General features: G+C 36.9%; 3 protein-coding genes across 10 annotated transcripts; 2 read left to right on the forward strand and 1 right to left on the reverse strand.

Annotated features, from left to right (window-relative positions):
• Positions 1–26,387: 26,387 nt before the first annotated feature.
• Positions 26,388–30,661, forward strand: LOC131161839 (branched-chain-amino-acid aminotransferase 2, chloroplastic). Its single transcript, XM_058117819.1, has 10 exons — positions 26,388–26,718; positions 28,083–28,159; positions 28,380–28,554; positions 28,711–28,887; positions 28,983–29,114; positions 29,207–29,305; positions 29,475–29,591; positions 29,710–29,805; positions 30,107–30,219; positions 30,397–30,661. The coding sequence occupies exons 1-10, from the start codon at positions 26,641–26,643 to the stop codon at positions 30,509–30,511; spliced, it is 1,179 nt and encodes a 392-aa protein (XP_057973802.1). The 5' UTR covers positions 26,388–26,640; the 3' UTR covers positions 30,512–30,661.
• A 13,135-nt stretch (positions 30,662–43,796) lies between these two features.
• Positions 43,797–51,341, forward strand: LOC131161944 (uncharacterized). Of its 2 annotated transcripts, XM_058117982.1 has the most exons (3): positions 43,797–43,996; positions 49,983–50,405; positions 50,491–51,341. In XM_058117982.1, the coding sequence occupies exons 1-3, from the start codon at positions 43,937–43,939 to the stop codon at positions 50,722–50,724; spliced, it is 717 nt and encodes a 238-aa protein (XP_057973965.1). In that variant the 5' UTR covers positions 43,797–43,936; the 3' UTR covers positions 50,725–51,341. The 2 variants fall into 2 exon arrangements, with proteins under 2 accessions (XP_057973965.1, XP_057973964.1); XM_058117981.1 differs by having other exon boundaries at positions 43,807–43,996; positions 49,983–51,341.
• A 1,913-nt stretch (positions 51,342–53,254) lies between these two features.
• On the reverse strand, positions 53,255–88,886 carry LOC131161945 (CSC1-like protein RXW8). 7 transcript variants are annotated; one of them, XM_058117988.1, is made up of 13 exons: positions 88,314–88,886; positions 88,144–88,197; positions 85,043–85,480; positions 80,013–80,159; positions 79,369–79,432; positions 79,061–79,270; positions 76,058–76,243; positions 72,100–72,398; positions 70,505–70,781; positions 69,811–70,089; positions 54,151–54,384; positions 53,829–54,006; positions 53,255–53,742 (listed from the first exon to the last, which is right to left on the reverse strand). In XM_058117988.1, the coding sequence occupies exons 3-13, from the start codon at positions 85,321–85,323 to the stop codon at positions 53,669–53,671; spliced, it is 2,229 nt and encodes a 742-aa protein (XP_057973971.1). In that variant the 5' UTR covers positions 85,324–85,480; positions 88,144–88,197; positions 88,314–88,886; the 3' UTR covers positions 53,255–53,668. The 7 variants fall into 7 exon arrangements, with proteins under 7 accessions (XP_057973971.1, XP_057973967.1, XP_057973970.1 ...); XM_058117984.1 differs by having other exon boundaries at positions 53,255–54,006; XM_058117987.1 differs by having other exon boundaries at positions 88,144–88,886.
• Positions 88,887–144,179: the final 55,293 nt, after the last annotated feature.

Below are 144,179 nucleotides of genomic sequence, written 5' to 3' on the forward strand. Positions count from 1 at the left end.
GTGTGCATTGAATATGAACAAACTTGTGTGAAATTCAGTTATGTTCTTGTATGTGAAGTGGTATAGTTATATCGCATGTGCATTGATTTCATGATCACCGAAGTATGTAGTTCTAGACACCACCCTGAGATTCATTCACGTCATTTGCTAGAGACTAGCAAAACGTTAGTTGGGGGGTGTGATTACGCACCGAAACTACGTAATTGGACGTTTAACCCAAGTTTTACGGTTTATATTTCTAATTAAATGTCCAAAATTGTCCAATATTTTAATAAAGTGCCAAAATCATCATTCTTGAATTTTATTTCTCTATTTATGAAGTTTTGGTAATTTTTTGTCGCAGGAAAATTTCCGGGAACTAAAACCAACACCTGTTCGTATTTCATGCATAACTTTTCCGTCTAAGCTCCGATTGAGACTATTCAAATTTCTAGAGAAAGAGAAAAGGATCATCTACAACTTTTGTGTTTTAAGTTTTGTGAGATACTAGCTCCAGAAGAGTCATATCTATGACGAACAGAGAACAAATAAAATGAGAAAATAAAAAAATATATTTGAATGAATATTTGATGTGACCCGGCCATGCATAGCCGGGTCGGGTTGGCTAAATCGGGAAGGGCTTCTTTCTTCTCTTTTTAAAACTCCTCCAGCACAGCTACTTGGGTATCCTTTTCTCTTCCCTGTTTTTCCCTTAGTTCTTCTTCTCCTTCTTATTCTCCTCTTCTTTAGTTTGTTTTTTTTTTCTTTTCAATTCTGCTTGCTCCTTCTCTATTACCCTTTCTTTCTTCCCCTGTTCTTCCTTAGCTCTGTCGTTCCCTATCCTCTTCCTTGCCCTTTGTTCCTTTGTTCTCTCATTCAATCTATCTCTATTTTTCTTATTGTCCCTCTCTGATCACTCTCTTACTCTCCTTGCCTCTTCTCCCCTGAATTCCCTGCTGCCTGCAACACCACCCAAGGAGACCCACAGCACAGGCCGAGCCATCCTCTGCTGCACCCCATGACACACCATCAAAATCAGCATCCGGAACTTCTCTGCTCCACACTAGCTCTGCAGCACTCTCGGCCAGCCAACCCCGCAGCCTCCTACTGCAGAACAGAGCACAACCATAGCAGGCCGAGAGCTCTTTCAGCATTAGCACCTGAGTCCTTGTTCCACTCCAGTAGCAGCAGCAAATCCTCCAGCAGCACAGCCTCTTGCAGACGCTACAACACCACCCGAGGAGCACCACAGCAGCCATGAAGTTCCTCCGTTCCAGTCGAAGCACAGCAGCCCCGAGAGCCTCCCTGCTGCCCGCAACCTCTCGGCTAGTTAACAGCAGGCCTGCAGCTTCACCAACAGCCCCAGCCATACCAGCACAGCCCGAGGCTCCCTCTGTTTTCTCTTACTCCCTCTCTCTCTCTCTCATCTCTTTCTTCTCCTTGTTTTTATTTATTTATTTATTTTATGTTAATTGTTATTTTGTTTTTACTCATTGGATTTTATTAAAGACTTGTTTTTTTTATTCTATTTTTTTCTTTATCATTTATTTAGATGCTCTTTTAATTATAGTTCTTTTTAGTATTAAAGTTTGTTGAATTTATGTGTTTAATTAATGAAGTCTAAGATAAAAATAAAAAATATATAGAAAACTAAAATAAAATACAAAGTTCATGTTTTTTTTTATTTCTTGTGTCACGTTATTGTTAGGGTTGATTGATAGTCTAATTTTAATTCGAGTTCTATGTTCGTGTTAAAGGTCCAATTTTTATTGCGCGCGTGTGCGTATTTGATTAAGTTTCCATTGCATACTCTATTTCCTTGTTTGAAGTTGCCATTTTAATTAATGCATGTTTCAGTGCTTCCTTAAGTAGGTTAGGGTTTCCATTCTTTCTTTTTAATTTAGTGAATGTTAGTTTTAGGGTTTAGATTGCGTGTTATTTAATTTGTCAAAAGTGAAATTGAACAATCTTGAGATCTCGAATCTGAACTGAGTTCAGTACCTTTTTAATTTCGATTAGAAATACGTAAAATCTGAGATTAAAACGCATTCCCTAAGGAGGCGATCTAGCCCTTGGGCTTAATATTACATAACAAAACTCCTATACTTGGGATAGCTTCCGAGCTACTCATTTTTCGAGTGAGTTAGACTTACATGAAGAAGTTTATATGGACTTGTTCCCTGGTTTGGTTGTCAAAGGAAAAAATAAAGTTTGTAAACTTTTGAAGAGTCTATATGGTTTGAAACAAGCATCTAGGCAATGGTTTGCTAAACTATCCACAACATTGCTTGCTTATGGTTTTACTCAAGGTAGCTTCGATATTTCTTTGTTTATCAAGAAATCTGAATCATCCTTCATAACTTTATTAGTCTATGTAGATGACATTCTTTTAGCCAGTGACAACTTGCTTGAAATACAATTACTTAAAACTTTTCTACATGATAAGTTTACAATTAAAAATTTGGGGGAACTCAAATATTTTCTCGGTTTGGAGGTAGCAAAATCTAAAACTGGTCTATCAATTTGTCAACGGAAGTTTGTTCTAGACATGCTTGAACTGTCACACCCCAAACCCGGAAATGGGACCTGAGGGTGAAAATGTAACCTAACCTATCCCTGTATCCAATAAAACATTCACAGATACAGTACCAAGGATGAGGGTCTGACCCCGTAGGGTTCCCAGGCACCCTAAACACATCCAAACACAATCATAAATGCAACGAAAAAAGGTCATTCTATATATATACATATGCAATACCATACCATAGTCTATACAAGAGCATAAACAGGCTCTATCAAACGTACAAACGGGTGCCCAAATACATCTCAAAATGGCAACCCACCAAAAATACAATCCTAACACTTACCCAAGCACTAATCGTAGCACACTGGCCACTACGCTCCCTACACCAAGACGCTAGTTCCGGTTACTCAAAGGACCTGTAAAAATGTACGTACAACAGGGGTGAGACACCTCTCGGTAAGGAAGAACACAGGTTATATCGGTGTGTGGCATTTGAGTGTTATCATAATGCAACATACACGTAGTTAAATGCAGTCCAGTACTAGTTTACACAGTGCATACATGCACACATACACATGATCAGCAATCCTGATGTCGTCACACCCTTCGGCCCGAAGCTAGCTCGTGACATACAGCGTTGGCCCGTAGCCAACCCACGAACACAATGCCACCGGCACATGACTAGTCCCCGACTCCCATGGCATCGTACCGGTGCTATCTGGTGGATCCACACCCTTCGGCCTGATCTATCGGTATAAGCTCACACCCTCAGATATAGAGCTGGACACTCTTACCTACGTGGTAGGCAATAAACACACACCCTCGGATATAGAGTCTGACACTCTCAGTACCTGGAACAATTCGGAACCCCGTTCTTACTAGCATTTCAATAGTCACACACACATGCATGCTCATATAACCAAACAAACCACACCCATTTGGTAATCTAAATCATGGTTTTCCAAAAAAATACAGTTTAAACAAGTCAAGGCATGACCATCCCAATAACATGGTATAAATCACCATATATGCTCAGTTTTCAACAAAACTAGGGATGCAGTCCGTTGCCCTTTTTCTCAAAACCGTAATAATGAAAAACTTGTAGTTTTCCCCGTTAGATCCCCCAAAATGAGTAGCAAAAACACACACAGGACCGTGAACCACAGTTCCACCGAATCCGATTTCAAAAATAACCAATACAAACATAGTTCCCCTTACCTTTTCCTCGAATAGCAAATCCCGAACTCCAAGGCCCCTAAATAGCGAACCGAGTTCCAAAACCTACAAATCACAGTACAGAATATACTCACAAGATTGTTTCCTACAAAACTATCAGATCAGAATTGAAAATCGAGCCTTACCTCAATTTTACTCCGAAACCCAAAAATCTCCGAAACGGGATTTCGATCTGTAGAACTTGTAGAGAATTCTTCCACGATCCTCGTGATAACTTCAGATTCACGATTCTAATGACGATCGGCGAAGAAATCTTTAGAGAGAGAGAGTAGGGAGAGTTCTAGAGAGAGAGAGAAATAGAATTTGAGTTTCTTAATGAAGAAGTAATGGAATTTGATATTTATAGCCCTTTGACCCGGGCAAACTCACTGACGAAATGGTGCCCTCTTCGACGAGGCCCTATAGCCTTCTCATCGACGAGACGGGAAATTCATCGACAAATCCTGATATTCACAGTTTCCGAAACTCCTCGGCTTCTCCTCGTCGACGAGTCTCTGAATTTCGTCGACGAGAAGGACAAAGTGTGATACCCCATGAATGAAAAGACTAGATGTTATTACCCATATCAACAAGGTACACCTTTCTTTTTGGAAGTTTTCCCATAATAATTCCATAGTTAAGCGTGCTTAGCTTGGAGCAATCTTGGGATGGGTGACCACCTGGGAGGTTTTCTCAGGAAGTGTGTAAGTGAGGACAAAACACATTGAAAATGACACATGTTGGTTTGTGGGATCAATCATTAGTCCGATAAGGCCCACCCCCTGTTGTCTGGTCCAGGTGGACAAGGAGAGACGCAGTGCTCCTTAATAGACCCAGGTTGGGGCGTTACAAATGGTATCAGAGCCAACACCCATCCGAAAGTGTGGTGAGATTCACATCGCCTGGGTTTGGAAATGTGGGTTCGCAACTAGGATGTTGCGTTCTATAAGTGGGGGAGAATGTGATACCTTATGGATGAAAAGACTTAAAAAGATTAGATGTTACTACCTATATCAATAAGGTGTACTTTTCTTTTCGCGAGCTTTCCATAAGAACTCCATAGTTAAGCGTGTTTAGCTTTGAGAAATCTTGGGATGGGTGACCACCTGGGAAGTTTTCTCAGGAAGTGTGTGAGTGAGGACAAAACACACTGAAAAGGACACATGTTGGTTTGTGGGGTCAATCATTAGTCCGATAAGGCCCACCCCCTTGTTGTCTTGTCCAGGTGGAGGAGGAGAGATGCAGTGCTCCTTGGCAGACCCACGTTGGGGCATTACACAAAGACTTCGTCAATGAAATCTGGTTTCGTCAATGAGGCCTGCTCTATTACCAAAATGCCCCTCTCTTTAAATATTTAAACCTATTTATCATGGTTCGGGTTGTTACAATCTCCCCTCCTTACAAAAATTTCATCCTCGAAATTTTCCATCTCTCATTCACAGACTCATATATACAATCAAACACATATATACCACTCTAGAGAAAAACTAGCGACCACTATAGCGTAGCCCCATCATACACATACTCATACATACCCTCACTTTATGGTAGAGGAATACCATCGTTACATATACAACCGTCTCAGGAGTTCACAATACACACACTCCCGAAAACCAACCACCTATCCCAACCTATAGTAGGATCATATACAAGTGCTTAAAACAACTGTGGATACTTCCGGCGTATTTCTATTTCCAGTTCCCAAGAAGCTTCCTCAACCTTGTGGTTTCGCCACAATACCTTCACTAACGGTATCTCTTTGGTACGAAGCTTCTAAACTTTACGATCCAGAACCTAAACAGGTATCTCCTCATACGTTAAAGTATCCCCAATTTCCAACTCATCATAACTAATAACATGTGAAGGATCCAACACGTACCTCCTCAACATGGATACGTGAAACATATCGTGGAGCCTCGAAAGTGCTGGAGTTAATGCAATCATGTAGGCTACCGGACCCACTCGCTCAAGAACCTCGAATGGTCTGACATACCTTGGGCTCAACTTGCCCTTCCTCCCAAATCTCATCACCCCTTTCATCGGAGCAATACGTAGAAATACCTTACCTCCCACTTCGAACTCTAACTCACAGCGGCGAACATCTGCATAACTCTTCTGCCGACTCTGAGCTGATCTAATTCTCTCATAGATCAAACCCACCTTCTCAGATGCCTACTGCATGAGTTCAGGTCCTAACACCTAACGTTCACCAACCTCATCCCAACACAAAGGAGATTGACACCTCTGACCATACAAAGCCTTGAACGGTGCCATCCCGATACTAGACTGGAAGCTATTATTATAAGCGAACTCTACAAGTGGCATAAACTGTATCCAACTACCACCAAAGTCTAACACACATGCTCGCAACATATCTTCCAAAATCTGTATCGTCCTCTCCGACTGTCCATCAGTTTGGGGGTGGAACGCTGTACTGAAAGTAAGCTTTGTCCCCAGTGCCTCCCGTAAACTCATCCAGAATAGAGAAGTAAACCTCAGATCTCGATCTGACACAATGGACACCGATACCCCGTGCATTCTCACAATCTTATGTACATACAACTCTGCTAGCCTATTTAAAGGATAGCTAACTTTCATCGGTATGAAATGGGCAGATTTCGTCAATCTATCCACGATCACCCAAATAGCATTCTATCCATGAAGTACTAGCGGCAATCCGGTCATAAAATCCATGAAAATATGTTCCCATTTCCATACCAAAATAGGCAAAGGTTGCAACGGCCCTTCCGGTCTCTAATATTCAGCTTTCACCTGCTGACACGTTAAACACTACTCCATGAACTGAGCAATCCACCTCTTCATACCAGACCACCATAAGGTCTCGCGCAAGTCCCGATACATCTTTGTATTATCAAAATGTACCGTATACAAAGAACGATGTGCTTCCTCCAAACTCATCCTTTTTATCTCATCATCATGCGGAACACACAACCTGGTCCCAAAACCTCAACACACCTCCCTCAGAGATGTTAAATTCCGTGGCTAGTCCCTACTGTACCTTTTCCCTAACCTCTACCAATTCTGCATCACTAGCCTGTGCGGCTTTTATACGCTCAAACAAGATCAGTTAGACCACCAAACCAGCAAAATAAGCTTGATGATCACCAGCCACTAACTCTATACCTGAGCTCTCCAAATCCCATCTAATGTGACACTGAGTTACAATTACAGATATAGTCGTAGGCCCTGACTTCCGACTCAATGCATCAGCCACCATATTAGCCTTCCCCGGGTGATAACTGATTGTGCAATCGTAGTCTTTAATCAACTCAAGCCACCGCCTCTACCTCATATTCAACTCCTTCTGCATGAAGAAATACCTGAGGCTATTATAGTCAATGAAGATCTCACACTACATCCCATACAAATAGTGTCTCCAGATCTTCAGTGCATATACCACAGTAGCCAATTCCAGATCATGCACAGGGTAATTCTTCTCGTACTCTTTCAATTTTTGAGTAGCATACACCATTACCTTACCTTGCTGCATAAGCACACATCCCAGGCCTTTCAGAGACGCGTCGCTATAAATCATAAACCCACCATCCCTCGAAGGAATGGTCAACACTAAAGCAGTAACCAGCTGATGCTTTAACTCCTGAAAGCACTGCTCGCAATCACTAGTCCACTCAAACTGGACTCCTTTCCTAGTCAATCGAGTCAAAGGCCCAGATAGTTTAGAGAACCCCTCCACGAACCAACAATAATAACCTGCCAGTCCCAAAAAACTCTGAACCTCCGGCACATTCTTCAGCCTCACCCAGCCAACCACAGCTTCAACCTTGCTAGGATCAACTAATATACCATCCCCAGTAACCACATGGCCTAAAAATGCTATCTGACTCAACCAAAATTCACACTTCTTCAGCTTAGCATACAACTTCTTCTCCTGCAGAATCTGTAACACTAACCTCAAATGTTTCACGTGCTCTTTTGTACTCCTCGAGTAAACCAGAATGTCGTTAATGAATACTATTATGAACTGATCTAGGTACTCATGGAAAACTCTGTTCATCAGATCCATGAACACCGCCATAGCATTCGTTAACCCAAATGGCATAACTAAAAACTTGTAGTGGCCATATTTGGTTCGAAAAGCAGTCTTCGCTACATCCTACGCTTTGACCATCACCTAATGATATCTTGACCGCAAGTCGATCTTTGAAAATACCCGCGTCCCCTGTAACTGGTCAAAAAATCATCTATATGTAGTAAAGGATAGCAATTCTTCACAGTTGTCTTATTAATGTCACGGTAATCAATGCACATCCGCATCGACCCGTCCTTCTTCTTCACACACAATACTGGAGCTCCCCAGAATGAAACACTAGGTCAAATGAATCCCCTGTCCAGTAATTCCTGCAACTGCTCCTTTAACTCCTGAAATTCTGCTGAAGCCATACGGTACGGAGCCTTAGAGATTGGTGCCTTACTGGGCAACAACTTTATCGCAAACTCCACCTTACGATCCGAAGGTAAACCGGGTAAATCATCTGCAAACACATCCGAGAATTCGCTAACTACCCAAATGTCCTTGAGTCTCAACTCATCTCGCGGCGGTTCCTTCATACAAGCTAGGTACCCCTGACATCCGTCCAAAAGTAGCCTCCTCGCTTGTAGTGCCGACAGAATCTGTGGCGCTGGACGCACACACGATCCCATAAATTCGTACTCTTGCTCCCCAGGAGGTATGAAAACTACCACCTTCCTGCGACAGTCGATCACAGCATAACTGGAGAACAACCAATCCATCCCTAGAATGACATCGAACCCAGACATGTCATATACAACAAGATTTACTGGTAGCAGCTTTCCCTAAATTTTCATGGGCAGTCTACCAACATCTTCTTACAGAAAGATACACCCCTAGATGGCGTAGTAACAAATAACACCTCATACATGCCTTGGGTCTCAACCCCACATTGTCCCACAAAATTCACAGATACAAAGGAATGGGTTGCACCTGAATAAAAAAAAAAAAAAAAGCTTTATTTGAAAGTAACAATAAGGTACCTGTCACCACATTCTCTGCATGCTCAGTGTCCGCTGGAGTAAGAGAATATACTCTGGACGGAGCTATATTCGTTTGAACGGTTCCTCGAGGTATTTGATTGCTCCCTTGGTTCCAACTGAATGCAGACACATCTCACTTCGATGCACGACAATCACGAGCCATGTGACCAAGCCGACCATAGTTATAGCAGTTACCTTCAAAATACTGACACTCACCCTCATGCCTTCTGAGGCACCTGGTATAACGACCACTAGTCTGGCTCCCCTGAGAATCCTGGCGCTCGGTATTCTGGCGGTAGCCCAAGCCCTTGTTCCTCTTCTTCCACGATCCCTGACGAGATCCTGTCTGAGAACCAGAAGGTACTGTCCTCTTCCTCGATTCCCGATCCACCTCGTCCTCTCAAATACCAGTCTCAATCATCGTGGCTTTATCCACCAACACCGAGAACTCGCGAATCTGAAGCATACCCACCAATCTGCGGATATCCTTCCTCAAACCCTTCTCGAACCTCTGAGTCTTCTCATACTCGCTCGAGATCAAACATGGTGCAAAGTGAGACAGCTCTATATACTGAGCCGCATACCCTTGCATCGTCAAACTCCCCTAAGACAGAGCAGAAAACTCATCTACCTTCGTATCATGTACAGAAGCCGGGAAGTATCTGTCGAAGAACACCTCCTTGAAACGGCTCCATGTCCTTTCCTCTAAACTGACTCTCTGCCTTTCCAGTAGACTCACCGCAGTCCACCATTGACCCACCTCCCTAGATAGCTAGAAGGTGGCATAAAGGACTCGCTGCCTATCCATGTAGTGCAGGACCTCCAAGATCCTCTCAGTCTTCTCCACCCAATCCTCTGCTATTGTCGGGTCAGGTCCTCCAAAGAATATCAAAGGATGCATGCGTGTGAACCTCTCAATGGTGCACCCCGCAGTAGTAGGAGAGCACTCACTTCTCCTCACACTCCGCCCGATCTCCCGTAACACCTGCCTCATCAAACCTCAAGGCACAGAAGGAGACTCATCACTCGCAGTCTCCTCAGAGCCACTTCCTAGGTCATTCTCCTTGGGCTCCATTCTGTAGCACAATAGGAATCTATTAGTATCCCTACAACACATACAATTAAAACCATGATCTACACTATTCGTGTTAACTATTCCTTGCCAGGTCTAGGTCTGTTCTATCACACCGACACGAAAGTCATCAATGATCTGCCCTGCTTTTACTGGAATCGTCATCCCAGGAAAAACACGGAATACCGTTGACAAATCTCGGTCTAGCAACCGAACAACCCTCAACCAACTCTACCTATACCCACATCCTATATTTTAGTATGTACTCACAACTAAGCCTAACCAAGTCTACAAGATCTAGTAACCTGGTTAGCTCTGATACCAAACTGTCACACCCCAAACCCGAAAATTGGACCTGGGGGTGAAAATGTAACCTAACCTATCCCTGTATCCAATAAAACATCCACAGATATAGTACCAAGGATGAGGGTCTGACCCCGTGGGATTCCCAGGTACCCTAAACACATCCAAACACAATCACAAACGCAGCAAAAAAAGGTCATTCTATATATATATATACATATGCAGTACCATACTAGAGTCTATACAAGAGCAGAAACAAGCTCCATCAAACGTACAAACGGGTGCCCAAATACATCTCAAAATGGCAACCCACCAAAAATACAGTCCTAGCACTTACCCAAGGGCCAACCGCAGTACACCAGCTACTACGCTCCCTACACCAAGACGCTAGTTCCGATTACTCGAAGGACCTGTAAAAATGTACGTACAACAGGGGTGAGACACCTCCCAATAAGGAAGAACACAGGTTATATCGGTGTGTGGCATTTGAGTGTTATCATGATGCAACATACACGCAGTTAAATGCAGTCCAGTGCTAGTTTACACAGTGCATACATGCACACATACACATGATCAACAATCCTGGTGTCGTCACACCCTTCGACCTAATGCCGGCCCGCGACATACGGCGTTGGCCTGTAGCCAACTCGCAAACATGGCGTCACTGGCGCATGGCTAGTCCCCGACTCCCATAGCATCGTACCGGCGCTATCTGGTGGATCCACACCCTTCGGCCTAATTTTCCAATATAAGCTCACGCCCTTGGATATAGAGCCGGACACTTTTGCCTACGTGGCAGGCAATAAACACATGCCCTCGGATATAGAGCTGGACACTCTCAGTACCTGGAACAATTCGGAACCCCGTTCCTACTAGCATTTCAATAGTCACACACATATGCATGCTCATATAACCAAACAAACCACACCCATTTGGTAATCTAAATCATGGTTTTCCAAACAAATACAGTGTAAACAAGTCAAGGCACGACCATCCCAATAATAAAGTATAAATCATCATATACGCTCAATTTTCAACAAAACCAGGGATGCACTCGTCCCCCCCCCTTTTTCCTAAAACTGTAATAATGAAAAACCCATAGTTTGCCCCGTTAGATCCCCTAAATGAGTAGCCAAAACACACACAGGACAGTGAACCACAGTTCCACCGAGTCCGATTTCAAAAATAACCAATATAAACACAGTTCCCTTTACCTTTTCCCCGAATAGAAAATCCCAAACTCCAAGGCCCCTAAACAGTGAACCGAGTTCCAAAACCTACAAATCACAGTACAAAATATACTCACAAGACTGTTTCCTACAAACTACCGGATCAGAATTGAAAATCGAACCTTACCTCAACTTTACGCCGAAACTCAAAAATCTTCGAAACGGGATTTCAATTCGTAGAACTTGTAGATACTTCTTCCACGATCCTTATGGTAACTTCAAATTCACGATTCTAACAACGATCGGTGAAGAAATCTAGAGAGAGAGAGAGAGAGAAGGGAGAGTTCTAGAGAGAGAGAGAGATAGAATTTGAGTTTCTTAATGAAGAAGTAATGAAATTTGATATTTATAGCCCTTTGATCCGGGCAAACTAGTCGATGAAATGGTGCCCTCATCGACGAGGCCCTTTAGTCTTCTCGTCAACGAGACGGGGAATTCGTCGACGAATCCTGATATTCCCGATTTCCAAAACTCCTCGGCTTCTCCTCGTCGACGATTCTCTGAATTTCGTCGACGAGAAGGACAAAGACTTTGTCAATGAAATTTGACTTCGTTGATGAGGCCTGCTCTATTACCAAAATGCCCCTCTCTTTAAATATTTAAAGTCATTTATCACGGTTCGGGTTCTTACATGAACAAGCTGGAGTTCTTGGTGCAAGACCTGCAACTTTTCCAGTGGATTTGAATTTAAAGCTCACTGCTTCAGATTCTGATTTGTATGAAAATCCTTCGGCCTATAGAAGATTAGTTGGGAGGTTGTTATATTTAACATTAACTCGACTTGATCTTGCCAATTCATTCCAAGTTCTTAGTTAGTTTTTGACCAAACCAACTATTAGTCATTACCAAGCAATCATTCGAGTTCTCAGGTATCTAAAAGCAACCCTTGGCCAAGGCTTATTCTTTCCATCTTCATCAGATTTGAAACTCAAGGCTTTCTCAGACAATGATTGGACTGGGTGTATTGACACTCGAAGGAGTGTAACTAGATTTTCCATCTTTTTGGGTGATTCATTAATTTCTTGGAAGAGTAAATAGCAAGCTATTGTCAGCAGATCTCCTACTGAGGCAGAATATAGGGCCTTTGCTTCGACAGCTTGTGAAATTCAATGACTCTTTTATGCATTACAGGACCTCAGCATCAACTATCAACAACCAGCTTTGATTTACATAGACAATAAATTAGCCTTGTCTATTGCAACCAATCCAATCCAACACGAGAGAATAAAGCACATACAAATAAACTGCCTGTCATCTTATCAAAGAAAAGCTACAACAACACATCATCAAGCTCTTCCATGTTCCTTCACGATTACAATTGGCAAATATTTTCACAAAGCCTCTCGGCTCTCTTCCACTTCATCATAATTTCCACAAGATGAACATTCTCCATATCTATGTTTATTGTCTCATACATTGAACAAATGGAGATAAAATCGAAGGCTACACATGTTAAACTGGAAGAGGGGAAGATGTATTAGTTATTATAGTTATAGTTAATTATTATAGCTAGTTGAGCTTTCTTGCCTTGTATAAATATAGAAGTACTTCATATTTTTTAATTGAGGTGTATTTTTCTCTATACAGAGCAGAAGGGAACACTCTCCCTCTCTCTCTCTCCTGGTGATTCTACTTGCAGTTGGTGGTACGCCCGTGGTTATCATTTGGTGGTGCCGTCGAAGAGATAGAGGAGGGAAATGAAATGAGTTGCGAGACTGCATCTGGTAAATTTAGATGTGAAATATTCATATTCACATTTCAACAGAGCTGGTCAATTCACAAGCTAGGACCGTCCAGCTCGACCTGACAGGTCAACAGAGCTGCCCCCCACACGTCCACGTATTTCGTTCGGAATGGTATCTCTCAGATGCTGACGCCTATAATAAACATGGGACCTTTCGAGTTTTTTCCCGTTTTAACTTTTTTAAAAAAATATATATTAAATAATACCTCATTCTGGGAAGTATTTCCCAGAATGACCCTGATGTAATCTCGCTACTCCAAGTAGCGATATTTAACCAAATATCGCTACTCCAAGTAGCGATATTTAACCAAATATCGCTACTCCAAGTAGCGATATTTAACCAAATGTCGCTACTCCAAGTAGCGATATTTACCACGTGTCAACTGGAGAATTATTTTTCTAAAAAAAAATCTCGCTACTTGGAATAGCGATATTTTACCAAATCTCGCTACTCCAAGTAGCGAGATTTTCCACGTGTCAATTTAAGAATTAGTTTTGTAAAAAAATATTATTTAATATGTATATTTTAAAAAATGATAAATAAGGAAAAAACTCGATTCCTTGTGCTGTGGTGTTTTTTGGTTCGTTGGATGGATCGTCTCGGGTGGACAGCCCCAAAATGTGTAGAGTTGGATGGCCCACGTCAGCCCAGATTTGTCAGTATCTGATTGAACAATATCAAATGGTTGACAGAGAGCTTAGTCTTTTTGGACGACAGCAAATCCCAAGATGGGATTTAAAATTTTTTATAGAAATAATTACTAAATATGTTTATATACATTATATTATTTTTATTGCTTATTAGTATTCGTAGTTGATGGATGGTAGGAAATAATGGCTATATGCAGGCTAATGTGCATGCTCTGCAGCAACTGTTCAGAATTCTGACCTGCAGATCACATCCATTATACTGACATGCACAATAAAAATGTAATTCACCTTTTTAGTAATTCATTTCTTAAAAAAGAAAAGTTTCTTTAATAGGGAGGCCTAAGGGTGGTTATCGCTTGAGACTAATTAAGAAAGAGGAAGAGGAGGTCATCTATAACACAATTCCTTAGTCCCAATTTAAAGTCTTAGTTACTTTTAAAAATAAAAATAAAAAAATTAAATCTAATTTTGTTGATTTTAGCCTATTTTTTAAAAATATCTTTACTCATATTAATATTTAAATTAGAAGGATCCGATAGTTTCATTTATTAAGTCAAATGACAAAAATACTTATCATAGATAGTACTGGATCTTGGGGATAATAATAATAATAATAATAATAATAATAATAATAATAATAATAATAATAATAATAATAATAATAATAATAATAATAATAATAATAATAATAATAATGCAATTATAATTTTACAAAAAATTCATTAATATTGTATTGCTGCCCCCTTATGTTTTTGGATCCATTTAAATGTTTATTAAGATCAGGTAAGACAACAAAATTAAGAAGTGTATCCTCATTTCAAAATTGTTTCATATACTATTCAAAATTTTGAATTTAATATTTTTCAGAACAAATTTGTATGATATCCCCCCCAAAGTACAAGCATCAAGTTATCTTTTACTTTACAAGCCAAGAATTAATTAAAGTATTATACAATATATATTGGAAATATTTTTTACCCTTTTTATAAAATATTAAAACTCAAATCCATCTCTAAATTCCAAAATTATGATTTATTTTAATTTCTCTTTTACCTACCTAACTCCTAATCTTTCAATTTTTCTTTTTTAAAAGATTCCATAATGATAATGATAAATTACAATAAGACACGTAAAAAGTGAATGCTTAATAAAAATAAGTTTAACAAAAACTATTGTTTAATAATTTTTTTTCGAGGGGATTTTAGAAATTAGCTCAGCACTCATATGCTAATATATTAACTATATTTAATCAAATAGGAAAATATTTATATATTTTATTATTGAGTAGGAAATATTTAAATGTTATGTTCCATTTATTACCGCTATCTGTAGCACAAAGAGAGTCGATGATCCATCAATTTATCATATTGTTTTTTTGATCAAAAAGTATATATATTGATCAAAATGAGTATTTACATGGAACACTAGGCAGATATAGGGGGGGAAATGAACTCCATCAAAATTACAAGCAATAAAGTTAACACTCGGGATCTTAAGAGAGCCTGAGCAAATGTAGGGACCTTTTGGCCTAGTACTGTGTATATATGTTTCTAAATGGTCACAATCAACTCCATTGGAGATATGAATTTTCCTTCAAACCTTTTCCTATTTCTAGCATTTCATATAAGATAAATAGTAAAGGCCAAATCAACTCTCTTACCAACCAAAACGAACAATACAGGTTTCCTTCAAACCCAATACACCTATCACAAGTAGGTAGTTTCCTTATAATTCCCAGCGAAAGAGTGAAAGCATGTATAGGGGTACTTCCACTCTTCCAAACCACCATGGACCAAGGAACCGTAGTTCCTTTAGTTATCCAGAAGTTATAGCAAATGAAAGAGCTAGAATGATCGAGGTCCCATTCCTCAAAAAGCTGAAACAATGCATCCAGGTGGTTTGCACATCTTCACATAATCTGATTCTTAATTCTATTGAGCTTTTTGTATAGTGAGAATTCATCATTTCATATCCTGGCCTCCCACAGACTTAAACCTTTCAGGTAGATTTGATTAACGCATTTGGACCAGACAAAGCCTTTTTAGAGTGGATATTGCAAAGTGTTTTTGTGAGCAAGGAAAGATGCCAGGCTTTCAGATCCAGCACACCCAGACCACCTATCATTTCACATTCCCTCTCCTTTCCCATCTATAATTTCACAGTCCCTCTCCTTTCATTTAGTAGTAGTTGTAGGTCACCATCCGAGGGAATGTCGTGCAGTTTTTGTTGGGAGAAGTGGGATGCATTAAGAGCCTTTACAGGTTTTTTTAGGCCCTTATATCCCCCAGAATCCATCTCTGATTAGCAATCACCCTGGCCAATTTGCTCCAAACTGTACCATTTGTCTAAGTAAGGGAACACCCTAATGATCTCAGATCAGATAGACTAGTCATTACTCCTCCAATGACTACTACAATTATACTTATGGAGTTTTTTGCTCATTTCAAAACTTATTGTTCTTGATGTTGGGAATTAACATGAAATTCCCCAAGTGTCTGCGAGGAAGAAAGTATCAAAGGCTGCAGCATAGAAAAGTCATTAACTGTTACAGAGATATCTAATGAGGAAGATGAAAACGATGATTTCAGTGATGAAGATTTTAAGGTGGATGTGGTAGCTCGTCGCCCAGAATATGGAAAGAATGGGGGTAGAAGAAAACAAGTAGCAACAAATGCTAAATCGACAGCAACAGCTGCATGAAAGAAAAGAGGACAAGATAATAAGCAGCAGCCTCAGCTAGTAGGCCAGAAGCTGCTGACAGACATTTTGATATCTGCAGAGAATCCATGTATTTCACCAGAGAAGAAGAGCAGTTCAGTGTTCGGTAAGGTGGTAATGAAGAGAAGGCAGCGAGTAAGAGAAGGTGAATTCTGATTCTGCTTCTCCTTCAGACGACAATCCCCCTTCGGATTGTCTTTACATTTCCGAATGTTAAACGGTTTCACCCTTCATGAATCATACAAAATGAGCTAAAATTTGTAAATTATTTCCTTTTTCTATGTTATTAACATGTTCTAGCATATAGAATTGGACAACACTGTCCTGCATTTAATGTTTTTTAACTTTTACTTCTTCATCATATATGTATCCATTATCGATAGGAGTTAATAGAACTTCCTCCTTTACAGATCATAGGTTATTATTTTTGTTTGCCTCATGTTTAACTTTCTACATTTTGGATTGTCATTACATTTCTGATTTAATGATTGGTTCTATTGTGCCTTTACTTAGCATTTGGTTTGTGTATTCAATGATTCCAAAGTATTCCAATGTTTTCCCTCGTTTAGTTCGAATTCCATTATCAAGAATAACGATTTTTCATTGAAGCTGTTCATTCATATCTAAATTCGCAACTTGGTATTAATTAACAAAAAATCTTAATTTATATTTAAAATAAGAAGACATACCCTCCTTTCCATATCAATCTTATTATGAACAAAAGATTAATGCTCCATGCCAAGGAATCTATTAGCAATATGTTTGTGGTCAAAACATTAAAATTCTTATGTTCATGAAAATTTTGTATCTTCAATAACACAATTCTGAAGCATCCGAAAGTCGAAGGATACAATGATGCCACGAACCAACTGTTGTAGAAATACAAATGGCTCGGTATACACATTTTAGGATTATATTTTTTTTGGTAGTTCTAAAGATAAATCATCATATCATACAGCTCTTTAGCTGAGTATACATTTCAACCCTATTTAAGTTGAATTGCACCTAATTGAATTCTTTCCTTTTTCCTCGGGGGCCCGTTTGGTGTTACTTTCAATATTGTGAAATTAAAAGTAGAAATAAAACCTAAGAAGCATACATAGAGAGACTAAATTATATTTCACAATGTTACATTCACGAGATTTGTATACATTGAACCTATCAAAATACTACTAATTTCGGCAGAGTCCTATTTACAAATTGAGCATATCCATCCACGCACCTGTGCAAATAAAACATTCTTCAAATACAATTAATACTAGTATGTTCACAACATTACATTCACGAGAATCATATACATTGAACCTATCAAAATACTATACTAATTTCGGCAAAGTCCTGTTTACAAATTGAGCATACCCATCCACGCACCTGTGCAAATAAAACATTCTTCAAATATAATTGATACTAGTATGTTCACAACATTACATTCACGAGAATCGTATACATTGAACCTATCAAAATACTATACTAATTTCGGCAGAGTCCTGTTTACAAATTGAGCATATCCATCCACGCACCTGTGCAAAGAAAACATTCTTCAAATACAATTGATACCAGTATGTTCACAACGTTACATTCATCAGATTTGTATACATTCAACATATCAAATTACTACACTAAATGATACCTGCTTGTCACTTTACCTATTGCTGCTCTATATGTACAAATGATACTCCAAACAAGTAGAAATAAAGGACAAATGATATATTCTATACAAATAGATGCTGTACAAATGAAGTCATTAATAAATACATTATGCCCAAATGAATAATGAATAAATACATTATGTACAAATGAAGTTGTAAACATATATCTGATGTACAAATGAAAGTATGAACTAATTAACAAATACATATATCGCCTACTCGGTACCGCATGGAGGTCGTCTCCGGTGTCGGGGTGGCTGCCATCTGCGTCTGCCCTCACCTGGCTGCTCGTCCGCATCTGGCATCCAATCACGTCGAGGGGCTACATGTCTGTCGTCTCCACCCATACGTACTGGATAATCCCTCTCTAGGTGAAGCGAATGGGGAGCTATGTCATATGTAGTCTCTAGACGAGTCCGAGCTAGCAAGCCGGGTGCGTCCACCTCCTCCGCATCGAGAGGATCGTCTAGTAAGTATGACATCGACGGCGTCGCGAAAGAGTCAGATTGATAATCCGCCGGTCTACTGGAGGGTCCTGCAAAATCAGCAGCTGTCGATGGGGCATACGGTGCGGACGGCCCAAACACATACTCCTCATGTACAATGGGCGATGAGAAGGCCGGACTCGATGGACGGCTGGACGTAGCTGCTCGACCCCCTCGTACTGGAGCTGCTCGACCACCTCATGCGGCCGAGGGCTGGCATGGGGTAGGGATCCATCACTCGTCCTCGTAGACAATGTCCAAACCAACTCTCGCTAAATCGCTCACAGCGGGGTCTGATGATAGTGAGTCGACCTGGTGTAATACGTCAGCCTTCAGCATACGAAAATAGTGCTTACAACATTGAACTACTAATGTAAATGGTAACAAATTAGGTATATGTTTGAGTAAGCATACAAGGCTCATGTAAACCGCTGCAGTCCTATCTACGAAGCGACGTGTGATCGACCTGTACCATGCGTAATACGGATCCTCCGGATGCACCAAGCCATCTGCCCGCACTCCCTCGATGATGTACTCGCGCCTATGTACCCACATACTCACATACGGCGTGCTCCGTAGCCCAATCTTTATTCCCCCGACCGCGACCATCAATCTCGTGCAAGTCCTCCCCACGTACATCGACCCCCGAAGTACAGAAGCAACCGGGGATGCAATGTTGAAAGCCAAACTAGCACATCACTTGGTCTGGGAGATGCCACTCGACAATATGAAAACATATGAGTGGCACTCGGGCAACCCAGAGGTCCGACTCAACTACATAACCAGTTGGTAGGTCGGCAACAATGTCATCAGTGTAGGGCGCCCATACGAACTGCGCGTATACATATAGTAAATGTCAGAGGTGGGACGTTAATATATGCAAATATTGAAAAATACTATCAATACACATAACCGAGACTACCTCATGCTCCCGGTGCATGTCCAGCTCGAATCTGTACCAGGGCAGCGTGTGTTACCCAAAATTAGGCGCCAATAACTGATCCCTCCACCTATACACAATAAAACGTAAGTTAGGAAGGTGTAACCACTAGTATGTACTACAACTGAAGGAAATGATTTTAAGTGGAGTTACTAACCTCCACACGAGTGGAGCTGGGTCAATCGGCTGTCTGTCCTTGTCCCTCTGAATAAGACGTTGGACACTGCGGCGCGTAGGAGCTAACGACGTGAATCTCTCTCACACCCAAACCTGCAATAAGCGGAGTGCTCCTCCGATCTGTGAGTGCGACACGTCAGCGGCGCGGCACATCTCCCAGTACAGCCAGGCTAATGTCGCAGCACCCCAACTATAATGGCGTATCTCTCCTCGCTCCGCGAGCAGTGGAAGGAACATCAAGTGTGCGTAACTCCCTAATAGGTCGTAGAATAGCATCCCACATATCAATCGCAGCATGTGGGCACGTGCGTGACACGCTATAGTCTGATCATCAACATCAGCCGGAAGCTGGCAAAACATCTCCCCCTTTAGAAATTGCATGCGAATGTGGGCATCAACAAGCTCACCGTCTGAAGGCACCACTCCTAACAATCTCTTGCATATGCGGCAAAGTCCTCCCCCCTGATCGACGCCTCCATCCTGTACTGGTCCAGCTGTACGACCAGTGACGGGCAACCCATCAATCGGTAGCCCGAACAACACCGCGACATCCTGTAATGTGATAGTTGCCTCCCCGTGCGGCAAGTGGAAAGTGTGTGTCTCTGGCCTCCATCGCTCGACCAACGCGGTCACAAGATGCCAATCCAACTGGATATGGCCAATCTGATATATCCCATAAGAACCCGCGTCACGTATCCAATCAATAATGTGAGGGTCTATGCCTATCCTATCCTGTACGCTCTGACTGTCCCCTCGGCAATATAACACATCAGCATGCGAATTGGTCCACGCCCGACTGGACCGGTGCCGATTGCCCATACTCAGTACAGTAGTATCGGACGGCCCTGGATCGATCCTGCAAACAAGCCAGAATATTAAAAGCATTAACATAGAAATCATAAGAATTGAGTATCTGTCCCCGGTGCTTTGTATGGTGGAACCGAACAAAAATCTTAGGGTTTATCCTATATGTGTACAAATGAAAATATCTCACCAAGTTTTCATCTGAACATACACTATTCTCGATTGATGGACACAGTGACTCAATTGCTCAGAGGCAAATTGATCATGGAGCATTCGCGTGTTCACCGAAAAATGAAAGCGGTCTGAGGATTTAACATTTGGAAACAAATTGTTCAGAAGGAAGGAGTAGAATGGCAGCTGAAAACTTGTCGTGACACAAGGAGTATAAGTACGCAAATCCCGGATAACCTATAAGTTATAGGTCAGTGCGAAGGTCCAACTGCATCCTCAGGTTGGGTCCTTCTCGGACATCTTGTGTGGTTATGTCCTTCTTGACGGCACATGCTACACGTGATATGTTTCCGACCTTCCTGAGCATCCATCTCGTTATGTATACGTGAGCTTATGTCAAGCGTATGCAGGATTTGCCTGCAAGTTTGGCAATGAGCAAGTTGGCCAATATGCCTCATGCATGATTGGATAAAATTCTGCAGCATATGTTGCATAGTGCTCAGCAGTCCTCCAATATGGCTCAACAAACTGGCTCGCATTTAGCCGTGTCTCGGCACAAGCTACAAGAAGGTGCAAGCAGGGATAGTGTAAAGATTGCCACTTCCCGCAGAAGCATTCGCGCCTCTGGATGCTCAAAGTTTGGACATTATTTCTTTATGGGGTCCCCGCTGCGCGGTCGTGATGCTAAAAGTACCCCTAGACCGGTTGAAGATCGTGACTCGTTGTCCGATCGCCTTCAGCTTCCTTCTTTCCATCGCTAGCAATATATGCGGAGTTAACGTATTTCCTCCAGATATTGCGTTACGAGCAGACTCCTGTCGACTATTAAAGTAATGTGCAACATGATAAAATGTTAGTTGCACGAGAGTCGTTATGGGAAGGCTACATGTGCCTTTTAGGACGGTGTTGAAACATCCGACCAGGTTGGTGGTCATGTTTTCATACCTCTTTCCACCGTCATGGCACTGAGTCCACATATGAGGAGGGATCTGATCGAAGAACGACTTGGCTGGCTCTCCACCCTCATCGAATATCCTCTCCATCCAGGTGTCAAATTTTCTCACCTAATGCTCCCTTCCCGCTCACTCAGCCATTCGCTTCATATTGACACTCCGCACTTTCGTATTAAAGTTGCTGATGACATGTTGAAAGCAAAATCGGTGGTGCGCACATGGTGGTTGCCAATCAGGATTGTGCTGCACTGCAGCGATAATCCCTGGATGTCGATCTGATATGAGGAAAATGTTGTCCTTGTCGATAATCAAACGCAGAGAACATAGAAACCAATTCCATGTGTCGAGGCTTTCCTCTTGCACAATAGCGAATGCAAGGGGAAATATTTGCCTATTTGCATCGGGGCACGTCGCAATAAGGAGTTTGCCCTTGCACTTACCGTACAAGTGTGTCCCGTCCACACATATAACGGGAGGGCAGTGACGAAAACCCTGAATAGATGCTGCAAATGACCAAAATACAGATACGAAGGTTGCACTGTTAGTGCTACCTGGAACCGGAGTTGACCTCCACCTGACTATAGTCCCAGGATTGTACGCACGCATCGCTTCCATCCACTTCGGTAACGTTTCATACGATTTCTCCCAATCACCGAAGACTTGGGCTATTGCCTTCTGTTTGCCTAACCAAACCTTCTTATAAGAGATTGAATACCCGAATTGACGATCAATGAACTCCTTCAATGTAGCGATTGACGTCAACGCATCTCCCCTGATCATATTCACTATCTCCCCAGCAATGAGGGACAACGTGATTTGGTTATGGTCCTGTGATATAAATTCATTCAGACACGTATGCGGACCACTATATTGGGTGATTTCGAAAAAACGGTGTATCCTTCGATACATGGCACGTAATTTCTACGCCCAATCGTGGTCCTTACACCTAGCAACCCACAACTCAGGAGTAGATCGCACCACATGGAAGTCATGGTGGGTGCGAGCGTGATATATTTGCATTGCGGCGATCAGCTGATAATTCAAACCGAAGAACATCCCCTTACTCAACTCAGAGGATTCTCCCAACGAGTGATGCGTATGGGAGGCTCATCAACCGCAGTTAAATCTGCAGCAACTAGGTCAATATGACCGTACATCGGATGCTCGCCGATGAATTGTGCGTCAAACGTTGCGTCGTCCATGTCATGGTGACATAAGTTCACATCATTGGGGACATCATTTAACCCTTCACCCATTTCCTGCTCGTGCATGTGTTCGTCTTCAATATGAACATCATTCGTAATGTCCATGCCCTCATCCAATGCGTCGTTCGTAATGGCAAACAATGATGCTGGTCCAGCACTCGAGACGTCTTCGCAACCTCCCTGCGGAAACGTGTGAGGAACAGGTGCTTCGTACTCCAACGGCTGGAATGACAATCCCGGATATTCGTTAAAATCGACCGTGGACATAGCACGAACCTCCCCACCAACATCGACCTGATGTGTTTGTTCGGTGTCTTCACCGACTTCATCCAATTGCTCCGTGAGCGCATCTGGTTGCCTAACTGCGATTACACCCACTTGAGGAATGGTCTCGACATACAATTGCATCGTTAAATATGTCTCACCGACACAGTGTGCGTCCAATACAATGCGCAACCCATAATCATCTGATATCGGAACAGCCTCGTAGAACGCTGTATTATTTAACTCTCGCGCAGGGTATCTTGCGGTCACCCGCAATGCATATTGATCTGGATCAATATGCAAATATTTATATATCTTCGTATATAATTTACTTAATTTACACCTACGGCCAATTCGAATAAGTCGAACTGGCCGACTACTATACCTAACACCATCTAATGCGGTTATAATGTTCCCCCCTATATATAAAAATACTGTGACTGGATCACTGCTTGAACTTCCTGCCATTTAGATCGGCGATCCGGAAATAAAAAAAAAACCTACGCAAGACAAAATTGTATGTATAAGTGATGTGTAAATGAGACGAAATAACTAATAACTATAAATCAAATAGATGTATAGAAATTCTAATGAATGAATGAACTTAGAGTTTGGACCTAAGTTTCCCACCAAGAAAATAAATAGATAAATTCAACGTTTATAAATAAACAACATGAATATGTATTGATTTTCCCCATATGACATATACTTCAGATTTTCCCAAAATTGTAATTCAACTTAGAATCCAAAGAACTATGAAATGGTGCTCTTAAGAGTAATTTTTCCAAAATGGTACTTCGTACTCTGCCTCATTATGGGTTGGGTTGCCACTTATTTTGAAGTTCAATTTTGTTAAGTAGCCTTTTGAGGATTCATTGCTAATTCGAACAGCCATACTCAAAGGAGTTGAAGGGATCTTTTGGAAAAATGTTACTTAGGACGCATAACATCCCGATTCATGAAATGGGAATGGGATCGTCTTATGGCAAGTGCTTTAAAATGTGAACGCTACATTTATATCGATATATTGGTGAAAAATACATAAATTCGGGGAGGAAAAAACTCATCACTACTCTCCTCTAATAATGTGACCTTTTAGCTGTCATTTCTACGGTGGTCCTAGTCAGCGTCATCGACAGTGACTAGCCGAGGTCGGCTTCGCTCTCGTACAGTTGGATCTTTAATGGTGCTCTGTCGACTATGGCCTCCTCAGGCACCCCCCACCCTAGGATCTTATACATATGGAGCTTGTCTCATGATGAATTCCCCACCTTATCTGCTCTTACTTCCTTTGGATATTTTTATTTATTTATTTTTATTTTAAATATAATTTTTGCAAGTTTTAGTTTTTTAGTGTGATTGGTGAACTAAATTATTAGGTAATTTTAATAAAGTATATTAATTTAGACAAAGACACTAATTTTCCCAAAAATTTAATAAAAAGACAATCACATATCTTAAGGTTTCAAGAATTTTAAATATTATACCAAGAGTTTTAAGAATTTGTAGAACGTCCGCTGACATTTCAAGAATTTCAATGATCTCTTTGAGATTTGTTAAAAATGCACAAATCTCAATTTAAAATTTGTAAAAAGACAAGTCTTTTTTTTAAGATAAATTTCATTTTCTTTTAACAAATATCAAATGAGGTTTTTAGCATTTTTGATACTTTAGGAGACGTTCGTGACATTTTTGAAATTTCAGGAAAGATATTTGTCTTTTAAGCAAACTTAAAAAAAATGAATATCTTTTATCCTATTAATTATTGTATTCTAATAATCATAAGAGAGGGAGAGAGGACTTAATCCCGTCATTAGGACCTCTTATTTGACAATAAAAAATTCACAAATGATACTCCTTATATTATAATTATAAAGTTCTATTCTAATTTATTTCAAATGTTTCAAACATGCGGCTCAACTTGAACTTTATTATGTGGTTGATTCAAGGTATGAGTTTGATCCATTAGGAATTGAAACTAAAATTTAAAGAAAATTAAAGTTTGAAATTAAATATAAGAAACATCAAAGGCACGTGTATATATATATACTCTATGCGTTATCTATGAAATATATCATAGGCATTACATTCTTAAATGAGTTAAAATTATTAAAGTTTGTGTAGAAAATAAAATAAGTCAAAATTTAAATTCTAAATTTCGTTAACTCATAGAAAAGTATATGCACTTAATACGGTAAATGACAATACAATTTATAATTATAATGTGCACTCACATTAAATCAAAGCATCAATTAAAACCATACAATTTACATGTTCTTGAAAAACTTTAGTGGATGTGCCCAATTATATTAAAAACAGTAGAAGAAAATTCAAGGATTGAATAACAAAATTTTCCATTTTGAAAGTAAACCATATGATCTAATTATAATTGCACAATTATATTCAAAAGAGTAGAAGGAAATTCAACAAATTTAGTGAGTGGAGGAAACTTCAACAAATTTTAGGGCAGGAAAGATAATGCATTTTACAATAAAACAACAATCCAAAAAAAATAAATAAATATTGAACAACAATTTGAATGGAAAAAATAAAATATTATCGGCAAAAAATTAAATTCAAATACGAAAATAATTAAATACAAACCTTAAAAGTAATGTTTATCCACGAATCTTTTAACACAAATCACAAACTCTCTCTCCGATTATCAAAGCTTTGGATGAAATAAAAATAATTTAAAAATCTATGCACTGAACATGGAAAACATAACTTACCCCATCTCCTTATATAACTTTCGATTTGATGAAGCCCGCAACGGTCACCTGCTCCGGAGTCTTCCTTCAACGGTAACCTGCTCAGCTCTGCAACAGGTACTCTGTTCGCGCAAGAAAGGAGGAAGAACGGGTGGCAGAGCATTAATTATCCTAACAAAATCTCGCTACTTGAAGTAACGAGATTTACCACGCGTCGAAAGACAGTTGGCGGAGATACCACGCGTTAAAAGGTGGCTGGTAGAGCATTAATTATCCCAATTAAATCTCGCTACTTGGAGTAGCGATATTTGCCATGCGTTAGCACGAGTCCTTCAGTCAAAAGTAAATCTCGCTACTCCAAGTAGCGAGATTTGGTTAAATATTGCTATTTAGAGTAGCGAGATTACGTCAGAGTCATTCTGGGAAATACTTTCCAGAATGAGGTATTATTTAATATATTTTAAAAAAAAAAAAAAAAGTTAAAACGGAAAAAAAAAAAAAACTCGGGACCTTTCCGTATCCCACACGGGGTCTTCCTCCGACACTACGGCTGCGGACGTACCAACTACGTTGGATCCGTCTCAGGAAGTGGAAGGAATACTCTGCTTCAGCCCCCTCGCCCATTGCATGATCTTAAAATGCATTTGCTCCCCTTTCCCATATTAGAATCCCCTGTGTCTTTAAATTTTGGCTGTCTACCAGTACCACCCACTAGCTTCTTCCCAGAATCCTAGCTCCCGCCCGAGTTGTCCTCTGGTTTAATTTTCCGACCAAGGACAATTAGCTGTTTTAAAAAAAAAAAATATTTAAGCATGATTCGAAGGAGGACTGTGGTTGGCCTTCGTTGTTTGATCAACTCTCCGAGAGGACCCTCCTCTTTCTCTTCCAAGGTGAGTGAATCGTGTAGGTCTAATTTTTCTTTGGATTCGTTCTTGATTTGGTGGTTTGAATCTTTTCAGTGGCAGAACTCTGTTTTATGATTGTCTTGTGGGGTACTTCAATTCGTCTGCGGCTCTGTTTTGTGAATTTGATGGGTTTGTCTAGATTCCTTCTTTTCAAATTCCACAGAGCCCTATGCAAGTTTTGCTCTGTTTTTTTCATGTTTCTTTGGGAGATATGATCAGGCTATCTACAAAAACAAGGGAGATATTATGTGGACACAATTTAATGGAAAAATATGGGACTTAATTTGTCAAATCAACCTGAAATTCTTAAGAATCTTCTATGGTTTGCGGGTATACTCACGCCTAGTTCATCTTTTACAGCACAACTGGTGTATATAACAATCCCACAATGCTCTTCGTGCACTTGGATCCACATTTTCATTCAAGTAGATGAGCATTTGAGTTTGAATTAGGAGTGGGCCATAAAAATCTAAAAGCCGAACTAAACCACAAAACTGAAGCAAACCTGACCGAAAAATTGAATCATTTTTGTTCATTCAATAACCATAATTAAACAAACCAAACTGAACTAATCTGCTAAACTATAAATATATATATATATATATATATATATATATATATATATATATAGAATATGCATTATATATAATGACATATAAAAATTTAATAAATTGAATTTAAAATTTATATAATCTAATATTCATGCTTAAATATTCTTTTAAATATTTTAAATACATGTCCATTATTATGAAAAAAAAATATTGTTTTTTGTGACTTTAAAATTTTACATTATATTTGATGATTCAATTGGATTAATCTTTAGATATTAGTCTAAAGATCAATTAATTGAATTTCAGTTGACCATTTTAAATGGTTTTGTTTTGATTCGCATTTCTCAACTAAAACTTGAGTTCGGTTAATGGTTCGGGAGTAATAGTTTGGTTAACTGAACTACACCCACCCTAGTTTCGAATCACTGAAAAGAAGCATGAATTGATTAAAAAATAATATTGGTTTTTGTTAAATTTTTAGAATGTAAAATTACTAGCTTCTTGTGATCAATTTCTTTTCTAATTTCACATATTTTATTACTTTTTAACAATTCCATGATTGAAACGACGAGGGGAATGGTTGTGTTATTCCCATCCAGTTCTTGAACTTTCACGGCTGCGTGGTCTCTGTCAAACTACTAATTACCCCATATTTAAGAAAATTTTAAATGGACACTAAAAATGTTGCATTCGATCATTAAGGGGGGAAAATTGATCGATCTTTACTTAAGAAAAACGAAGAGCCAAACAATTAAAATAAAATAAAAAAAAACTGATCAAATTTCTGTACATTCCCAGGTTGGAGCATTGAATTACTTCACATCTCGGGGGGCTGCATCCTCTGTGCAAGAAGCCTGCAAACCATCCACTTACAGGTCTCTGCGGTCATCTTATAATATCGCAAGTTCATTCTTTCAGCATTACAATTTTTTATGGAGAAGATCACTATTCGAATTGCTTTAGTCTTTCTTTCATACTGTTTTAACTTTGTGCTACTGTTTCCACTGCTTAATCTCTTTTTCTTTTTCTTTTTTTTGGTATAGTAATAAATGCCCACTTCAATCTTTTGCTCTGCTCCTCTGTTTGTGATACCAGAGATGCAGAGTATGCAACAGATGTGGATTGGGATAATCTGGGATTTGGTGTCAAGCCTACTGATTACATGTACATCATGAAATGCTCTGAATATGAGCCTTTCCAACAAGGCCAGCTTAGTCGATTTGGCAACATTGAGTTAAGCCCCTATGCCGGAGTTTTAAATTATGGGCAGGTAAGAGCGCCTCTTTCCCATATGCAGTCTGCGGAACTTTGGCAAGCATTTTTTGAATACCAATGGTGTGATAGATACATTGCTTGTTGGGCATTGTGAAAAAGTAATTTTTCCCTTCAGTCAACCACTAGTAATGGCTTGAAAAATCTAAAACAGGGATTACTTGAAGGCATAAAAGCTTACAGAAGAGAAGAGGGAGGCCTCTTCCTTTTCCGTCCAGAGCAGAACGCAATCCGCATGAAGTTTGGCGCTGAGCGAATGTGCATGCCCTCCCCCTCCATTGATCAGTTCATCTATGCCATCAAGTCAACAGCTATAGCCAATAAGCGCTGGGTCTCTCTCTCTTTCTTTCTGCTTTCTGTGTTTTTTCTTGATTTTTTTTTTTATTTTTTATTTTTTTGAAGATTTAGCCTTTTGATTGAAAACAGGTTCCTCCGCCGGGAAAGGGTACCCTGTATATTAGGCCTCTGCTCATAGGGAGCGGACCTGTTCTGGGTTTGTCCCCTGCTCCTGAGTACACTTTCCTTACATATGCTTCCCCTGTCGGCAAATATTTCAAAGTAAAATTTCTGTTTCTGATTTAATTTTTCTCCATCTTCAATTAAGAAATCCAAAAGAAGGATTAACTTGTGCTACTTTCTCCTGCATACAGTTGGATTCAGCTTCATTAAACTTGTATGTTGAGGATGAGTTCCACCGCGCCTCTCGTGGAGGAGTTGGAAACGTCAAAACTATTAGTAACTATGCCCCGGTATGCTTAATCAATCTTCTGTATTGTAAAATTTTCTCAATATGAATCTTGTTTATAGTTTTTCAGATATAGTTAATTACATTCTCAAAACATGCAAGTTGGGTTCCCTTATATATGGTTAGTCTTCAGTGATGAAAATTGAAATAGCATCCTTTGTTGTGGAGTGTAGGGCTTAAAACCGCAAGCCAGAGCAAAGAACAGAGGATTTTCAGATGTGTTATACCTCGACTCGGTGAATAACAAGTACATAGAGGAAGTTTCTGCTAGTAACATTTTCATTGTAAAGGTATTGTTAACTTTCTTTCTTCTTTTTTCCCTATGAATGCGATCCAAGTATGAGGTACAGAATCCAGTCTAGCCCGACAAAACTTATTCCAACAAAACAAATGCATCCATTTTTGCAGGATAAGGTTCTTTCAACTCCAGCTATAAGGGGAACCATTCTTCCAGGAATTACACGAAATAGCATTGTTGAAATTGCCCGCGATCATGGTTACCAGGTGACTTCTTGTTCCTGTGACACAAAACATATATGATGCCAATTGCATAAGCTTATTAGTTTCCTTAACTATAAGTCGTGTAGGCATTAAGCTGAAAAGTGTTGTTTAGATTTTTGACACATTCCTCAGCTAGCTTAGTTGGGGTAAGTGCCTTGGTGCAATGACAAAACCAGTTCAGATAATTGATGCCAGTTTTCCTTCTTTTGTTCTTGTCAATATTTTCTTGACATATTTATTGAGTTAATCATTTCTAGCTCATACCTTTAGAGATGTTCTAACAGTTCTCTTTTGACTGGATAAGGTCGAAGAGCGATCGGTCTCCGTGGATGAGTTGCTCGTCGCGGATGAAGTCTTCTGCACCGGAACTGCTGTTGGTGTTGCAACAGTGGGCAGTGTCACATATCATGACAAGAGGTAAGATGAGCTGTCTTCTTGCCACTCTAGGACATGTGAAAATTAAAAGAAAAAGAAAATCCCAAAACCAGTGAGAATTCAGAGCTTAAACTTAGGAGGGATGCTGATCTGAATCGGTTTTTTTTTTTTTTTCTTTTCTATTTCATTCACATCTTATTTCATTTACGGTTTATGCAGGACGGAATACAGAATGGGCGCTAGGCCTGTGCACAAGGAGCTGCTCTCAACTCTTGTGGGAATCCAAACTGGCCACATTGAGGACAAGAAGGGCTGGATTATCGAAATCGATTGAGCTTACAGAAGGCTAGGCATAATCCGTATGAATAAATGCTTCTTTTTGAGTTGACAGTTCTATGTTAGAAGTTTTGGATTCAAATTTTAGAAGGAAAAAAATTGGAAGCAACCTGTTCTTCGAGTAATATATATTTCAAATTTTCATCTATCTCACAAAGTTGAAAAATGAGAATAGAAATTATTAGCGGATGCCATAAGGATCTCACATATTTACGAAATTATCAAAACCAAATTGGATTAGTTGGTGTTATAAAATAAAGCATGGTGGCTGTCAATCACATGGCTGACGACCACCCACTCTCCGTCTCCATTACTCACATAGATAATAATAATAATATATTACTTTTACATCCCAATATGCCTATTAGGAGTAGATTGAGATGAGAGGGATGTACGCAGAAGAGAAGAGAATGAAGGGAAGAAAAGAGAAATAATGAAGAGAAGACAGAAAGAAAACATAGGTAAAATACGATATTTTTGTTTAAGGTCAAATTCATTTCACTTTGTAATTCTCCCTTATTGAAACTTTGATCACATCCACGGGCGCCTGGTCTATCCAAATCACGTAAAAATTTGAACTCGTCTTTATTTATTTTCTACTTATCTCTATTTATTTAATTATTAATTTTTACATAATTTTATAACACCTGTATGAGACTCTAACCAAATGATATGTTTTTTTAATTCTTATTTAATTCACCAGATTCTAATCTACTACGTTGTTTATTTAATTTTCTAATCAACTGACACACACACATGATAAAATAGTCCTCCTAAAAAGGTTATATATCTAATCTCCAAAAGAGATATTATATATGGCTTCCGGAAAAGGATGACTGCTTTAATACAAAATCCGCATGGGATGTTATCAGAGTTAGAGCTCCAAAATGTGATTGGGTTAAGTGGGTTTGGAACAAATGGTAACCGAAGAAAATTTCTATTTGTATGTGGAAGGCTGCTTTTGAGTGCCTAAGTGTTGATGAAAAGGTAAGAAGGGTGGGGGTTTCTCTGGTTTCGGCATGTAATTGTTGTGAGATGAGGCAATCAGAAGATTTGGAGCATGTGTTAAATAAGGGAGACCTTGCTTCTGAGGTTTGGAGGAAGGTTTCGGTGGAGGTAGGTGTTCCTTTCCTTAGGCAACAAAGTTGGAAAGAAAGAGTCCAAATGTGGTTTAATAGGGCTTCTAGGTTCTCTCAACTGGGTTCATTGATGGGTTTGATTCCTTGTTTAGTAGTTTGGAGGCTGTGGAGAAGGAGATGTGTGGATAGAATGGGACGAAAATTAGAGAGTAGTATTGATGTGTGGCTCTCCATTAAGTATTGGGTGGGGGTTTTGAGTAGGAACATGACAGAAATGGTTCAGTTAAAGGATGCTGATTTTCGGGTTTTGCAAAATCTGGAAGTGCAAATTGTGAATAAAAGAATTAAAATTATGCAAAGTGTAAAATAACTAAAACCGAAGTAAGGGAGGTTGAAACTAAACTTGGATGGGAGCAGCCTGGGGAACCCAGGGCCGGCGAGTGGTGGTGGCATTCTTAGAGACCATACATGTTCTTTTGTATTTGGTTTTTCAAAATATTTTGGTTCTTGTTCAAATAATGAAGCTGAATGGAGAGCTGTGTTGGAAGGAATAAAGATTTGCAAACAGTTGGATCATACCTGTATCGATATTGAATTTGATTCGAATATTGAAGTTAATTGGATTAGAGTCAGGAAGTGCTCATTGTGGTATTTGTGGAATTTTTGGGAGCAGCTTATTGGTTTATTGGAGGGAGTGGATTTTTTGATAAATCATTCATATAGAGAAGAGAACAAAGTAGCAGATGTCTTGGCTCGACAAGGTGCTATGGGGAGGAATAGTTTGTTTACAAATAGTAGTCAACTCTCTAAAATTAGCAATGGTTTGTATAAATTGGAGAAGATGGGTATGGCTTATATGAGGTATGTTTAACTAATTTTCTTTTGGTTTTTGCTCATGCTTTTTGCTGTTCTTCTTTTGTTTTGTTATGTTGTGTGAGATTTGTTTTGTAGGTCATGATTTGTTTTGTTTTGTTTGGACTTGTAATCCTGTTTTGGCTGGATGTTGGGTTTGTTCTTTGGGGGATTTTTAACGTTTGTCTTTTGTTATCTCTCATTGATTGTCTTATAACCACGGTATTCCTCCGCCAAAAGTGAGGGATTATCAATAAATAAATGGAGGTACCACCCTTCTTAGAAAAAAAAAAAAAAAAGATGTTATATGTTTAAATTTTTTGTCTATGTATATAATCTCAAGAAGAGATGATGGATTATTGTCCAATTTAATATTATAAATCGGAATCATACTAAAGAGTACAAATTGAGAAAAATAAAGTAATATTTCTGAATAAACATATTTAAGTATCCTCAGAAGGGCAAAAATAATTTTATATTACTATCGCATTTTTATTTCAACTTTTACATTTTATTTTTATAAATTACCTCATTCTTATTATTAATTTATTTACATGTCAAACTTAAATAAAATTAAATTTATTCCACTTAACATCAAAAGGCAATAATTATATATATACATTGTATATTCTTGAAGTCAAAGTGTAATGATTTTAAAAAATACCAATGAAAATATGACACTCTCATGCAAAAGTTACGATTTTTCATACGCATGTATATATGATGATGCATGAAAGTACATGAACCTATTAAAAAAATATTATATATGCATTGAAGGCTGGTGCGTGCAAGGTGCATGAACCTAATATGCATGACGGCTTTCTATTATATTATATATTATTACATATATATTATATGTAAGCAAAGCATGAGGGGCCACCATCCATCACATATATATTATTATATAAAATAATAAGGGCTGTAGTTTGAAATGGACGGCTGAAAATAAAGAGATTGGTGGAGTAGATTAATGAATAAATAAATGTCATTGGATTGATAAGAATGAAGCTGGGTAGATTTCTGCTGCCCTACTGGATTCACATTGTGGGCTCAGATCTATTTGCATTTTCTATTTTATATTCACCTCCCCCATCTAGTTAATAATTCGTCTCTTTTTTGTTATCTTTCTAATTAAAGGAAGAATTAAAAAAAAAAATTAAATACCTCACTATTAAAGACTCACTTATCTTACGAAAAAATTTAAATGATATAATTGACCATCGAATTTTACCAAAAGTTCGATATGAATGGATGCACCTGAAGTTGTAAGATTTTAAAATAATTAGTAAATATAATTCACCTTTACATAAAATTAGTTCAAAACTAAAATTGTGTGGTGAAAATATTACTGACAAAGACATGCTTGAAAAGACTTATTATTTTTCATCCCACTAATGTGCTCCTGTAGTAGCAATATAGGGATAAGAAATTTAGTAAATTTTTTGAATTCATATCATGTCTTATTGTTGCTGAGTTAAATAATGAGCTTTTGATAAAATATTACGAAACTCGTCTAACTGGTTCAACCATATTCCTTGAAGTGAATATGAACATATTTTGTGGTCGAAGATGAGGTCAAAGGTATGGTCGTGGGCATGGTTGTGGCCGTGATTGAAATAATCACTGGCATCGAGATGTGAGGTTACGATCCTCCAGAAGAGGGGCAATCCCCAGAAGTGAGATAATGATCAAAATCAATGACCTAGGCATCATGAAAATGAATGCTACAGATGTGAAGTAAAATGGTCATTGGTCACGTACCTATCGTACGCCTAAGCACTTTGTAGATCTATACCAAACTTCTATAAATGAAAAGGAAAATAGTACCCAAAAAAAAAAAAATGTTGCTTATTTTCTTACAAGTCAAACAATAATGCAACGTAAGCAATATTATATTTGGATTTATCATAACTTTGATCAATTCTAAGGAAAAAAGTTTGTTTAGCTGATAGAGTTACAACATGCACAAATCTTTAAGATAAAAAATATTTTCATTACTTGAATATATTTTCAAAAAATACTTTGTTTATACAAATTTGATAGAAGTCTCCGGAAGAGCTAATATAAAGTTACTCAATGGTACTTTATACCAAATCGATGAAGCTTAATATTTCACCAAATCCAAAAGAAATCTATTAAGCTTTAAAGATTTAAAACTCAATGGATATCACATTGAAACTACAAATGAAGACAGCAAAGAATTCATTTATATTACTTCTATTGTTTATGGCAAGCAATTTTTAGAAAAATTGACAACTTTATCTTTTGAACTGTATTATCCAAAAGATTAAAAAAGTAAAATCATATAATGTCTTGCACCAGAAGTGCAATAACCCAAAGTTATTTACACTTTAACCTGAATATTTTGGACATCCTGAAAATGTAATGATGAGAAGAATCTTGAAAATTAACATGATTTTCCACTAAAAAATAAGATTCTTTTATCAAATGATTTCATGTGTATTGCTTGCTCTTAAAGGGAATTATTTGTCATTTTAATGAAGCAGTATTCCCTGCATTAGGGGGAGCAAAATCAGTGTCTGAAGCACAACATGAAATCATATGGAATTACATGAATTTATCTTATTTAGATTCTTGCACAAATCAAAGTGAACTTGAATTTCAAAAGATTATACATTTACAAGGGATTACAAATCAGTTATCAAATTCTTTCGCAAATACTAAAGTCATACTAAAATTTCATATGCCTGGTGCAAATATTCCAGCACGTATTGATGTCCCTGAAGGACAATAGCCGGCTAATATACCTGAGCCATAAGTTAAACATGGAAGGCTTGTTGGTGCAAAAGATAAAACTCCTAGAAGGAGAAAATTAAAATTTGTAAGTACTCCAAAAGAAGTTACAAAAGTGAATAATCCATTCAACATTCATAAACTAATTTCTCCTGAAAATGAAATTCCTATTGTGAAACTTTCAGAAGAGGAACCTTCTCCTGAAGAGGAATCTCCTAAAGAGAAAGCTCCTCCTAAAGAGGAATCTACTGAAGAGAAAGCTCCTCTTGAAGAGGAATCTCCTCAAGAGGAAACTCCTCCTGAAGAGGATTCTCCTGAAGAAACAACTCCTCTTGAAGAGACATCCCTTAAAAAGGGACAGGTATTTGGAAATATTAATAATGAGATCTCAATTCATTACATAGGAGAAATGCGAGATAGAAATGTGGGATAGAAATAAAATTGTCATTAATAACACATTTGTATGTGTAATAGCTACTGATATTACTAGAAGTAATAAAGATATTACCAGAAGTAATAATGGTATTACTAGAAGTAATCATCGCATTGCTAGAAGTAATCACATTATTAGAAGTAATCACATTACGAGAAGTAATGAGGATATCTGTTAATAAATATTTATATAGAAGTGATTGGCCAAAATGGAAAGAAACTATCATAGATCTCTATTAAAAAGCGAAGTTTTTGGACCTATAGTCTAGACATTTGAAGATGTCCAAATCTTTGGATGCAAATGGGTATTTGTGCGCAAGTGAAATGAAAATAAAAAAATTACTCAATATAAAGTAAGAATTGTGACACAAGGTTTGTCGCAAAAATTTAGAATTGATTATAAGGAAACATATTCTCTTGTAATGGATGGAATCACTTTTATATTCTTAATTGGGCTAGCAATTGTTGAACAACTGAACATGTGTCATATGGACGTAGTAACAATATATCTATATGGGTCGTTGGATAGTGAATTTTGTATGAAAATCCTTAAAGGATTTAAATTGTCTGAAGCAAAACCTAGAAATTTATATTTAGTTAAACTCCAACATTCTTTATATGGATTAAAGTAATCTAGATGCATGTGGTACAATCGATTAAGTGAGTACCTTATGAAAGAATTATTCAAAAATGATCAAATTTGTCCATGTGTTTTTATTAAAAGATCAGAATCCGGATTTGTTATAATTGATATTTACTTGTTATATTGACATTATCTTGAGAGTTGTTTTAATATACTTCATTGAGCTTATAACTCCTATCATATTGAAGTGCATTGATTGTATTGGTACATACTTGCTTATTGGAGAAGCATTGATATTGTACACAAAATTTATATTGTTTATCTGTTGTATTCCAAGCATGGCCTGAGGAAGTGTTGATTTAGCCCGTAAGGATTGGTTGTAAAGGTTTGGGTTAATCTTGTTAATCTGACATAGGGTTTCCCTTGCCCAGTAAGGAAAGGGTGTTGTATTCATTGTCGCTCCACCCGCAAGTGAACTTTAGTGGAATCCTCTTACTTGTGAGCTTGAGGCGGAGACGTAAGCAGTATTGGCCGAACCCCGATATCATATCATGTGTTCCCTTATTTTCTACACTTCAACTTCCGCACATGTATGCTATTATTTATTGTCTTGATTATTTTACATACATGGTTTGAATGGTTGGGAAATACTAAAATTTATTTATTTGTTTAAATATTTGTTTAGTAGTTTTCTATGATATTAGGAAAAGCTTAGACAGACCCTAGGTTGTGTATTACTGCTACTAACTTAGGTAAACCTAGGAAAAATTTTTAAATTTCCAATTCATCCCCCTTTTGGGATTGCACCAAAGTCAACACCTCTCCACAGATTTTTCACTTCTTCTTATTTTGTTCTTATCCCTAAGGTAAAGGATCCAAAATTTTTTGGAAAGTTTAGACTAATTAGCACGTGTTCTGTCGTCTATAGATTTTTTTCAAAGGATTATTGTAGGTAGATTGATGCAATGCCTGAATAGAATTATCTCTCTAGAGCAATGGACCTTTCTCCCTGGTAGAAGTATTTTTTGAAAATATTACTCTCGTGTAGGAAATGATTCACTCAATCAATAGAAAGAGTAAAGGGGGAAATGTAGTTTTAAAAGTGGATATGGCAAGGGCTTATGATAAGGTTGACGGAGATTTTTTATTTGGGTCTTGGAGGGTTTTGGCTTTTTTAGTCAAGTTTGTAACTTAATAGTCAAATGTGTTAAGACCCCATGGCTTTCGATCATGATGAATGATACGTATAGAGGTTTTTTCATGCCTCAACAGGGCCTTCAGTAAGGTGATCCACTATCTCCATATTTATTTATTTTGATGGAATAGATTCTTTCTAGATTATTAAAAAAAAAAAATTTGAGGAAGGCAGGATTGGAAATTTTTATCTTCTGAGAGGAGCTCCTTTAATCTCTCATTTATTATATGCGGATGATTTGCTTGTTTTTGCTAATGGAGAAAGGAGGTTTTTGAAGATGCTGTTGAAGACGTTGGATTTGTATGAAAGTTGGTCTGGCTAATTAATCAATAAGGAAAAATCAGCTCTCTTTTTGTCCAATAAGATCAACATTTCTAGAAAAAGGGGGCCATTTAGATTGACGGGTTTTGCGAAAGGAAAATTCCCAACGATGTACCTTGGGGCACCTTTGATTTCTGGATGCCTTACTACTAGAATTCTTGAACCGTTAGTCTAAAAAATTCGAAATAAGGTGGCAAGTTGGAAGATGAGGTTGCTGTCTCAGGGAGGTTTTCTCATCCTAATTAGGCATGCTCTATCATGCATGGCAACACATACGCTTGCAATTTTCTTAGTTCCTTCAGTGATGATCAGAAATATTAATTTCATTCTCACTTCTTTTCTTTGGGGGGAGAGTAATGGTAGAGTGAAAATGAAATGGTGTGCTTGGTCAAAGGTTTTTAAACCCTTAGATGAAGGGGGTGTTGGCGTAAGGTACCTTAATGACGTTCAAAGATCTTTCCATGTGAAGTTTGTTTAGAGACTTATTGTAGTGACCCGAAGAATAATAATATTTAAATAATAAAGAGAGAGAGAAATGAAATCAGTAACAGAAGGAGGCAGCCAACTTCGTCGATGAACGCTTCACGTTCGTCGACAACATTGCATTTTGGAGGTAAAATTTCCAAGAAGTTTCCCTAGGCCTCGTCGACGAACACAGGGATTTCATCGACGAGGGTTCTTCAGGACCTCGTTGACAAGGTCCCGTCTTCATCGACGAGAAGATATCGAGAAGGGTTTTGGGACAAACTGAAATTGGTCGACGAAGGAGGAAGTTCGTCGACGAAACTATTGAAGGACTCATCAACGAGGTGACATAGCTCGTCGACGAATCTCGCAGTATAAATAGTGCTTAAACTCATTTTATGCATAATTTTCAGCGCCGCTCTCTTTCCTCTCTCTCTCCTACAACCTCTCCCTCTTCTCTCTTTGATTTCGGCCCCGTCAGTTGCCAGATCGACGATCTGAGGCCACCACGACATTCTTGGAGGAGTTCTCTTTAAGTCGGCTAGAGCGGATTGTTGGTGGAACGAAGTCAGAATTCATCACAAATCCAGGGTAAGGTCTTTTATTCAGAATTTGAGTTTCTAGCAATTGTAAGAAATGTAATAGACGTAGAAATAGTAATGTTTTGTTATGAGATTTATGGTTTTCAGGGTGTTGGGTGGAGAATCCTGTGGGTGTTGGACCCATTATAGTAGGAGATTTTTAGCAGGAAACAGGTAAGGGAAATATGCTATGCTAGGTTATTTAAGTATGATTTCAGTATAAAATTATAAATGTTCTACCGGAGTATTATTCACAGCAGAGATTTATACAGTTATCAAGTATGATTAATATGTTTTAGAATTACTGTGTGGCTTGAGAATATAGATATAGTATAGAAACATGCTTTACAGTATTTTTCAGAGATGTGTTATACAGAATATACATACAGTGAATGTATTTTATAGCAATTACAGAAATACCATGATTATACAGTTTTACAGTACCATGACATACAGATTTATAGTTAATTACAAAAACACAGTTGATATAGATACAGTTTTCCACAGCGTCATGGTTTATACAGTTATTACAGAATCATGGTAAAACAGATAGTTGTATATAGAGATGTATTATATAGTATCAGACCCTGTTAGACCATACAGTTACAGAGCACGGTACCGTAGCTACATACAGTTTATAGAGTATAACCACCTATTTAGATAATATGTGGTATAAAGGTTGATCGCATAGAGCCCACAAGTGGACAGGCTTCCCATCAGATATGGGTTGAGGAGGGCTGATCAGACTATGGAGTATAGTGATTTATTACTAGTTGGCCAGTCAGGGTAAATCCCACCTACGGGCCGCACAACCCGGTCATAAGGGGTTAAATCATGACACACAGTTATCCACAGGGAAGTTTATAATTATTATTATGTTTATACAGGTTTATAGAAATAGAATATATATATATATATATATATATATATATATATATTAGTAGTATTTTGAATAAAAACCAAAAGTACAAGAATGTTAAGCAACAGGTAAAAGATGAAGATTATATTACTGGTATTGTACTTTACAGATTCAGTGATACATGACTATATAGTAATAGATTTTCACAGTATTGTAACTCATTTGCCACACATTAGTAATAGCATATTTCGTCTTACTGAGCGTTGGCTCATCCCAATTAATTTAACATTTTTCAGGTGATCCAGATAGGCGAGCAGATCAGGCTCGCAGGTAGAGGGGCTTCAGTATTGCCCCGATATTAGAGTGGGTATTTTTGAGAGTATTTTTGTATAGCCCTAGCCAGTTGAGGATATTTCTAGGGAACAGTTATATATGTATATTTTGGGAAACAATTTAGTACTCTAGTATTGTATATAATTACATATGGTTATGTTTATTTGATTTCTGCTTCTTGCTGCTTAAGTTGATGATTGAATTTAATCCAGTATGGTATCAGAATATTTTAAATGTTATAGTATATATATAAAATAAAATAAAAAACCCAGTTAAATAGCAGGTCGTTACACTTATGATGTTAGATAATCTTTGGACCAGGTTCTTTAAGGCTAACTATGTTAAATAAAGTCATATAACTTCAACCAATTCTGCTCCCGTAGGCTCTCGGTTTTGGAAGAGATCTTAAAGGTTTTTCCAGAGGTTTATAAGAATATTTATGTGAAGATTAGAGAAGGAAAAACTTCTTTTTGGTTTGATAAGTGGTTGAGCAGTGGTCTCCTTGCTGAGTATTCTTACACGATCCTTCATCCCGAGTTAAAGATTCAAGAGTACTGGAGTCTAAGAATTGAGATACTGATATGCTGAAAAAATTGGTAGGGGTCCCCAAAACGGATGAAATTTTGTTGTCATCTATAAAGCTTAGAGCGGGGTCTGATGTGTTTATTTGGAAGCCTTCCATAAATGGAAAATTTTCAATTGCTTTGACTTGGGAGGTTATAAGAAGAATTAAAGGGGAGCAGTGCCCGTGGATGGAGTGGGTCTAGAATAAACTACTTCCTAAGAAAGTATCATTGTGTATGTGGAAAGTCATGTTCCAATGTCTTCCTGTAGATGAGCAAGTGCGGAAACGAGGAATTGATATGGTCTCATGTTGCAGCTGATGCGCAGATAAAAAAAGGAGTCTCTTAATCATGTTCTTGGTATGAGATCCATCGCAAGTATAATTTGGAATAGAGTAGCATTTGTCTTAGGAATTCTAAATTTTGAAGCTGAACCATGGAGGGTTAAAATTAGTAGATGGTTCAGATATGCCATAAAATCAACCCAAAAGGGTACGATCATCGGTTTATTACCTACTATAATTTCTTGGAAACTATGACTTAGACATTGTAAAGTCCGCATGGAAGATAAGTATGAGTTGGGGAATGTAGTTTGGTTATCTATAAGGTTTTGGCTCACAAGAATTGCAAAAGGAGTGAAGGGTTCTCTGCCCTCTATAGTAGTTTGGTTATCTATAAGGTTTTGGCTCGCAAGAATTGCAAAAGGAGTGAAGGGTTCTCTGCCCTCTATAGATAAGAATTTATCGGAAAAGTTTCAGATGAAAACGAAAACACCGAAGTTTAGAACTCTTAGAAAAGTAGTCTTGGAAAATCCTTCAATAGGTTGGTTGAAGCTAAATATAGATGACTCTTGTAGAGGGAATCTGGGTTCTTGTGGTGGTGGTGGTATCATCCATGACTTAATCGGGTAATATTAAGGCCGCTTTCTCTGAAAAATTTGAGTCAGGTACTAACAATGGAGCGGAGTTGCAAGCTCTTACTAGTGGTGTTCGGCTCTCTGTAGAGTTGGGATATCAAAATATTTGTATTAAAACTTGGAATTGGTGGAGGGATGGCTCACATCTAAAATTTGTTCCTCCTGGTACTTATGAGACTTTTGGAAATTGTTAGAGGAGGAGTTACAAGGTCTTTAGTTTTCTATAAAATACCAATTGAAAGAAGGTAATCAGGTGGCGGATTTCTTGGCTAGTCAAGACAAAGAAGGCAACACAAGGAGATATTTTATAGGTGATGTGTTGTCAAGTAAAATGAGAGGTCTCATTTGTGTGGATAAGATGAGTATTCCAAGTCTTCATCTTTAATTGCCATCATTAGGTTTTCCTTGTTTTCCTCTGATTTATGTTTGTAGGTAATTGACATCATTTTGCAGGTAATTTGTTTGTTTGTTTTGTTTGATTTTGATTACATTTAGGCATGTTTAGATTGTTTTAGTTGGATAATAGTTCTGATTTTTTTAATATTGGTTTTGATGCCTAAGATGATTTTGATAGTTTAATTGTAAATCTCATGTGTTCTACTTATAACCACAGTATTCGTCCACTATAAGTGAGTGCTATCAATAAAATTGGGGTTTTCATAAAAATAAAAAAATAAAATAAAATAAAATCCTCTTGATGGAGGATAAGACCCCATAAACTCGAAATAAGAATAAAAAAAATTCTAGTTTTCATATGCAAAATAGACATGCATGTTCTCTTTCCTAAAAGATGCTTAGTTCAAAAAGACAATTCTTTTGTGCTCCTAACTACTTTGATAGGCAAATGGTTTTTTCATTGGGATTTTGAGCTTCGGTATAATCGACAAAAAAAATGTCCTTGGTAACATTTTATCTAGGCTAAATATTTTTCCCTCATCCTTCCCATTATCTATATGCTCACCTTCCCTCCTTTGGCTCATCAAATATGATACTCCCAAACACCCCATGATCTTCTCATTGAAACTTAGGAAGTATTTGTCCATTACTCCCTCTACAAAACAAGCGTAGAAAAGATTAGAGTATTCCTACTACAAGTCCTCTTAAATTATAGAGTTCTCATTTCATTAACCTACAAATTTCATTTATCTAAACATATTTTGAATACAACCCCTTTTTATGAGTTTAAGAAAGAGGCAACTTGTCTCTTTTAGTATCTTTTTGAGCTAGACAACAGATTTTATGTCTCTCTTTCCTAATCTTGTCGTATATCTTTTCTAGTGTCACATCAAATCTCATAACCCAATCTATTGACATGTTAAAAAATGGTTATTCTATATAATTACTTAGCCAAATTGATCACTCTAACGAACAAGGCACACATGTTATATATCTTGGTGACATTCCATAATTAGGTAGGCCATTCAGCACAATTGTCCACTTCAAGAACATATTTATGTGGCTCTCTGTAGCTTTTAGAAAAGAAGTTCGAAAAATGAGTTGATAAAAAAGAGATTGTTGTAGAACTTGTTTGGACTCTCTTGTGAAAAGAAGAATTGCTAGAAAGAAAACATTGATTTTGAACATTAGGTAAAAAAGTTGTAAGGTGCCTAAAAATATTTAAAATGATTAAAAGGAATATGCATTTTTAGGAAATGTAAGTAATGAGTAGATAATTTTGCAATATTTTAAAAAAAGACAGTCATGAAATAAAATAATTTGTTGAAAAAAGATTGTTTTATATTTTTAAACTTTTAAATTCATAATTCTTAAAAGTTGTTTGAAAAATCTAAAAATTGACCTTTTGAAAGTGTTTTTTTCCTAAAAAAAAGTTATTTACTAGATGAGTTATCCCAACTTTCACTTTTAAAAAGAAAAAAGTTAAACGATTAAAGAAAATAAACTCATCTATGCTCTTGTATTAAATCTTCATTGTTCTCTCATTGTTTATAAATATATAAAATTTATAAGTAGGGATCGTACAAATCATTTTGTAAACATAAATATTTTTATTTAAAAATAGAATTTTTTTATTTTAAAAATTCAATAAAAAAATAAAAATGTATATCTTGGAATTTTTTTAAATATAGAATCTGAAAGAATTTATTTAATTCAAAATAAAATAAACACAATAATATGATAAATGCTAGATTAAATAATTGACCCAAAAGTATTGAATTTGAATTCATATTAAATTTGGATAAGACATAATATATAATTTAATTGATCCAAATTTAAATTAAGAGTGTAAAATTCATGCCCCCAGCATGGGCCATTTTTACGTCGTTAATATACAAATTCATACATAGCCCACGCATGGTTACTTTGGGCTACTTTGGTTGGGTTGGGAAATGGCATTCGGCCCAGCCCATTGATTTACAAATGAACCCACCGTACGGAGGAGCAGAATGGAACCCTCTCCCTATCTGCGGAACCCAGAGTGATGAAGATGATGTGGAAGCGACGGTAACAGGAAAGTAGACTGCGACGGAGATGGCGACGGCGAGAGCATTGGCGCTGCCGGCTTCCACACTCTCTTCTTCAAGATTTCAGGTAAGGTGTCCCTGCAATTTCTTCCTGCATATATCTCTTTGTTTCCTGCAAATGGCTTTTCGAGGTTTGAGATTTTGAACGTTAAATGCTTTTGACGGAGGAGTTGTTCCTCGATAACTTGGAGTCTTCATGGGATTTCAACCGGAAAAAAACCGGCGGAAAGGGAAAGGCATATTTTGCTTACCCTTAAGATAAGGAAGGATGATGTTATATACTAATTGTGTTGTTTTTTTTTTTTTTCGTGTTGTTTTTTGGGTGCGAGATAGAAATCTGGTGGCTGAACTGTGTAATTATGTGCAATGCGGTGGTCGTCGTGTTCGTTTGGCCCTTTTTTTGGTGTTTGGTAGCTGGTGTGCTTGTGTTGCCCCTTGTTTTTGGAATAACTAAAAGTTTTAATCCTAATTCAACAATCAGCTTGCATTCGAATGGTAGTTGAAGAAACAATTTTTTTACTTTGGGACTGCCATACATGCCAAATATCATGCTTTTAAAAACATCAATAAATTGAACGTCCTTATACCAACTTTGAGTTGTTTCAAAGAGGGTCCTTCTCTTTTGTAAGTTGACCAATCTTTTGGTGTTTGTACTACGAGGTAGTGTCAGGGAGAATTTCAATGTTATCTTGAGATCTTTTTTATTTTCGATGGAGGAGGAAGAGGGGGCTAGGATGACGATTAGCGTGAGAAAGTTTTATTTATTTATTTAGTCTGGGATTGTGGTCTTATGGATATGCCTTTGTCTAATGGACAATTATTTGGATGGTGTTAGGAGATGGGCAGACTTCTACTTGTATTGGTAGATTTTTGTGGACAAATGTTTGGGAAGAATTGTTTCCAAATATTGTATGTGGTTTTGGAAGATGATTCGTATGCTGCAAGATTCAAAGTTCCAAACCCAGTTATGCTAGGTCCCATTCCATGCAAATTTAAGAATATGTTGTTTACCCACCACTTTCTTGGGGCAAACTGGTGGAGTAAGTGGTGGAGTTAAGAATTGGAGTAATTCTAAATTTATCAACAAGAAGAAATTCGTGAAAAAAATTAGAAAGTTAGAATAAAGAAACTTTGGGAGTCATAAAAGAAGGGGCAATGGTATTCTTCCTTCTTTTTTTTTTTTTAAATTTTTTTGGTGACCCCAAATTCCTACCTGGGCAAGCCCTTCGGACCCACTCAGGCGGCACCAAACTTTTTGAGATGAAAGTTTGGACTTTGCACGTGTTGGAAGAGTGTGGGCTATTGGAAGAGGGAAGGGCTTATCTAAGAAATGATTTTGAGGAGATTCGCAGAGGTAAAGACAGAAGCTGGAGATAGAATTCAAGGTGAGAATTGGTATAAGGAGGGGGGGTTGTATTTCTTGATAGTTTAATCAAGTGGCTAATGGCAAGATGAGGATGAATTTTATTAAAGACCTTTAAATTAGATTTTGGTTTCATGGGAGATAACAAAAGCAAATAGGAGAGGTGATTATAGATGTTTATAGAAATTTCTACTTAAGGAGAGTCAAGATAGGTCAATAATTTAGGGACTTGAGTCACATTGAAGAGAAAGAGCTCTTTAGTTAGAGAGAACCTTTGAGGTTTAGGAGGTTAAGGAGGCAGTGTTTGAGATGGAAAGAGAGATGCATCAAGCTGGTGGTTTCACATTAGCTGTTTTCTGTGATTGTTGGGAGGTGATTAAAGATGATATATTGAGTTTTCATGAGTTGTATGGTAATGGGGGTGGTTAAGAGGAGTGTGAATTCTACATTTTGTTGCTCTTATTCTTAAGAAGGAAAGGCTCCTGCAGTGTGAGAGATTTTTGGCCCTTTTTTTTTGGTAATTGGTCTTTATAAGAGTTGGACAAAGGTGCTACTTGATAGACTTTTGGAGGTTATAGGCAATGCAGTAACTTTGGCATATAGAGTGATTTCATAAATGATAGATTGCTTTTAAGTGCTATGTTGGTTAATAATGAGGTGGTTGAGAATGTTAAGAAGAGGGGTGGGTGGGGTGTTATCTTCTAAAGGCTATGATATATTTTGTTGAGCTCATAGTTTCCTAGAATACAATGCATTTCAGGTTGTAGTGTGGGTATGAGAGTAGGGTGCTCTTCTTAAGAGGTTTGTGATTTGTTGAGGTCATAGTTACTTGAAACATGGTGCCTTTCTGGTTGCGGTGCAGGTACGGAAACGTGGAACTCTACTTAATAGGTACCTCGTTTTTTGGGGGTTGGACTTGGCTAGTAAGCCATTTTGGGTCATTGTATGCTTGAACCACTTATTGGGGTTGAATTAGTCAGTACAATATGTGAGATTGGAGTAAATTTTAAATTCTTTACTTGGTATGGAATATATAATATAGAACAATGTCCCTATTATTCTTACTCAATCAAATTATTTAGTTTGTAAATAAGCAACTAATTAGTAAATTAATTTATTTCTTTTTATGTAAATTAATGTCTTAATCTTTTAATAATAATATTATACTACTAAGGGAACAAAGGTGTTGATCTCTTTAAATAAAAAAATCAGTATAAAAAATTAAGGTCCTGTTTTGTATTGTTTCTGCTTTCAATTTTCTATTTTCATTTCTGGACAATGAAGAGATCGATTATGAAAACAGGTTTACCTTGCCTATTTTTTGTTTCGATTGAAGGTTTTCAGTTGTTTAAGAAAAAAAAAATTGAAAACTAGATTTTATGGTTTTCAGATATTTTGGCAACTTATTGCTAGAATATTTTAGTATCTAGAATTAACTTTTTTGGATTAAATCATTTATTTTTTCCATACTTTTTTAGTTAAAATAAAATTAAAACAATCATATGAATTTGAAATATAATTAAAATGAAAAATATCCATAAATTTTTTTTTAAATTAAAAAATAATAAAAGCCATCTAGAAAATGTTTTTACTATATTTCAATTATCATATACAATAAGACTGACCTTGTGAAGTGAATTTTGAAGTATAATAATTCCGTAAAAATTATAATTATTATAATATTTTAAATTTATATTACTTTGTATGTCTATTATTTTAATCATATTTTGTAATTGTTATTTTTTATTTAAGGACAAAAATAAGCATTTGTTTAATCAAGTTTTTAATTTTTTTTAGTTCTAGAAATATTAACTAATCAGGTTGTTGGTTTTTGGTTTTTATGTTTTTATTTTTGGTTTAGCTTTCATAGTTTTTGATAGTGATACCAAACAACTCTTAAAATTGTAACTATGAGTTGTTCTCAAAATCTTTAAAAGTAATTATTAGCATTTCTTTTCGCATTAAAAAGGGGTTTTTTTTTTTTTTGGGGGGGGAGGGGGGGGGAAGTAAACTCCTTGGACAATCAAACAGCTTTCCTTCCACCACCAAAATCTATCCACCATATTGTACTAGGAAACCCTTGCTAGAGTCTCAGCTGAAGCCCTCTTCTCTCCCCTTCATAGGCTTTGAAGCCTTTTCTCTTATCATCATAGGCTTTGCATTCCTCTTTTTTCACCCTTGCATGCTTTGCACCCTCTTCTCTCACAAATTTGGGATGCCACTTTTGATGATTTGGAACCTGACCTCTATCAATTTGGGATGCCTTTGACCCTCGAATTGGTATGTGTGATCCAAATTGCAGTTCCAGGAGGTAGTGATTTGGGTAACTAGGTTGAGGTTTTTGATTGGATTATAGCAAAGAAGGGTTTTAGTTTGGATTGAAGAAATGGAATAAAAGATTGTTTGCCTATACAAATTGTTTCTCCTTTTATATTTACTTTGGTGGTTTGTTGTGTTAACTACAATGATTCCTTATGCTCAAGGACATTGGGTGATTGAAGGACTTAGCTAGATTGGGATGTGGTTGAAGTCTCCATCTTCAATTTGTAGATGCTACCAATTTCTTTGTCAATATTAAAAAACTTTGTAAGTTTTTTTTTTTGCTAAATTTTTTTGAGAATATTTTGTATTAAAGATCACATTGTCTTTAAGAGTGGAGTAGTTTGCATTAATATGGATCATTGCAAATTAGAAGAGTTTATATCTTTAGCTGAGTGCATTATTTTGTCTTAGCTTTTGTCATATTTGGGCCTTCCTTTGGGTGGCAGATCTATGGCTTTTTGGGATCCACTGATAGAGAGAGAGAAAGAGATCACATGTTTGGACAAGGACAAGGGCTTACTTGTATATAGGGGTTTGAATTAGTCCTATAGCCTTATCTTTAGAATATCACCATTTATTTTTCTTTTGCCATTTTTTAGAATCCTAGTTAGTGTTGCTTAGAGATTGGAAATGATTATGAGATGTTGTTTTATAGCTTGTATGGGTGATAGGGATTATCTTGTTAGTTGGGATGAGTTTAGGACTAAGAAGATCTGAATATGAAAGGGGTTTGATGGTTGGAAATCTGGTGTTTAAGAATCTCTCTAGTGGGGAAATTGTTATGGAGGCTTCCTCATAAGCCAACTCTCAGCATAAGGTTATAAAGAGTAAGTGGCATTCACTGTCATGGGTGGGATCTTAGAGGCAGCCACAATGCTTCTCATGGCAGCTCTTGGAAGTTTGTTTCTCAACTTCTTCATCTGTCTTTTCCTCTTAACCATTTCATTGGGAAGATATGTAAGTGGTTGAGATTTCTTTGGAATCCTTGGTGCCTTGCCTTTTGTTGAAAACTTTCTTCTGCATATAATTGTTTTGATTCTTTGGCAGGGACTCTTTCTTGGATTTTTTATTTTTTCAAAAAATCTTAATGAAAGAAATGTTGACGAGCTAGCTAATTTGTTGTGAGTTGGATTCATTTTCCTGTCACTTGTGTGATCCACGTGGTTGGTTAGGGCATAATTCTGGTTTCTTGTTCTCTAAATTGTCCTTGTAATTATTGAAATCCTCAAGTTTTTATCGTTCTCTTTTGGAAAATGTTATTTGGAAGAGTATGGTGAACCTTTTATCCTTTTCTTTTTGAAAATGTTATTTGAAAGAGTATGGTTCCTTTGGATCAAGGCATTTACTTGGATTTCAACAAGATTAATGCTAATGACTTGTTGCAGGTGAGGAGACCCTTAAGACAATCAACTAGGATATTTGCATTATGTGTTTAGATTCTAATGAGACAGATGAACATCTTTTTTTGTACATTCCTGAGAAGCCAGACAGATTTTGTAACATTATTTTTTCCTCATTTGTGTTTTTTTTTTTTTTGGCCGACTTCACAAGCAGTAGATGACTAGGTTTTGGGAGAAGAAAGGAAGGTGGAATTTGTGAATTTGCTATGCATGCTGTTTTTTGGACATTGTGGATGCAGAGGAATCTGAGAATTTACAAAGGGAGGATAGCATCTTCTTATTTGTTATGGGATAGAGTTGTTTTCCCCCATTGGGCGTTAGCCGAGGGGGAGTTTTGAGGGTTTTCACATCTGATTTGGAAAGGGATTGGAAGGTTGCTAATTTGTAACTATATTTTAGTTTTTCTGTAGAATATCATGTTCTCCAAACCTTTTTTTTTTATTTTTTAATAAAATATTTAATTAATAAATTCTTCCCCTATAAAAAAACAAAAATGTAGAGCAGGTGACTTGATGTTAGAAGGGTTAAAAGAGAATCTTTAGTTGAGTGCATTATTTTGTCTTAGCCTTTGTCTTATTTGCCTTCCTTTGGGAGTCAATCCTAGATCTATGGCTTTTTGGGTTCCAATGATAGAGAGAGGGAGAAAGAGACCACATGGTTGGATAAGGACTTACTTGTATGTAGGGCTTTGAATTAATCTTATTAGTGCCTTGTCTTTTGAATGTCACCATTTATTTTTTCCCTCTTTCAGAATCCTGGTTAATGTTGCTAGAAATTGGAAATGATTATGAGGGGTTATTTTATGGCTTGGTGTGGGTGATAGTGATCTTGTTAGTTGGAGTGGGTTTAGGACTTGGTGGGTGACTTAATGTGATGGAGCACAGCATTTTGAATGCAGAATATTTTGTCGGTATTCATATTAACGTAAATGTTTCCAATCTGATGGTACCTCTTGCTTCTTCATACAGATTAAGTTATTCAAAGACCCAACTTGTCAAAATCGTATGCTACTACTAGCATGTCACTACAATCACCGAGCATCTGGCACATACTCTCTGAAACTACAAACAAGGGCAGAGTTCAGTGTATCCCACAAGGTCAAGATGCAAATGACTAAAGTCAAGGAGAGGTTGTTGGAAGACGTCCCTGATTTTATGAAAGATTTTCCATGGAAAAAAGCAGAGGATATGGTGCTGCACAAATTTCTGTTTCTTGGACAGAAAGCATTGAAGTGGTCTTTTCTTACTCTCTTCATTTTTAGCTCTTTGTCAGACATCATATTCGCAATTTCTAGAAACAAGGAATTGATGATTCCCCTTGGTCTCTTTGCTGGCTGCATGTTGGCTGACTTCTTGAAAGAGATATCTCAAGAACTGGTAGACAATTCAGAGGTATATTTTGCCATTGTCCCAATTTATGTTTCATCATATTTGCTTCATTGTAGCCTGCTGGTTGATCATGTAATATGTTCAACAGGAAAGAGCTTTGAAACAGCAATTTGCGGGTATCGGTTGCTTTTTTGTTCTTGTGAAGTTTATTGCTACGTATTCTGTGCTACGGGGACAGGTATTTCTCTTACATGTTGCAAATGGTGGGCTGATGCAAGTTTTGTGGCTATGGAAGTGCTTACTGGAAGAACGGAACAGAGTTAATGGTGAGAATTCCTTCTCGAGCCATAATGCTCCCATGACCACTGATGTAGAGAATTAGATCACATTTTGTTGTTGTACCTCAAGAGAGATATCAGTAGTCGAGTCATCTCCATTCATTGTAGTTAAATGAGATGCTCCCAAGATGAGATGTCAAGGACCTTGTTTCTCTTGCTTTGCATATTCATCAAACAACTTCCCGCAAAATGTAGTCTTATAAAAGTAACCATATTCCTCAAGTAATGAAACAAAATGGTGGCTGGAGTACAGCTGGAATACATTAACTATGATACCAGCTGGGCGGATGGTAATCTGAAAATGTTGGAGCTATACTTGTCCACTTCAGAGCCTGTTCAACAAATAAAAGCTTGTGGGTGCAATGCAGTTTCAAGGAGGCCGGGAGCAAGGAGAATGAGCCAGTGCTGGTAGTGCCAGGCTTCGGCAATCCCTGATATTTGTTCAGGTGTCGTCAGAATGAGGTTGAATCTTAAAATAGTTCTGTAATTCATAGATTGCTGCCATCAATCTGAAATTCCCCTGCTTTTATTAGCGATAGTCATCTCCAGTGTTGATTCAATTTTAGGCCATTTTAATTTTACCAAGGAAAGAAAAGCTTGATCAAGGTATCATTTACGAACTTCTTTTATTTATTTTATCAAGTCTTTTTGTCCATCAAAATTACCCCCAATTCTAAATTTTGTCAGAGGCAGGTGTGAAATTGGGTTGGTGGTGGGAAGTGGGATATTTCTTGTGGAGATGATGCTAATGCTCTTATCTGTAAGCTTCAAAATTGTGTGATTTTGATTTTTCATTATGCGGCTCGTGGAGAAACTTCTGTTCAATTTTCATAGGACAAGTGAATTCTTTGTTTGCGGAGCATCTAGGCAGCTCGAGCGATTGAGCATGATGGGCTCTCTGGAGTAGGAGGTTTGTAAAAACAGCAATGCTGTGTGTTACGAGTCTACGACACTATTACAGGTTCATGTGCATCACCAGCCCATTTTTTCCTCTCTAGGCCCGTGATGTCACAGGTCGATCTTCCTAATCATTTTCTTTATAAAAATTCAAAGAATTTGGGGAAGAGCAAGTGCCTGGCTTTACCACACAAGAACATTCAAAATAGTTCCATAAGGGAACAACATTGCCAACAATTTGAGCTCTGGATTTGGAAGTATATATTTCTATGAAATACAATACCAAATGATTTTGAATTTCATCTAAATTAACGGACGTTCAATTATCCACCTAATTTACCATGAATTATCCAATTCTATTCATTATGCCAAATTTATGATGTTTGTACGTGACAAATCAAAATAATAAAATTTACAATATAGACTTGTATATTTGAAAGTCGCTGAGGAACACCAAATTTGTTTAAAAAATAATTTTTAAAATAAATATACCTTTTACATGGATAATTACATTTTGAATTGCGAGTTTTTAACAAATTTTGAGTTATATTTTAAGAATATTTATTTTTTTTCTATTTAAATTAAGATGAATCGTACATTTATAATTATAAATTGGTCTTGTGCTTAGCAAGTGTTTTACATTTTACCAAATTACCGACTTTTTAAGTATTATGGTAAGAAATAAATTAGGAACTAAATAAAAAAATTATTATTAAAAATAATAAATTATCTGCCAACTGCATATTATTCAATTTAAGCTTTTGCTTAACTAAGTTGGATATGGATTATAATATGCTCACTTGATAACCTGCCTAAATTCATTTTATCAAGTTTGTGCAGCAATCAACTAAGAGCTTCTTTAACAATGATTTTAACCACATTGCAAACACACTTGACTAGTTTTTGAAAGCATGAATTTCGAACCTTAAATTTGAATTTAAATAAATTTAGACAAATTTCAATATAATGTTATATCATATTTTATTCAAATTCAATATAATTCCAAATTCAAACTCTCTCCAAATATAGAATTAAATCAAAGAAAATGCTTATTCATTATGATCTCACTTGGGGAAAAAAGGATACTTGGGCTCACAAGCCTTTCTTTTTCTTCGTCATGATTCGTGATGTCTAAATGTCTCATGGTGTCTAAAGGTAATTCTTATTCTTAAGAATCTAATTCCTATTTCTATTATTATTTCATATATGAATGAAAGTATCCATTAAAATTGAAAAAATCAAATCATGAAGGAAAAACTGAATGGGGTCATTTACCAAAAGAAAACCCAAGTAATCTTTACCAAAGTAATTGATTGATACAAACCTCCCCTTATAGTTTCTGAAAAGATATATATATATATATATATATATATATATATATATATATATATATATTTATTTTTAACAGAATTTATGCCTCTTGACAAACCTAAGTAAGTTCTGTGACATTTTTAAAATCTCAAAAAAAATCTGTCTTTTTATCAAACCTTAGGAGAGGTATGTCTTTTATCTTATTTCTAACTAAAATCATATCCCACATCTAGTTTCATCAATCAAAAACAATTTCATACCAACAAATATAGAGATTTTATGTGCTTCTAATAATTTCATCCATCACTAAAGAAACAGCCAGAGGATTAAGGACCCAAACTTCATAATCATGCATTTACTTAAATAGGAACACTAAATTTAAATTTTTATATTTTCCCCCAATTAAGTCCATGAAACAAAACAGTGAGAAAACATGATTGCACATCATATACGCTGTACAAACATCTAAGATTCTAAGCTAACTAAGCTAACGGCAACACAATAGACAAGAACAAATAATTATACAACCGGAGGGAAGCTTAAAAAATAAGTGGAAAGATAAGGTAACTGTCCAGGAACCTGGGTTTGTAAGCACTGGGTATCACAAAAAGAAGACCAGGCTGCTTACTCCCATAAAATGCGTCAGGATGTTATTACCAGGCATTTTTCTTCCCAGGATCTTCTCCCAGCAAAGCACAATCAGCATAACGGCGACACTGGGACACCAGTTGGAGTTTGCACATAAAAAGATGAAATGTGTACAAAATAATACAGCTGAATCTAGTTCTTCACAGATTCACTTCCCAAGCTACAACGTAGAGCCCATGATCCATTTACTTTGGTGGATTCCTTTCCTGAAAAGTGATCAGCAAGGACAGCCAAGCAATTACATCTCCGATTCCAGATAGAGGAGTTCTGCCAAGCATTGAGGGAGTCAAACCTGGTTTTATATCCTCCAAATCTTGGATTCTGTTCCCATCCTCATCATGGTTTGGACGTCTGGACCCACACGCATCATGAGAAGTTAATGTGAACTGACAATATGCCGAATGCAGTTGCTGATGGATTTCTTCCATCCTCCCAGACTGCTCATCTTGTCTATCCATCTCAATAAGAACCTGTGAACCACCCAAACATCAAACTTAATTTTTATGGGTCCATGTTCGGGCATCAGTTTTTGTCTCTGTAGGTGGTGGGTATGTGCGTGGGTGCATGCATGCACGAGAGAGAGACAGAGAGAGTGTTGGAATTCTGATCATCACCTGTGCTGCATTGTTCTTGAAGATAGGGTGAAACCGCTGCCTGCAATATTCGTTAAATAGAAGGGTGAAAATAACCAGTGGGATGGTGAAGCCAGATGCAACGGGTGATCGTTTCAGTCCAAATACCCCAAGAGCTATAATTTGTGTCAACACCAAGGAGAAAATTGTAGTGTTGTGTACAATAGGCCAAAACTGTCCTCCGCTTTCATATTTTGAAATGTATACATTGAGAATCTGAAAAGTAAAAGTAAAAATTGGTGTCACGATGCATTTTTCAAACAAGGCAAAGAAGGCATAAATAAATATGCAACCGGCTATTGGTTTACATTAAAACAAATTTGCACCAAAAGCTGTCCTATTTTTCTCCAAGAACACGATCAGAGGACCAAAAACCTAAAAATAAGAAAAAGTGCACCCTACCACTGTTTTTATGAAAATATGCAACATTAGATATTAATTCCCTTCCTATCAGAAAGCTAAATGTATTTATTTATTGAGATTAGTATGGTACATGTAACTAAACAAATCGCATGGTAAAAACTATACAATTTCCATAGATCAAATACCCAAACAGTGAGTGTCTCTTCAGTAGTTGAGATCAAGAACTTGAATATGGGCTATGCAACCTTGAATCACTTCCAAAATACGTCACCTTTCAGTAAAACATGCCACTCCAGCACTAAAGGTTTGGTTATTCTCAACACCCTTTTAATCTTTAAAAGGGTAGGGGAAAAACTGATGGCTGTTTCTCATTAGTCCACAAGGAAAGAGATACATAAAAATCTCCATTCTCCATTGTGTCTCCATTGTATCTTTCTTTTTTCTCTTTCTTTTTATTGTTCTCGCCAATAAGACGACTACTCACCCTTTCAATGAAATCTCTTGCACAACATAATCCTCCCCTCTATTTGCTTTCCAAGTAGTTTTTGCAGTTACCAAGAGGAAGTATTTTGGAACTAAGAATTCAAAGCTACTAAAATAACAAATCTTGGAAACCTCTTTTGACCATCTTCAAATGAACTTGTATTGAAATTCTCTCTGACCATCTTGGAATTCCTATTTATTTATGGTAAGTGTTTTCCCATCAATGCATCATACCAATAGGCCACATCCTTTTATTACCTGTGGTACTGATAATAGATTAGTCCAAATAGGGGTCTCTTAGGGAAATGTTTCCATAAGAAATTTTAAAGAAATATGCATCCCCCAAACTTGTGTGAGAGACCCTACGCCAGAGATTTTGCATAATTTAATAAAAGAAGCAACCTAAATATAATCATAAGAAAAGCAGCAAGAATAGAAACAAACAAAAAAAGATTTCCCATGAAGTTTGTAATGATCAAGTCATAGAATTCTCACATAAGTGCATGCCAAACTTCTTTATGTGGTTCTGTCCAATTAAAATTTTCAAACAATAAGAAAATAGTCAATATTCCAAAGCTCTTTATCTCAACATGAAGAGAATCACAAAAACCCTCTTTGCACTTCAGTCAGACAATAAATATTTTGTTACCACAAAATCCATGAAAACATTTCACTTGCAATAAAATGATTGAAAAAAATTTGAAAAAAAGAAAAAAAAAAGACTTCTAAAGACCAAGATAACATATTCTGATCACTGGTGGCAAATCCATCCAAAGGCTCTACACTAGAGTCATACATGTCCGTTCACTTCATCATGCGACACTATTCATGCCTCTTCCTAAGTTAAGGCTGATGGGGAATGCTACTGCTCATGTTTCCATTGCACATTATCCATTTCAGAGGCTTTTTGAGCTCATGCATAGATCGGCCTTGGAATTTTGACATCTCACTGCAGAACTCCAGGACATATGAAATCATTTCCAGGAATTCACCAAAAATATTGTGAACAAGATAGAGCGGAAGAGAGAGAGAGTATTTTAGAACAAACACACCGAGAGATATTTCATTACCAGAAAAAGAGATTACAAGGGAGGAGACTAGAGAACTTCTTATAATGGACTTAGAAGCTCCGACTGGTTCTGTCTCTCAACTTCCTAACCATATCCTTATATAGATGAGTTGTTCCCTACTGCCTATTCAAGGGTATCATAAATGGGCCATGCAAGGCACCAGGAATTTCATATGTAGTAGACCACCCGTCCACCTCGGCTTTTATATCCATTCCTACTTCCTATTAGTTTTTTAATTTCCTTGCATGTTTGTTATTATTAGTTGTTACTTTTGTCTTTCTATATGTTTCCTATCATTGTATACTGACTTTTTACCTAAATAAAGGTCACATTCTCCCCCCCAAAAAAGACCAAAGTACTTGTGAGAAAGCACTGCACTTTATTAAGCCCCAAGTGCAACAAGAAATGTGAAGTTTAGCTAGGAGTCTAGGACATCCTTATAGAAACACACATGTTAATAAAACACAAAAAGACAGCAAAGATTCTTACACTTCGGAGTGTAAGCAAAGCACTTATTTCTGTACTAGAAAGGGGATTCCCCAAACTTAGTTTGGTTTTTTACATACCCAAAACACCTGTACAACTACACATTGCTTTCCTAACCAAATTAAAATGCCCTTCAACTCCTATTTATTTCTCCACAATTGTTTTTTCAAATTAAAAATAAAATTTTAGGGAGTAGTGGAGCACACACGTAGTGGCTGATGTGAAAGCATACGCAATTAAAAGATAAATCTGATTGTTATGAACACAAAGAAGTCAAATATCATGTCTAAATGAAACTAAGTGGGTGAAAGAAATAGAATGGCAGAAGCCAGTGGTAAGGCCTGACACTTCTTGAATGAAGCTTCTTATACTTTCCTTTTGGATAAAATAAAGAGTGAAGGAGGGCTAGGCCTCACGGGTGAATACAATGGATTCTCATCATTCTTTCAAGGTGGACAGAGGTTTTCAACATAGATTGACTAAATAATGCTACGCTTTGTATCTTTGAGTTTGCTGGGAAGCAAACATACTTCTTGATGCTGGTCGATAAAGAGTTCTGATGGAGTTTAGATTGATATAAGCATTTCTGGTCTGGACCTGTGGGGAGGGAGAAACACACTTGGGTAAAATCCTTGAAGACAGCAGGTGGTTTTTGGTTGTTAGTGATTTGTGGGGTGGGCTGGGGTGAGATTTATGTGTTTCAGAAAATTCAGATAGCCAGGGGGGGCTTGCCAGTCCATTTGTGTACCAGAGAGAATGTAAGCTTCAGGTTGGTCATTGGTGACCTTTATACCAGACTCTCAAAAGCTTGGAGGTTGGTGGTGCAATGAAAACACTGAATGCTGTTGAGGAATGTTCACTTTGTTGTCAGTGCAATTGATGAAAATCGCTGTAGTTGGGGATGTTGCTGGTGTTAGGGTGAAGGATGGAGAATGTGTGAGTGCGTTTCAGAGACTTTCAATGTTAGGAAGCCACCAGGACAAACTCGGGGATAATTGGGCCTACCCAGAACCTTTGTAAGTGTAAAACTGGTTTAGACAAACCAAAATTTGCCAGTGATCCCATGAGTATTTTCCGGAAAACCAGACAACTGGAATCAAAGGAGCACCATGAATTATTAGAAATGAACAATGCGCATAACCAAGTGGAATTCGTAGACCAATACTCGTCAGAATAATGGTACAGAGCTTTGAATTTCAAATCTTTTCAGCCTAATAAATATAGGCCCAGTGTCACTGCATTTTCTCTTGGCTAAGAGGCTTTTCAGTTAAGCCAGTAAATGAACAAAAATGAGCTAGAAAGGGTCAGATAAACAACCCATGTTGCAGCACATTGTAAAGCCCAGAATGCCTAACCCTAATCAGGAAAGACAACTGAACCAGAAAGGCTTCTGAACCACACAACTTGAGCTAATGGTGCCTGTTGCAATGACGAACTTTTTGAAAGAGGGAACATAAAAAATATAGAAAAAAAAAGAGGGAAGAAAAATTCTCGTTAGGACAAGAAGCAGGACAATGGATGTGCTCTCAAAGGAGGCTGATTAAAGAAAAATAGATTGAAGAATTATTGGATTTCAGACCTAGAGTTGGGATAATTAATTAGGTCTATGTTTATTTAGGGCTGGGTTTATAATATTTGCATATTTAAGGTCTTCTGTTGTAATTTCATGTATCTTTAGGGGTATATTTGTAATTTTTTCCACTTAGACTTTCTTTTAAGGTGTAAAAGCCATGTAAGAGTTAGTTTATGACAAATTTGAATTGAAAGTGAAGTGTAACTCCTCCCTATTGTATCTCCTTCTCTTCCCCTCTATCCCTCTCCCAAGTTCTCTCTTGGATGTAACTCTATGACGATGTCCTGCATCATGGTATCAAAGCCCAACCACCATCACACCATTCTTCCATTTTCAATCCCCCATTTTCCTCTCTCTCTCTCTCTCTCTCTCTCTTTTCAATAATTTTGCAATTCCTTCTCTTGGCTTGAAGGGCCTTCAGAGGAGGAGGATGTGAGGATTGTTATGTTTGGGATGGAGAGGGAATGGCTTCTCTTGACTTTAATATGGCTTGTGATTACCAAAAAGCACTTACAACTAGCGAACCATGAAGTGGTAGGAACATTTCAAAATTTTGTTTTGGAAAACTAAATCTAGTGATCTATGTTTTACTTCAATACTTTGTATATAGGACAATTTTTATTAGTAAAAAATGGACTATTATTGCGCGATAATTATCTTTTTAGTCAATATTACTCTACTTGACCAAAGATATATCTTTTTATAAATTTAGAAACACCTTAACATCCTCAAAGTGTAATTACTCATTTTCACTTGGCAAACACCCCCCACACACCCCCCCCCCCCCCCTGGGTGATGTAGTACCCATATCTGAGCATGTTCCATACCACAATTCTAGTTCCATGGGAACATTCCATGTTTTAGATACAGTTGATTTGATATGGCTTTAAAAAAAAAAAAAATTGAAAATTTGTTCGGATGTGGGGAAGATTTATTTATTTCAATGGGGCTATTGAAAAAAGCAATAATTCCCAGTTTGGTGCCTAAGCAGTTGTCCCAGGTGAAGGATTTTAGGTGAGGTAGGTTAAGTGCTGTTTTGAGTGAGGCTATTTCTTATTCTAAGAGTGCTTTTTTTGGGGTGGGTGAGGCAAATTTTGAATGCTGTTTTGATGGCTAAGGTGATTAGATGATATAATGAAGCAGGAGGCACCAAGGATCTGCAGCCATGAGAGAATGATAGATAAAAGGGAGGAAAGGGGAAGAAGAAGGAAGAAGGAAGAAAAGGAGATACAAGGGGATAAAAATCACACATTCTCTCAATTCAAATTCATCAACAACTTACTCCTACATGGCTTTCACACACTATTTATCAGAAAGCCAATAGCACAAGAAATGCACAAATGCCCTTAAAATTGTGAAATTACAAACAAATCCTAAATTACACAAATATTACAAACAAGCCTCCAAATAGTCAAATACACATAATCCTACACTAATTAAACTAAACATTAATAAACTCTTTACTAAACCCAACAATCTCTTGACCCAATTCTTTTGAACTAGTCTCCAATAAGGGGTTTCTACTAGGATTCCCAAATCAATTGGGATTTCTACTTAATGTGTCAGGATTCCCAAATCAATTAGGATTTCTATTTAATGTGTTAGGATTCCCAAATCAATTGGGATTTCTATTTAATGTTAGGATTCTCAAATCAATTGTGATTTCTAATTAATTTCTTAGGATTCCAAAATCAGATAGGATTGAGTCCATTAAGGACTTGGATTGGGATTTTTTACATTCCTAATAGGAATAGGGTTCCTTGCCCTATGTATATGTAACCCTATGGGGATTTTTCATTAAAGCAATAACAAATTCATAGCCTTCAGTTAATTTGGAGGCGGATGCCCCCGAAGTGATCAACCCTCTTTTTTCTCTTTCTCTTTTCCATCCTTTCAATTTCCCCAACTTCCCTATGATAAAACCCTTAGATCTTATCATGTGATCAACCATATTTTCTCTTTTTATCCTTTAAATTTCCCTATGATAAAAACCTATGGTCTTATCATTTGGTATTAGAGTCAGCATTCGAGCGGATGTCATTCTCTCGCTGACAAAAACAAGATCTTGGAATTCTTGATCTTCACTCATACACAATAGCCTCAAAAGATTCAGCAAAGTCCTAGATGGAAGCTAGGCTAAACGTTGAAGTAAGCAACATGTTTAAGCCTCAATTTGAAGAGATATAGGCATCTCTCTTTAAGCTACTCATTGCATCTTCCCATAAATAAAGAGAAGATGATCATATTCCCATAAAAGAGAGAAGATGATGCCCCTACATCAGCTAATTGTAGGGAAGCAGTCATACATGTGCGAAGGAGGTTAGGTGAGTGTTATCATGGTCCTTCTCATATAAAGGTGGAATTTCCTCAACAGGACAGCAATGACCTTACTGGTTCGGTTTTTGGCTGAAAAATACTTTCCCTTTCATTGCATTCCAGAAAAATCTAAAGTTCAAATTTTTTCTATTAGTCTACATGGCGATGCTATTCAATGGTTTAACTAGTTTGAAGCTTTTTATGGAATGCCTTCATTAGGAGAATTTGTTTTTGGATTACTTATCCGATTTGGGCCCACTAGATATGAGAATATTGACGGAGATCTTGCCAAAATACACCAAAATAGCACTATCTTGGAGTACCAAACATGATTTGAGCAACTATCAAACAAAACTAAAGATTGGAATGAAAGCCAACTAGTCAAATACTTTAACAAAGTCTTCTACATGACATTCGATGTGAAGTCAAAGTGTGTAAGTGATGGACTATGATCGCTGCAATTTCCTTTGCACGGTTAGAACAAGAGAAGCTGGGAGAAGAAGGGTGTTGCTCCATCAAGACCATTACCAAGCAGAATGTCAGTAGCACTATCACACTCGCTCCTTGCAAAAAGGGACGACTCTTGATGATTGAACCAATAGAGGAGTCAAAAGAGGCTTGAGGATGACTATACTAATTTAGATCAAGAAGCTATGGAATCCTCAAACCATGATAATTAATGGCTTCCTAAACTGCCAACCGGTCACTATCTTATCTGATATGGGTAGCACTTTCATGGATACTAAAATTGCTAAATGACTAGTCTATCTTGTGGAGCAATGTGAGTAGTTTGATGTGAAAGTTGTAGATGGAAGGACCTTGACATGTTAGAGCAAGTGTCCAAAAGTTAAACTTACTATTAGGAATCATGAATTGTATGTTGATTTCTTTTTCTTTTTTTTTTTGTCACAAGAAGATTATGAAGTGGCTTTGGGTATTGAATGGTTATGGACTTCAAGTGATATAGCTTGTAATTTTTCTACACTGGTTATGAAGTACACCTTCAATAGCCAACAAGTGACTCTTAAAGGCAAATGTTATGGCAATGTCACTAGACTCACTACAATTTCAAGCCATTATATGGAGAAGTTCTTAAAAAGGAGTAAAATGGCTACTTCGTACAACTTCAATCACTAGTGGGCTTACAACATCAATCTAGCCAAGATGAAGGTCTAGAATCTATTATTTCATAATTTTCTAACTTGTTTGTGGAGACCCAAGGACTTCCACCTCAGCGAACACATGATAAGTGCATTCCTCTATTGCCAAGTAGTGACCCTATTAATGTTAGAAAGCATAAATAAAAAATAGTGAAGGAAATGTTAGATGATGGTGAAGAAGAAGGATGGCTCTTGGCAGATGTATGTTGATTATCAAGCATTGAACAAGAGCACTGTAAAGGATAAATATCCTATCCCCATTATGGATAAGTTGTTAGATGAGTTGGGAGGTGCCCAACAGTTTACAAAACTCAACTTGAGATTAATCTATCACCAAATTCGGGTACATGAGGATGACATTTAGATGATTGCATTTAGAACTCACGATGGCCACTACGAGTCCTTGGTTATGCCTTTTGGGTAATGTGCCTTCCACCTTCTAGAGTCTCATAATGACATTTTTTGGCCTTACCTATGTAAGTTTGTTCTCATATTTTTTGATGATATCTTTAGATATAGCTCATCTCTCAAAGATCACTTATGTCATAAGTGAATTGTATTCATTAGTGTTCATAAGCATCATTTGTTTGTCAATACATCTAAATTTTGTTTTGCTCAACCACATGCAGAATACCTTAGGCCTATTATTTCCTAAGAAGTTGTTTCATTTTGATCCTTATAAAATACAAGCGATGACAAAATTACCTATTCCACAAACAATCAAGATGCTACATGATTTTTGGGGTTGACTGGGTGCTACTGCAAGTTTGTCAAGGATTAAATATTAGCACTCCATTGGACGCTCTATTGAACAAAAATGCATTCAGATGGAGTGAGGAAGCTGAACAAGCCTTTGTTAAGATTACGCACGCAATGTCCACCACACCATTTTTCGCCTTTCAAGATTTCAATAAGGTGTTCACATCATTGAGTCTGATGCTTTAGAAGTTGGCATTGATGTAGTTTAAAATTTTTAATGCAAGATAGACGCCCCATTGCTTTCACTAGTAAGACTCTTTCTCCATCCCACATTAGCATGTTAGTTTATGACAAAGAGATGCTAGCCATTGTGCATGTAGTTACAAAGTGAAAGACCATACTTAATTGGTTGGTATTTCAAAATCAGAATTGATCACAGGAGCTTGAAGTATTTTTTGGAGCAATGAATGTCTTCCATGGAACAACAAAAGTGGGTCACTAAGTTGTTGGGTTAAGACTGATATTCTTTACAAGGGGCTGAGAATGTGGTGGCAGATGCACTCTCATGAATTCTTGAACAAGTTAAACTCATAGCTATTTCTATATTTGCATGTACTACTCTTGACCAAATCAAGAAGGAATGGTGGCAAAATCCGGAGGCTAGAGATATTATCCAAAGGCTACAAGGAAAGCCAACGTCAGTCCCTCCTTATTTTCAGGACTCTTTAAAATTACTACATTAGGGAGAGATTTTATTAGTGCCTAATACAGCCCACAAGCAAACCACCGCAAGAATTACAAACTTTACCAATTACAAGTCATTCTGGATTTCTTAGAACCTACAAGTGCATTTCTCAAAAAATTTACTGGAAGAGAATAAAGAATTAAATCAAAAAGTTTGTGGCAGAATGGGATATTTGTCAACAACAGAAGGGTGAAATAGTGGCAAGTATGGGCCTTCTACAATCTCTTCCTATTCCAAAAGAAGCTTGGACTAAAGCATCCATGGATTTCGTTAAGGGACTGCCATCTTGTTAAATCTACTATTTTTGTTGTTGTGAATCATCTAAAAAAATATGCTCATTTTTGTTCTATAACTCATCCTTATACTACTACAAGTGTTGCTTGTACTTTTGTAGAGAACATTGTCAAGTTGTGTGGAGTTCCTTAGTCTATTGTCAGTGAACATGTCAAAGTCATTACCAGCAACTTCTGGAAGGAGCTTCTCCATTTGCAAGGAACACAATTGAATATGAGCATTGAATATAATTCACAATCAAATGGGTAGATTGAAGTTGTTAATAGGAGCTTGGAGACTTTATCTTCGGTGCTTTGCTGGTGACAAACGGAAAGACTAGATGTTGGCTTTTTGAGTCCGATCTCTGTTTTGATGCTGACAAACACAAGCGGTTCTTATGTGTGCTTTAAAGTGCGTGAACAGGTATAATTCAGGTCACACATAAGATTAAGAGGACATGGAAGCCATGACACGACTCAAAGCTCATATCTAGCGTATTCCATAGAGTTAAAAAGCAAAGAAGAAAGAAGAAGACATTTGTGTTTTATTTGTATTGCATTTATTTTCATATCTCTGGTCTGTAATAATGCATGCATCTGCATGATATGTCTTGTATGCTCAAATAGGCCTTAGATTGACCATAGGGAACCAAATGACCATAGGGCACCCTTCAGTTAATTGACGCCAGATTTTTAGGGTTATTTCTCAAAGGCCTTAGACTGACCTTAGGACCCTGAATATTGCATAAAAATGTCCCCTATAGTCTTAAAAATAAATATCATATAATTAGGGACAATTTAATAAAGGGAAAAAGATCGAAATGCCCAAGGATGGCATGTTCGGTCGACCGAACTTTGTTATACTGAGATCTTCGGTCTACCGAACACCCATCGGGTCAATAGGTTGACCTCTCGGTCGACCGACCAGATATATACAGGCAAGCCCTGGTCGACCGAACCTCCCTAGGTCAACAAGTTGACCGGTCGGTTGATCGACCAAGATTATATGGGCAACGCCTTGGTCGACTGAACCCCCACGTGGGACCGCCCGGTCGACCGAACCTTGTATTTCAAATTGACCCGGTCGACCGAACCGCACGAATTTGGAAAATCGCCTTTGAACCCTGCAAGTCCGGTCGACCATCCTTCTAGTTCAAATTTCTACCGGTTGACCGAACCCAACCACTTGGTCAACCGAACCTTAAGTTCGGTCGACCGGTGCTCTTGGGTTGGCAAGAATTACCGAGGTTAAAACACAGTTAAAATTTATTAACCTCAATTAAACTTTTTCTAAGATGACTAATATGTCCCTAACGGTCAGATTTTCTAAAAAATCTATAAATACCCACTCCATAACTCAGATTAGCAACTTTGATTAATTCCAAATTTCTCTCTAATCCTTTGTTAATCAAAGTTCCCCCAAACCATTTTTATTACAAAAATCTCTCCTTTGAGGCAAAATTTTTCAAACTAAACTCTCCAACTCTCTTTCCATCCATTCATTTCAAAATCATTTTGTGAGAGTATATTTTTTTTGGGCAATTATTTTTGTATTCACATGCTATACTCTCACATACTATTTATTTTTGAAAAATATTTTTTGAGAATATAGCTTGGGTTTCTCCTGATTATTTTCATGATAAATATTTCTCAGGAGAAATTATTTATTGCACAAACATTTTCTTGGACTTAAAATCCTAGATTCTCCAAACACTTTTATTTGCAAAAATATTTGTTGGAGAACATATTTCTCATTTATATATATTATTTGTGCAAAAATTATTGAAAGAGCAAAACCCTAGGTTCTCCTATATTATTATTGAAATATCTTTTTGGAGAAAACTTTTTATTAGGGTTTAAATATATTTAAGCACCCTTACTCTACTAAACATATTTCATATCATATTAGAGTGCATATATTTTGAGCTCTATTGTGTACATTTCTGCTTGTATTTTAGAAGCATTATTATATGTACAAAAATATTTTTATTGAAACGGTTGGGTTCAACCCGGAATTGAACTGGGGAGTCTCAGCCCCGTAAGTGAGACCGGTTCGATTCAGCCTAGAAATTGAACTGGAGAGTCTCATCCCCGTAAGTGAGACCGATTTGGTTCAACCAGAAATTGAACTGGGGTTTTCCTCGCCCCGTAAGGAGAAGATGTAAAAAACTTTTGCTCCGCTCATTTAAGTGAGCAGGGTTAGTGGAATCCTTGGGGGTTATGCCCAAGGTGGGAATGTAGGTAGTATTAACTGAACCTCGTTAACAAATCTGTGTGTCATTCTCTCTCTATCTTATTTAAATTCCTATACTTAATTTTAGCATGTGTATGAATGTTTGTTTAATGTCATAATTATTTGCATACACGCATTTGATTTAAATAAGATATACTGCGCACGTGTATGTTTACTTTCACTGTTAAAATTATTTTACATACACGCGTGTACATTAAATGAGACATGATATGTGGTGAATCAACGTAAATGTTTAATTTAGTCGAAAAGTTTTTAAAACTCAATTCACACCCCCCCTCTTGGGATCACACCAATTCCATCACTAGGCGCTCATTGCTTTGCTGGTGACAAACCGAAAGACTGAGCGCAATAGCTTCCATGGTCGAATGGTGGTACAATAACACTTATCATTCCCCCATCAATTTGACTCCATTCGATACTGTTTATGGTCAAGCACCTCCTGTCCTTTGTAGATATTCAGTTGGATCCTCCAAAATTGATCAAGTTGACAAGGAGTTGATCAAACAAAGTGCTTCAGCTCCTTAAGGAAAATCTTGTTGCAACTCAAGCTTGTATGAAGCAGAAAGCTGATAAGCAACATTGTGAAAGAGAATTCTCATTGGCAAAATGAATTCATTCTTCCATGAAGTTGTCTCCTCAGTTCTATAGGCCTTATAAGATTGTAGAATGCAAAGGGCCATCCATGTTGCTTATCATATTGACTTACCAACAAGTTCTAAGGTACATTTAGTTTTTCATGTCTCTTGCATCAAGAAGTTAGGAGAGCAAGTTACTGTGCAGCTCCATTTGCCTGATATTGCACCAACTAGCGAGGTTCAAGTACAGCCCTAAGCAATTTTGGATCATTGAGTGGTCAAGTAGAAGTTGAGACATGATCTCACTTATTAGTTGAAGATGCAACTAGGGAAACTTATCAAACCTTGGAGGAGAGATTCCTAGAGTTTATTGCTGCACAGCCTTGAGGACAATGCTAATTTACAGGATGCAGGAATATAAAATTTCTACCTAATGTGTTAGGCTCCCAAATCAATTAGGATTTCTATTTAATGCTATGATTCAAAAAACAATCAGGAGTTCTATTTAATGTGTTAGGATTCCCAAATCAATTGGGATTTCTATTTAATCCTAGGATTCTCAAATCAATTGGGATTTCCAATTAATAAGTTAGGATTTCCAAATCAATTAGGATTTGAGTCCATTAAAGACTTGGAGTAGGGTTCCCTACCTTCTATATATGTAACCCTATAAGTCTTTTTCAATAAAGCAATAAAAATTCATAGCCTTTGACTAATTTGGAGGCAGATCCCCTTGAAGTGATCAACCCTATTTTCTCTTTCTATTTTCCATCCTTCCAATTTCCCTAATTTCCCTACGACAAAACCCTAAGGTCTTATCATTGTGATCGACCCTATTTTCTCTATCCTTTCAATTTTCCCCGGACCCCACATATGTGGGAGCTTTGTGCACTAGGCTGTCCCTTTTCAATTTTCCCAATTTCCCTATGATAAAACCTTAAGAGTCTTATCAGTTTCCCATGGTCCTACTTCTTGTCCTACATCAATATGCATATGAGGAAGGGTAGGGTTCAGATTTTTAGAAAGCTTACGATCATGTTAATAGGAGTTTGTTAAAATAAGATTTTGGTGATAGGTGGACTACTTGGATAATGGAGTGTTTGTCTAGTGCTTCTTTCTCAGTCGGGATTAATGGGGAACCAAAGATGTTTAGATCAAGGGGTTTTGAGCCAAGGAGATCCTTTGCCTTGTCTTTTGCTCTTAAATGTTTTAAACGGGTTGTTAGGCAGGGTTGTGGTTAAATATTTTGTTCAAGGAATCGCTGTGGGAGTGAGACTATTGTTTGTCACACTTGCAATTTGCATATTATACTATTTTTCTTGTCTGAACATAGGAGCTTTTTGTGAATGTTCTCTTTTTCCTGGAATTTTTAAAAGTATGTCATGAGAGAATTAATATGAGAAAAAGTACTGTCTCTGCCATTAATCTAAGTTTGAGACAAGCTATAGAACTTGCTTTCTAGCTGGTTGTGGTGTCTTAGATTGGGCTTTGTCTCATTTAATGGTTCCTCTGGATGAAAACCCTAGATTTTTGACATTCGGGGATCCTGTCATGGCTAAACAGTATAAATGTCTTGATGGCTGGAAGGGTGTCTTGCTTTCTTTGGGTGGTCGTACCACTTTAATATAAGATTTCGTCTTGCCACCATACCTCTTTATTTTTGTCTTTGTTTAGGATTCCAGTTATGGTTGCAGGTAAGAAAAGATTTGTGTAATTTTCTTCGACTGGACGTGGTGGAGAGGAGGGATCATTAGGATGGTTTTGAGGATGTCTGTAGGTCTGAAGACTAGCTCAAGGGCGGCTTGGGTCTTGGTAATTTGGTGTCTAAAAACATGAATCTGATGGATGAATAGCTAAGTCAGTTTCCCTTGGAGGTTTTCCTTTGGCACAAAATGATTAAAAGTAGAATTGGCATAAAAGAGGGTAGAATGCTAATACTTCAGAGCTAAATGGAGGTTTATCTCGCAAGTGTCTTCTTTGTTCTTTCCTTTCATCAGGTACAAAGTGAATGATGGAGCTTGCATTCATTTTTGTGAGGGTATTTAGGTAGGAGATGTGCCATTTTCTAACCTTTTTTCTTGACATTATGCTGTTCATGGTACATAATGCTCTATTCTTCTTCCATGTTGGTTAAAGGTGATTCTGTTTTTAAGATTTTCATTTTTTGCAGGAACCTTAACGAACAGGATGAGGGTGAAGAGCATTCACATTCGTTTTCTTTTCAGATAATTTTCGCTTTTCTAATAGGGATAATTTTTTGATCATTTGACTTGATCACCTTAGTATTTTCCTCTTTTTCATTGTATCTAGAAAGCAAAAATTTCCTCCAAGAAAAAATCTTTATTGGTCAGCTGTCCTGAATAGAGTTAACTCCAACAATCCACCATAGAGTATCAGATAAGGCTTTATCCCCATATGTATGCTCTGTGTTTTGATAGTTCCAGACTACCACCCATTTTTGTTTGTACAGCTGCTTGGGGTTTGGTAGAACAGGTTTTATATTTTTTTTAAGAGGGTTGGGTTTGTCTAGAATTAACAGAGCCTTTTTCTGCTTACTTCTTTTAGAGGCTTTGGCATGACTAAAGATGCTAGATCATTTTCAAAGCATACAGTTTTTGCTATTTTGTAGGGGATTTGGCTGGAAAGAAATGGACACACTTTTAGTGGAAGAGTTTGATTTTATCATGGCTCAAGTATAGAAATTGATTTAGCTTCTCTGGCATTTTTTGCTGGTTGCTTTAAGGGAATTTTCTTTTCTAAATTCCGACGAGACTGAAAAACTATTGATTTGATGTTATTTCTTCATTTTCCTTCTCTTCATATATATATATATATATATATATATATATAAATATTAATTTAAGGAGGGTATGTTACCCCTCCACTCTGTATATTCCCATTTCCCTCAAAATTCATTTTCATCCTTGCCAATAAACTTCTAAGATAAATAACAACAATAACAAAACATCCATTCCAGCAATTTAGGGAATGGATTTTCCAACTACTACTACTTGATTTTCCTCTTGCTTTTACAACTCCATCCACCACAATTAAGTCAATCTTCCTCATTATTGCATGCATTCATCTCCATTGCACAACTCCACACCTCTTAAATTTGTGATACTTTAATTCTCATCAAAATCAAATTGTCTCACAGCCAGTAAGAGAATAATCTTGCTTCCTAACAAAATCTGCACCACTTAATTACTTGTGCAGTCATGTGGAAGCACAGAACTAAGAATCAAGCAATTATATAAAAAAAGGACAACAAATTAGAACACCTATATCATTAAAAGTAAGACACGAAATCAACACCAAAGGACAGTAAGTTAAAATTCTCACTGAATGAAAGGAGACAAGAAACCACAATCCTCTTACAACAAAACAAAGAAGAAAGATGACAGATTTAATATGACATGGCCATAATTTCCCTCCTAGCAGCCTGGAAACCCAAAAAGCATAAAAGAACCCTTGAAATAATGTAAAAGAAAACATTGCATTGTTGGAAACATAACCATAGAAAATTCAATGCACATGTTGGCGTGCACTCCCACATGCGTGCACACAAACATGGATGGTCAATTTAAAATTGGCTAAAGAAACAGGGAGAAAGAACCCAGAAGGAACTGGTTGAAGCACTACTAACCTGGTTACGGTAAACGAGATAACCAAGAAAAAAGTAAACCAGCAAGAAGGGCAATATTAAAGGTGCAAGGATGGCGCATGTGAAGCCAAGAAGCCCAAACAACAGGACTTTCGGAACTTCTGTGTGGTATGGAAACGATAAAGTTCCAAAAGATGAATCATCCTTATTTCTTAGTATGTATCTCTTGAACAAGTTGCAGATGAGAGCAAAAAGTTGCATAACTTCAGAAGACAAACTTGCCCACCCTGATGTTAGAACATAGGTCATGAAGAAGCTAGCCTGCAAATTCCCAAAAATCACTATTGTAGTTGAGGAGAAATTTTTAAACTTTTATTTGCATGATGGCAAAAAAGGTATTTTTGTTTTTATAGAATTTTCTATTTACAATAAATACGATCCACAAAATGGACTCATAAAACATAAGAAAATAGAACACTCCTCATAAATCTCCAAGTCCACACCATATGCATTACAATATTCAACAGTTTAGGTTTATATTAATCAACTCACATTTTAAAAGATAGAGATTCAGTGATGGAAATTTAAAAATAAAAAATCCCTCAAGACTTCGGCAATATAATCAAACTACATGGCAGCAGCATACAGGAAAGCAGATGCAAACATCATCCAAAGCAAAATCAGCCTAATGTGGAAGTCAAACTAGAATGTTGAGGAATCAGAAGGAAAGAATCACCTGTGTTGGTACTGCTCTGGCAAGTTGGGTGGGTATGTCTTTTGGACTAGAAATAACATTCAATTGGCTTATAACAGACCCTGAGAGAACATTAACAAAGAAAACATTCCAGATTGTGAAGTACAGAACTTTGCAGCATGCACTTTTTTTCCTGCCACTACGAGAGATGGATCCTTCAACTGCTGAAAACAGCATCATAGTCGGTGGAACAGTATAGAGAAATAACATCAAAATGACACTTGGTAGGTACCCCGTAACAAGCTGGCTCATTAAGGTCCTGCGCAGATAGAATAGAGTAACTAACAAGCTAATGCATGTCTATTTCAAAGCCTAAAAAACTAAATAAGACCATTTCAATTCCCCAGATTCTCATTCACAAAAACCCTGAAAATACACGATCCATGTGGGAAAGGAGAAGTCAATGTAACCAAATGTGTAACTAGCAACAATCTATAATCCGGACTATCTTTATTAATTAATTTAATATGGTGCAAATTACAAGTTAGTTGATTGATTTATAGGCTTCTCATCGAGGTTCAACAACCACTGATTAGTTGTGGCATGTTTTACTCAACCAGCTTATCTTTCGTACATTGAGTTCTGTCCATGGTCTCCACATGGTCTTAAATTTCCACAAAATTGTCGAAATTTCCGTTGAAATTTCCGATTTCCGTCACCCTCGAAATCTAAATGGCAGTCGATTTCCGTCTTGCATAATTTCCACCAAAATCTCAACAAATCATACGAAATTTATCGAAATCTCGAAATTTTAGTGAAACTTGTCGAAATTTTAACCATACGATGAAATTTCGTCAGAATTCAAATGAGAAATTTAGGAGTGAAGTGAAATTTCTATCTTAATTTATTTTATCGAAACAAAAGATTATTACAAGTGCTTTTAAAATAATATGAAAAAACAAATGTACATTAACATTTTATTGAACCACTCATGTCTAAATTATCACTATTTGTATAATAAATAATATTTAAATGATTTATGAATTTCATTTGTATTAATTGAATATGTTTAATGCACATACTATTTTACAACTTTTCCACCTCATACAAAACATAGATAAACTTAATTTGTAATATATTAGTCCTAAAACTTATATTATTATGTTTGCTAACCATTTCTAAAGTTTCACAAAGAATTCCATGCTTTATTACTAATTTTTGTTATTTTTTCAAATCGAAATCGAAATTGACATCGAAATCAAAATTTCCGTCAATATTTCCATACTTTTGGAGCTTGGAAATTTGAGTCGAAATCGAAATTTAAGACCTTGGGTCTCCACCACTAACCACTCTACTTCCAGAAAACTGATTTTGATCCCCCATATACACCAAATATAAGTGACATTATAACAAAGATTAAAGTAACATGTTACTGTAACAATTGTTCATAATTATTGTTTATACACCTGCTAACTTTTCCAGATATCACTAAATATGCATAAATTGCAGCCAAATTTCACATATCCCACTCATTGAACACATGTTTTTACCCCAACACTCACAAGCCACATCTAAATTAACAGTAACAAAAAAGAAGAGCAAGAGTGCATGCAACATCAGCACTGTGTGAACCTTACTTTTTCAAAATTCCTTTCAGAAATGGAAATGTTTGCTGCAGCTGCTCCAATTGAGTTAAACCTTGTACGAACGTGACAGGAATAAGAAACAAAAACATGAAAACAATAGTAGCCAGAAGTATTGCTATTCTACGGATCCAAAGTTGCCTATACGGTATACAAAGGTTTGACCAATAAACATCATGTGGTTCTGGAGCCAAATCAGTGACCCATAACATTGGATTTGATGACTGAAGAACTTGCGAAGCAACAAGAGCAGCATAGCGGGTCCTGAAAAAAACAAAAGCAGCTGCACATTCCTGTATGGAAAACCAGAAAGCATTAGGCTATAGAGTAATGCTTGTTACCCAACTTTGTAACAATTAATGCCTATTACCTACAACTTAATACCATGTTTCCAATATTTTATACCTACTTGACGATATATCAGAGAAAAAAATATAACAAAAAATAAACAATTTTAAAAATAAAATAAAATTTGCTAACCAGAAAAAGTTACAGAACTAACCATAATTTCTGATTACCTGCTTAATCTGGGTAACATAAATCCCACACATCTTGTTGAACAAATCAAAATTGCACTCAATCAAAAAGTTCATGCATTCATGCAGCATGCCTCCACTGACATAAATCAAGAAAACCTCTAAATATAATGTACAAGAGTTAACACTTCAAAACCAAATCATACCTTAACTTCTATTTTCAGGATTTTAATTCATTTGCGAAATCTGAAGTCATTTCCAGGAGGTAATCTTAAATTGGTAACAGAATGGTACAGCTAATATCATGTGGTGTTGTCCAAGGGGCTATAGATATTCAAATGATCCCATATTGATAATAAAATGGAGCAGCTAAAAGCCTAAAATTATGATGCTTGATATAGCAGAATGTAGCTGGATTCAATATCAGCACTCTCAACATGGTCATTATATAATTGACAATCTTCAATTTAGATAGTAAAGTAAAATTCATCCTCGAAGTCCACACGCTGAAATGATTAGATCCCTCACTCCCAGATCCCAGAGACAACAAACAACAATGGTGTCAACTCCCCTAAGAAATTAACAAATTTAACTACTCCTAAATGACAGAAGCCAAAATTTTGATAGTCCTAGGTGACAAATTTTTAAATGGCCAAACTACCCTTCAATATTTTTTTATTTTTAAAGTTAATCCTTATTATGTCCAAATATATTAGATATTATCCAAATGCCCTCGAACCTGTGCCATTCTAATTGAATGCATGGAGTGCCTTTGCTATTATGATTGAATGCCATAAAGCGTCTTCAGTTTTGTCCACACGTTACATCATTAATTTGTGAATAGTTTGTACCTCTTCGGCTTCATCCCCAAATGATGTGTTTGCTTCATCCCACTATAAATTGGTTTGGACAAACAACTGCTGCACAACCTATTAAGCATTAATATCATGCTAGAAGCGGTAATTGGTACAAAATGTATTTAGTAATTTGTGATTTGTGTGTTTCAAAGGGGAGGGGAGAGAAATGGACAATGGAGGTGAGAGCTCGTGTTATTGAGAAGATCATATTGGCAGGCAAGGATGTTGTTGTGCAGGACCCTCCATTGTGGCTAGCTGTAGTAGATTTTCACACCTACATTTCTCTTCACTTTCCTGTAATTTATTATTCTAATAATCAATTCATATCTGCAATTTTCTTTTTCTTTTTTTCATTTGTTTTTGCTAATGATTTGAGTGTTTTTGTTTTAACCTATCCCTGCAATTTAAAATTTGCCTGTAGTCTTTTTTTCTTTTTTTAATGATTTGAAGCTATCATTGAGAGATTTTGTGGCATTGTTTCATTTTCGCCATTATTTTCTATTGGTATTAGTGCTTTGCCTCTTTTGGTGGAATCAGTTTTCCTTATAGTCAAATTGTTGGTTTTTTTTTACCTTAAACTATTGTAATTCTTGGTGATTTTGTGATTTTTTTACTGCAGCATTTCTCTGTGTGATTCTTTGCCAACTAAATTGAACAGAGGATTTTTTAAAAAAAAAAAAACTCATTGAAATAATGTTTGGGAGCAATACATTCAGAATTTGGTAATTATCTTTTCATTTTCTATAATCTCAAATATTAGCACATATATGGTGGTAAGTCTGTCAATAACTTTTTCCTTGGATTTTGTTATAGAAGAAGACCCAAAAAATATCATTTTACGTATTTGATTCTGGATATTAAATTTATTATTTGTTTTCTCCTATGTCATTGCCAGGTGAGGTTGCTTTTTTCTTTACTTCAAAATTCAAATACATCAAATTAATTCAGTAACTGACTCTAACGACATTTTCTAGATTAGTTTGACACTATTAAATTTATTTATCTATGTGTTGTTATGTTTAGAAGATTACGAGAATCAGATTTAAAAGTCTAATTATTATTATTATTATAATTATTATTATTATTTCATATTATAAGAATGGACTATATATGATATTTTAAATACTATTTCAACCCAAGATTGAAACTTTAACTCATTTTTTTAATTTTGTAATTTTCGTTAATTTTGTTGCACAGTATTAGGTTTAGGAAGCAACCAAATGGGTGGGGACATTGGCTGTTAAAGATCTTCCATTTGAGGAGAAAAAAAGAAGATAAAAAGAGGAGATATTGGTACCAAACTTTCTAACCAATGGATTGTAGAATAACTTGGAGAGTATGTGGACTTTTACTTGTGAAGAAAAATTTTTCTTCAGACTCAGAGTGACCAAACTTGAACTTTATGTTCCTCAATTAATTAAACGTTATTTCCTAACTCTTTCTTATCCAAAGGAGAACTTCCGAGTTAATCTTTAGCTATTTAGGCAGTCCTATTAGTGCAGTACTTCCAATAGGAGTACTTCCTCCCAAGCCAATATACCGATTGATGTATACTGTATAGAGAGAGAACCTTCTCAGTTGGACAAGGAGCCAGAGGCACTGAGCCTATGTTTGTAATCCCCCTTCTTGGCTTGATATTTCAAGTAGTTCATGATTCAACATAATATGTAGTATTTTTCTTTCCCAATGACTAGGGTTTTTCTTTTTAATATGAATTTGAATCCCTTGCTACCAAGAATGACATAAGATTTATTCCAAAAATCCCACCTACCAAGGCGGCAATAAAAAAATTCCACTTCACAAATTTGATATGGATGATGAGGGATAATAGTCATTTCTAAGCTTGAGTCAAAACTTTGTTGTCAATTTAAAATTATACGTTCATCACTATCATATATTTGGGCTGGACAAGTTACGTTCATAAAATATTTAAAAAGCCAAATGTGCATTAATTAATATATCAATTTGAGAAAAAAAAAAATTAGCTTGACACTAAAATTTATTTATTTTTAAATAAAAATATTTATAGAAACATAAAAAAAAATTTCACGCACCAGCTAGTTTACAACTACTAATAGTATAAACATTATCACAAACATCAAAAGACGTCCAGTTTTATTTGATGTAGTAAGACTGTAAAGAGTAGATGAAGATAATCCATGCAAGTAGGCATATAGACACAACCAACTTAAATACCTGCAAGAGCTTCATGTTTGGACAGGTAAGAGTGACAAATGGTTGTTTCATAAGGGAGTGATTTTGAGTTGCAACACGGAAGGAATATACAAAATTTATAAGCTCAAAACTTCTATGCCAGAATAAATAGTACACCCCTAAACTCTTACATCTCAATTCTTGGTCATTTGAAGGAAGTAGAGCATGCAAGAGGAGTATTTGATTCCAAAACTAGAAGTGACTGGAACAACTAGTGTTTATAGGTGCTGAGAAACAAAACTGCTTCAATTATGTTAATCCAATAGCAATTGGCAAGAGAACCACCAAAAATCACTTCTATTTTCTAGTATATAGATTATTGATATAATGTAAGTTTCCAAGCGAATAAATACTAATCACAGAGGCATAAATAACAGAAAAACAAGAATAAGACTCAGTTGTGACCTTGTCTCTTGTATTCAAATCAAAATCACTAAATTCAGCTTTCTCCTTCACTGTCTCTGGCTCACTAGAAAGGATCTTGAATGAGTTTGCAGCTCCTCCACAAAGACCACATCGTACAAAACTTGGTGTACACCTTTGATTAATGGGAGAGGATACAAGCATCTTATACATCTTTTCTGCATCACTCTGTACAGGAAGTGTCTAACATTGTGAATAAAAGTATGTCGTAGAACACTGGAAAGCAGAAAATTGAATGTGCAGGTGGAAGAGAAGAAAAGATTGCTCAAATAAAAAATTAAGTCAAATGAGTAGCTCATTCCGCGTTGAAGAGTTTACATGGTGCACCAAAAATTTTAAAACCAATAGATGGCATTGACACCATTAAAGAAACACAAAGAACATGACACAAACACAAACACAAACATAAGCACATACCCCCCCCCCCCCCCCCCCCCAAAAAAAAAAAAATCCAGACATTATACAACCCCTTTATTGCAGCACATCATCAAAATTAACAATATTTTTTCCTAATTTAGCAATGATAAAAATTAAGTTGACAGTTAAAATACAGGTTGGGTGACCGAGTTTCACAGTCTAAAGCACAAATATACTATATAACACTACTTGATTAACATAGTCTTGGAAAAAGATCTAAAAAATTAAAGAAAAAAATTTGTAACCATAAAATAGTCCAAAAAAATAAAAACCACCATTGAGATGAGATAAATTCCTGGCTTAATTGCACATTTCATGACACATAACAAGAACCTACCCATATAATCACCAATCCAATATTTGTTAACAAGCAATGACTAGAATACTGCAAATAATTCCTTTATTAATAAAAATTAATATCACATGAAATAGCTACATTTTTCTTTGATAGAAAGGAAAAGGTGTCAAAAGGAAATAGTAAAGTAGAAAGAATGGTAAGATCCTCTGATAATAAAATAAAAGACAAAATAAAAAATAAAAAAAACTCGATCAAGATAACAAAGCCTGCCTGTCCCATTGAACATCTGAAAAACATGTTCCCTTAAAACACCTCATTGCAAAAGCCCAAGAAGGTGCCATATCTTCCGCTCTTTCCAGACAATTTATAATCAGAGAAGAAAGAGAATATTCAAAAGGGCATCCTCCAGCAACAAAGAATATTCAAAAGTGCAGTTCACCAATTCCTCTGCTAGTCGGCCAAAAAATTCCTCTAAAAAATGCCATTTTCTATAGCCCAAAGCAACACCAAGTACACCCATCCTAATCCACAAGCGATTAATAAAACAGAAGAATCCCCAAAATTCTACCATTACGCTACATCCAACTACACCATATCTTGCAAACAGAGCACTCCTCCATAGAAAATTCCTCCACTTCCCTTTATTGAAACCCCTAAAAGGAGAAAACATACTCTTCAAAGATGAAGGGCAAACTGGGCGTGTACCAAAAACACCAAACAGCTTATTCCAGAATCCAAATCTTCAACAAAAAGGACTATTGTGCAAACAAATGTGAAAAGCTGATTTCAAAATACACAACCATAGGAGGACAAACCTCTAAAGGACACTACTCTTTCAAAGATTGATTTTTGAGCAAATCTTAGAATTACAAATAGAGTAATGTAATGAAAAAAGAGCATATAGGAAAATACACATCAGGTGAGTGAAAAAAATGTACAAGAAAAAATTTCAGAAGAATCTAAATACCTAGATCTACCACCCCTCCCCACTGAAAAATGAAAGGATTCAATAAATATTCAGCATAAGAATAAAAACTGTAGCCTAATGATGCTTCCTATTTTACTGTAAGTCGTTTTTGAATCGCATAGGAGTTTAAAATATAACACAGCTCAGCAAACTCCAGTGATGCCTAAGCGTAGCACTTCTTCAAAACTCATAGAGAATAGATTACCCTGGTTTTATTGAAATGGAGTCCAAGCTCACAAACCAATGATCATAAATTCTGCACACTTGCTGTCTACAGAACCAAAAACAGAGTAGTAATATAACCTTAGAATGTGTATAATGATGGTAAGGCAGATATTTAGACATGCCAAGGTAGAATATCACTTTCAGGGACAACCTCATGTTCCACAGTGTGCTAGCAAGGCATGTCTAATACAAAATGTCCAATTTACATAAGAAGGGTTATTTACTTATTTGGTAGATATATGACTTCTATGTAGGGATAATTTTAAAGTTCATACATCTCATGTACTCTTTATATCCAATGCAATGAAGGGTGAAACATTCAGTGAGTGAATCATTCCCCCCTTTTCTCATCTACTCCTCTTCACTCCCTTCTTCTTGGACATCAGCATCACACTGTTGATTCAACAAAAAACCTAATTCCAAACGGTGTGCCAGGTGTACAAGTCATGATTTGTGTTGTTGGTGCACACAGGATAAGCAGCAGGATTTGTTAGCCCATCCTGTCCTAAATCTGGTTTTCCATAAGATAGTACAGGGCATACATTCATTTCCTCGATATCTTTTTTTTTGGTCGGTACGTATTTCCTCAATAAAATTTACTATCTGTTGCATTGCCCTCACCAACACAGTACTCAATTTATGTTCTCGTGCATTATTACATACCAGCTGTTACTAGTTAGACATGGGGAGAGAGATGGAAAATTCAATTAAAATTAAATTTTCAGGGAGAGCACTAAAAACTGATACGTTCCAGCAGAGGGAGAACAACCCCATTTAGAATCATAATGTCAACTTTAGTTCTTAACACCATCAATAAATCTCATAGAATTTAGAGAATAATGTCTAACTCCTAATATCTTTTAAGCTCACAACCTCTCCATAATTTGAATATAGATGCCAACAAAAGGAACGTAATAATAGAAAAATAACCCTCATCAACAAATTATAGATATATTAGCAAAATCACAGGGCTTTGAGAATGCAACTAAGAAACACTAATTATTAATGACAAGACCACCATCAGATAAACATTAATGACAAGATCACCATCAGATAAACATTCACAGGATGTGCGTACCATCAGCTTCTGAACTGTACCAGACCGATAAATCATCTGGTGTGATAAATAGCTTGAAGCATGATAATTTAAGAAAAATTTTCTCACTGTATCGCTATAAGATTCTTCCTCGGACAATGGAATAGCACGAACAGCAATGGTAAAGTGACTTGGGTTTGGTGGAGATCCAGCAATATATGCCAGCCTCATATTAGCAATGCTTTTATATTCCTGAAGAAAGTGTCAAAGTGTGTCATGGTCATTAAGACCTTAGAAGCTGCTGGAAAAAAAGAAGGGAACTCAACCAAACATGAGTTGCACTATCTTACAAAGTACAGAAGAGTGCAAGCTGAGCAGGATATGACGTACAATGCAAGACAATGGGCCCATAGCCTGAAATTTAATCAAACAAAAAATAAACAATCAATGAGTAAACACTTTCATTTTTTTTTTTTTTTTTGGGAGGTATATACTGAAGGTATGTTGACCGTTCATCCAACTCGCACCATATCCACCCGCCGCCAGGTGGGGTGTGGGGGTGGGGGAGGGGGTGGGTGTGGAGGGGGTTGGAGGAGGCGGGGGGGAGGAGAGGAGTGGGAATGAATGTGAAATATGTTGACTACTCATTGGAAGCCGCTATCAACTCTAGCAACTAAACACTCCAACTTTCTCAACAGGGATGGATCAATCCTTATATCCAAAATTGAGCAAATGGATGAATGCCACAGAATATGTCCCTTGATTAAAAATAAAGACTATGGAAAATACACATGTGAGCTACGTATAATCCACAAAAACTTAGAAAAGGATCCAACAGGCAAAATTTTCCAACTGAAACCCCTTACAGGAGGCTTCATAAACAATGTCAGCAATCAACAATCAGCATCTAGCCCTACCTGTAATCATCTTACACTCTTTGAAAATAGAAACAAGGACACTGGATCTTCACTTTGATTATGAATCTAGTACATACCATTTTGATCCTTCTTTTACATTCCCAATGGTAAATACATCCAACGATTCCGATGGGATTTCTTTATGATGCATTTCTTGTCCATAATAATTCAGTGGAAGAACTAGAAAAACACAAACAGCAGCAGCAATGGAGAAGACTCGAATACTGTAAAGAAATAACCAGCACCAGCATAAGTTAAACTGAAAAATCCATCGTGGAAATTTGTTTTAGAAACATGGCAATGAGGATGCAGACAGCAAGTAGAAACATCAATTTAAAAAAATAAATCACTTAGAATTTTTTATAATTGATAACAAATATAACTGAAACACTACTTAAGAATGACAATGGGACCAGGACAAACACCGCTCCGTCCCCGCCCCTAATAGGACAGTGTTGGGCCACTACTAAATGAGTAGAAACTGCAACAAGTTCCAAATACCCCACCTGATCAAAGTTTCAGAAGGCATACGATTTAAGTTGTCCCACCTCAACCCAGCCCAATCCCCACCATGATTGCATGCATATAGATTTTTTCCTATATATTTAATACTCTGGGAATGCATTCAGAAAATGAATTATTGTTTCACCTCATTCACATATTCCTGAATTTTTTAAAGGTGAGTACCTTTCAAGAGAATGACAAAACATGTGTATGGGGTCTCAAATAGTTTAATAACTCTGCAACCTCCCATATTTGATGTGGGGTTCTACCAAATAAAATTTGGAACCACACAATTCTCCTGTTTCCACATAATCACGCTTCTTATTCTTCCATGATCATTCTCTTATTTGTTGTCTTAACTTTATTCCTCTTTTCACCGTCATCTCTAGATCACTTTTTTTTTTCTCCTCACGTCCTTCCTTCATGAGATTTCTTCCAAGCCATCTCATCTTTTGTTCATCTCTTCTTAATCGTACCATAAACCTAAACCTTAAAAGAGATCATATTCTTAACCTCTCAAGGAACTCCTCATAGGTCAGAGATTTCAGATTTAAGAGTAGCTTTCAGGTGTGCTGGTCTAGCTTTTAGTGTGGAAAGTTTGAAAAAACCAGAAAGCTTTAGACGACACTTGCATGGACTGAACATGTTCTTATCACTGGATCTTAAGATTACATGTCTTAATTTCTTGGATATGAATGAATGGATGTTCTACAAACTGCTAAAGGTGTGTAAACTGGGTTCTATTTATGTTCAACTTATTTTCTAATATTTTTTATTTAACTCTATCCAATTTTTTTCAAGCAAGCAAGAAAATATTGAATGGCTTTCTTTTACTCTCCCCAATTATGCACCTCCTCCTTCCACCCCATGCTACCTCATCTCAGGTTTGGGGTGGGTTAAGAAGGTTCAATCCCAAACTTGCCCTGCTTCCATTCCAAACCTTATTCATAGAAAACATGTAACATTACCTGCATTGCAATTGAACCAGATCTTTTTTTCCACTTTTTTTCATTATATCTGTTTTTCCCCCTTTTAGGTAATGGGGGGTGTCCTTTGAACCCAAAACTAAAGCTGTACAGGACTAAATATCCCTATGCAGAACAAAACTCTAAAATGTCAAGATTCCCCATTTCAGTCATTATGGCATTTAATGTCCACAAGAACCTTAATGATAAACATTATATTTTGAAATTTAAAACGAGCTAATATCTGAGAGAAAAAAAATAACAAGTTAGCAAAGTGCAGTTAGTAAATACAAGATTTGAGAATTTTATGAAGGATATATAACATAGTTAAACACACTTTACAGATTCTTATAACTTAAAGAAATCTTTAAAATTGTGAAAAAGCATCGAGTTTGAGACAAGTATTACTAGAGGGTACAACTATCATGATTTACTGCCTAGCTTCTCATATTTCTTAATTGTAGTTTTCATTTGTTCCATTGTGTTATCCAGCTGTTTCTAGAATCAGCATTTCGTCATATGAAAAAGGTTCCCCCTGTATATTCTGTCTTTTTTTTAATTAAAAGAATTATATGTCTATGTATACACACACAAACAGACATACATACATACATACATACATACATATATAGTAAAAATTCCTTAAAACACACTTTTTGAGAATTCTTGCATCAAATAAATTCAATAGAAAACATGTCAGCAATGAAGAAAATAGCCATCGGCAGACCTCTAAATTAACCAACATTCTTCTGCAAAGCATACATCATCTAGAATCAAGATTACATTCTTTACATCAATCAGCATTCATTTAAGGGAGAAGGTGAGTTGGAGGCAGAAGACTAGAACGAAATGGGTTGAGGATGGCAATTGTGATACATACAAGGCATTTGTTTTTATAGGGTGGGTAGCAAGTGGTAGGAAGAGAGAACTTTTTGTATTGCAGAAAAGATTACTGGTTTTCATAAGAATCTGTTTTCATAGGATGAGAGTAGAGCCACGCTTTAGGAGATAGTGCGGTACCCTGTTTCAGCAGAAAAAGCAGCATGGTAGAGAGGGCATTTTGAGTAAGATGGAAAAAGAGGTGCAGCGTTTAAGATGTGTAGACAGAAAGCTCCCGAGTCTGGATAAACATTATTTCAAGATTATTGGGATTTTTTGAAGAAAAATCAAAAGGAGTCTTTTTCAGATGTGCTAAGAATCTTACAATTCTTTGTGTGGGTTTCAAGCTTGAAAATTTTGGATAAGAGTGGGATAGCTTGTATTAATTTGAGTGAAAATCTTTGGATTTTGCCTCTTTTTCTGGGTGTGGTATTTTACACAAGTCTTGAATTATTTAGAGGTTCCTCTGGGGAGTAATCCTAAGTCAGTTTGTTTTTGGGCTCACGTGGTGGAGGTGTGTAAGCGGCTAGATGGGTGGAAGGGTGCTCTTTTTTCTCTAGGTGGTCATATTACCCTCATTCTAATTTGTCTTTCAGTGCTCCTTTTTATTTACTGTGCATTTTTAGAGTCCAAAAAGGGGTAGCTAGGAGAACTAAGAGAGAACAGGCTTCCTCTGGCAGGGGGTTGGGGACAAGGAGGATCATTTAGTTAGTTGGGAGGTGGTTTGTAGGTCTAAGGAAGGAGGGGTTTGGATCTTGGTTAGTGGGTATCTAAAAACATTGCTATGATTGGTAAATGACTATGGCGATTCTCCTTAGGAAAATTTCCTTTGGCACAATGTCACAAAGTAAATTTGTTATGCAGGGTGCAATGCAAATATAGGGATAAGGTGCTCTGCTTTGAGAGTCCTTGGAGGTGTATTTCCCAGCTATGCAGGGTGGAATGCAAATATAGGCATAACGTGCTCTCCTTTAAGAGTCCTTGGAGGTGTATTTCACAGCTTTATTCTCATTTTATCCCTCTCACTCATTTTTTCCCCTGGAAAAGGGTATCTCTTGTTTTTGGTTAAAACATTTGGGTGGGTGACTCTGAACTTTTCATTTCCTTTCCTCATCTCTATTGCCTATCCTAGTTGCATGGTGGGTTATCTCCTCGTTTCGAATCATTAATGGAGATAACATTTCTCTAGGATTTTCATTTTCATAGGTCTCTTAGTGATAGGGAGGTGGAGATAATTCGCTGCCTTATTGTGTTTACCTGAAGGTTTCCCTCCTAATAGGAAGGACACTCAGTTGACAACTTTATTCTTAAGGGGATTTTCCTTGAAAATATTTCTTTGATAATTTGATTTAGGAAAATGTGCCCTTTGAACTTCATGGTAGCATTTGGGAGGCCACAGTTCCCTCGAAGATTAAGGCTTTTATTTGGTTGGTTGTTCTCAATAAAGTACCAGTCTATTGTAGAGTAGGAGGCCTTCTAAAGCTTTATTTCCTAATGTGTGCTCTCATTGTTTTGACAGTTTTCAGAATCTGTTTTTCATCTCTTTCTGCACTGTTCTTTTTAGTCAAGGATTTGGAATAATCTTTTTGGTATTTTTGACGAAAGTGGGTTCATCCACATTCAGTGGAGGATTTTGGTAGGAGTGGAGATGGTTTGGATTTGTGTGAGTGGGGGATTTTCTCTGTTTTGTGGGCTATTTAGCTGGAGAGAAATGCATGCATCTTTACAGGGAAGAAGATGACTTTGCTCTGGGATAGGATTCAGTATTTGGCCTTGTTATGGACTTTTGCAGCATGGTGCTTCAAGGGGGCCTGTTTTTGGGATTTCAGCATGACTGGAAGGTAGTGTTATTTTAAATGTATTCTTTCCTTCTTTTGTTCTTTTTTTACTTCTCAGGAAGATTTCTCATGCTCTTTTTTCTTTTTTTTTTCTCCTACATTCTCCCACCTTTAATGATATTTATTCTTTTTCTATTAAAAAAATATCTACATAATGGCATGTTTGTGTGAAAAAAAAAAATGTCAAAATTTCATGCAATATATTCATCATTTAGTGCAGTTGAAATCACCTTCTTCAACACCAACAACTAAATTAGAAAAAATAGTGAAAGCTAAAATGGTACCTTAACAACTGCCCTAGTCTGAACAATACTGGCCATTTTATAAACAAATAAAAAGTTAAAAAATGAATCATTAGTTATCAATAAAGGATAAAGAGAATGATAAGCCCTATATAAGAAAATATGGCAACTACCACAGACTTGTAAGACAACTTTCCAACATACATACATAATGTGTGCATGCATGCAATTGCATCCCTCCATCCATCCATACATATATAAATGCATACATACATACATATATACATACATATGTAAATACATATAGACACAAATATCGCTCTTCAATGCAAAGCCTGCTAGTCAACAGAGAACATGACACAGATCAGTAACAATGACGTAAAAAAGATCAGCACCAACTTTTATTTCTAGGCCAGCATTTATATAATATGTCACTCAAATTGATAAAAGAATGCAGATAAAACTACAATACTAAAGCATAGCCCAAGAATATAGTCATCATCCTTTGAAGAAATTTTAATTATTCCACAAACTTTTGACAAGAATGCATAAACAATTTCTCAAGCCATCAACCAATAAACACTAATAGTAAATTTTTCAGCAATAAAATTATCAAGCACATTCACGAACAATTGGCAGTGCATTTCATTTATGGAGATTCTGAGCTGGGTTTAATTACCTGAAAACAAGAATCCTGAGAAAAACAACAGCATCCATGCCACCAACAGCTAGTATTTCCTCCTCTGATGTTTCCCAGGCCTTCACAATCCAACTGGGAGAAGGAACTAATCTGTCAAAGCAGAAAGGATCGCTGCGTTTTGTGCGTACTTGAGCAAGCCTCCGTCCAAAATACACACTCACATTGCCAGGTTGTTTCCTCAACACAGAATACAGTGACAAAAGCAGCACACACACGCCTATATTGATTCCAGCAGAAGTTAAGAGAGCAGATATGTTCATTGCTGTCCACTATAGCACAACCTGTTGGCATGTCATTGCCCAAAAAAAATGCCATGAGGGGACATCAAAACTATATCCATATGCTGGAAGGTTGAATAGTTTTTTAAAACCACTGTTGCAGGACACAGCACAGCTTCATTTCACCTGAGTACAAGCGCTGTAGAAGTAATAAACTAAGTCAAAAATATTAAATGAACTCTTATAGTTGCCATGAAAACTGCATAAGGAAATGTAAGGACATGCACAAACTAGCACAATTACTTTAAGCAACCAATCTCAGAGCCAAAGCAAAGGCTAAAGAAAAAACTCTGAAAATATATATATATATATATAATTTTTTTTCCAAGTCATTGTTTAAGAAAAGAGTCAAAGCAAAGGCCTAGAGCAAACACAAAGTTATACTTTTTAAGCCATAACAATGCATTAAGTTGACAATTTTAAAATAACACACCTGTAGTAAATCATTCAAAGCAATTTATACACAACCATGCATGCTCCACGACTTTGGGGCATTTTGGGCAATTATGAGTGATTATAGGGGTTTTTTGAGGCATTTTGAGTAGTTATGGGTGGTTATGTGAGTGATCTAGGAAAATTGTTGATAGTTATAAGGGTGTTTTAGCTAATTTAAAAACAAGCCTAAGAAAGGGGAATCCCCTTTCTAATAGTTTCTGTATGTATATATATGTATGTATGTACGTATTGCGCTAAGACTTGTACTCCAGACCCAAAAACCTTGTGATCCACACCTGTGGATCACCGACTACATACTGTATGCTTCACTAAGACTTATCATCAAAAGAAAGTAGAATTTGTGCACATTCATACATAGACATCGATGTAATAGACTTCTACCTGCAGTCCAAGTGTGCAAAAAAGAAATCCCAAACACTTAAGCAAAAGTTCAGGTCGTACTTAATCTGACACTTTCATGGAATTAATCGATTGGCAGGTAATCCCTATATCATATGCATAAGTTTCCAAACTTTCTAAATAATTTCAAATTAAAAATATTTTTTTCCGTAACAAGAGCTGCTTTTTCTCCAACAGCAGCTCAGAGAGAAATTTCATTGCTCCAGACTTATAAACCAAGAATATCTGAAGAAGCCTAACATGAGCATATGACTAATAATCAGCAAGGTTGAAGTTAGATTTTCCTTCTTCCAAAAAATTAGAATAACATAAAAGTAATAAACAACCACAAAACCACCACCAATCCTAAAGTCCCACTGGGTGAGGTTGGCTCTACAAATCATTTTCTACCTTTCTATTTGAATAATCAATCTAGGGCAATACCTTCACAAAATTAGAATGCTATCAAATCCTTACAACATGAGCCCAAGTTTTAGATCTACCCTTTTGTCTCTTATATCCTTTGGTATTAACTAAATCACTCTTTATAACAAGAACATTATTTTGTCTCTATTGGAAATGTCCCACAATATTAAGTGCCCTTCACTTATGTTACACTCACCATGTATGTATTTGTAAAGACCAAATAACATAAGAATTCAAATTTACAACTCCATTTTTGCATAGCTATCTTGGTGCTCAAACAAGACAGGGGAATTCTAAGCTTTGGTATTCCAATCAATCCTTGTGAATTTTTCCTTTCCTTCAATTTCTTCAGCCTCAACCAAATGGTTAAGAGTGTTACACTCAAACAGAGTGGTCTTTCTAAGTGTGGAGCTAAGGTTGTGTACATCATGCCCTCCCCAAAACCTAGGAGCTTCCTTGGCGCAATGGTAAGAGTGTTGAGACTCAGATGGGGCAGCCTTCCTAAACGTGGAGTTAAGGTTGTGTACATCATGTCCTCCCCAAAACCTGGGAGTTTTGTGCATTGAGTGTTAAGTTTTATGCACACATGCACAATCTTTCACATTGTTTCCAGAACGCAGCTTCCTAAATTCCTATGATATGTTTTTGGAAATGAGGATGCAAACAAACAATTGAAGAAGAATAAGGGACATATGAGCATACACTCTTCAGTAGAACCTCAAAGCTCAAATTGGTTGCATTGTCACAAAAGAATAACCTATGTGGCGCTATGTATTTGATTTAGTAGTGTGAACAACTGTAGGAAGCAAATCCACAACAAGCACGACTTTATGGAATCCAAACTGGCTTTGTACGTAATTGTAGCATACTTTAAGCACATAGTTAGGCTCATAGACAAGGAATAAAATGCTCACATTATCTAATGTCATGTTTGCAAACTAAATAACACGTGAAGGGATGGTGGTCTAAGGATCAAAGCAGATGCATGTTCGTTATGATGAAAAAAGTTGTGTAGCTTTAAGACAGAATACAATGATGCTGCCAAAAGAAACCTGCATAGAGTCCATAGATCTCCCCATGCACCCGTCTTACTTGGTTCCAACAATAATCCCAACTAAATCACTGGAGAAAAGATTTTCATATACGAATTTATTCCCTAATGCTTCCAGTTCAAGATAATACATTCCACACGAATATTTTTTTCATTTCATTTGTTGACTCTACTTCCAAGTGCTTTCGGTGCTTCTTAACCAAAAATCTTCATATACTGGAAGAATGCAGTGTCAGGCTTCAGTGTTTGCTCGTTCTTAATTTTACATATATAGCATCCAGAGCCCACGCTAGGAACAAAATTAATGGGTAAATTAACACAACATCAAAACATACGGCGGTAACAAGTTTCATTTCTATACAGTTTTCTACCAAACCCAGTGATACCAAGAAGAAAACGAATCAAACAATTGTAATGTGAAACCCCAAAATAATGAAGCCAAAAATATGCAAATGAAAAAAGTGGGAAGAAAGGGGAGGATATTGTCCTACCAATGAAAGAATATTATCTTATCCGTAAAATTGCGAAGAACAAATTGGGCAGATCTGTTGTATGGCCAAAACACTCGAGATCAACAGCAGCGAAAATTGTGTATAAAAAATTGGAAGGGCGTTAACCGCAGTTCACAGAAGATACGAAAGAAGAAAAGAGGGCAACCCACAGAAGACGCAACACGATCAGAATTCAAAAACTTGAAGTGAACCGCAGGCCCATACACCATGAACCAAACGCGTCGGCAACGCGATCGCGTTAATACTCGTACGCCATTGCTGCCTTCGCTTCGACTTCACAGACACATGCACGCACTCAAAATTCACGAACCGTGGCCAAAGAAAAAGAAAGAAACTGTAGCTAATTGAATGATTGGCGATTGAAGATGATCGATTGATGAATAATTAATGATCGATTGAAGAAGAAACCCTAGAATTTGCAGAGGGAGGGAAACAATTGAAATTCGCGTGCGAAGCGAAACACGCATTTGAAACGGAAAGACTCCGATGGACGCCACATGGCACATGGGTATGTTACGTCGATCTTTAATACGTTGAACTTGGGAGATTTTGCGAATGCGGAGGGCGCGCCACGTGGTGGACAGAAGCGGCTCTGTCCACAGCGAAGCCGTTGAACTGCCTTTTTAACTGTCTTTATGACACCAACCGCGACTCCGCCCGCGGCAAAGGTTCCGGTCGCGTAGGCTGTCACGGTATGTGGAACCGTACGTTTGTTCACCTTTCCAGCGAAAGCCCAAATTCTGCAAGGGTCCGGGCTCCCAAACGTTTCTCTTAAGTTTGGCTATTGAAAAAAATGCATTTTTTTTAAATATATATATATATATATATATATATATATATATATCACAATTTATAAGAATACAAAAACTACTTTTCTCAATAATATTCAATATATTATTTTATATATTTAAAGACATCAGTACACTTATAATTCTCCACATCTTGGATATGATTTTTATAGATTTTTTATTTTTTAAATTAATTACTATTTGTTTTGATTGATTAATCTAAAACAAATTCAAATTCTTTTTGATTGCAACAATCACTTACAATATGCATTTCCTAATATTGAGTTAATAAACTAATCGTTAATTTTAATTTTCAGATTTTAATCAATTATAAACAAATCACAATAAGAATCTGATTTTATTTAAGTAGTAACCACAACCACGCCTAAACTAAAACCTGTTTATTTCAATGTGTGTGTGTGTGTACCAAGCCTGACTAAGAAAATATTTTATTCACTAAATAATATTCAGAAAAACCATAATAAATTCAGTAAAACATAAACATACATAATCACAAATCACAATAACACATTTACGTGGTTCGCCTAAAAAATTAGCCTACATCCACGGCAGAAACTCACCTTCGGAGACGCTATATTAAATCGGTGGAAATAAATATAATTACACAAATTTACCTCTCTTGGCTTACCGATCTCCTTTGAAAAACAGTTCAAGAACAACTTAAGAGAGCCCCTCTTCGCACCTGCGAAAAACCCTAGGCTTCTTCCTATCTTCCTTCCTGATTTCCCTAAAAAGAAACCCTCCCAAGAAACCTAGATATGTGTTTACCTTCCCCTTACCCGTGCATGAACCTTTGTTGGAGGCTAGAGATCCCCAACACCAAGCCACCCTCCTCCTTTCATCTCCTTCTCTCGTGCGCCCCTCACTCTCCTGCGCGACTGAAGGAACTAGGGTTGAAGGTGTCTCTCGTGGCTGTGGAAGGAAAACGTCTCCTCTGCGCTGAATGTTCTGAAGCTGCAAAACAGAAAAGTAAAAACCTCCCTCACTCCCTACTGTTTTTTTTTTATTTACAATTCATTACAGGTAAATTACATTAATGCCCCCATAACAAAAGTGTAAAAAGAACAACAGCCGTTGTATCTCTCTTAATATGGACGGCCTGGATTTTTCCTTCAAGCTTGACACTCCAACAATTCTCCACCTTGGCAAGCTTGTGACCCTTGCACCTCCTTAGCATCTCCTATGGGGTTCCTACAAAACAAACACTAGCAACTTCCAAGGTTAACCAAGTTTGAACAATGTTCAAACTTGGATTTAGGTACTGCTTTAGTCATCATATCAGAAGGATTATCCTCTATTGAAATTTTCCTTACTTCTATTTCACCACTAGAAATAATATCCCTCAAAAAATGTAGCCTAACATCTATATGTTTGGACCTATCATGATAAACATGATTCCTAACCAAATGAATAGTGCTTTGATTGTCACAATAAATTATAATGGTTCCACTATACATTTCTAACTCTAAACACAGTCCTTTGATCCATATAGCCTCCTTAAAGACTTCAGTCATAGCAATATATTCAGCCTTTGTGGTAGACAAGGCTACCACCGACTGCATGTGTGATTTCCAACTAATAGCACTATCTAAAAAAAAAAGATCATACCAGACAAAGACTTCCTGGTATCTAGATTTCCAGCATAATCAGAATCTACATATCCTTTTAACCCTATTTCACAATGCATATCCCTTTTCCAAATATTAATCCTTGCTATTTTGTTCCAAACAAGTATTGAAAAATTTGTTTCAAAGCATGCCAATGTGGTTTTCCAGGTTTGCTTATAAATCTACTCACTTGACTTACAACATAAGATAGATCAAGTCTAGAGCGTACCATAACATACATTACACTACCAACCATACTAGCATAAGGTATTCTATTCATAAACAGTGACTTATTTTTAGTTTCAGGACACTGTTTTCTAGACAATTTAACATGCTGTGCAACAGGAATAGAAGTAGATTTAACATGACTCATTCCAAATCTTTTTAACACCTTTGAAATATAAGACTTTTGAGACAAGTAGAGAAGTTTTTTATTCATTTCTCTAGTTATTTCCATACCAAGTATTCTTTTAACAGGTCCTAAGTCTTTCATTTCAAATTTAGATTTAAGCATGCACTTAACTTGATTTAACATATCCAAGTCTCCACAAGCAACCAACATGTCATCAACATATAATAGCAAATATATATGACATTTATCACATGATTTATAATAAACACAGCCATCATAATTGCTTCTACAGAAATTATTTTGAATCATGTAAGAATCAAATTGTTTATACCATTGTCTAGGTGATTGTTTCAGCCCATATAAAGATTTTTTTAATAAACAATCATGATTTTTATTCATTTTTGTATCAAAACCCTTAGGAGGTTACATATAAGTTGTTTCTTCTAAAGTACCATGCAAGAAAGCAGTTTTAACATCAAGTTGTTCCAAATGCAAGTCATTTACAACAACAAAAGATAATAGAATTCTAATTGAACTATGCCTCACAACGGGGGAAAATATTTCATTATAAGCTACCCCTTCCCCTTGTGTAAATCCCTTAGCCACTAACCTAGCTTTAAACCTAGGTGGTTCAACTCTAGGGATTCCCTCTTTCCTCTTAAAGATCCACTTGGATCCTATAAGTTTCTGTTTTTCCGGTCTAGGTACCATCACCCATCTCTCATTCTTGTTTAGAGACTCCATTTCTTCTTGCATTGTAAGAATCCATTTTTCAACCTCTTTACTATCCATGGCCTCTCTAAAAGTTCTAGGCTCCTCAATTTCTGTTTCAGTTACAGAAAGAACAAAAGCTATTATATCAGCTTCCCCATACCTTTGAGGAGGTCTTATGACCCTCCTCTCCCTATCTTGTGCTAGAATGTAGGTTTTACTTAATTTAGAGGTATCTGGTTATGAGTTTTGCTCCTCAAAATCTGCAACATCTGTTACTAAGTGGCTATGAGAAGTAGAGGGTTGCTCCACCTCAAGCTGTGGGTCATTAGTATCAGAGTGCCTAACACTTTCATCCAAATTTTATAGTTTTCCCCCCATTTTAGTTTCATTAAAAACTACATCTATGCTAATTATACATTTTTATTTTCCAGGTTCTGTAACCCAGAGCTTATAGCCTTTAACCCCCTATGGGTATCCCACAAAAATGCATTTAATAATTATAGACTCTAATTTATCAGTTCTAATGTGGGCATAGGCTACGCACCCAAAAACTTTTAAATCCTGATAATTAGCAGACTTACCCGACCAGATGTCTTGAGGGGTTTTAAAGTTTAGAGCTGAGGAAGGACACCTATTAATAAGGTATACAGCAGTGGTCATCGCCTCTGCCTAAAAGGTCTTGGGCAGACCTGAAGTGGCTCACATGCACCTTACCCTTTTTAGAATAGTCCTATTCATCCTTTCAGCTAATCCATTCTATTGGGGAGTATCCCTAACAGTCATATGTCTAGCAATGCCCTCAGCTTTACAAAATTTAGAAAATTCATTTGACAAGTATTCTAATTCATTGTTTGTTCTCAGTGTTTTAACTTTTCTACCAACTTGAGTTTCAACTAAGGTTTTCCATTCTTTAAACTTTTCAAAAGTATCACTTTTATGTTTTAGAATATAAACTCATACTTTCCTAGAAAAGTCATCTATAATTGACAGAAAATACCTAAAACCACCATGAGAACTAACCGTAGCAGGCCCCCACAAGTTTGAATGTATGTAATCAAGAGTCTATTTCATGGTGTGAGTGGACTTCTTAAAACTAACCCTAGTAAACTTACCCAAGACACACTCCTCACAGAATGACAATTCCTCAAGTTTCCCATCCCCAAGCAGCCCTTGTTTCTCTAGCTCCTTTGGGTCCTATTGGCTAACATGTCCTAGCCTTTTATGCCACAAGGAAACCTGATTTTCTACCCTGTGATTGATAGATGAAGCCTCACTAATCACTGTCTTTCCTACCAAAGTGTATAGCCCATTCTTTAGCACCCCTTTCGTCACTACTAGTGAACCTCTACATACTCTTATGCTACCTCCTTCAAACTTAAACGTGTACCCTGTCTTATCTAAGCTACCAAGAGAAATCAAGTTTCTCTTTAGGTTAGGTATGTACGTCACATCTCTTAGCACTCTTTCAATCCCATCATGCATTAGAAGCCTCACTATCTCAATACCTTGTATTTTACATGACTTATTGTTTCCTAGGACAACATGACCTCCTTCTAAGCATGTAAAGGACTTAAACCAATTTTTCAATGGATACATGTGGAAGGAACATCCTGAATCTAATATCCATTGTTTTCCCGAATCTTTCTCAAAGACGTTCAACACTTCTGCACTATCATACCCATCTAAAATTACAACTGCCTTACCCTTTGATTCAGAGGTGGTGGCATTGGCAACCTTTTTCCTTTTAGGGCAGTCCCTCTTAAAATGTCCTTCCTTGTGATAGGCAAAACACTATAGTGCTTTGCTTTTAGACTTTGATCTAGACCTCTTGTCTTTTCCTTTCTTGTCCCTTTTTCATACCTGCCTCTCACATTTAACCCTTCCCCTGACCCTGATTTAGACTTAAACTTAGTGTGCAATTCCCTAGAGTGCAAAATGGCATGCACATCTTCTAAAGTCAGCCTCTCTCTCCCATACATCATAGTTTCTTTAAGATTTTCATATGTGGAATCAAGATAACTCAATAAAAGAATTTCACTTTGTTGGTGGAGGGTAAACTTGGTTCCCCCTCTTGTGAAGTGCAAGACCCCTTCTTTTCTCCAAGAAGAGCCTCCTCAAGCCCCTGATGTACCAAGATGGCACGCATCTTAATCCTCCATAAACCAAAGTCATTTTTTTGGGTGAATTTTTCTATTTCAAACTTAGCGGTCCCCATCACATAGCCAGACTCTGATACCACTTGTTGTGTCAATAAGTTGATTGCTAATTCTAATTTTCAGATTTTAATCAATTATAAACAAACCACAATAAGAATCTGATTTTATCTAAGCAACAACCACAACCACACCTAAACTAAAACCTGCTTATTTCAGCGTCTGTGTGTGCCAAGCCTAACTAAGAAAAATATTTTATTCACCAAATAATATTCAGAAAAGCCACAATAAATTCAGCAAAACATAAACATGCACAATCACAAACCACAAGAACACATTTACGTGGTTCGGCCCAAAAATTGGCCTACATCCATGGCAGGAACTCATAGACGCTATATTAAATCGGTGGAAATAAATACAAGTACACAGATTTACCTCTCTTGGCTTACTGATCTCCTTTGAAAAATAGTTCAAGAACAACTCAATAGAGCCTCTCTTCGCACCTGCGAAGAACCCTAGGCTTCTTCCTATCTTCCTCCCTGATTTCCCTAAAAAGAAACCCTCCCAAGAAACCTAGATCTGTGTTTACCTTCCCCTTACCCATGCGTGAACCTTCGCTAGAGGCTAGAGATCCCCAACGCCGAGCCACCCTCCTCCTGCCATCTCCTTCTCTTGTGTGCCCTCACTCTTCTGTGCGGCTGAAGGAACTCGAATTGCAGGTGTCTTTCGCGGTTGTGGAAGGAAAATGTCTCCTCTACGTTGAATGTTTTGAAGCTACAAAATAGAAAAGTAAACCCCCCCCTGCTCCTTGCTGTTTTTTTTATATTTACAATTCATTACAGGTAAATTACATCAATGCCCCCATAACAAAAGTGTAAAAAGAACAACAGTTGTTGGATCTCTCTTAATATGGACGGCCTGGATTTTTCCTTCAAGCTTGACACTCCAACACCTAAGTTTTTGCCCTGCAACTGTTCTCCTTCTTGATCTTCTCTCGCAAGTCCATCCACCATAGCAAATGCATATTCCAACACTCTCTCTTTCCCTCTCTCTTTCATACCCTTGATTTCTACTTCTTTCCTCCTCGCTTTCGTATGCCCTTGATTTTTTATTTTTTATTTCTTCTGACTCCCTACCTCCTCATTTTCCCCCCTCCTCTGCATTTGTAGCTTATACATCTCAATCCAAACCAAGTTGACGTTCGTCCCTTTAAGTTCACATCTCAACCTGAAAAGCTCATCACTGTTACGAATCTCCTCTTCCAATGATGTTGCTCTCCCATCTCGAAAAGCTCCACGTTATTCCTACAGTGTCATTTTTCTTTTTTCTTTTTTTTTTTCTTTAGATTTCTCTCAATATATTTTAGTTTTGACATTAGTTCTTTGATATTAGAGATTTAAACTTGTAGAAATTAGTAATTCTTATTTTTTGGGTTAATTTTAGTTCATTTATTAATAGTGGTTATGGAAATTTATTACCTTTTCAACAATTCAATTAATAATAATATTTAAAAAATTAAATTGCAAATGTATATTACAAAACATTCAATTCAATTTTTATGTATACAAAAATTGTCATTAACATAGAGTGTTAATTTTATGCATGAACTCATAATACTCTTAACATTACATATCACCCCTTTAGTATGAGATTATTATGATGTCAATAATAATAATAATAATAATAATAATAATAATAATAATAATAATAATAATAATAACTAACGACATTTGATAGCATAAATGGGTAAAAATAAGTCAGTAAACTCAATTAGGATTAGTAGTTAATTTAATTATTATTAGATATTACAAAAATTAAATTAAAAATTTATGGAGAGGTTTTTAATATACTAATAATTTTATCAATATGTGAAGATGTTTTCATCCTTAATTGCACGTGTTGATTAAAAAAATGAATGTTGACATTATATTAGAGATTTTCTATAATTGTTAGTATTTGATTAAATTTTTATCAAACTAACTAATGCTCATACAATTGAATCGTTATATTATAGGGAGATATTGAGAGTCAAAGAATCATGACTACATAATATTTTTTTTTTCTTGCATGAATTTTGAAATATTTGATGCATTTGTAAGATGATCAATATAAATTTTTTTATTTAATTTTTAATTGATTATATTTATTTAATTTCATATAATTATATGAGGAGTTTACCTACTATAGTTTTAAAAAAAAAATTATATATGGACAAAAAAATTAAATTATAAACACATGCAAACTAATTCTGCGAATATTATAAAATATCATCATATGATAATATGATTCATAATTTAATTTTTATTACTAAATTTTAAAAATTATTAAAATTAATCCCCCTTTGCTAGTTAAATAATATAAGATAACATAAAACTATACTAAATTGAAGAATTTAAAATATAAAACCATTCATTATAGTATTTATACAAAAACCATGAAGTCAACTCTTTGACAATAATTATTGTATATTTAAGTTGAAAGAGTGAATATGAGGTGAAACAATATATTAATGAGCATATGTATAACTGATTCTCAACTCTGTACCAAATAATTTTCTTAAATTCAAATCCTGATATAAAGCTTACCCATGGAAAGCTCTCCTAGCGGTCCAAAATCAAGGCTAGGCCCAATAAAACCCCAAACTAGCGTGTACTAGCTTAGGCGCACCAAAGTCCAACCCGTTAAGCACTCAAAGGTAGAAGAGAGCATGCACCAAAGGAGCCCTAAAGATTAGACTGCGCATCATATCACAATGAGGGGATTATCCCATTTTTACTTTATTTTTACCCACATCATAATTGTGCAAAGTGAACCAAACATGCAAAAGGCAGTTTGCCTGTCACAAAGTGCCCTTGGGTAGGAACCCATTGTCCCAAATAAACGCAAGAACATCCAACTTTAAGCCCTTCTACACCCAAGGTGGGCTAGAAATACCCATATCCTGAGCCCCACCAAACCATCAAAGGGAGACAGAGGAGACGGGTACACCAAGAACAAAAGAATGGGCAGAGAGAGAGAGAGAGAGAGAGAGAGAGAGAGAGAGAGAGAGAGAGAGAGAGAGAGAGAGAGATTACAATACATAGTAAAAATAAATAAAAGGAAAAGAGGGGAGGCTCTATCTAAACCCCTACAGTGCACACAATAGAGAACCAAACACATTGCCATCACTGTAAGTAGCATCAACTACAAGTATTACTTCTAGCCATACTCTTTTAGTTTCAATCATATTTGGTTCATAATATATGAATATCTTTTGTTTTATGCATGTTGTTATATTTTTAAGTTTTCCTTAGTGCATTAAGTAGAAATTACAGGATTAAGTTTGTTAAGACCCTGTGAGCAACCAAAAATATGACACCAGAAATTTAACGTGGTTCGGTCAAGATCGACTTACGACCACGAAGCACACCACAAAATTCACTATTCGCCAGAAAAAATACAACTCTCTCACTCTCTTCCTCTCTTCCTCATCTCTTTCTTCTCTCTACTCTCTGAGCTTCTCTCTTGTGTCTCTCTCAACTCCACAACTCCTCTATTTATAGCGATGATATTTAAATCAAAATTAAATACATTAAACTACAAATGAAAGTTTAACCCATCAAGATAAATGGAGAGATAAATAGACTGTGTTTCCAACTCAGCTCTAGTTCCTAGCTATCTCCTAGCTCCAACTACAACAATCTCCCACTTGGAGATGGAGACGCCTCCTCAACCAGTATCATGAATAAATGATGTGCTCAAAATATGTCTTCAGGCATGAAAACCAACTGAAGTTGAACACAATTTCAGCTTCTCTGTAGTCACCACCTTAGTTAACATATTTGCTGGATTTCTATTACCTTGGATTTTTTCAAGTATCAACACACCGTCCTCTATCAGAGATCTGATGAAGTGGTAACACAATCTAATATGCTTAGTTCTGGAATGAAATGCTGAGTTCTTTGATAGATGTATTGCACTCTAACTGTCACTGTACAAAACATTCCTCTCCTGTTTTAATCCAAGCTCCGTTAACAAACCCTGAAGCCAAATCATCTCTTTATTGGCTTCTGTCATTGCTACATACTCAGCTTCTGTAGTGGATAAAACAACAATTTTCTATATCTGTAACATCCAACTAACAGTTGTTGTGCCAACAGTGAATATGTACCCGGTGGTGCTTCTGCGATGATCAATTTCACCTGCAAAATCAACATCTACAAATCCTTGGATTTTCAAATCACTTTTGCCGAAATATAGGCACTTATCAATAGTGCCACATAGATATCTCAAAATCCACGTCATTGCTTTCCAGTGTGTCTTCCCTAAATTCGACATATACCTACTGACAACTCCCACTGCTTAGCCAATATCCGGTCTGGTACCAACCATAGCATACATTAGACTTCCAACGGATAAGGCGTATGGAACCTTAGCCATGAAGTCTTTCTCTTCATTTGTCAGGGGAGACTGATCCTTTGAGAGACGAAAATGACCTGCCAACGGTGTATTTATAGCCTTGGCGCTGCTCATGTTGAACCTGTGTAAAACACGACTGATGTACTCTAACTAAGATAGCTGCAACGTGCCTTGTTGCTTATCTCTAGAGATCCGCATCCCAAGAATCTACTTTGTAGGACCCAATTTTTTCATATCAAATTCCTCTAACAATTATTGCTTTAATTTTCTGATTTCTTCTATATCTGATCTTGTGACTAGCATATCATCAACATATAATAGTAGAATAATATAGCTAGCACGATATTTTTTGAAGTAGCAGTAGTGGTGGTTGGCATTGTATTCTGAAAATTGTTCCTCTGCATATAGCTATCGAATTTCTTGTACCACTGTCTAGGAGCTTGTTTGAGACCGTACAAACTCTTTTTCAATTTGCATACAAGATTCTCTTTATCTTTTTATAAGAAATCTTGTGGCTATTGCATTTAGATTTCCTCATCAAGATCACAATGAAGAAATGCCGTCTTCATGTCCAACTGCTCAAGATGTAAATCCTCTGAGGCAACAATACTTAGAACAGATCTGATGGTTGTCAGCTTCGCAACTGGTGTAAAGATGTCGGTGTAGTCAATTCCTCCTTCTGCTCGAAGCCTTTAACTACCAACCGAGCCTTGTACCTCCTGGATCCATCATGTTCTTCTTTGATCTTGTAAGCCTATTTGTTGTGAATAGCCTTCTTACCATTGGGCAACTGAGCTAGTTCCTATGTTTTGTTGGAGTTAAGAGACTTCATCTCGTCTTTCATTGCAACCTCCCACTTGATCGTATCTCCTGCCTGACATGCTTCAACAGAGCATTTAGGTTCTCCTCCATCTGTAAGAAGTAAATGGTTCACATACCTCTTGTTTGGTACGTGCTGCCGAGAAGATCTCCTAAGCTCTGGTGCTGGAGTAGAAGGTGGTGGTGCAACAATATGCTCCACATGTTCCTCTGCCTGAGGAATCTTGGTAGTCTGCTAGGGATTCTTGGTGTTCTATTGACGTGTCCTTACACCTTCTAAAACATCATCCATATCTATAAAGGTTGTTTCAGATTGTGTAGATTCTTTTGTGTGTCTATCTTTGTACATCACCTTCTCATCAAAAGTCACATCTCTACTTCTAACCACCTTTTTGTTTTCATCATCCCAAATGTGATATCCATATTCATCTCCACCATAACCAATGAAAGTGCATTTCCGGGATTTTGGATCCAGCTTATCCCTGACATGATCATTGATATGTACATATGCAACGCAACTAAAAACTTTCAAATGTGAAAGTCATACCTCTTTGTTACTCCAAACTTCTTCTGGTAGACTATAGTCCAATGGTACTGAAGGACTTCTATTAATCAAATAAGCTGTTGTGTTGACTACTTCTGCCCAAAACATCTTTGGCAAGCTTGACTACATACGCATGCTTCTGGCTTTTTTTGTCAACGTTCTGTTCATCTACTCGGCTATGCCGTTGTTTTGAGGCATACCTAACACAGTTCTTTCCATTCTAATACCATGCTCATAGTAGAATTTCTTGAACTCGGTGTCAACGTACTCTCCACCGTTATCTGTTCTTAGCTTTTTGATTTTCAAACCAATTTCGTTTTCTACCATCGCTTTCCAAATTTTTAAAGCATAAAAAACATCAGATTTATACTTCAGGAAGTAAACTCATACCTTCCATGAATGATCATCGATAAACGTGACGAAGTAATGCTTTCCACTTATGGATGAAATGGTTGTTGGTCCCCATACATCTGAATGGACTAGCTCAAGTCTCTCCTTCTTTGGGGTGCTAATGTTTGTTTGGAAACTGACTCTCTTCTGTTTCCCAAATATGCAATCCTCACATGTGTCAATCTTCACCGACTATAAATCACTCAACTTACCCTTTGAGTGCATCACCTAGAGTCCCTTCTTACTCAGGTGTCTGAGTCATTGATGCCTTAAGTTGCTATCATCATTTCCTGTAGCAACTGTAATAGACATGCATGCATCATGAGTTACATAAAGAGTACCACTTCTCTTACCTCGAGCAATTGTCAATGCGCCCTTCGGAATCTTCCATTTATCACCGATGAAGGTTGTATTATATCCTTTATTTGCCAATTGACTAACTGAGATCAAATTCTTCCTTAGGTTTGGAATATACCTAAGATCTCTCAATTTCCATACTGACCCATTCATTTTGATCTTTACTGTCCCTTTACCAGCAATGTCGCAAGGTTGATCATTACCTAGATATACTTTACCGACATTACTTGATGTATACTCCTCTAGGCAATCTCTGCTGCAAGTGGCATGGAATGATGCTTTAGAGTCTAACACCCAAGACTCCTTTTTGCTCTTCAAAGAGAAGATCAACAAATCATAATTTTCTGAAGCAACATTTGCTTCTGTCTTTGTCCTTGTCTTGGATTCTTTCTTCTGACTTCTACACTGGTTCTTGTAATGACCAGTTTTTCTGTAGTTCCAGCACTCAATAACTTTTGTACTCTAGGAACCTGTGTCCTAAGAACCTCTGAGATTTCTAGATTTAGACTTCCTGGGCCTAGATCTGTCGCGGTTGTTTGATTGTCCATGCATCTTTCCTTTGCCTGGACCCTCCATGTTCAAGGTTGAACTCGAAGTGGAGCCATGGTTCGACTGCATTCTGATTTCCTTCGTCAAAATCATGCTGACGACCTCATCATATACAAGCTTCGATTTTCCTACGGAGCTATTGATGGCAGTAACAACACTATTCCAACTTTCGGGCAACTAACTGAGAATCAGTAGAGCACGAATCACATTATCAAACATTATCCCGACTGAGGCGAGTTGATCCGACAACTCATTAAAATTATTCAAATACCTGCTAAAACTTTCACCTACAGACATGCTCATCATAAATAGTCTTTTCATGAGATGTATCTTGTTTGCAACTGAAGGATGCTCGTATATATTAGAAAGCGCATCCATCAAAGACTTGGTGGATGATATATGCTTGATATTAAATGTAGCAAACTTTGACAACGTCATTCTGACGACTCCGAGAGCTTTTCGATCAAGAAACTCCCACTTGTCCTCATTCATAGATGCTGTCTTACCCTTCAATGCCTAGTGTAATTCCTTCCCAAACAAATAATCTTCTATTTGCATCTTCCAGAAACCAAAATTGTTGCCATTGAAAATTTTGATTTTTGACCTATTTTCATTTGACATATCGATTCGCTAATCTAGAGATGGAATTAGCTTGAATAGATAGCACAGTTAGATCAAAAATGATTGAAAACCTTAGAAATGGTTCAAGTCACTCAAAAAACGAACTCAAAATGACTCTGAAAAGCTTGGTCAAACTTGATCAACTGGTCAACTATACTGACATGGTTGGATGACATGGCAGTGGGGTCCACCTGTTGCCATGGTAGTGGGGGTCCACCTGTTGCCATGGTATTGGGCCTAGCTGACGTGGCACCCCCACTTGATGTGGCGCACCGGGTCTAGATCGATTCGAGTCGGATACAAATTCAAGGATCGGGTCTTGGGTTGATCTGGTCTGAGTGACCTCTCCGGTTGGGTCGAGTGTCTACCGGGTTGGGTTGAGCGGTCCAGGTGAGGAAGATGCGTGGCAATGCATGGGGCACGTGAGCAGCGGGTCACCGACACGTGATCAGCACATGGCAAGGCATCCCACTCCAGCATGGTGCGTGAGGGCACGTGAGGCTTCGTTTGAACTCCTTTTAAGCTCTGGTTTGCATGGTTCTCTTCATCTCAGTGAGCTAAATGTAATGGTGGCTTCAAAACTCAGTTTTGAACCACTGGACAGAGCTCTCATTTCAAGATCACTTCCAATCTAGCTTTTTTGCTCCAACTTGGTTCTGATACCACTTGTTAGGACCCCCTATGAGCAATCAGAAAATATGACACCAGAAATTTAATGTGGTTCGGTCAAGATCGACCTACGTCCATGGAGCACACCACAAAATTCACTATTCGCTAGAAAAAATTCAACTCTCTCACTCTCTTCTTCCTCTTTTTCTTCTCTCTGCTCTTTGAGCTTCTCTCTTGTGTCTCTCTCAACTCGACAACTCCTCTATTTATAAAGCTGATATTTAAATCACAATTAAATACATTAAATTACAAATGGAAGTTTCATCCATCAAGATAAATGGAGAGATAAATGAATCGCATTTCCAACTCAGCTCCAGCTCCTGGTTGTCTCCTGGCTCCAACTACAACAAAGTTAGTGTTGGGCAAGGTAAAAGGTTAGAGGGAATTTGCACCTAATAGAGTTAAAAAGGAAATACTCAAGAAAATATTGGAAAATAACAAAACCCACAAGAATTCAAACCCTTTCCCTCTTTTCTATTTTGTTTGGCAAGTAAGAAAATACCAAAGGGCACCGACAAATCAGATTCACAATGAGTTCTAATAGGCCCATAGAAAACTAGCAGCCATCACTACTTGGAAATCCAATATCATTTTTAAAAATATCGTCCTAGAAAATTGGAGAAATGAAGGAGGGGTGATCCAATGACTCTAGGAAGGATAGGGTTCCTGAAAAATACCTAAATCGCATAAATGTGGTAACATGAAGTGGCTCAGTGAGGCTATAAGCCAGTAAAGTGGAAGCAATGATTGTAAAGAGAGGATGGCGCTTTGATGAGATCGTGGTTGTGAGACAACGTGGCATAGCTATTGAGAAGCAATGACCATTATAGATCATTGAAAGTTAGGTTAGGGTTCACAAATGAAGGGAATCTAAATAAGGGTACAATCCTTGCATGGTGGCACTCTAGTAGCAAGTAGCAATTCAAACCTTGGAAATGCGATGGCGTTGTTGTATGAAGAGTAGTACAAGGAGATTGTTGACATCTCATTTTGTCTGGGATAGAATCAAACAATCAAAAAATAAAAGGAAAAATTTTTCAAAGAAAAATAAAAAATTCTAATGGAAAATGAAAGAAAAATTGGGGAAAAATAGTTAAAAAATAATAAATAAATTCAAAAAATAATAAATAAATAAAATAATATCCGAGCACGTGAGTTCATGCACCAAAGCCAAAAAATGGAATAGTTTTTTATCACTACTTAAATAAATTAAAGGTGGAGGGGAGGTCTATTGGTATTTTGTAAAGACGACATTTCAAAAGTTGTTACTAAATCTCTCCTCTAATGGTAATTTAAATAATTTAAATAATTTTATTAGTTTTTATAAAAATGGTTGTAAGAACCCGGAAAATATATAAAAGGAATTTCTGTAGATTTTGTCAACGAAGCTAGATTTCGTTGACGAAGGCAATAGACTTTTCGTCGACGAAATTCAGATGTTCGTTGACGAAGAGAAGCCGAGAGGTCTTGAAAAGTTTAAATATCAGACTTCATCGACGAGGCTACCAACATTTGCGACGAAATCCTTAATTTTTCGTCGATGAAGGTACTTTTCGTCAACGAAAACCGGGCGGGTCAAAGGCTTAAAAAGGGGATATTTGGTTTCTTCTTCATTAAGTTTCCTCACATCTCTCTCTACTCTCTCTCTCTCTAAACTCTCTCTCTTTCTCTCTCTCTCTCTCTCTCTCTCTCTTTAGATTTCCTCGTCGGTCGTTAATAGAATTAGAAATCTGAGGTTACCACGAGGATCGTGGAGGGATTCTTTACAACTTCTGTGGATCGAAATCTCGGTTCGAGCATTTTCGGGTTTCAGGCTAAAATCAAGGTAAGGCTCGGTTTTCATTTCTGATTCGGTATATGTGTAGTAGTATGAATTATAAGCATCTTTAGTATTGTGGTTTGTAGATTTCAGAGTCTTGGTTCGTAGGTTTGAGCACAGTAGAGTTCGTGGTTTGGTTTCGAGTTGAGGTAAGGGGATTTTGTTTATATCAGTTCATTTTTGAAATTAGGATCGATAAGCCTGTGGGCTACGATCGTATGTATGTTTTGACTACTTATTTGGGGGAATTTATCGGGTAAAAACATGGGATTTTCGGGTTATAGTTTTCGGAAAAATTGGGGGATTTCGGGTATCATCTCTTATTTGATTTCAAAACCGTTTATGTTATTTAAACTGTATTATTGAGGTGACCTTAATCCATATTTGCATAAACTGTATACTTGAAATTGTAAACGATATGATTTGCCGTAAACCAAATAAGTGTGGTACGTGTGTATGTATGTAAATGTTCTAGGTATTTTTGAAAACAGCTATGTGGTGGCTAATTACCGTACGTTGAAATGTATAGGAACGTGAGTTCCAAATGATTCCAGGTTTTGTGACAAACGGCTAGGGGTGGCTAACTACCGTACGCCATAATGGCTAAGGGCGGCTAACTATCATACGCCATAACAGCTAGGGGCGGCTAACTACCGTACGCTGTGCCCTGTAACGGCTAACTACTGTGGGCAAGAGTGGCCGGCTCTATATCCGGGGTGCGAAATATCACCAGTATGATTCGGCTGGTCACCGAATGTAGCAACGGACCACAATGGGCCTAGGTTGATGCAGCGTAGTTTGCACATGGTAACGTAATCGGGGTTAGACCAGGTGACCTTATGTAGTTGCATATGTAGCAATGGATTCACTATTAGGCCTGAGTCGAAAACCTTCGTAGTTTAATGTGTTGGAACGTAACCGCTGTGAGACTAGGTGACTTGTGCAGTTGTGAGTAGTGTGACGACACTGACCATATGTATGTATGTATGTATTTGAGTATCGTATGAACTAGAATGGATTTTGTGGAAATACTGGAACTGTATGGAATTGTATGGAAACGTATGGAACTTGTTTTGAAACTGTACGTATGTGTTTCAAACTGTATCGTATGTATGTGTTATGAAGTATGAAAATGACACTAGTATGCCAAACACTGATATAACCTGTTTTCTCCCTTACTGAGAGGTGTCTCACCCCGAATATATATACAAATGTTTTTCAAGTCGTTCGGGTAGCCGAAACTAGCATCCTAGCATCCGGAAGCGGGGGGTCTATTTAGCTACTGTTAGTACCTGATAGGTACGAATTTTGTAACTGGGTTGTCCTGATGGATTTTGTAGACACCCGTGGTATGTATAGTATTTGTAGGTATGTTTAACCTTGTATGGTATAGACTCTGGTATGGTACAGTTTGATGTAAAGAAAGACCGTTTTCCGCTGTGTATATTGATGAGTATGGACATGTATTTTATGTGTGTATATAGGGCATACGTTACCCCACGAGATCGGACCCTCTTGTATATGGTATCATGTATGTTTTATATTGATACAGAGACAAGTTAGGTTACTTAATTCACCCCTGGGTCCCATTTCAGGATTCGGGGCGTGACAATGGTTATTACCATTTATATAACTGTTTTATGACTATTGTTATTAACTGTTTTATGATCATTTGTGTGACTGTTTTGTGACTATTGTTAACCATCTTTTAATAATTATTTGTGTGTGTGTGTGTGTATTTCTCGAGGCTAAATATTCTTTAAGAGCATAATTTGCTATCATTTTCTTATTCTCCATCACAAAATTCTTATCCTTAAAAATCCTTTTGTTGTTGATCTAATGATGATTTCTTTCTAGTGATCGTTGTTACAATATTTGCTAACTAGGTTAACTAAGCCATGTTATTCTTGTCTCCTAATTGGTGAATGCACACCAATTAGAAAAATATTATTGTATTTTGGGAGTAAATACCAATGAGCCTTCTACACCATATTGAATGAGTGAAATCTTTCCAAAGGAAAAATATTATTCACACCCCAATCGATAGGTTTTCTAGAATTTATTTTTTGTATCCTATTTTCAGATTCTTTTTTTTTTTTTTTAATAATCTTAGGTAAGATTTAAAGAAAAAAAAAAGTACGATCATATGGATGCTACACTGCTCACTATCAAGGTTTTTGCCCTATATATTTAAAATTAAGATATCCAATGACATATTTTAAAATTGTGAACTATTATTATTATTATTATTATTATTATTATTATTATTATTATTATTATTATTATTATTATTATATTGTTTGTTTTGGAGTGTTGTCTATATTTTGTGTTTTTTCTCAAGGGATTTCTAAACTTCAATATTTATTAATTCTTGGATTAAAAATTCAATTGGATTTGAAAGCTTAGTGTATATAACTTTCTTGAATTATAGGATTCTTTGTTTGAGATTATTGTGCATTTATGCAATTGTAATATTGTTTATAATCAATGTGTTGGAATTGATGTATTCCCAAGAGGAGGGTGAATTGAAAATTTAAAATTCTTCCTAGGTTAAATCCTAATTACAAGCAGTATTTTACAACCAAGGGTCTGTCTGTGCAAATACCAATCACCCAACAATTTAAAATGGAGCAGAAGATATAAAAGTTATAGCAAACTTGGTATTTCCCAAGTAGATATGTATGCAGAAAATCAAACCAAATAAAACATTCACAATAATTTAAGTGCAAGCACTACAAAAAAAAATTGGTTTTTAGTGACGAAACTATAACGACCTGATTTTTCATACCATTTTTTTTTACACAAATTAACTGTAAAATTTCACTGCTCTAATACCTTTTTTATATATAAAAAAACATCATCACGGTCCAGTTAGGACCTGTGGAATCTGAGACGTAGTAAATTACCTAAGCAACGAGAAGCAAAATACATACAATCATAACCATATATATACAATACTAGAGTGCCATAATATTTCCCAAAATATACATACACAACCATTCCTAAAAATACTCCCAACTGAACGTAGGGACTACTCAAACTGACATCCCAAAATACTCACCCTACAGATAGGGCAGTACTGAAGTCCCCTCTATCTGCGAGTCTGATCTGCTCGCCTAACTGGATCACCTGAAAAATATTAAATCACTGGGATGAGACAACACTCAGTAAGACAAAATATGTTATTACTAGTGTGTGGCAGGTGAGTTTATATATTTGTAAAATTTGATTTAGAAATACCATAAATAACCGAATCTGAGAAAACACGTATAGATAATGTACAGTATAGCTTATACCTATGTTACTTAACATAAACTGTTTGTCTGGATTTTCTATTCATAATACTTCTAATATTTATAGGTATGTCTACGACTACTGTAAATATATATATATATATATATATATATATATATATATATATATATATATATATAATAACGAATAAAACTTCCCTAGATGGATAACTGAAAGTCATGATTTAACCCCTTATGATAGGGTTGTGCGGCCTGTAGGCGGGACCTATCCTAGTTGGCCGACCAGGATAAGTCAACTGAACTCCAAAATTCAGATCGGTCTCCTTAACCCTAACTGAAGAGGAACCTATCCACAACATAGGCATGATCGACTGATGAATCCACATACTATCCGAGTTATGTGGTTGCACTCTGAACTGAATATAACTACGGTATCATACTCTACTGACTGAATATGGTCATCAGGGTCTGATACTATATGTATGTAACTGATATTTTATATTAGTGGTTTACCGGGATTTTGAAATAACCTTAACATTACAAAATTGATCCGAAAATTTGAGTAACTGACTGAATATTTAATTTATGTATATTTGTGTATTTGTCAATGTATCTGATAAACTAGGTATTATGATTATGAAATCATGGTGTTCTGAATTTGCTAAAAATATAGGTTTCTGTACATATACTGTAAATCATGTTTCTAAATATACAATATAATTTCTATCTGTATACGTACTTTAAATTCATCATTTTATAAAAAATATATATCCTATAATATTTTCTGCTAATATATTGTAAAACATGGTATTTGTAACTGCATAAATACTGTGCTAATTTTCTATATGCTCATGCCACACGATTTAAATAAATAAATTCATATGTTCTAAAATTTGTATTTTCTGCTATACAAATATTTTATAATCTGAATAATAATAATCTGGTAAAACATGTAATTTTTGCTAATAATCATACTAAAATTCTTAGTATAGCATATTTCCCTTACCCGATTATCTGAACACTAACTATTATTTACAATCCCACATGTGCGGCATTCATAATTTCAATATCCTGAGATACACACATAATTCCCCAATCAAACAACTGAATTCACCTAAAAAAATTATCGCATACATTTTTCCCCAAATTCACATATACACAATTCCTAAACTATAATACATATATCATTTTACCCGGGTTCCTGATACCACCCACTGGGTCCTTAACCCTTGCCTGTAAGGTCCCAAAACACCATATTCCTGAAAATATAATACCCTAATTTTACTTCACAAAACTCTAGTATATTCTCATATAATACTAAATCTAAACTCAAATGAATTCGGTTATACTAGAAATATTCAAATAATCTACTCACCATGAAATTGGGATGGTTCCCAAGTTGGCCTAACCAACAAATTTCTCTAGCAGATTTGTGGAGAATCCTCCCCGGAGTAACGTGGCGGCTTCGGATCATTGAACTAGCAAAGAACGGAACCAAAATTCTAGAGAGAAGGGGAGGGAGATGAAGTTAGTGAGAGAAAGAATCCTGCATGTTAATTTTGCTTATAGAAAGGAAATTTTTGGCTACTTATACTCCTGGCTTTGTCGATGAGGCCAAGAAGCAAGTTCGTTGACAAACATACTACCCTCGTTGATGAAATTCAAGGCCTGAAAGCAGCCTTTTGGTAATTTCTCATCGACGACAAGTGTCCACGTCGACAATTCCACGTGTCCACGTTCATCGACGAGACCCCGCTGACTTCCTTAAAATTTTCCTTTACTTCCTCCTTTCTTTTATTATTTAATTACCATAATTCTGCAGGTCTTTACATTCTCCCCTCCTTATAAAAATATCGTCATCGAAATTCACTATTTGTATTCAACACCATTCTTAGCATAAAATGGGCTACTTATCTTACTACTAACCCTCACTTATGGTGGAGGAATACCGTGATTACATAAGCAGTTCTGCAAGATTACAAATATACTCATAAAAGAAAATTCTCCCAAAACCAAAACATTACCTATCCTATATTCTAAATTACAGTTACACATTCATCACTCTATACTAAACAAAATAAATCTGTCATTACCTGAACTTGCAAATCACTACTGTACCCCACTAAATAGGTGTGAGTATTTTTATCTGATTTCTTCCTCAAACTCCAATAAAACTTCTTCCAGCACGTGATTCCTCCACAGGACTTTTACTAGTGGTATTTTCTTACTGCGCAATTCCTATTCTTTCCTGTCTAAGATCTGTACTAGAGCTTCTTCATATGCCAAAGCATCACTGAATTCTAATTCTACATAATTGATGACATGAGAAGGATCTGAGACGTATTTCCTTAACATAAAAACATGAAATACCTCATGTATTCTGAACAGAGCTAGTGGTAAAGCTAGTTGATAGGTAACTATCTCAATCTTCTCAAATATCTCAAACGAGCCAATAAACTTAGGGCTCAACTTACCCTTCTTCCCAAACCTCATGACTCCCTTCAGTGGTGCTATTTTCAAAAACACATGGTCACCCACTTTAAATTCCAATTTCTGGCAATGAGTATCTGCATAGCTTTTCTGCCGACTTTGAGCTACACTTATTTAATCTTGGATAAGTCGGACTTTATCGTACACCTACTGCACTATTTCTGGCCCCAAAACTCACCTCTCTCTTAACTCATCCCAGTATAAAGGAGAACGACACCTCCTACCATAAAGTACCTCATACGGTGTCATGTCGATGCTAGCCTGATAGTTATTATTACAGGAAAATTCAACCAGCGGTAAATACTGAGTCTAGCTACCCCCGAAATCCAATGCACACGCTCGCAACATATCCTCAAGTACCTGAATTGTCCTCTCTGTCTGACATCTGTATAAGGATGGAAATCTGTATTGAATGCTAACTAAGACCCCAAAGCCTCCTGCAAGCTCTTCCAAAATCGTGATGTAAAGCGTGGGTCATGATTTGAGGCTATAGATACCAGCACTCCATGGGGTCGCACAATCTCTTGAATGTAAATCTCTGCCAACTGGTTCATAGGGTAGCTAACTTTAATAGGTAAAAAGTGGGCTATTTTCGTCAGTTGATCAACGACTACCCAGATGGCATTCTGACCATGTGACGATGGCGGTAGTCCAGTGACGAAATCCATGAATATGTGATCCTACTTTCACTTAGGAATGTAAAGTGGCTGCAACTGCCCTGCCAGCCTCTGGTATTCAGCCTTAACCAGCTAGCACGTCAAGCATTGCTGCACAAATTCGGCAATCTCCCTCTTCATGCCACTCCACCAGAAATACTCTCTCAAGTCCCTATACATTTTAGTATTGCCAGGATGAACCGTATATAGAGATCTGTGAGCCTCCTCTAGAATCGTTCTTCTGATATCCATATCTGCAGGCACGCACAACCTAGTACGGAACCTCAGAGCCTCGTCATAAAAAATGCTAAACTCCTCTCCCTGACCATCCTGTACCCTGGCTATTACCTCTACAAATTTTGGGTCCTCTTTTTTAGCAGTTTTAATATTTTCATATAGCATAGGCTGCACAACAAGACTGGTAATAAATTCCTGGTGACCATCCTCCACTGACTTCGCACCAAGCCTTTCCAAGGCCATCTGAATTGGGTGCTGAATTACTGCTGCTAATTGTGTTGTACCTCCTGATTTACGGCTCAGAGCATCAGCCACCACATTTTCTTTACTTGGATCGTAGTTGATGGTGCAAACATAATCCTTGATGAGCTCTAACTATATCCTTTGCCATATATTCAACACTTTTTGCTTGAAGAAGTACTTTAAACTTTTATGGTTATAGAATATCTCGCATTTTTCACCATACAGGTAATGCCTCCAAATATTTAGTGTGTGTACCACTGTAGCCAATTCCAGATCATGGGTAGGATAGTTCTTTTCATATTCTTTCAACTGTCGGGATGCATAAGCTACAACCCTACTATGCTGCATCAACACACAAGCCAGCCCTATCAAAGATGCGTCACTATAAATTACATAACCATCACCTCCAGAAGGAATCTTCAGTATTGGTGCAGTGACGAGTCGCTGTTTTAATTCCTGGAAGTTCCGCTCGCATTCATCATCCCATGAAAATCTGGCATTCTTCTTGGTCAGTCGCATCAAAGGCCCTGATAGTCCTGAGAATCCCTCTACATACCAACAGTAATATCTTGCTAGTCCCAAGAAACTCCTAATCTCCTGAACATTCCTTGGCCTTTCCCAATTCACCACTACCTCTATCTTACTAGGATCCATTGAAATTCCATCCCCTGATATAACATGTCTTGAACTAAGTGCATAAACTCTACTATGTTTGCGCTCCGAATGATAGTAGGGAAATATTGCTCGAAGAACAGCTCCTTGATTTAACTCCACATCACTAGCACTGGATCCCGCATCTTCTCCTCAATCAGTCATGCTGATCTCCACCAGCGTATTGCCTCTCCTATCAGTTTGAACGTTGCAAATACTACCTTCTATTCGTATATACATGGAAGCACTTCCAACGTCTCCTCAATGTCCTGGACCCAATTTTCAGCCATAATCGAGTCAGCTCCTTCAGCAAAAGATGGGGTCTTCATCCGCATAAACTACTCAATAGTGCAGCTATGCTCCCCTGAGCTCCTAGCCATCTCAGCCATCACCTGTTGGGTGACACTGCGCAATACTGTGTCAATATCTCCACCTCCCATACTGAAAGGTCCTGCTCCATCACCCCTAACATTCATACCACTGCTCCCTAGGTCCATCCTGAAAAGACAAAGAACACTATTTAATGACCCAATCTCCCGTACAGATCTAATTTATTTCATTTAACTAAATTCTCATATTAACTATTAACTATCCCCCCTAATCTTAATTCAAAATCAAATCCTGTAACCTAGACATACGACCCGTCAATAGTTTACTATGACTTTCTTGAAATCGTCACCCCAGGAAAGACACAAAAACCACCATAGAAATCCTGTACCCAGACCATAGAACAAAACCTTAAATCCCTTCCTATACTCTGGTATTGCTTCCGCTACACTCTAAACTCTACAGAACCTAGCAACCTAAGCTCTGATACCAAGCTGTAACGACCTGATTTTTCATACCATTTCTTTTTATATAAATTAACTGTAAAATTTCACTGCTCTGATACCTTTTATATGTACAAAGACATCATCGCGGTCATGTTAGGATCCGTGGAATCTGAGACGCAGTAAATTACCTAAGTAGTGAGAAGCAGAATACATACAACCATAACCATATATATACAATACTAGAGTGCCATAATATTTCCCAAAATATACATACACAGCCATTCCCAAAAATACTCCCAACTAAACCTAGGGACTACTCAAACTGACTTCCCAAAATACTCACCCTATAGATAGGGTAGTACTAAAGTCTCCTCTATTTAATAGCCTGATATGCTCTCTTAGATAGATCACCTGAAAATTATTAAATCACTGGGATGAGACAACTCAGTAAGACAAAATATGTTATTGCTAGTGTGTGGCAGGTGAGTTTACATATTTGTAAAATCTGATTTAGAAATACCATAAATAATTGAAACTAAGAAAACACATATAGATAATGTACCGTATAGCTTATACCTATGTTACTTAACATAAACTATAAGAACCCGAACCGTGGTATATGCAATAATAAATAAAGAGAAGGGTAGAATTGTAAATTGACCAGGCATCGTCGATGAAGCCAGAGTTCGTCGACGAAGGCCTTATGATGTTCAGCGACGAAATGCAAAGGCTCATCAACAAAGAGAAGCCGAGAGGTTTCAGGAAGTCGAGGATCTTAGGCTTGTCGACGAGGCTTCCATCTCGTCGACGAACTATCTTCAATAACTCATCGACGAAGACGCCATGTCGTCGACGAGGTTGGCTGAGTCAACGGGCTATAAATATCCATTTGGGTTGCTTAATCACTAAGAAATCAAATATCCTCTCTCTCTCTCTCTCTCTAGTTTTCTTCACCGATTGATGCTGGAATCATTTGTAACGACCCAAAAAAATAAATAAATAAATAAATAAAATCAAAAAATTATTAATTAAAAAAAAATTTATTATTATTATTAAGAAAATTAATTAAATTAATAAATTTAAGGATTTTGGATATATATATATATATAAAAGTATATATGTAAGTATATATATATAAAGTATATATAAGTAAGTATATATAAGTATATATATATATATATATATATATATATATATATATATATATATATATATATATATTAAAGAATGGATAAAGGAGAAAGAAAGGAATAAAGGAAAGAAAAAAAAAAAAAGAGAAAGAAAAGAAAAAAAAAACGAAAACTTAGTGTGTAAGTTTTCTCGCTGGAACAAAACAGAAGGAAAGAGGAGAAAAAAAAATTCATGCGCACAGAACAGATAAGAAAGGAAAGAAAGAAAGAGAAAGAAAAAAATTAAATATATTCTCTCACTCTCCACTCCTCTTTCTTCTACGATTTTACAGCCGATTCTCGCCCAATTGGAAATCCGAAGATATCACCGAACTCCATTCTTCGCCATCAACATATCTACCGAAGTGGATTTGTCGTAGGAGTAACGTGGGAATATCTCGTGGGGTAAGCCAAATTCTCATTCTTATCTCAATTTTTCCTAAATTTTAAGCCAAATGGGCGATCGGACACCACCACGAGAATCTAGGGATGATTCTCTACAAGTCTAGCGCAGTGAAATTCTCGTGGGGTTATTGTAGAAATAGTCCAAAATTAGGATAAATGTGTTATTTAGAAATTAATTATCATTTAATTATTATAAATTAGGAAATTTTAAAATAATATTTTATTGGGGTTGATTTGATTGAATCAGGGTTCGGGTGAGCGTCGCGGGTATAAGTTTGGGAGCCCTGCAAGCGTAATTCAGGGAATCAGGTAAGGGGGAATAAAATTATATCAGTATTTTATTAAAGTGAACCAATTATTTACGAGCATACGAAATTTATTATTTATTTATATGATTTTCAGAATAGTTTGATTACTGGAAAAAAAAATGATTATTTGGTTTACGGTTATATTTGGGATAATTGTTTATGAAATTAAATTCGTGTGACATGGGAGTAATTTTCCTAATAAATTGGATATGAATTACTGTGGCATTTGAGTTTGCATGTGGGGGTGTTTGAAATGATTATGGTAAGATGAATGAGTTGTTATGTTTGATTCTTGTGTGGAAATGATTTAATGCGTTTGTGTGAACTAACTGTGTGGTTATTCGTATGCATCTCAATATAACGTTGGCATGAGGAGGTTGTTATATTGCCTATATATAAATGATGATGTGACGTTGGCAGGTGGAGGAGCTTGTCATATCGTTATTTATATGGGGTAAGACATTGGCAGGTCGAGGAGCTTGTTCTACTGATGTATGACGGGTAGGTCATGGGGATTGGATACTGGTGAATAATGGCGCCTGTGTGGGCCATGTTATATACCCTGTGTGGGTAGTGGTGCCTGTGTGGGCCACGTTATATCCTGTGTGGATAATGGCGCCTGTGTGGGCCATGTTATGTACCCTGTGCGGTTAGTGGTACCTGTGTGGGCCATGTGTAGATAAGAAGTACGTAGGTGCCTGTGTGGGCCACGTACTGACATGTACGCAGTTGCTCTGTGTGGGCCACGTACTGAGGACATTGGAAGATGAAGTATGGGATGCATGATTCCTGTGTGGATGTGTGTGTGTGCATGTGAATTTAATTATAGCATAAAATAATGGTATAGCATATTGTGAATGCATGTGTGTGCATGCGGCGAGGTAAACATACCACCGGGAGCTTGCTGAGAAAGGCGAGTGCTCTGTTAGGTAGTTTCTTGGTATCAGTGCAAAGGGATGCTACTTGTATGGGCGGGTAGACATCCCGATCCTCGGAAACCTTCGCCTTTAAAATAATAATTATCTGTGGACTAGCGGCAAGATAATACTTCACCTAAGGGCTTACTGAGTAAGGTGAGTGCTCTGGTAAGTAGATTTTAGTACCAGAGTAGAGGGAAGCTACTTGTATGGGCGGGTAATCTTCCCTATCCTTGGGGACTTTCGCTTGCATAAAAATTATATACTTGTGCATATTGAATGTGTGTGTGATATTGGATGTCGGGAATGTTATTAATGGTACATTTTCTCAGTTGTTATTGATGTTATATAAGAAGCAGTTTATTTTGAGTTATAAATATTAAAACTCATTTGTCACACACTGTTATAATTTATTCCACCCTTACTAAGAAGTGTCTCACCCTAGTGGATTAACAATTTTTCAGATTCTTCTGGAGACCGGGTTTGAAGGCCTAGGCTGGGACTGTTTGTGATAGTTTCTTTTTGGGGTATTGTGAGATACTAATATATGTATAGATATATTTGTACGGAATTACGTTTTAAATGCTGGTTGTGGATACAGTTATTTGGATGTTATAGTGTTGATTTTTGGTTGTTATATAGAACTCTGGTATTTATTTGAGGTTATTTATTCATGTGCCGCTGCGTGTATGTTAATTATGGTATCAAATACAGGTGATTGAAACACCTGGCACTCGGGCCCCACTTGGCGGGTCGGGGCGTCACATTGTGGTATCAGAGCATTAGGTTATAGATTCTGCAGACTTTAAGATTGATTAATACCAGAGTATAGGTACGAATAAGGATAAGAATAGGAATGGGTAGATTAGGATGTTGATAGGAGATTTTGAGTTTTGTTTCGTAGCTTAGAGGCAGAAATCCCTTGATGGACTTCTGTGTGTTTCTGAATCCGGCCAGTTTCAGAAAACCATGGTAAATCCATTGACCGTGATGTTTCTAAGTAGAGAGACTGGAACTCAAATCAGAACTTGAGAGTTAGGTTGATTTGGGGATAAGCTGGTTGTTTGATGTTTTAATTTTGGATTTAAATGTCAAATTGATTCGTTGTTCTATAACTGTATCTAATGCGATATGAAGGTTCCAAATTCGCTTCTATCCTGTCTACAGGATGGATTCCAGGGGAAAGGACGTTGATGCTAGAGAGGAGAATGATGTAGGAGCCACTAGTGTGCAAGAGATCGATACCTCCACTCTACTGCGGGGTTTAGCTCGGCAGGTTCGGGAAGAAATTAGGCGAGACGCTGAAGGACAGAACTGCCCACCTGTGAACTAGGGTTGTTCGATTGACCAATTTAAGCTCTCTCGTTTTGCACCTTTTATGGTTCCAGATGAGTTCCAGAAGGCGAGATGGTTTGAGAGGGGATTGAAGGTACAAAACTTTTCAGAACTGGTGGATAGAGCCACCGTGGCAGAATTGAGTCTGCAGAGGAGTGCAGAGATGACAGAGCAAAGGAAGAGGCCTATGCCTCCCAGTTTTTCTGATGATGCTAGACAGGGCTCGTGGAAGAGGGACAAATATGTTGGGGGACAAAGATCTGATAAAGGTAATCAGGGACGTTTGAGTGATTCATCACCTCCCTATTGTGCTCGTTGTAAGTTGAGGCATTGGGGAGAGTGCCTAGCCAGGAACATTAAGTGTTATCGGTGCGGCAAATACGGCCACATGGCCCGAGATTGTCGAGGACTGCCGAACAACGCACCCGCTCCTGATCAGCACCAGAGGAATGAGCCACTGCCTCGTGGTGGTCCAGCGCGTGTTTATACCATGGTTCCGGCTGATAGGGATATTGCTCGTGGTGCAGGAGCAGGTATGATTTTATATTAAAGATTGATTTGATTTTAGATTCATAAGCTTACTTGGAATTGTGGAGTATATTGAATTTGTGGTATAATGATGATTAGGTAATTTTAGAATTTTGTAAAAAGGATTGATTAGCGAATTTCGTTGACGAAATTCTTTTAAGGATGGGAGAATGTAACGACCCAAAAAAATAAATAAATAAATAAAATAAAAAAATTATTAATTAAAAAAAATTTATTATTATTATTAAGAAAATTAATTAAATTAATAAATTTAAGGATTTTGGATATATATATATATATATATATATATATAAAAGTATATATGTAAGTATATATATAAAAAGTATATATAAGAAAGTATATATAAGTATATATATATATATATATATATATATATATATATATATATATATATTAAAGAATGGATAAAGGAGAAAGAAGGGATAAAGGAAAGAAGAAAAAAAAAAAGAGAAAAGAAAAGAAAAAAAAAACGAAAACTTAGTGTGTAAGTTTTCTCGCTGGAACAAAACAGAAGGAAAGAGGAGAAAAAAAAATTCACGCGCACAGAACAGATAAGAAAGGAAAGAAAGAAAGAGATAGAAAAAAATTAAATATATTCTCTCACTCTCCACTCCTCTTTCTTCTACGATTTTACGGCCGATTCTCGCCTAATTGGAAATCCGAAGATATCACCGAACTCCATTCTTCGCCACCGACATATCTACCGAAGTGGATTTGTCGTAGGAGTAACGTGGGAATATCTCATGGGGTAAGCCAAATTCTCATTCCTATCTCAATTTTTCCTAAATTTTAAGCCAAATGGGCGATCGGACACCACCACGAGAATCTAGGGATGATTCTCTACAAGTCTAGTGGAGTGAAATTCTCGTGGGGTTATTGTAGAAATAGTCCAAAATTAGGATAAATGTGTTATTTAGAAATTAATTATCATTTAATTATTATAAATTAGGAAATGTTAAAATAATATTTTATTGGGGTTGATTTGATTGAATCAGGGTTCGGGTGAGCGTTGCGGGTATAAGTTTGGGAGCCCTGCAAGCGTAATTCAGGGAATCAGGTAAGGGGGAATAAAATTATATCAGTATTTTATTAAAGTGAACCAATTATTTACGAGCATACGAAATTTATTATTTATTTATATGATTTTCAGAATAGTTTGATTATTGGAAAAAAAATGATTATTTGGTTTACGGTTATATTTGGGATAACTGTTTATGATATTAAATTCGTGTGACATGGGAGTAATTTTCCTAATAAATTGGATATGAATTACTGTGGTATTTGGGTTTGCATGTGGGGGTGTTTGAAATGATTATGGTAAGATGAATGAGTTGTTATGTTTGATTCCTGTGTGGAAATGATTTAATGCGTTTGTGTGAACTAACTGTGTGGTTATTCGTATGCATCTCAATATAACGTTGGCATGAGGAGGTTGTTATATTGCCTATATATAAATGATGATGTGACGTTGGCAGGTGGAGGAGCTCGTCATATCGTTATTTATATGGGGTAGGACATTGGCAGGTCGAGGAGCTTGTTCTACTAATGTATGACGGGTAGGTCATGGGGATTGGATACTGGTGAATAATGGCGCCTGTGTGGGCCATGTTATATACCCTGTGTGGGTAGTGGTGCCTGTGTGGGCCACGTTATATCCTGTGTGGATAATGGCGCCTGTGTGGGCCATGTTATGTACCCTGTGCGGTTAGTGGTACCTGTGTGGGCCATGTGTAGATAAGAAGTACGTAGGTGCCTGTGTGGGCCACGTACTGACATGTACGCAGTTGCTCTGTGTGGGCCACGTACTGAGGACATTGGAAGATGAAGTATGGGATGCATGATTCCTGTGTGGATGTGTTGTGTGCATGTGAATTTAATTATAGCATAAAAATAATGGTATAGCATATTGTGAATGCATGTGTGTGCATGCGGCGAGGTAAACATACCACCGGGAGCTTGCTGAGAAAGGCGAGTGCTCTGTTAGGTAGTTTCTTGGTATCAGTGCAAAGGGATGCTACTTGTATAGGCGGGTAGACATCCCGATCCTCGGAAACCTTCGCCTTTAAAATAATAATTATCTGTGGACTAGCGGCAAGATAATACTTCACCTAAGGGCTTACTGAGTAAGGTGAGTGCTCTGGTAAGTAGTTTTTAGTACCAGAGCAGAGGGAAGCTACTTGTATGGGCGGGTAATCTTCCCTATCCTTGGGGACTTTCGCTTGCATAAAAATTATATACTTGTGCATATTGAATGTGTGTGTGATATTGGATGTCGGGAATGTTATTAATGGTACATTTTCTCAGTTGTTATTGATGTTATATAAGAAGCAGTTTATTTTGAGTTATAAATATTAAAACTCATTTGTCACACACTGTTATAATTTATTCCACCCTTACTAAGAAGTGTCTCACCCTAGTGGATTAACAATTTTTCAGGTTCTTCTGGAGACCGGGTTTGAAGGCCTAGGCTGGGACTGTTTGTGATAGTTTCTTTTTGGGGTATTGTGAGATACTAATATATGTATAGATATATTTGTACGGAATTACGTTTTAAATGCTGGTTGTGGATACAGTTATTTGGATGTTATAGTGTTGATTTTTGGTTGTTATATAGAACTCTGGTATTTATTTGAGGTTATTTATTCATGTGCCGCTGCGTGTATGTTAATTATGGTATCAGATACAGGTGATTGAAACACCTGGCACTCGGGCCCCGCTTGGTGGGTCGGGGCGTCACATCATTGATCCGACATTACCATGAGGGTCAGTGAAGGATTCTCTACAAGATTTGCAGATCAAATCTTCGTTCCGAGCATTTTTAGGTTTTGGCTCAAAATCGAGGTAAGGCTCGGTTTTCATTTCCATTTCGGTAGTTTTGTAGGGAATGGAATAGTGAGTATATTCTGTATTGTATTTTATAGGTTTTGAGAACTCAGTTCACTTTTTAGGAGCCATAGAGTTCGGGATTGGTCGTTTGGGGAAAGGTAAGGGGATTTCATTTATGTCAGTTAGTTTTAAAATTGGACTCGATAGAACTGTGATTCACGGTCTTGTGTGTATTTTGGTTACTCATTTGGGGAAATCTAATGGGTAAAATTATGGGATTTTCATGTTACAATTTTGGGAAAAGGGGGCATTGGGCTGCATCTCTGGTTTTGTTGGAAAATCGTAAATATATTGTGATGTATATTGTGTTATAGGTATGGTCATGCCTTGACTTGTTTAAACTATATATTTTTAGAAAATCATGATTTTAGATTACCAAATGGGTGTGGTTTGTTTGGTTATATGAGCATGCATGGTTATGTTTTGTTGAAATGCAATAAAATAGGAACATGGTTCCAAATTGTTCTAAGTACTGAAAGAGTGTCCAACTTTTTATCTGAGGGTGTGAAATATCACCTGCCATGTTTGGCAAAAGTGTTCGACTTTATATTCGAGGGCGTGAGCCTTACCGGCTGATCACCAAAGGGTGTGGATCCACCAGTTGTACCGATATGATGCCATGGGAGCCTGAGGCTATGCTATGTTTCGGGGATGCCGTGTAATGCGGGCTGGCTTCGGGCTGAAGGGTGTGACAGCATCAGGTTGTGTGTGTGCGTGTGATGCACTGTACTGGAACTTTTTTGTGAAAATACTAGAATTGCATTGAACTGTGTATGTTTTGTGTCATGATAACACTTATATGCCACACACCAATATAACCTGGATCTGCCTTAGTGAGATGTGTCTCACCCCTACTGTACGTACATATTTTTCAGTTCCTTCGGGCAACCAGAACTAGCGTCCTTGTATTAGGAGCGTAGTGGTCAGTGTAATGCGGATAGTGCTTGTGTAAGTACTAGGACTCTATCGGGTTGTCATTTTGGGGTTTTGATGGGCACCCAAGTTTATTTTTTGTATTATGGAGTTTAGACTCCTTTTTGTATAGACTCTAGTATGGTACAAAATATGTATAGAAAGACCTTTTTTCGCTGTGTATCTATAATGTATATGAATATGTATTGGGTGTATAGCAACCCCACGGGGTCGGACCCTTATTCATTGTGTTTTGTCATTGATGATTTGTAGGATACAGGGACAGGTTAGATTATTTATTCACCACTGGGTCCCATTACAGGGTTCGGGGTGTGACAGCTTGGTATCAGAGCTAACTAGGTTGTTAGGTTTTGTAGACTTAGTTAGGCATAGCTATGTGTACATACCAGAGTATATGATGTTTGAAATGGGTAGAGTAGGTCGAGGGTTGTTTTGTTACTAGATAGGGACTCGTTGGCAGTGTTCCGTGTTTTTCCTGGAATGATGATTTCAGTAAAATCATGGCGCAAACCATTGATGATTTTTGTGTCGGTGTGATAGGACAAACCTAGACCTGTGAGGGGGTAGTTGACATGATTAGTTGAAGATAATTGTGTTAATTGTACATGTTGTAGGAGTACTAATAGATTCCTATAGTTTTTTAGAATGGAGCCCGAGGATAATAACTTGGAAAGTGGCTACGAGGAGACTGCGAGCGATGAGTCTCCATCCGCGCCTCGAAAGCTGATGAGGCAGGTTTTGTGGGAGATTGGGAGGAGTGTTAGGGGACGCGAACGCTCTCCTACGTCTGCGGGGTGCACCATCGAGAGGTTCACACGTATGCATCCTCCGATGTTTGCAGAAGGACTTGATTCGATGATAACGGAGGACTGGGTTGAGAATACCGAGAGGATTCTGGAGGTCCTACACTACATAGATAAGCAGAGAGTCCTCTATCCTACCTTCTAGCTATCTGGTGAGGCAGAACGATGGTGGACTGCGGTGAGTCTACTGGAGAAGCAGAGTTCCAATCCTATGGAGATGACATGGAGCCATTCAAGGAGGTGTTCTTTGAAAGATACTTCCCGGCCTCCACACGCGACGCTAAGGCGGATGAGTTTTCTGCTCTGACTCAGGAAAATATGAAGGTGCAGGGGTACGCTACTCGGTATATAGAGCTATCTCGTTTCACACCGTGTTTGATCTCGAACAAGTATAAGAAGAATCAGAGGTTCGAGAAGGGCCTGAGGAAGAATATCTGCAAACTAGTGGGTATGCTTCAGATCAGTGAGTTTTCGGTTTTAGTGGATAAGGCCATTGTGATCAAGATCAGCATCTGGGAGGATGAGGTGGATCAGGAACTGAAGAAGAGGCCAGTACCTTTTGGTTCTTAGTCAAGATCTCACCAGGGATCATGGAAGAAGAGGAACAAGAGCTCGAGTTACCGTTAGAATACTGAGCGCCAAAGTTCTCAGGCAAGTCAGTCGGGTGATCGTTGTATTAGGTGCCACAGATGGCATAACGGTGAATATAATAACCTGTTTAATTTCCACATTTTTTTATATTACAATAAAACCAATATAATTTATCCAGCAGGTCATAATCCACTTGGACTCGTGGGTACTAGGGATAAAATAGAAACACATAACGGAAGCCTAAGCAGTAGGAAACTTAAAATCATCATATCATAAACACAAAACCATCCATCAAAATACCAGAGTTACTACATCCATTGTATTTAAGTACACACATACCAAAAAGAAAGACCTAGGGACATTTCTCACAAAATCCAACTATCCCCACCAAAACTTACCCTTCAAAGAGGGCAGATCAATAGTACTATATCAGCGGAGCTTTACCCACTCTCTTATCAGGGGCTCCTGAAATGTTTATAAAATTTTGGGGTGAGAAACCTCTTAAAAATGGAAATAAACCAACACTAGTGTGTGGCAACATGAGTATTTCTGTGGTATATAGATAGTCATAAACATAACCAGTAAAACTGTTTATACATCATTTCTGGGAAAAACATGTATAATCAAAATATGACAGAACATAATGGTTTTCATAGCATAATTCATCTCATATAAATAATAATATAAAAAAAATCCTAGTAGGTTAGTTGACTATTGTCATGTATTACCTCCATATGACTGGGTTGTATGGCTGAAGGTAGGACCTGACAATGGTTGGCCGACCACTGCCAAGTCAAGAGTACGGTCTGTTGACCTTATAGGTCACACTCGATTTTGATTATAACAAAAACTCATTGTATCTAATGAGTGTTTGAGACTTTGTGCAAGAATCAAAATTGTCAAGATCATGATGCACATGCACATGGAACAAATGAAGCTTGAAGACCAATTCATGTTTATAATTGTAATATATATAATTCATTTATGTAATTGGTCTATAATAGTAATTAGGGCTTTTCGTATGTAATAATCACACACACATCACATGCATGGTATAATACGTAAGCTCATAATGCAAATGACTTTAGAAAGACCTTAGGGGTTACCCTTCGGTCGACTGAAGGTTGACCGACACCGGATTTTTTTTTTGTGTCTTCAAAAGGGCTAAAAAATGACCTTAAAACACTCACCCTTGCATTCATTTGTGATAGGCACTTGAATAAGGTGTTTGTGAATCAAAATAGGACCGAAATGTACACTTTGTGCACCTTCGGTCGACCGACCTATGTAGGTTATTTTACCCCGGTAGACCGAATCCGGCCTGAGTCAACAATTTGACCTCAGCCCGGTCGACTGAACCTTATAGCTCATTTGTAGCCCGGTCAACCGAACCAAGGTCCAGGTCAACGATTGACCATGTCCCCATTAACCGAACCATTGTAGTTTAAATCCCTCGACCGACCGAAACCTCCTGAGGTCAACAATTTGACCACCTGGTCGACTGAACCCAAATTGCATTGCAATTGTCTGGTCCACCGAGGGTCATCGGGAGAAATCCCAACTGTCTGGTTGACCGAATCGCCTAGTTCAAAATAGCCTGGTCGACCGAACCTCGAAAACACTCATACTTATCTTCTCCTACTGCTCATACTCTTTGTAAGTTTATTAGAGATTATTCTCAAAGGTTTGCTCCCTTTTTTTATTTGATTGAAATGATTTTCTTAAGAGCTAAACCTAAGTGTTCTTAGGGGTCTTCGTTCATAAGTCTATCCTAGGAAGACTTGCTTAAGCTTTTGAGTGTTGCATTTATGTTGCAATATCTTAGGAAGCTTGTATTTGTCTTTGGGTTGCAAAATCATTTTCAAAACATACTCAAATATCTTGTGTACTTGTGAGGAGATATTTGTGTTTGTGATATTAATCTTTGTGCAATAGTTATTCACTCACATATTACTTGCTGAATACAAAGATTACACATCTTTTTCAAACCAAGCATATACATTATCTAATATTCACGTGATTGAGATATCCTACTGATTGATATCCCTGAGGCTTGCTAGATATCTTTGTGTGAACACGATTGATTGACTATTTTGAGAAACAAAGATTGCTTGTTGACACTCTCATGCACTCATTACACTGATAGAAAATATTTTGAGAGTTGAAATATTAGACCACACTGAGCTTACATATTAAATCATCTCGTGGTGTATGTGACTGAGTGCGTCCGGGTACACATCTGCTTTACTTGAAAGCATAATCAATGTACTATTTCATTTATTGAGCGAAACTATTGTATTCCAGGCACGAGCCAGAAGAGGGAGACTAGCCCTTTGAAGTAGTCCCAGATTGGCTTAGACCCGGTTAGGAAAGTTAAGTGCGCCATCCTATTAAGGCGTGTAGGTAGAGGTCAGCCTTGCTAATTGACCTGGTTGTTAAGGTTGAGGTCATCCCTATGCTAATTGACCTGGTTGTTAAGGTTGAAGTCAGCCCTGTACTAATTAACCTGGTTGTAATCGGTGCCGCTCCACCCTTAAGTACGCTATTAGTGAAATCTTCGGGCTTCCGAGCTAGAGGCGGGAACGTAGGCATAGTTGGCCAAACCCCAATAACATATCGTGTGTTTGTTTATATTTTCGCAATTTATATTTACCGCACATGTATGTTATTATGTGAATGATGAGCTTGATTTAAATTTTTGTATATTATATTTATCGGTGTATTTGGAACTGCATAGAAAGACCCTAGGTTGTAATATTCTACTAACATCTAGTTCAACCTAGGAGAAAAGTTTAAAATTCCAATTCACCCCCTTTGGGAATACACCAATTATAACAATTGGTATCAGAGCCTCGTTGTACTAGACTTAAACGTTTTTGCAAAAAAGATCGCAATGACTCACTTTGGTGTATCCCCATTCGGTGAGGGACAGTCACTTTCTAGTCCTCCATTATTTTGTAGTGTTGATTACACCACGTGGAAAGTTAGAATGACCATATTTTTGAAATCTATGGATTGGAGGGTCTGACTTGTGACTAGTAAAGGAAGATGTGCACAAATAAATGAAAATGATTTTAATATGATTAATTCTAATGCCATGGACATGTTATATCTTGCGTTAGATTCTAATATTTTTGTTGAGTTTGTGGCATCTTAGACTACAAACGAAATCTGGGATGAACTAGAAAAGAAGTATGGAGAACCCCAGGAGAAGGAGATCGTAACTCCTCCGGATGCTCCAAGTTCAAAAGATCAAGAGGAGGTAAATCATGAGCATGTAGCGTTTACCGTCACTGAGGTATATGATTCTCACTCTATATATTTTGATGACCCCTGTTGTGAATGCTGCTATATAACAGGTACTGAATCTAATGATAAAATGATTGATGATTCCTGTGCTAAGTGCTATGTTGTATCACATGCTGAATCATTTATTGAACATAATGATAGTTCTGTTAATATTGCATGTGATGATTCATCTATTGATTCCTATAATATATTTTACGATGAATCTTCAAATATTTCTTGTGATGATAATGGTATGAATGAATGCAATGATTCATATGTCTTTCAATTTAATAAATCATGTGATGAAACATTTGATGAGATGCCTTTATATGGAAAACTAGAAAAGACCTCATTTAAAATGCATAGAATTCTAGTTGAGATATCAAAGAAAAAAACATTTTTTGAAAAATGAAAATGAAAAGGTGGCAAAACACTTAAATGATTTGAAAGAATATCAGGCCACACTAGAAAGAAGAATAATGGAGAAGGGTTTGAAAATCATTTGCTTAGAAAGAAAAATTAAAAATTATTCTAAAATGTTTTTCAAATCCTCAAGTGATAAAGATAACCTAAACAACCCCTTCGGACTTTAAAATAAAATTATTTTAAAAAAGGGTTCAAGTTGCTTACATAAAACCAACAACCTAGCCTCACTGAAGAAAAATGGAATAAATAAGCACAATCTTTTATGCATATTCAATACCTACTTATTTTGCAAAACAGTGTGACACATATGGTTTAATTGCTTACTTAAAAGTGTTAGAGGCTTAGGAAAGGAAATGAAATGGATAATCAACGAAGCAAACCCCATAGGACTTAAGGAAAAACGGATTCAAATAGAAACTATATTCTAGTTATTTTTTCCATTGTTCCTAGGTTCAGTGGTTGTGATCATTGTAAGCTTAGGAAGTGGTTTGTGCTTAAAATGGAAATTCTTAGTATATGTATTCAATATGCACTCTTGCCATACTAAGAATCATAAGATTAGTAGGCTAATTGAAAAATTGGATAAATTCCACTTCTAAATGGACTAGGCATATTTGCTAGGTAAATATTTTCAAATGCTTAACTCATGCTTAAATATAATACTTTAAGTTAAGCCACTATTATCCATTGCACTAAATTGAGTGTTAGGATTCCATCTTATATCATATATCACTATACCCTAAAACTCACTTTTAAATATGAAAAGCCTAAATCAAAATCAAGTCATTACTCTAGCCATAAAGCACTATTGATCATAAATGGCTAATATATATTGAGTGCATCTCATAGTTATAACCAAATTAGACGTATCCACTAGGGGATTGGCCCCTTTGAGTTCAAATTGTAAATTCTTTAATTTTGGTTTATCTCATCAATAGGAAATCCTTACCAAACCACGATCATATTCGGTGAGGTATCACCTATTCCTTGATTTATATCCATGTTCCTCTATGTCATCATTTCTGAAGAATATTCTCCAATCACCAAAGAGCATTGTTTAAGAAACGTCACATACTCCTTAGTGTTCAGTGCCAAAATAGTTAGGACTTAAAGGGAAGTACAGTTAAAGTAATTGCAAAACTGGGAAGTAATCTACGCTCAATAAGTCAAATCTTGGTACGTACCTCAATTGTATAATATCTTTTGACCAAGAATCCCTAAGAATCATGTTCATATTGCAATATATCAAATCTGAACCTAAGTACAACTTTGGATCAAAATGAGGCAAAATCAGGAAAATTCACTATGCTCGGCCGACCGAGCATTGAATGAGTAAAAGCTCCTGGTCGACCGAAACCCATTGACTTTGACCTTACAGCCGACCGAACCTCAGTAAACATATCCACCACGGTCGACTGAACTTGTCGGTTTTCCCTTGGTCGACCGAACTCAGATACAGTACTCCCTCTTGGTCGACCGTCCATCTCAATTCAAACTCGCCCCAGTCGACCGAACAATTTTGGTGCATGAAGAACCTAAACTGTCGGTCGACCGTATTTGCTTCTAATCGACTGAACTGCGATATATATATATAAATACTTTTACCTTGATTAAAGCTCATTTGCGCAAAATTTTTTAAGAGATCTTTCACCTTTCCCTAACATTACCAAGCAAACCTTGACTTTGTGCCTAACATCCTTCATCCTACAGTCATGGCACACCACAATGAGCACATTGAAGCCCATGACTTAGCACACGCTGAAGACGAGTACTTCATTTCAGAACGGAGCAAGGTCAAATACATACGAGAGTTTCATCCTAAGGAGGCGATATTAGGTAAGATCTTAGACTTGGAGTTCATGAATCAGTATTTTTCAAATGTAATGGACATGTTTGAATATCAAAGCTGGAAAAAAATTTATTTCCTATCAGCCTGGGGGTCATTACCCAATGTACGTTAGACTATTTTATGCAAATTTGGGTAATGATGAAGATGGGCACTTCTCTCGAGTATTAAGGACCAGTGTACGTTTCGACACACAGTACCTTTCAGATGTCCTTGATATTGACCGTGGAGATTTCGAGCGCTCAGATGTGGTAAATTCCTGGATCCACAAACAGGAATTCACAATTGTCACATTTGCAAACCTGACCCTATCTGATATAGGCACGGATAGCCAAAACCATCCCCCACAATATAGATAGTTTACGTTAGAGGCTAGAGTTGTGCACCACTTGATCACCTATAATGTCCTGCCAAAGGCAGGTTCTACAGTGCACGTGTCTTTTCTAGATTGTTTTATTATGTGGTTTCTGTTTGCCCAGAGGAAATTAGATTTGCCCAGCTTGATGATCCGATGGATGATGGCCAAAATGATTGGCCACCAAATTATAATGTCGTATGGGGGTATCCTGAACAAGTTATTTAGATCCATTGGAGTCACACACTCAAATATGGCTTCATTGAAGAGAAGACGACCGACTGATATTTTCTCTGGCATGACCCTGAGACTTATGGGGTATGAGCTCATTGGCAACATATGGTTGCCTTCTAGGGGTGCAGCAGCACATGAAGAGGCCCCGCAGGAGCCACCATAGCCCGCGCAGCCATCAAATGTGGATCTTTTGGCCGCCATCACCAATTTATTTGACTCATTTATACAGTTTCGAGGATCAGTCCAGTCAGACCTATAAGATTTGGCATCGTCATCCACTGCGCTTCGTGAGGAGTTTCGACAGTTCTCCATCTCTACTTCTAGTTGTTTTACTGATCTAGAGAGGTCCATGAAAGTCAGCTTCAGTGAGCTGAATGATCGCATCTAGGAGATGCAGGACGAGAGAGATCAGATGACCATGGACTTTGACTTCGATGCCGGTGATGGAGGTGATGATGGAGGGGAGTTCTAGACTCTAGAGAGTAGCCTGCAGATCAGATTGCGTGACACTTATACAGGATTTATTTTGGAAAATCTGATTGACAAACGACACTTTGCCAAAATTTTTCTAAATATTTCCAAAATTCTTCTTGTATAACTGTAAAACTTACCCATTGCCTAGAGTATCAATTCATATGGCTCTTTTTGCTGTTGCCAAAAGGGGGAGATGGAAAGGGGCAAAAATAATGGGTAAAGTACTTTGGTTACAAATAAATAGGATGCATATTGAGAGGAGGAGCCTTCTTAGGCTTAACCCTATATTTTTGCTTATCGTATTTGTCATCATCAAAAAGGGGGAGAATGTTGACCTTATAGGTCACGCCCGGTTTTGATTATGACAAATACTCATTGTATCTAATGAGTGTTTGAGACTTTGTTCAGGAACTAAAATTGTTAAGATCATGATGCACATGCACATGGAGCAAATGAAGCTTGAAGACCAATTTATGTTTATAATTATAATATATATAATTTATTTATGTAATTGGTTAGTAATAGTAATTAGGGCTTTTCGTATGTAATAATCACACACACATCACATGCATGGTATAATACGTACGCTCATAATGCAAATGACCTTAGAAAGACCTTAGGGGTTACCCTTCGGTTGACCAAAGGTTGACCGACATCGTATATTTTTTGGTGTCTTCAAAAGGGCTCAAAAATGACCCTAGGACACTCACCTTTGCATTTATTTGTGATAGGAACTTGAATAGGGTGTTTGTGAATCAAAATATGACTGAAATGCACACTTTGTGCACCTTCGGTCGACCGACTCATGCAGGTCATTCTACCCCTGTCGACCAAATTTGGCCTGTGTCAACAATTTGACCTTAGCCCGGTTGACCGAACCTTATAACTCATTTGTAGCCCGGTCGACCGAACCTAGGTCTAGGTCAACAGTTGACCATGTCCCCGTTGACCGAACCATTGTAGTTCAAATCCCCCGGTCGACCGAAACCTCTTGAGGTCAACAATTTGACCACCTGGTCAACTGAGTCCAAATTGCATTGCAACTGTCTGGTCGACCGAGGGTCCTCAGGAGAAATCTCAACTGTCTGGTCGACCGAATTGCCTAGTTCAAAATAGCCTGGTCGACCGAACCTCAAAAAAATGGAAAAATCGCCTCGGGCATATACGTCCAGTCGACTGAGTCCCAAGTTCAAAAATGGCCCGATCAACCGAACCATATGAACTTTGGTCGATCGAAAAGGTTTCTGATCGACCGGACCTCTCGGGTTGCCCTGATTTTTTACTGTGGTTAAAATATTTTAAACAGGGTTAAATTTGCTAAAATGTCATTAAACTTTCCTAATAATTCCCAATAGGTCCCAACGGTCATATTTCATGGGATTTCTATATGTACCCCTTCATTTGGGATTATTAGAAGGAGATTAGAAGATTTGATTAGGGAAAATTTTCTGAAAATCCAAAAACCTATAATACTCATTTTCATACTAAAAACACTCATACTTACCTTCTCCTACTTCTCATACTCTTTGTAAGTTGATTGAGTGATTATTCTCAAAGGTTTGCTCCCCTTGTTTATTTGATTGTAACAATTTTCTTGAGAGCTAAACCAAAGTGTTCTTAGGGGTCTTCGTTCATAAGCCTATCCTAAGAAAACTTGCTTAAGCTTCTGAGTGTTACATTTATGTTGCAATATCTTCAGAAGCTTGTATTTGTCTTTGGGTTGCGAAATCATTTTCAAAACATACTCAAATATCTTGTGTACTTGTGAGGAGATATTTGTGTTTGTGATATTAATCTTTGTGCAATAGTTATTCACTCACATATTGCTTGCTGAATACAAAGATTACACATCTTTTGCAAACCAAGCATATACATTATCTAATATTCACATGATTGATATCCCTGAGGTTTGCTTGACATCTTTGTGTGAACACGATTGATTGAATATCTTGAGAAACAAAGATTGCTTGTTTGACACTCTCACGCACTCATTACACTGATAGCAAATATTTTGAGGGTTGAAATATTAGACCACACTGAGCTTACATATTAAATCATCTTGTGGTGTATGTGACTGAGCGCGTCCGGGTACACATTTGCTTTACTTGAAAGCATAATCACTGTATCGTTTCATTTATTGAGGTCAGCCCTGTGATAATTGACCTGGTTGTAATCGATGCCGCTCCACCCTTAAGTGAGCTATTAGTGAATCCTCGGGCTTGCAAGCTAGAGGCGGGGGATGTAGGCACAGTTGGCCGAACCCTGATAACATATCGTGTATTTGTTTATATTTCCGCACTTTATATTTACCGCACATGTATGTTATTATGTGAATGATGCGCTTGATTTAAATTTTTGTATATTATATTTATCGGCATATTTGGAATTGCATAGAAAGACCCTAAGTTGTAATATTTTGCTAACATCTAGTTCAACCTAAGAGAAAGGTTTAAAATTCCAATTCACCCCCCTCTTGGAAATACACCAATTCTAACACAGTCTGTACGTTCGATGGGTCTGCCAGACCTGGTCCATACACAAGGGGCGCTCACACTTCTTAAAATCACATCGACCATCCAACCTCACGCCACTTCGTACGGCAGTGTTAACACAAATATCATGATGAATCATGAACACGTAGCATCTGTACCGTGCAAGTGCTAGCCTAGACCAAGCCAACCAAGTTTTGATAACATATAACATATACTAAAATAGTGATACATGGATATTTCATACTATTAATTGCCAAATCAATATCATCATGTCGTTTTGCATATATATATGTATATCATGAAAATCATCGGCCCGTACGCTGGTATTTCATACTTATAGCTCGGCCCGTACACCGACAAACATATCCATCGCTCGGCCCGTACGCCACAAACATATCCATAGCTTGGCCCGTACGCCAGCAAACATAACCATAGCACTGTCCGTACGCCGGCAAACATATCCATAGCTCGGCTCGTACGCCGAAAAATCATATAAAAATCTCAGCCCATACGCCAGTTTTTCATTATAAAAATTCATATCTTTATTATATCTCCATAAAATAGTCTTTCATTATAATTCTACTCATGCCACACGAAATAGGTTTTCCGTATATTTGACATACCATCATTTTCGGCAGTATTTCCCAAATATAAGTCATATATAAGTATATTTATTTTCTTGAAATCAGATGCTGTAATAACATACATACATTTTCGTAAAATAACTAACTTAGTTTATCCCCTTACCTGATTCTTGAAAAGCCTCTAAGTGAAATACTCCTGCACCCGCAGGGTTCCCCGCTTAACACCCTAAAAACGACATTTCCCAAAACTAAAGTTTAGTATTTCTACGCGTACTACGCTTTCTACAACTGTCAAATAGCCAAATACTGAGTAGAAAGTCTTACCCTGAATCTGGGATGGTTTTCAACTCAGCCCCACTGACGATCCACTCTAGCAGATTTGATGAAAACTCTCCTAGGAGTGTCGTTGTGGCTTCAAATCGTCGAACCGGGGAAATCCGGCCCAGAAACTTAGAGAGAAGGAGGAGAAACCGAAGGGAGGGAGAAATAGTGAATTTTGCAGCCAAAATAAGTTGTAAATCGCGTTTAACCACTATTTATATTGCAGCCTTCGTCAACGAGCCACGTCACCTTGTCGACGAGGTCATGAAGACAACTTGTCGACAAGCTCTCTCCTCATCGACGAAATTCAGAGGCACCCAAAAATTCTCTCTGTATTTTCAAATTGACGAAGAGTACCCTCGTTGACGAGTCCAATCATCGCGTCATCGACCAACGCTACCCCCTTTTAATTTCCTTTTCTCCCTTCATTTTATTATTTGAATATTATAAATTCTTTGGGTCACTACAGTGAATGCCAGCCATTTGGGGGTAACTGCTATAACTGTGGCTAGTCAGGTCACATGGCTTGGGATTGTTACACACCAAAGAGGGGTACACCCACTTTTAGTCAAAATTGGGGACGTAATCAGGTATTCCAGGGAACCTATCAGGTGAACACAGCTCCGGCAAGGGTATACTTGCTTACTCCAGTGGATGCTGAGCATGCGGGGAATGTGGTGACAGGTATTATGATGTTACTTTTAAATAGAGCTATGATTTTATTTGATTTGGGTGCGACCCACTCCTTTATATCTTTGAATTTTGTAAAATTGTGTGGGGTGGAAACCCAAGTCATGACTGAAGGATTGTCTATAGCCACACCATCTAGGTGTGTATCATTCTGTAGGAGGATGTTAGCAGACTGCCCAGTGGTAATTAAGGGAAGATTGCTACCGGTGAATCTTGTGGTATATAACATGTCTAGGTTTGATGTCACACTAGGGATGGATTGGTTATCTTCCAGTTATTTTGTGATTGACTGTCATGGAAAGGTAGTAGTATTCAGACCACCTGCGAATTTGTAGGTTCGTGTGTGCCTTCGATGCCATAGGTTCTATCGACATTACAGCCGAGGAGGTTACTCTTGGACGAATGTCAAGGGTACGTAACTTGTGTGAGGGAACCGCTACAGGGTGATTTGAGGCTCGAGGATATTCGAGTGGTTAACGAGTTTCCAGATGTGTTTCAAAAAGACTTACCCGGTTTACCTCCAGATCGTGAGGTGGAGTTTGCGATAGAATTGCTGCCTAGAAAGCCACTAATCTCTAAAGCTCCGTACCAGATGGCTCCTAGAACTTCAGGAGTTGAAGGAGCAGTTGCAAGAATTACTAGACAAGGGCTTTATTTGACCGAGTGTTTCGCCCTGGGGAGCTCCAGTTTTGTTTATGAAAAAGAAGGACAGGTCGATGCGTATGTGCATTCATTACCATGAGATCAACAAGGTGACTGTGAAGAATCGTTATCCCTTGCCTCGTATTGATGATCTCTTTGACCAGCTGCAGGGGACGCATGTCTTTTCGAAGATTGACCTACGATCAGGGTATCATCCGGTGAGAGTTCGATATGAAGATGTTGCGAATACGACTTTTCGAACCAGATATAACCACTATGAGTTTTTAGTCATGCATTTTGGGTTAACGAATGCTCCAGTAGTGTTCATGGATCTGATTAATAAGGTTTTCCATGAGTACCTGGACCAGTTCGTAGTGCTGTTCATCAACGAAATTATGGTATACTCGAGGAGTTTGGAAGAGCATGAAAACCATCTGAAGTTGGTGCTACAGATTCAACGAGAGAAGAAGTTATATGTTAAGCTGAAGAAGTGTGAGTTCTGGTTGAATTAGGTTTCATTATTAGGCCATGTGGTGTCTAAGGGGGGTATCTTAGTGAATCCTAACAAGATTGAAGTTGTGGTCGACTGGGTAAGACGAAGGAGTGTGTAGGAGGTTCGGAGTTTTTTAGGATTGGCGGGTTACTATCGTCGGTTCGTGGAGGGATTCTCTAAGTTGTCCAGGCCTCTGACATGATTGACTAGGAAGGGAGTGAAGTTTGATTGGACCGAGGATTGTGAGCAGTGTTTCCAGGAGCTGAAACAGCGATTGGTTATTGCTCCGGTTTTGACCATTCTTTCGGGGGATGGCGATTTTGTGATCTATAGCGACGCATCTCTGAAGGATTTGGGGTGTGTGCTTATGTAGCAGGGTAAGGTAATAGCATATGCTTCTCAGCAACTCAAGGAATACGATAATAATTACCCTACACATGATCTGGAATTAGTTGCTGTAGTTTATGCACTGAAGATCTGGCGACACTACCTGTATGGTGTTCAATGCGAGATTTTCACTGATCACAAAAACCTTAGGTACTTTTTCACGCAGAAGGAGTTGAACATGAGGCCGATACGGTGGCTTGAGTTGATCAAGGACTACGATTGCACCATCAATTATTACCCGAAAAAAGCTAATGTGGTGGCTGATGCGTTGAGTCAGAAGTCAGAGCATGCGATAGTATCTGCAGTTGTAGCTCATAATCATATCATACGAGATGTGGAAAGCCTTGGCATAGAGTTGGTGTTTGGTGATCATCAGACTTTCATTGCTAGTTTGGTGATCCAACCGACTTTGTTTGAGCATATTAAAACCGCACAGGCTAGTGATGTGGAGTTGACTGAGATTATGGAGAAAGTGCAGCAGGGGTTAGTTGTGGACTTTAAAATCTCTAAAAGAGGTGTGTTAAGGTTTGGAACAAGGTTGTGTGCTCCAAATGACGACGAGATCAAAAGGATGATTCTAGAGGAAGCGCATCGTTCTTTGTATATGGTACATCCGGGTAGCACAAAGATGTATCAGGATTTACGCGATACCTTTTGGTGGAGTGGTATAAAAAGGTAGATTACTCAATTCGTGGATCAGTGTCTGACGTGTCAGCAGGTGAAGGCTGAACATCAGAGGCTGGCAAGGCCACTACAACCCTTAGCTATTCCAGAGTGGAAATGGGAGCATATTTCCAAGGATTTTGTGACTGGATTGCTGCCAGCACTTCATAGGTAGAATGCTATCTGGGTGATCATGGACAGGCTGACTAAATCTGCTCACTTTATACCGATGAAGGTTAACTACCATTTGAGTAGGCTAGTAGACATGTATGTGCATGAGATAGTTAGAATGCATGAGGTACCGGTGTCCATTGTGTCAGATCGAGATCCGAGGTTTACCTCTCATTTCTGGAAGAGCTTGCAGGAAGCACTGGGGATGAAGCTTACTTTTAGTACAACGTTCCACCCCTAGACTAATGGATAGTCGGAGAGAACAATACAAATTGTTGACTTTTTGAGTCTGATCCCTGTTTTGATGCTGACAAAGCACAAGTATCTCATGTGTGCATTTAGTGTTTTTGAACAGGTTCATGATTCAGCACACACATGAGGTAAACACAATATCATATTTTTTCGGCATATTCCATAAAGACTAAAGCACAAAAGACAAAGACGTTAATTTTAATATATGCATTTAATTTTTATATCTCTCGTCTGTAATAATGCATGCATCTGCATGATGTGTTTGAATGCTTAGAATGACTGTAGATAAACCCCAGGGACCAGCACAACTCACCAAAAACCTTTTTGTAAAAAGACTAAAATCATACAAAGTTTTTGGAATAGCTTTAGGCTAAAGGATGTGACGACACCAGGTTGCTTGATCATGTGTGTGTGCATGTGATGCACTATACTAAAACTCTTTTGTGAAAATACTGGAATTGCAATGAACTGTGTATATTTTGTGTCATGATAACACTCATATGACACACACCGATATAACCTGGATCTGCCTTGGTGAGATGTGTCTCACCCCTACTGTACGTATATATTTTTCAGGTCCTTCGGGTAATCGGAACTAGCGTCCTTGCATTGGGAGCGTAGTGGTCGGTGTGCTGCGGATAGTACTTGTGTAAGTACGAGGACTCTATCAGGTTGTCATTTTGGGGTTTTGATTGGCCCCCGATTTTATGTTTTGTATTATGGAGCCTAGACTCCTTTTTGTATACAGTCTAGTGTGGTACTGAATATGTAGAGAAAGACCTTTTTTTCGCTGTGTATATGTAATGTATATGAATGTGTAAAGGGTGTACGGGAACCCCACGGGCTCGGACCCTTATTCATTGTGCTATGTCATTGATGATTTATATGATATAGGGACAGGTTAGATTATTGAAATTAGGATAGCTTCCCAAGAGGGGGTGAATTGGGAACTTAAAAACTTTCTTTTTAATTGTTTGTTTAACCAATTCTTTTACTTGTTTGTTTATTTGTCAAAAACACAATAACTTGGTTTCTTTTATACAATCAACAACACAAGCACTTAAACAACTAAATCACCAATCAACCTTTCAATCAACCACACTATCCAAACTAATCAAACACAATTTGAAAGTAAACAACAAAAGAAAAATTAAGATATACACTAGTAAGAAATTAGGATGGTTGTTTGTTTATGTATGCCTTATAAATATGAATCAAGCCCTGTAGTTGAATGATATGTTTGTTAAAATAAATTTGCTTCTTTTATATGATTTACAACCACACATCCACACTCTTCCCAAAATTCAGAATTTAAGTAAACTAATAGTTAATTTTCTTTGGGTGTTTTAACCAAGTAACGTACTCCCATATGGTTTCCGCAAAGTATGGTTTAACCAACGTACTCCCTTTCGGTTCTTGACCCCCAAACAAAATTAAACTTTAAGTTTGTTTAATTTCCAAATATACATAGTATATATGATTTCATATTTAAACCATCCACGCAATATAAATATGCTAAAAATAAAGAGTAAGGGAAAGAGAGAGTGAGACACAGGATTTTACAAGGTTCGACTTCAATACAGCCTACTTTCTCACCTTTGGCAAAACCACCAAAGGATTAACTAAACCTGTTCCTTTACCGGGCGGAACAATACTTTACACACTCCTTCTGAAAGCTAGAGCAGCACCTCTCTAAGCCACAATCCCTCGCCTAGCCAATGATCCAGAAAACCTGGAATCGTCACAATGTACAAGAATATAATATAAATTCTATGTAAAAAAAATACTCTCAAAATTTAGAGCAGATTGTATAAATTGAGATGTAAATAGTACTTCAAAAAACCAAAGCAAAATAGAATATATATATATATATATATGAAGTTCTAAAGCTTTTAGAAGTCACCAATGGTTTGTTTAAAAAATAAATGGAATTGCAACCTGAAACCAAGTTTTGATATTTTCAATCTACCAAAATTGTAGAATTCCTCTCCAGCAAAAGATGTGAGCAAAGAAAAACTTTAGGAGAATTTCAACACAAGATGAATTCCAAATTTTGTCTTATTTCTCTCTTTTCTTGTGTTTTCTTTATCATGTTTTTTCATTACCCAAAGAGGTATTTATAGGCAATTTAAAAGATCTACGTCCACATCAAATTAGGTAAACTTTGAAAAAACATTAAATTATTGACTAAATTTTGGAATTCAAAATTTTAAAAGATCAACATCCACATCAAATTAGGTAAATTTTGAAAAAACATAAAATTGTTGACTAAATTTTGAAAGATCAACATCCACGTCAAGTTAGGTAAACTTTGAAAAAACATTAACTTGTTGACTAAATTTTGAAATTCAAAATTTTAAAAGATCAACATCCACATCAAATTAGATAAACTTTGAAAAAACATTAACTTGTTGACTAAATTTTGAAATTCAAAATTTTAAAAGATCAACATCCACATCAAATTAGGTAAACTTTGAAAAAACATTAACTTGTTGACTAAATTTTGAAATTCAAAATTTTAAAAGATCAACATCCACATCAAATTAGGTAAACTTTGAAAAAACATTAAATTGTTGATTAAATTTTAAAATTCAAAAATTTGAAAGATCAACATCTACATCAAATTAGGTAAACTTTGAAAAAAAGTTAAAATTTTTTACTAAATTTTGAAATTCAAAATTTTAAAACAAGCTTTCCATTGAGATCTGAAATCTGGTGTACGCGGCAGTCGTCTCCCACGACATGGTAGTCGTCTGTCATAATTAAAATTTCAACCCAAAATACTGGTTCTCGTCTGCCAGAACATAGGCAGTCGTTTATCATAGTTAAAATTTTAAACTCAAAACACTTTGATTAAACCCTTTAACTTGCCAGTCATCTGTCCATAGACAGACAGTCGTCTGTCAGGTGCATGGCTTATCAGAAACTCTCTTTTTATTTTGAAAACTTTCCTTCCTTTAAGACCTTTGTTATTTGATTTCAAAAAGATGTTTTAAGCTATTTAAAACAAAGTATTTCTTAGTTTCTTTTGTTTTTATAAGAGCTTCACATATCTAAATGACATTTGGTTTTGAAGTACTTACAACAGTTCTTCTAATTACGGTTTTCTTAAATCCTTCAGCCTCTTTCAGCCTTTTGAGGTTCACTTTTGACTTTGGGTTTACTTGCCCTTAAACTTCTTCATTTGTCATTCATTGCCTTCAATATTCTGAGGAGCTTTCACTAGATTAACATTAAGCTTCAACCTATCAACCTTGAGAGTTCGTTTACTTAAAACACATCACTTAACATCATATGTTAAAGCATCATTCATTTTGTTATAATCAAAACGGGATTGAAAAGCTCAGTTAGGTTAGCAATCTCCCCCTTCTTGATGATGACAAATGAGGAGCAAAAAAATATGAATAAGTGTAAAAAATATCCCCCTCACAACTTGCTTTATTCTACTCCCCCTTCCGATAAGCATTTCTTTAACAATTTTTAGATTCAAGTCCAATCATGCCCATTGCTCAATTTTCTCATTGCTCAAATTTTTCATTCTAATCATACTCAACATGCTCAAGTTTCAATATCATGCTATCAATATCATGCTTTATCATGTTTGCTTTATCATGTTTTCAATCAATTTAACCATACTCAACATGCTCAAGTTTCAATATCATGCTATCAATATCATGCTTGCTTTATCATGATTTCAATCAATTTAATCTTTATCATGCCCATCAAGCTCACAATCATGCCAAGATTTTGCTTAAATACTACTCCCCCTTTTGACATCAATCAAAAAGGGTAAACATTAAAATGTGCATATGACCACACACTCCTCAATCATGCCAAGATTCAACATCATATTTCAAATTGGGCATTATTATTTCATATGTGTTGTGACATTTTTGAATTTTCAATCACGCATATGGTGCTCAACTTAGTAATTTTCATGCTTAGATTTTCAAAAATACCAATTTAAAGATACCAATTTTTTCAAACATCCACATGTAGCATGCTGCATATCACATATCATGAGCCTAAGAGACAAGGAAAGCAATTCAAACTCAGTGTTGAATTATGCAACACGTCAAAGTACATGCCAAAAAAAATTTTGATCACTTAAAAGGGACAAACCCTAGGTGACCCTAGAGATTGTAGATATTTCTTTAAGTCTGGTTCCTTTTAGTTTACTTCTCTACTATGTAGTAGACCAAGTTCTCTTCTTATGGTTATAAATCTATCTTCTGAGAGTGGTTTAGTAAAGATATCAGCCCATTGGTCATTTGTATTGATGAATTTCGGATTTATGTCTTCTTTTTTAACATGATCTCTTAGGAAGTAGTGTCTTATGTCAATGTGCTTTGTTCTTGAGTGTGAAACGGGATTTTTAGATATGTTAATCGCACTCGAGTTATCACACTTAATTAGTACAGTTGTGTAGTTTAAATTGAAATCTCTTAATTGTTGTTTCATTTAAGAGTTTGTGCACAACAACTACCAGCTGCTACATATTCGGCCTCAATAGTTGACAAAGCCATAAAATTTTGTTTCTTAGAAAACCAAGAAAGTAAAGATCTTCCTAAGAAGTGGCATGTGCCACTTGTACTTTTTCTATCTATTTTACAACCATCGTAATCTGCATCCGAATAATTGATCATTTCAAAACCGGTGCCTTTACCATACCATAGTCCCAAGTCCATTGTACCTATTAAGTATCTTAGCATTCATTTAACAACAATTTGGTGTGATTCCTTAGGTGCTGATTGAAAATGTGCACACATACACACACTAAACGTTATATCGGGTCTACTAGCTACTAGATATAATAGACTTCCAATCATGCCTCTATGATATTTTGTGTCTACGGATTTTCCCTTTTCATCTTTGTCTAGGCTGATGGAGGTACTCATAGGTGTGCCTATGGGCTTACTATTTTCCATACCAAATTTTTGTATCATATGTTTTATATATTTGGTTTGACTTATAAAAGTCCCATTTTTTGCTTGTTTAATTTATAGTCCAAGAAAATAATTTAATTCCCCCATCAAGCTCATTTCAAATTCTTCTTGCATACATTTTGCAAATTCTTTACATAGATGTTCATTTGTAGTACCAAATATTATATCATCAACGTAGATTTGAACTAAAAGTATATTATTTTCCTTTTTTTTAATGAACAAGGTGCTATCAATTTTTCCTTTTAAAAATCTATTCTCAATTAGAAATCCACTAAGTCTTTTATACCAAGCCCTAGGGGCCTGTTTAAGTCCATACAAAGCCTTAGTTAGTCTAAATACATGGTTAGAATTTTCAATATCCTCAAAACCAGGGGGTTGTTCAACATATACCTCTTCATTGATATATCCATTCAATAATGCACTTTTGACATCCATTTCGTATAACTTAAACTCTTTGTAGGTAGCATAGGCTAACAACATTCTAGTAGCTTCCACTCTAGTTACAGGGGCAAAGGTTTCGTTATAGTCTATTTCTTCTTCTTGATTGTACCCCTTTGCTACAAGTCTAGCTTTGTTTCTAGTGATTATACCATTTTTATCCTTTTTATTTCTAAATACCCATTTAGTTCCAATGATCGAATGATTTTCTGGTTTGGATACTAATTTCCATACTTGACTTCTTTCAAAAATTGGTTTAATTCTTCATACATTGCAACTATCCAAGATTAATCCTTAAGGGCTTCTTCAATATCTTTAGGTTCATTTTGGGATGGGAATGCATAATGATTGCAAAGGTTCTTTAGTGAGTCACACATCTAGATGGTTCACCTATAATTTGTTCTTGAGGGTTATCTTTCTTATATTTCCATTCTTTTGGAAATTCCATATTTTCTTTGAGTTCATCTTTTGACTTTTCTTCAATTCTATCATTTTCCTCATTGATTTTTATCTCATCCTCCTTTTTGAATACATCATCTTTTTCTTCATTTTTAACCTCTCTTGAAAGAGGGCAAGATTCATCAAAGTTTACGTCAATTGATTCAACTATGGTTAGAGTTTTTTTGTTGTAGACTTTATAGGCTTTACTATTTGTGGAGTATCCTAGGAAAATGTCTTCATCCGATTTAGCATCAAATTTTCCTAAGTTGTCTTTGTTATTTAGGACGAAACACTTACATCCAAAAGCATGAAAGTACTTTATGTTAGGCCTTCTTCCTTTCCACAATTCGTAGGGTGTTTTGTTTAGGTTTGGTCTAATGGAGACCCTATTAATTATATAGCTAGCTGTATTTACAGCTTCGGTCCAAAAATATTTGGGTAGGTCATTTTCATTAAGCATGGTCCTTGCCATTTCTTCGAGGGTTCTATTTTTCCTTTCCACAACTCCATTTTGTTGTGGGGTTTTAGGTGCCGAAAAGTTGTGATTTATGCCACATTTATTACAAAAATTGTCAATATTTTGATTCTTAAATTCTCTTCCTTGGCCACTTCTAATATTTGAGACATATTACCCTTTCTCATTTTGAAGCTTCTTACATAAAGTGATTAATGAGTTGCAAGCTTCTTCTTCGTTAGCTAGGAACAACACCCATGTGTATCTTGAGTAATCATCAACAATTACATAGGCGTATTGTTTTCCTCCTAAAATTTGGGTTCTAGAAGGACCAAACAAGTCTATGAGTTCTAGGGGTCTACTAGTTGATATATGTTTCTTCTTTTTGAAACTTTTTTTGGTTTGCTTTCCTAATTGACAAGCATCACAAACTTTATCTTTGACAAATTTTGTTTTAGGCAAGCCTTTAACTAAATGCCTTTTAGAGAGCTTGTAAATAATATCCATGTTAGCATGTCCTAACCTCCTATGCCAAAGCCAACTATTTTCACTCATGGCTGCTAGACAAGTTATGTCTTGAGGGATTAAACTATTAAGGTTTATGCAATAAACATTGTTCATTCTAAGTGCAATGAATAATGTATTTTGATTCTTAGAATCTCGTATTATGCATTTGTCTCTCTTAAACATTATTTCACATCCTTTATCGCTAAGTAGACTAATACTTAGTAGATTATGCTTTAGACCATCTACTAACAAGACATCATCTATAGAAAGTGAGGAGTCTTTACCTATTTTACCTATTTTGAGGATCTTGCCTTTTACATTGTCACCGAAGGTTACAAATCCTCCATCCTTTGGAGTGAGAGAGGTTAATTTAGATTTATCTCCCATCATATGCCTTGAACATCCACTATCCAAGTACCATTTATCCTTAGACAGAGTGGTCCTAAAGCAAACCTACAAGAAAGGATTCAAGTTGTTATTTTTAGAATCCAAACTTTCTTAATTTTCTTTAGATTTCACCTATTTTTAGTATTTATCTTCCACTCATATTTTACTCTTGTATACTTTTTCTTAAGTGGACAATTAAACATTATGTGTCCTTTCTTTTTGTACATGTAGCACGTGGTGTGCTCATGAATATTTGTTGATGAAGTACACTCATAATATTTAGATTAATTTACAAAATATCCCATATACAAGTTTTTCTTTCTTTTGTTTGAGGCTCCACTATAACCAATTCCTTCTTTGTTGTTTGTCATCCTTTGTTGTCCTACCATCTTTTCAAAGTTGTCCTTACCTTTGGTAAAGTTATAGATGACCTTTTCTTTCTCTTGAATTTGATTTTTGAGATTATTTATTTCTTGCATAATTTTGCTATCTTCATTCACTTGAAACTCAGCTAACTTTTGAGATAAGTTATCTACTTTATCTCAAGTTCTTCAATCTTTAAATCTTTTTCTTCTTCAACAAGTATTGCAGATTCAGGTTGATTTTTAAGTGCTTCGTTTTTTTCTTTCAAGTTTGTGTTCCTCTTCGAGATTTTAATGAATTTGTTATGTAAAAAGAGTAATTCAGCTTGAAGTTCTTTATAAGCTGGCATACATTCACATAAATTACTGCAAGACTCATTACATGAATCTTTAGAGAGGGAATAATAATAGTTTACCTCTTTGTTATGCACCATGAAGCACATGTTTTCTACTTCTCAATCACTTGGCTCACTTTTCGATTCACTCGAACTAGTGTCATCCCAAGTTGCCTTCATTGCAGGCTTCTTTTTCTTCTTGCCCTTCTTGAGTTGTGGGCATTCCGGTTTGATGTGCCCGACCTTTTTACAATGATAGCAAGTGGGAGGATCATTTTTGTTTTTGTATTCTTTTTTATTACTTTCTCCTTTTTTAGCTTTTGATCCATTAAATTTTCTAGTGAATTTTTTGTTTCCCCTCAAGAATTTTCCAAGTCTTTTAGTTATGAGTGCTAAGTCCTCATCTTCTAATTCACTATATTCATTATCTTCCTCACATGAATATTCTTTCAAAGCTTTTAGAGCTATAGACTTCTTATTTTTGTTTTCAGTGCTTCTTTCTTTCAACATCATTTCATAGGTAAGATTTCTTCCTTTCATAATGGCTATGGCTTTTGGTACCCAAATAGGTGGAAGTGCTCTTAGAATTTTACGGATCATCTCATGGGTGGAATAAGTTTTTCCTAAGGCACTTAAAGAGTTTATGATATGGGTGTACCTAGTGTACATGCTTGTTATACTTTCATCGGAGTTCATCCTAAAAACTTCATATTCACTGGTTAACATATCGATTCTACTTTCCCTAACATCTACCGTCCCTTCATAAGTTACTTCCAATTTATCTCAAATCTCTTTGTCTATTTTACATGCCATTACTCTGTTGAAT

Source organism: Malania oleifera, chromosome 8 (genome assembly GCF_029873635.1).
Source record: "Malania oleifera isolate guangnan ecotype guangnan chromosome 8, ASM2987363v1, whole genome shotgun sequence".
Taxonomy (NCBI): domain Eukaryota; kingdom Viridiplantae; phylum Streptophyta; class Magnoliopsida; order Santalales; family Ximeniaceae; genus Malania; species Malania oleifera.

Bases quoted from the DNA above. Each gene is read 5' to 3' on its own strand.
- LOC131161944 (XM_058117981.1), top strand. From the start codon at position 43,937: ATGGCGACGGCGAGAGCATTGGCGCTGCCGGCTTCCACACTCTCTTCT. The intron at 43,997-49,982 runs GTAAGGTGTCCC...TTCTTCATACAG, and splicing joins TCTCTTCTTCAAGATTTCAG to ATTAAGTTATTCAAAGACCC.
- LOC131161839 (XM_058117819.1), top strand. From the start codon at position 26,641: ATGATTCGAAGGAGGACTGTGGTTGGCCTTCGTTGTTTGATCAACTCT. The intron at 26,719-28,082 runs GTGAGTGAATCG...GTACATTCCCAG, and splicing joins CCTCCTCTTTCTCTTCCAAG to GTTGGAGCATTGAATTACTT. The intron at 30,220-30,396 runs GTAAGATGAGCT...CGGTTTATGCAG, and splicing joins GTCACATATCATGACAAGAG to GACGGAATACAGAATGGGCG.
- LOC131161945 (XM_058117986.1), bottom strand. From the start codon at position 85,323: ATGAACATATCTGCTCTCTTAACTTCTGCTGGAATCAATATAGGCGTG. The intron at 80,160-85,042 runs GTAATTAAACCC...ATTTCTTTACAG, and splicing joins CTCAGGATTCTTGTTTTCAG to TATTCGAGTCTTCTCCATTG. The intron at 54,007-54,150 runs GTGATGATCAGA...GGTGGTTCACAG, and splicing joins TCAAGAACAATGCAGCACAG to GTTCTTATTGAGATGGATAG.